This window comes from Ictidomys tridecemlineatus, chromosome 8 (assembly GCF_052094955.1).
Source record: "Ictidomys tridecemlineatus isolate mIctTri1 chromosome 8, mIctTri1.hap1, whole genome shotgun sequence".
In the NCBI taxonomy this organism is placed as follows: domain Eukaryota; kingdom Metazoa; phylum Chordata; class Mammalia; order Rodentia; family Sciuridae; genus Ictidomys; species Ictidomys tridecemlineatus.
Window position 1 is genome coordinate 155,233,535 of NC_135484.1, and position 131,619 is coordinate 155,365,153.

Here is a 131,619-nt window from a genome sequence, read left to right on the forward strand (position 1 = left end):
CCAACATAGACGGGAACAGATCCAACTTTTAAAAGAATTAAGATCCCTTGTCTCTGAGCTCAGCTCATTAGCCTTAGGCACAAAGTCAACCCGAGCTGGCCCAAGGCGATCCGATACAAAGGCTAAGCCGCGCCCTCGGCCTGTTCTCACCTTCCCAGTCACCCGCAGTCAGACAGATAAGCCCGCCCAGGCAGAGGACAAAGAGGAGAAAGCGGAGGAAACAGATCTAGAGGAAGAAGCCGAGGAAACGGATCAAGGGGATGAAGCGGGGGGAGGGCAAGAGGAAGATCAGGACTCAGAGGATGAGGAGTTCACCCCTAGGCAGGAAGGAACCCAGAGTGCTTACAAAAAACTAAGCCTGCGCTTTCTTGAAAAACTTAAAAAGGCTTGTGCTCACTATGGACCCACTGCGCCCTACACATTGGCTTTACTAGAGAGTCACGGCGCACAATGGCTTACTCCTAATGACTGGAAATTTTTAGCCCGAGCTACCCTCAGTGCCGGAGACTTCCTGTTATGGAATGCAGATTTCAAAGAGCACTGTCGGGAAACTGCTCAAAAAAATTTAACAAAGGCCTCCTCTAAATCCTGGACTTATGTTAAGCTAGTGGGCAATGCGCCCTTTGACACTAACCCTAAACAGGCGCGTTTCCCTGCTGGACTTTTGGCGCAGATTCAGACGGCTGGCTTACAGGCTTGGAGACGCCTCCCTCAAAAGGGCTCGGCTACCACTTCCCTGGCAAAAATCCGACAAGGGCCTGACGAGCCTTATAGCGACTTTGTTGCCCGGCTTAACCTAGCCGCGGAGCGCCTGCTTGGACCAAGCGAAAGCGAAAGCCCCTTTGTAAAACATCTTGCCTTTGAAAACGCCAACCCGGCATGTCAGGATGTTCTTCGACCACATAAGGACAAAGGGGAACTTTCTGACTTTATTAGACTCTGTGCCGGGGTGGGTGCAGCCCATGCCATGGGTCTGGCCATAGGTGCTGCCTTTAACAAGGCCTTTCGCAATCCTGGCTCACGTACTTGCTTTACTTGTAAACAGCCTGGCCATTTTGCACGCGAGTGTCCGACAGGCAAGCAAAGCCTAGGGATGGTGTCTCCTCAAACCGGGGCTAAACCGCCCCCAGCCACCCCTTGCCCTAGATGTGGTAAAGGTCGTCACTGGGCCAGTGAGTGTAGATCTAAGACAAATGCCCTTGGACAGCCTACTTCTTCCCGCTTCCCGGGAAACTCCCTGCGGGGCCGGCCCCTGGCCCCGACCTCCCCCAGGACAAACCTAGGGGCAATAAGGTTTGTTCCCTCCCAAACTCCCAACCTACCTCAAAATCCTTCTCCACGATTGCCTCCCTCCAACGAGCCACCCCAGGCAGCGCAGGATTGGACCTCTGTGCCACCACCGATACAATATTAGACTCCATGCAAGGGCCCCAGATAATACCCACTGGAATTATTGGTCCCCCTCCATCTCATACGTGTGCCCTTATTCTTGGAAGGGCCTCTACTACCTTACAAGGTGTTCAGGTCTTCCCTGGCATTATTGATAATGATTTCACTGGAGAAATAAAAATACTGGCCACAGCTATTAATGGAGTTGCAGCCATCCCAACAGGAACAAGACTCGCACAATTAATACTCCTTCCCTTAGATTCAGGAGGCACTTCCACCGCCCAAACCCTACCTCGGGGCACTGCCTCCCTGGGCTCCTCTGATGCGTATTGGGTTCAGCCCATTTCTCACGATAGACCCACCCTTACCCTACTTATTGAAGGAAAGGACTTCCAAGGAATCCTAGATACTGGGGCTGATGCCACAATTATCTCTCAAAAATACTGGCCATCAGGCTGGCCCCTCACCCCATCCTTGACTGACCTTAAAGGGATAGGACAGTCAAAAAATCCTCTGGTCAGCTCTAGGGCTCTTAGCTGGACTGATAAAGAGGGTAATAAGGGAACTGTCACTCCTTTTGTCATTCCTGACCTCCCCGTTAACCTATGGGGCAGAGATATTTTGAGTCAAATGGAAGTTATTCTTGCCAGTCCCAATTCCATAGTGACTCATCAAATGCTTCGTATGAATTTTGTTCCTGGTACAGGCCTTGGGAGACTGAGACAAGGACTGGTTGAGCCCATGCAACCCATACAAAAAACAGATACAAATGGACTTGGGTATTCGGATTTTTAGTGTCGGTCCCTGACCCTCCTGTACCCCATGCAGATAAGATTATTTGGGAGACTCAGACTCCTGTGTGGGTGGATCAGTGGCCCCTTACCCAAGAAAAATTGGAGGCTGCCTCCATGTTAGTGCAGGAACAGCTGGCAGCCGGCCATGTAGAGCCCTCAACCTCACCATGGAATACTCCTATTTTTGTTATCAAGAAAAAATCAGGCAAGTGGCGCCTTTTACAAGATTTACGTGCTGTTAATAAAGTTATGCGCCCAATGGGAGCACTACAGCCAGGCATTCCCACACCAGTGGCTATTCCCAAAAACTATTGTAAAATGGTTATTGACTTAAAAGATTGCTTTTTTACCATTCCTTTACATCCTGAGGATAGACCCTATTTTGCCTTTAGTCTCCCTCGCATTAATTTTCAGGGCCCTATGCAGAGGTTTCAATGGAAGGTTCTCCCCCAAGGTATGGCTAACAGCCCTAGTCTTTGCCAAAAATATGTGGCTCAAGCAGTAGACCCTGTAAGAGAGCGATGGCCACAAACTTATATTTTACATTATATGGATGATTTGTTAATTGCTGCACCTAATAACCATGACCTTAATAATTGTTACTTGGACCTTTACAAAGCCCTCACTACCTTGGGACTACAGATAGCTCCTGATAAGGTTCAAACACAAGACCCTTATACCTATTTGGGCCTTAAACTTCAAGATAATCAGATCCAAATTCCTAAAATACAACTACGTGTGGACCAACTTCACACCCTTAATGATTTTCAAAAATTACTGGGGGATATTCAATGGCTAAGACCATATTTAAAATTACCCACTTGTGTACTTCTGCCCCTTAATGATATTTTGAGAGGTGATTCCCACCCCTCCTCCCCTCGAAAGCTTACTCCTGAGGCACGACAGGCATTAAACCAAGTCACAGAAGCCATTGCCCAACAGTTTGTTACACAAATTTCCTATAACCTGCCTCTGGTTCTGGTTATTTTACATACTCCTCATACACCCACAGGAATATTTTGGCAGCGGAATCCACATTTTAAAAATAAAGGCTGCCCCTTGCTTTGGGTCCATTTACCCACCACATCCTCCAAGGTTATTACTGTTTATCCTGCTCAGGTAGCTTCTATTATTATCAAAGGTCGTTTGCTTTCTCGACAACATTTTGGCAAAGACCCTGATAATATTTTAATTCCATATACTAAGGACCAAACCCAATTTTTACTACAGACAGGGGATGAATGGGGTATTGCCCTATCAGGCTTTTTGGGAACAATTGATAACCACCTCCCCAATGACCCCCTTTTACATTTTGCCCAATTACATCCATTTATTTTTCCCAAAATTACTCAAAAGGCTCCCATTCCCCAAGCCCTTACTGTCTTTACAGACGGCTCCAGTAACGGCCGTGCGGTCTTTGTTGTCAATAATCAGCCTACCATCTTTGATACTGTCTATCAGTCAGCACAGCTTGTGGAATTGTTTGCCATAACACAAGTTTTTATAACATTTTTCGATAAGCCTGTTAATATTTATACAGACAGTGCCTACATTGCTCATTCTGTGCCCCTGCTGGAAATTTCACCTGCCATTAAGGCTTCTTCCAATGCGGCCTTTCTGTTTCACCAGCTTCAGCAGCTAATTCAGGCCAGACAACACCCATTTTTCTTAGGACACATCAGGGCACACTCTGATCTTCCCGGCCCTCTAACACAAGGCAATGCCCAGGCTGATGCAGCAACTCGTTCCATCTTTCCAATTTTTGTTGGCTCCGTTCAAAAGGCCACGGAGTTACACAATCTTCACCATTTAAATTCCCAGAGCCTTCGATTACTTTGTAAAATTACCAGGCAGCAGGCACGAGAAATAGTAAAAGCATGTCCTGCTTGCGCTGTCTCCCTCCCCATTCAACACTTGGGAGTTAATCCCCGAGGATTGCTACCTAATCAGGTTTGGCAAATGGATGTCACTCATTTTCCTGAATTTGGAAAAACCAAATATATACACGTTTCTATAGATACCTTCAGTGGCTTTATTTTCGCATCACCACATTCCGGAGAAGCTACCAAAGATGTCCTTTCCCATCTTGTTTCAGCCTTTTCCATAATGGGTAAACCAATTCATATTAAAACAGATAATGGTCCTGCATATACCAGTGCCAAGTTTAAACAGTTTTGTGCCACCTTGCAAATTTGTCATACTACTGGAATTCCATACAACCCTCAGGGCCAAGGCATTGTGGAACGTGCCCATCTTACCTTAAAGACTTGGCTAACCCGCCTTAAGGCTTCCGCCCTTATATTTACCACTCCCAGGGATCGCCTTAACCATGCATTATTTGCCCTTAATTTTCTTACCCTAGACAGTGAAGGCCATTCGGCCGCAGACAGACACTGGCATCCCTCGTCCAGTTCTGTTCGTCCCCCTGTTATGTGGCGCGATCCCCTTACAAACAAATGGAAAGGCCCAGATCCTGTCCTCATCTGGGGACGAGGCTCAGCTTGTGTTTTGGACCAAGAGCAAGCAGCCCCAAGATGGTTACCAGAACGCCTGGTTAAACAGGTTCATGACTTACCTCCACCCAGGGACGGAGACCCTCCCCCTGAGGACAAATTTTCCTCTTTTTCAGATGCAGCCAATAATCTGTGTGAGGATCCTGCTTAAGGCACTTCTGTTGAACAGGTTTGTACACGGAGGCCTTGGCCCTCCACCTTCCAACATCAGGAAGTACCTTTTTGGCCCCCCCTGTGAATGCAGGGGAGGATTTTGGACTCAGGCTCCCACTAGTTGGACCCAGACTGCTGACTGCATGACTAAGGTGGCTTACCTCCGTGCTGAGGTTGACCATAAACTCGGAGGATTTCATAAGCCTGAATGGGTATGTGTTAACAAGCCAAAGATTATTCCCCCCAGTACAAGTAAAGCTCTCCAAAATTGTTCTGCAACTTGTACGCATACCCAGGCGATGCATGTCTCTTGTTATGTGTCAGCCTCAATTTGTGTTAACAAGCAGGGAGAACAATTTTTTGAAGCCACCCTAACCAAAACTCATGCAGCAAGGGGGACCACTATTCATTATACTCCCGTTCTCTTTGACCGGGGAGGAGAAGGCATATACACCAAGTTACAGTCAGCTGGATGCCAAGGCACTGTTGGTAAACCCTCCTGCTGGCCCATTAAGGCCCCTACAGGGGTCTCTGATGGTGGAGGACCCACTGATGCTGTCAAGCATCTTCAGATAATCAAACTTTTGAAACCACAAATCCCTGAGCTCACATATCATCCCTTAGTGCTGCCTAAATCCCAGCTCCCAGATTTAGATACCAATACATTAGATATTTTGGGAACTACCTTCTCCTTGCTTAATAATTCCAACCCCACCCTTGCTGGTGATTGCTGGCTCTGCATGACAACAGGGGCAGTCATGCCTATGGCGGTTCCTATAAATTCTATCATAGACAATTATAATACATGCCAACCCGGATTTCCTTTTAAAGTACAGCCTATAGGCACATTTACATTATGTCTTTTAGGTGCGATGCAAAATAATACCTATGATATTGATGTTGGAGTTACTTCCTTTGGAAATTGCTCAACAGTAAAAAATTATTCCTCACCCACCCCATCTCTTTGTCCCCCCAATGGCACAGTTTTTATGTGTGGAGGAAACTCAGCCTTCCCCAGGCTTCCAGCGAATTGGACCGGTGGCTGTGTTCTTGCCTTATTACTCCCTGATATAACTATTGTCCCAGGAGATGAACCTCTACCCATTCCTAGCCTAGACACCTTAGTTAAAAGACATAGGAGGGCAATACAGGCCTTACCACTCCTTGCCACCCTTGGAATTACAGCTGCTGTGGGCACAGGTACAGCTGGCTTAGGCACAGCTATACACTCTTACCGTCGTCTATCTCAGCAACTTATAGATGATGTACAAACTCTATCAGGAACCATTAAAGATATACAGGACCAAATAGACTCCCTGGAAGAAGTGGTCCTTCAAAACAGACGAGGCTTAGATTTGCTGACAGCTAACCAGGGAGGTGTTTGCTTGGCCTTAGGGGAACGATGCTGCTTTTATGCCAATAAATCAGGCATAGTACGGACTAAAATTAAGCAGCTTCAAGAAGATCTAGAAAAGAGACGAAGGGAACTATTTGAAAATCCCCTCTGGACTGGGCTTAATGGATTTTTACCCTACCTTCTTCCACTATTAGGCCCTTTGTTGGGTTTACTTTTAATAATGTCCATAGGACCCTGCATTATAAACAGGCTGGTTCAATTTATTAAAGAACAGATTAATATTTTAGCCTCTAAGCCCATACAGGTTCACTATCATCGTCTGGAGATGGAAGACCGCGCTGCCAACATTTAAAAGGATGCTATACCCTTCTCACAGGTTTATTTCTTAAGTTTACATCCCCACAGATCCTCCTTTCTTAAAAGTGTCCTTTTACCTGAACACAAACAAGACCAAACCAAAAAGTAAATTGTATGATATTTACTAATTACTGGCCAGTCATTTTGACTCTTGTTTTTTCCTTAGATTCTGTATTTTTTGAGCTCATGGACAAGTTAATGCTTTCTGATCAGTTCTATTTTTGATGAACTGTGGAGTTTTTAAACATTGCAATGAAAAAAAAAAAAAAAAAAACTACAAGGCCTTGTGTATGTGTTACACTCATGTTATGTGTTGTATGTCCTATGTCTGTGTGTGTGTATGTCCATATATTATGCAGTTATATGACAATTGGCAGATATACAAAGAGCGCTCAGAAAAAAAAAAAAAAAAAAAAAAAAAAGGGGATCCAAATATCTTTGATTCACGTGATTCAAATGGTTCAATTTAAACTGGGTAAACAGATAGAAGTAAAGATGTCTTTAAAATTAAGCTTATAAGTTTTTCTAGGTTTTCAATAATAAAATGTTGATGTCTATAAAATAATTGCTTAAATTCAGAAATTTACAAGTATTATTTCAAAATGTGGAAAAAAAAAAAAAAAAAAAAAAAAGTCTATATGATTAAGTTAACAAAAGGGTTTAAGCAAGTGATGAAAAAGGTCTGTGTAAATTGGTTATATGTATAAGTTTTTAAAATTATACAACTATGGTTAAATAACAACTGTTATTTCTTCAATATTGTAATGTTATTTCTTTAAGAGCTAAACTTGGTCAATATAAAATCATCAATGTAATTATGGTGCTATTAATTCATATCTTCCAGGTATAGAAGTCTGTAAGGTAGAAGCTTCAAAAGAGCATTATATCAAGCTGGTGTTCTGAAGTTATATGGTAATTTTAGGCTTAACAAAAAAAAAAAAAAAAAAAAAAAAAAAAAAAAATCTTGGAGATTTATTTATATCATTTGTGTTCTCTAACTGGATTTGTTATCAATAAGATATGTAAAGTTCCATGTTACTTTACACTGAGATACAATTTAAATGTATTTTCTAGTTAATGGGAGCCTAATCTGTGTGAAGGTTTTATTGTACAACACAAAAGTACTTTGCTACTTAAAAAAAAAAAAAAAAAAAAAAAAAAAAATAGGGGGGGGTAGAAGTTTTCAGCCTTTAGTTCATGTTGTAGATGTGATGTGTTAGCTAATGTTCATGTAAACTTGAGCAACAATTTATGAAAGCTTTGTAAAATGATCAGCTTCAGAACTATAGTACTTAAGATTTATAAAGAGCCCTGCCTTGCCTGAGATAAGGCTGTATGTCCCGTCTCACTACATGTGAGAGTAACTATGAAAGAAGCAGACCAGATTTCAGTACATTTAAAAGTTGTGTCCAAAAGTTGGTTCTTGTCACGATTACCAGGATCTCAAACAGGGGATTATAATATATAACTCTGCCAGAATTCAAGGTAGCTATTACATAAACTAAATATGCTTTTACCCTAGTTAATTTTAGTTTGTAGTTTGCTTATAGGTGGTCTAAGGATTGCTTGTTGCTGTTCTACAGAGATACTGATTTAAGAACACACAACCTGGGCTAATTTAAGATAAGGAGTTATCACCTACAGGATAGAGAGACATTAAAGCCCAGTACTATTAATATAAGGCTGTTAAAACTTATTTGCTGGATGTTTAAGATTAAGTTCTAAAATTAAAGTTAAATTAAAAGGGCCAAGAAAACCAATATTTGGCTCTTGCCCTCAGAGTCAGTCTGAGTCAGGGAATAAGGGACTTCTCCAAAGGGCTCTGCAACCCTAGGCCACATAACCTCCTGAACAGGGAGATTAATGAGACCAGTGGAGGACAGAAAGCCAATCAGTGCATTTGCTGTGAAGAGGAGGGTTATCAGAAAAGGGAGACATCCCTGATGCTTCCAAGGGAAGCCACATGGTCAAGCAAGGCCTGGACCCATCCTAGCGCAAATGGCACTAGCAGAACTGAGAAGCTGCTGTGAAGTTCCCAAGGATTTCCAGAGTAACTCAGCTGACTTAACAATAGGTAGAAACAAAAATCAGTTTGACTTGCTTCATCTTAAACACTTAGCAAAGACAGTCAAAGCCTAAACACTGCTATTCCTGGGCATTTTAAATGATAATAATAGTTAAATGTAACTTCCAAAAATAAGTAAACTGGAAGCTGCAAAAGAGATTCTCAGACAGGAATACCTGATAACTATCAAAAGGGATTGCCAGAATAGTTTTTAGTTTAAGGCCTTTATTTCTAACCTACACAGGTAGGCTTAATGTTTGCTAGTATGGTTATCCAGCCTTAAGTAACAGAATTAAAGATTTCTCTATTAGACATAGGCCGGTAAGGTATGGTCATATATTTTATATAAGTAAGGGGGAGATGCCAGGGACCAAAAGGGAGTTCTCCTTCAAAGAATAGCCTGACAGTGCCAGGGACCAAAAGGGAGTTCTCCTTCAAAGAATAGCCTGACAGTTACAAGAAACAGCCCCCTAGGAGACATCTCGCCTGGGAGACACCCTGCAGCCATCCATCTCCCTGAGACATCCTGCGGCCATCTGTCTCCCTGAGACATCCTGCGCTATCTCGCCTTGTGAAGACTTCTAGCAACTGCCGATAAGAGAGCTCCCCGCATCCCCAGCCCATAAATACCCCTGTGTGAACAATAAAAGTTTGCAGCTTGATCAGAACTTTTGTCTTGCTGTCACCCTTCGTGTCTCTTGTCCCTTCATTCCTCCCCATCTAGGTTCGCTGCCCACGTTGATGTGTCCTGCCGGTCGGGGCACTTTGTATATAAAATAAGGAGTGGGATAGCTGGGTCAAATGGTGGTTCTATTCCCAGTTTTCCAAGGAATCTCTATACTGCCTTCCAGGTTGATTGCACCAATTTGCAGTCCCACCAGCAATGTAAGGATTCGCCTTTTCCCACATCCTCGCTAACACTTATGGTTGTTTGTATGGATCCAGATCTTGAGTGCAAAGGCACCGAGCATACCTGTGAGACAAAGGAGTGGAAAGAGGTTTATTATTTGCAGCAAGTCAGGACAACACTGGGGATAATTTTTAAAGCAGTGTTCTTTTCAAACAAAGAAAGCAAAAGGCTTTGATTGGGAAAGCTCACAAATAGGAAAGGCTCACCACATACCTAGTGGGGGACGTTACTGCATGTACTGAGTTTAAGGTCATATGCTACCTGTTATGGCAGGTGGTGAATAAATAAGAAAATAAATAAATGAATAAATAATGGCAGACCCCAATGCCTCAGGTCAGAGAATCTGGCTTTATAATGAGCAAAAATTGATTGCAATCACCTAAAAAGCATGTGTCAGAGGGACCTGGTGATTTCCACTGGTTCCTTGTAAGTTTCTGCAAAGGACCTTAGCCAAAGCCAAACAAATAAAACCAAATTTGATAGCTAAAGGCATGTTAACAGTCATTCAAAGGGCCTGCAGATCCCACCCCACCCCATAAGTATAAGAGCTTGCAACTAAATACGCCTGCCTAGCAGCTAACAAAGCCCCAAATGAAGTCCTTTTGTATTTGCAGTTTTTGAATTTTAATTGATTTACACTGTCCCATTATAAGCTAGGCCTTGGAAAAGCTGCTTTTGCTAAACTCAGTGACACCTCAGCCTGGATTTGCCTAATGGGTATTAGAAGCAGAATAAAGCTCAGCATTCTACATGTGTCTCTCTTTAGCCCTAAACTTTGTGATCTCCTCCGCTCTGTTAATCATTTAAGGAGTGCTCATCTGAAACCTGGCAAAGCAAGGTTTATTGACCCTAAATTCATCTCGCCTATCCTGATCCCTTTAAGACTGAGACATTTGCAGCATTCTATTCCAGACCCCTGAAGTGGTACCTAGACATCTTCCTTCAGGCTTGTCCTGCACCCTCCAGGAATAGCAGGGAGGGTGAATCCCTCCCCTTCCAGGAGCACAGTTCTGATGACCATCCCGCGTCCTCAGTGAGAGGGTGTTTCTGGAACCACCTGCAGAACCAGAAGTGACCAGTCATCAACCAGACCACAGCTGGACCAAGACTGCTTAATGATGCAGCCCTCCAGCCCCACACTGATTCTCCCTCGGTTTAAACCTACAGCTCCCGCCAGCACCCTGAAGACAGGGCTCAGATGCAGGATCTCACTTCACCTTGCCAATAAAGTCCACATGGTTAAAGTCCTCCTTCTGCCTCCTCCAGATGACCTCTGCTGGTTGGTTGGGTGGTTTGAGCAAGTGGCTGGAACTGGCTTGTTGGAACCCTGGAGTCAGGCCTCTGGCCCAGGACTCCAGTAACACCAAAGGCTCTATCTTTTCCAAACGTAGTCTTGCCCAGAAAAAGGATGCTCCGTGACACTGGCGGAGCCTGGAGGTCTGGAGTTCTTCAGGAAAAATTCTTTCCCTGAACAACTAGATTCCAGAAAAGGAGAGCATGCTAACAAAATAAGCATCCAGCTAAAGAAAATGCTTTAAAAAAATCAATAAAACCCATAAAACTTTGGAACCAAAGTGATGGATGTAATACAGTTAAAATTAGAAACTGATGGGGGTTCAGGCACGTTCTTGGAAGAAAAATAAGTCCTCCTGGTTTTTAGGGGAAATGTGACTAAATTAGATAAACTATGGCTACTGTAATAAAGATTTAAGAGAGAGAGAATACAGAAAAAATAGAAACATGAAAAAACATAGCCTAGATATAATTTTGAAAGTAATTTGGATAATTACATGCAAATACATGTTTAAATCTTCATTAAATGTTTTTTAAAAAGAGATATAAATTCATATAATTTACCCAACAAGAGAAAGAAAATCTAAACAGACTCATACATACAAATGAGATTCAAAAAAGTTACAGGGCTCCAATTAAGTAAGGCAGAAAACGGAAAAGGAGCAGGTAGTTTCGTGGCTGAATGACTTTTAAAGGAATACGAATTCGCTGTCCCCTTGGAGATCAGATTCATTTCTGTAGCACAGAAATCCCATAGTGATGGTGTCTGAAGCATGTAAACTTCTCTCCTGGGCAAAGCAGGTTTGGATGCAGGAGTCAAAGAAACCAGAGGGCCCAGCTTGGAAGGCACCTCTGCACACCCCTCAGCTTCTGTAACAGCCCTCGGTCCCTTCTGGGGCCGCAGAGGCCTCCAGACGTCCCTGGTCTCCAATCTTCAGACAGAATCGGGTCAGGGTGAGCCTTATTCGGATCCAGTGTCACACTGACTATGAAGCAACAGCAAACAAACAACAACAACAAAACGTGCAGTGTTTCTGTGTGTTTTTGAGCTGGAAAACAATTTATGTAAAACAACCCCTCCCATGTTGGAACACAAGTACTCTTTCTCACTCTGATGATGAGCACCGCTGTAGATCCAGCCTGGCTGTGCTGGCCAGGGAGGTGCTGCACCTCAGGTCTCTTGAACTGAGTTTCCTGGCCCCAGGGTCAGGGAGCAGCTCCTCAGCTGCCATTCCCAGCTTGAGGCCATAGTCTTAGGAAGTGGAGATGAAAAATAGCCAGTAGATTAGCAGGAAATGGAGAAGAAAGAACAGCTGGAGGCACCTGTTGGCTGGGCTTCTGATGGTAAGGGGGTCCCACCACAGGCTTTTCTCTGAAGTTGGGTCAGCTGTGCAGACAGGAAGTGAGGAACGGCTGGACCAGGGCTCCACTGGCCTTCGGAGAAACCGTCCTGTGGGATGCTGCCCTGGGTACTCCTGGCAGCAGATGGGTCAGGAGCACGTCAGTCTCTGTCCTCCGCCTTCTCGGTCTCATTGTCTCTGTTCCAGCATCCCTGAATCTTGGGGTCACATTCCCACCTGTTCCATCCACATTTGGGTCTGACCTGGGCTTCTCAGAGAGAGAGCACCAGCTGCTACCTTCCAGGCTTGTTCCCTTTCAATGTAGAAATACAGAAATAGCTAGCCAGTGAGTAAATTAACACAGCCCACCGCAGAATACTGTAAAGCACAGCAAATCTCACTCCTAGCACACAGAGAAGAGCTACCACCTGCCCACACACCTTAGATTCTGCACTGATCCTCTGCCTGTCCCTCTCCCACGTTTCAAAGTCCTTTAATAGGTGGTTTCGTGAGGGGACACAGATGAGGATGGAAGGAACATGAGGTAAGAGAATATTTCTATAACATGGGCCACTGTGTCGACCCCACATGCTTTCTTTGCCAAAAAGCAATTGACCTGCAGCTCTGCCTGGCCTAAGTCGTTGGGATATGTCACATTCCTCGGCCAAGCACATGTTAATCTGTAAGGAAATGCTGGCAGGAAATAAGAGGAACCAAGTTACTTTGAAGGGAGAGACTTTTGTTACCCTTTTCACGGATCAGATTCTAGAAGAAAAGGATAATTTCTCCTAACGATAAAACCTGTAAAAATGATGGGGAATCCAATTAGAACCGCTCAGCATGGACCAAGGGGACCAGGAATTCTCATGGCAATAGGTGCTTGAAAGTCTGATGTCCTCTTGCTGCCGGGCAGAAGTCAAGAGGTGGGCCTGGGCAGCACCCTCTGGAAACTTCTCTGGGATTTCCCCAATAAAACTGGAGTGGGAGAGGGGCACATTGTCCCTCTCTGAAAGAACCCGCTGTGTCCCTTGGTAGTATCCCTTTTCCCTTTTCCTATCCCTTCAATAAACTCATCTCTGTTATTCTGAATGACATGTCTGAAACCTTTCTGACCTGATGGCAAGAACTGGGGTTTGATGGGGTTGGGGAACTGCCTTCGCGGTGGTGCCTCAGTTTCTTAAAAGTTCCCAGCCCTGTAACAGGTGTAAATCTTCCTTGGAATCATAACTGATGCTCAGCTCAACCCTTGGATGTTTCTAGGTCTCCACCTCCCTTGCTTTCTCCTCTGGGTGGGTTTGAAAGAGAACTCCCGGGTCACAGACCATGAGAAGCCACTTAAAAGACTATTGAAGGGCCGGGGTTGTGGCTCAGTGGCAGAGGGCTTGCCTACTAGCACGTGGGAGGCACCAGGTTCAAGCCTCAGCACCACATAACAAATAAAATAAAGGCATCTGTCCGTCTACAACTACAAAATAAAATAAAATTAGATTGCAAAAAAAGACTGTTGATATATTCTTGTCCCCTTTCTTTCCTTCCCTACTTCCTTCACCCTCCCTTCTGCTTCCAGAGCTCTGTCACCAGTCAACCCTTCCAGGAGCTGGGAACCTCAGGGGGCGGTGAGGATGTGGAAACTGAACAACAGGGTCATTTCCGAGCAGATGGGGATAGAGAATATTGCAATTTGGAGGTGAAAACAGCCCTGGAGCCCATCGGAAGACTCGGGTCTTCAGTCTGGCAGTGATCAGTCACCCTTGGGCCCCTTAGTAGGTCATTTTCTCAGGTTGAAAATGGAGACATAGAAAAATGGGGAAAGGGTGTGGAGGGACAAGGAGCAGGCTGCTCTCGGATTTTGTTTCACAAGGAAGAAGATAGACAGCTGTCACTGTTGCAGAAGACTAATTCCTGGCCACTCACTGATGGTGCAGTCAAGTTTTAATGGACATCAAACCAAAGCTTGATTGCTTAACGCTGTTACCGCCTTGTTGCCTGAATGACTCTGTAGGTTGGCGGGGCTCCTTGTAGACAGGGCTGAGGAGGCTGCCCTCTGCCGTTCCCTTTTGTGTGTTTTGAATCTGCTGTGCTGGGTGGTCGGATGGCCTCCGTCACCCGTCTCGCAATTAGGAAGCTTTTGGTTGGGGTCCTTATGCCCAAGACGGTGAGCTAGCCTTTATTCACATCGTCATCTCAGGGTTATGGCAAGCGGGAAAAGCAGAAATCACAACATACCAGGCTCTGTGGGTCACGTTTGCTAAATTGGTCGATGAAGCATAGATTTCAGGAGTGGAGGAATAGATAGATGCTGCTCTACATGGGAGGAGCTGCAAATCCACCAGACAAAGGGGACGCCAAGTGACAGAATGGGATGCATTCACGGACGCTGTTGCAGCCCACCTGGAAAAGCTTGCTGCTTAAAATCCTTACATGTAAATTTGAGGAGGGACAGAGATTCAGAGGGTGGCTAGCCCTCTGGTCCCTTCCCAGAGAGAAGGCATCGGGGATTAGAGTACGCAGCTCCTGGGATCATTCCACACGCTCTCTGCCCTCACAAGCAGCCGCTGTGCCCTGCATTCTGGGATAACCGATCCTCATCCCTGCCTCTCCCAGGCTTGGCCCGCCCCTGAGCCCTCCTGCATCTCCAGCCTGGAGTGAAGCAGGGGTACTTGTTCCCTGGTTCTCCCCTAAACGAGTGCTTTCTCCACCAGTCCTATGGGTGACAGAGACTGTGCTTCAGAACAAGGTCTCGATCAGGACACTGTGGAGCACGTGGCCAAGAGAACATGCTAAGCCTTGAGCTTGTCCTGACATCTCCAGGCAGATGTGTTCTCAAGACCCTTGTTGTCTGCCACACACCTTGTTTCTGGTGACCGCAGAGTGCTCCCCTGTGGCTGGTCCTTCTTCCCCCCATTAGAACTTTGGTCCTCCAAATGAAGGATCCAAATCCCACCAGTTCCTGGGCGCTGCCGGGTATTCTCCTAGGAGCATGTGAGTGTTCTGAGCTGGTATTTATCTCCTCCCACTCAGGGTGACCCGGGCCCTAAGAGGCATGGTGGCCTTTTATTATGAGCCAGTCAAGCAGGGGTAGAGTGTGATCTTGTTGCTGTTTTATTTAATCGTCTTTTTTCTGGTGCTAGGAATTGTAGATCTCTTTGCACATCTGTTAGCATTTCAGCTGCCTCATCCGCTCCCAACCAAGTAATATCCTTTCTCCACGGAAGTCAATTCCATTTTTGTTTTATTTTTCAGGTGTGGTTGTAGTCTGAGTTTCAATAATGTGTTGGTTTTGGCATTTTAAATACCTTCACACAAAAGCAAGCCAGCTGGAATTGGAATTCAACTAGAATTCTGTTCTGATGGACAACAAATACAGGTTTCCCCCCCATTTAAAAGAACCTCACCCCCTTGCCCTCTTTTCCCTTGGTGGTCTTTGCAGAGGTCTACACCATTAATTTTTAAAGAGCCGATCTTCTGTTACTGCCAGCCTCTATTTCTCTTGTTGGTTTTACCCCTAATTTTGACCTTTAACCCCTGTCACTTCTTTCCATCTTTTTAAATTTTTTCATCTTCTTAAATTGAATGCTTAGCTCACTTAATTTTAACTTTTCATGTTTCCTGAGTGTTAGATTTCACTCAGGTTTTTGTAATTGTTAACATGGTGTATAATTAATAGTTAGCCTGGGTAATTGTTATTCTAATATTAAACCACCTGGACTTTTGACAGCTTTCATTCTCCAAGAAGATATTTCTGTGTAAATGTGTGTGCTTATACACATAAGACATTTTTTGTATTTATTTTTATTTGTTCTACTTAGTTGTAGTGACAGCAGAATGCATTTCAATTCACTGTACACAATGGAGTGCAACATGTCAATTCTCTGGTTGTACACAGTGTAGAGATGCACCATTCATGCAATAATACATGTACCTAAATGATGTCTATCTTATTCCACCGTCTTTCCTACACCCATGACCCCTGCCCACCCTCCCCTTTGCCTAATCCAAAGATCCTCTATTCTTTCCATGCCTCGCCCCCACCATCATAGATCAGCATCACTAATCAGAGAAAACATTTGGCCTTTAGTTTTCTGGGATTGGCTTACTTTGCTTAGCATAATATTCTCCAACTCCATTCATTTACCTGCAAATGCCACAATTTTATTCTGTTTTAATGCTGATTAATATTCCACTGTGTAGATATACCACAGTTTCTTTATCCATTCATCTCTTGTCGGCATCTAGGTTGGTTCCACAGTTTAGCTATTATGAATTCAGCTGCTATAAATATTGGTGGCTATGTCACTATTTTATGACTGATTTTAAGTCATTTGTGTATAAACTGAGGAGTGGGATAGCTGGGTCAAATGGTGGTTCCATTCCAAGTTTGCTGAGGAATCGCCATTCTCCTTTCCAAAGTGGTTGCACCAATTTGCAGTTCCACCAGCCATGTATGAGTGGGCCTTTTCTCCCACATCCTCTCCAACACTTACTATTGCTTGTATTCTCAATAACTGCCATTCTGACTGGGGTAAGATTAAACCAGAGTAGTTTTGATTTGCATTTCTCTAATTACTAGAGATGTTGAACATTTTTTCATGTATTTGTTGATCACATGTATATCTTCTTCTAAGAACTATCTGTTTCTCTCCTTAGCCCATTTATGATTGGGTTGTTGTTGTTTGTTTTTAGTTTTGGTATTAAGTTTTTTGAGCTCTTTGTATATCCTGAAGACTAGTGCTCTATCTGATTAGAGTCTGGAATTGTGATGCCTCCTGCTTCACTTTTCTTGCTAAGGATTGATTTGGGTATTCTGGGTCTCTTATTTTTCCAAATGAATTTCATCATTGCTTTTTCTAATCTATGAAGAATGTCATTGGGGTTTTAATAGGATTTGCATTTAATCTGTAGAGCAGTTTTGGTAGTATGGCCATTTTGACAATATCAACTCTGCCTCACATTTATACATACTTACTGTGTAGCATTAATTGCCTGCTCTTGTAAGGGGAGGCAAAACCTTATTCTTTTAGGGTCTTTGGCCCTGAGAGTCAGTTTGGCATAAAAACAGATCAAGAGGAGGAATTAGCTGTGGAATTGGGGAAGACTCTTCCCTGTCCACTCTGAGAGTTCCAAAACCGAGTTTATGAAATAAACCCACAGCAGGTAGATCAAATGGAGAACATTCATGCAAATGTACTATGTGCAGGGGAGAAGGGCAAGAGAGGAAAGTGGATATCCCCAAATCCAGTTGAGAGCTAGAGGAGTAAATCCCTCTTCACAGAGGAAGCGGAGGGGTTCTGTCAGCAGCCTCGGGAGAGCAGATGACTTGGGGAAGACGAGTGGGCCTCCTGAGAAGCAGGGCTGACATAGGGCAGCTGGTCTGGGTGTGGTGGGGACCTCCGCCCCACTCCTGCAATATGAACTCCTGTCCCCTGCTGGGCAGGAGGAAGGCAGAATGACCTGGAGTCCTTCTGGAGCATCTGTCTTTAGATGGTATGCTGTGTCTGCCCTTCCCCAGGTGCCCTGGGTCCGAAGCCACAGCATACCAAGGTGGGTACTTCAGGGTGGCATTTCCGAAACCCCTTCCCCAGCAGACGGTTTATTAAACATGTGACCACGGGGAGCCTTCATGGGGAAATGAAGACCCGAAGAAGTGGTGAAAGCCAGATGTTCAAATACCAGTTTGAACAAAGAGAGGAAATTGAGGGAAAGCAACTGAAGAAATGGAGACGCCGAGAGAATCATTTTGGCCAAGTCTGTTGGTGCAGAATTCTCTCAGACCGCTTCCTGTCCTTGATGACAAACACAGGTCCTTTCTGGTGTAGGGGAGGGCGGCCTTCACACGGGAATTTCATCTCCTGTTTTTTAGGAAACAGAAAGGGCCGCAGGCTCGGTGCGCAGGCAGCTGTAGAAGTGCCTTGGCTCCAGGGCCCCCCCTGCAGGGCGCAGTGTCTTGCCGGGCTGTGCCCCGACCCTGCACCCTGCGCTGAGTGGTTGGGTTTTGTGGAAAGTTAATCCTCTCTTCCTCACCCGTGGAATTGTCCCCCACCTCCTTCCTTCCTGGAGGGAGGAGTCACCCCTCCTCAGAAGCACTCCCCGGTCAGGCAGTGTCCCGGGAGAGGAGCACTGCGGGTGGCCGCGCAGGACCCGACGCGCAGAGCTGGGCAGAGAGCGGGGCTGCAGGGGCCTGGCGCCCTCCCCTCCCCACTTCCCTGCGCGGACTCTTACCGTCGGTGTCGACCTTATGGGTTTTGCGGTCGGAGCAGCACAGTCTCTAGAAGTCAAAGTGTCTGCTAAGACTCCGTGTGTGACACCTGAACGTCCCCGAGTGAGCGAGCTTATCCGAGCTGTTGGCGATGGGTCAGTGGGCAGTAGGAAGCCGGACTGCGGGAACAGGGAGGCGCAAAGGGGGCCTTGTTTAGATTGTGAGGCTTGGGGCTGTGAGGTGGCCCCCAAAGCTCACGTCTAGACTCTGCAAGAAGGTCCAGAGAGCAAATGACCGGGTTGTGAGGGCCTTACCCCCATCAGTGGGTTAATCCCCGATGGGGTTGACTGGGCGGCCGCTGCGGGTGGGTGGGGTGGGGCGGGGGACATGGGCCTGGGGCTGTGGCTTCGGGATGGATATTTTGTATCTGGCAAGTGGAGTCCTGTCTCCTCTGCTTCCTACTCATCCAGGAGCGGCTTCCCTCGCCCTGATGGGCAGCCTCACTGGATCCTGGGGAATGGAGCAGCTGTCTGTGGACCGAGACCGCGGACACCCGACAACCTCTTCCTCCTCTAACACTGTGCTAATCAGATCTTTTGGTCACAGCAGCAAAAAATCTAACCAAAACAGTTAGGGAGGGCAGCTTTTAAAAGTGTGGAGTAAAATAAAGTTTAGAAGTTTTTTGTTTGTTTGTTTTTAATTTCAACTAACCAACCAGTATATCCTTCCTTTAATTTTCATACATTGTTTTGAGTTAATTATAATATGCTTTCATTTTGTTCTGCTTAATTATCCTAATTCCTACCCAGCAATAGATATTTAATAAAAATAAATTTAATAAGGAATAATTTACCCACAAAAAGTTACCTGTATTAATTACACAAATCAATGAGGTTTTTATTTGTTGTGGGGCATGTTGCTCAGAAAACACACAAAGTCCCAGTTTTTTCCAAATTGAAGAATCTTGATTTAACCAGCCAGCCAGAGACTCTCCCCACACTCTCCTTCCTTCCTTCCTTCCTTCCTTCCTTCCTTCCTTCCTTCCTTCCTTCCTTCCTTCCTTCCTTCCTTCCTTTCCTTCCCTCCCTCCCTCCCTCCCTCCCTCCCTCCCTCCCTCCCTCCCTCTCTCTCTCTCTCTCTCTCTCTCTCTCTCTTTCTTTCTTTCTTTCTTTCTTTTTTTCTTTCTTTCTTTTTATGTTGAGACAGGGTCTCACCAAGTTGCTTAGGGCTGCACTAAGTTGCTAAGGCTGGCTTTGAACTTGTGATCTTCCTGCCGCAACCTCCCAAACTGCTGGGATTAAAGGCATACACCACCATAACTAGCCAAAGATATTTTTTAAGAGAATAAAGATGTCAGTGTAGGTGAAAATGCCTGTAATACATGTTGGGCAATGAACTTGTGCCTGGAATTTAAAAAATTAAAAAATTATTTTAGGCCTGGCACCAAAGCCCAGATCAGAGGAGGAAGCCCCGGCCCCAACCCGTGTGCTAGTCCGGAGGAAGCCCATCAACCCTTAAAACCCATCAAAGGGGGTGTGGCTACCAGCTCGGTTCTGTGGCTGATCCAGGTACCCGGTTTCCAACTCCCCCATCCTTAGCTGTGATAACTTAATATATTTCCCACAAGCTTTTGGGAGTTGTAGCTATCAACGCAAAACAACAACTGTACAGGCACCTGGTTTTCACCTCAGAGACTAGAGTAGGGAACATACAGGTGGAAGCTCATTGCCTTTAACACTGGCTATACCCACCACCCTGAACACAGAGGCTCAAGCTAGGAATAGACAACACCACCTATTGGAAGCAAGGAAAACAGTGTTCTGAGAGACTCTTTTTTTCTCTTTCTCTTTTCTTCTCTCTCTTTCACAACTTCAACATATATGAAACCAAGAACTGTGCATGAACAATCGAATTACCAAAGTAATATAATATAGAGGAATTGCATATACCCCACCTTCCCTCCATTTTTTCTTTATTTCTATCTTACTTTCCTTTTCCTTCTCTCTTATTTCTCTTTTCTTCATTGTTATTTTTTTTCTTTTCTTCATTCATATTCCCTCTATCCCACTTTCAACCTCCTAACTTTTGCTATCTATACATAGGGTAACTATCTAAATGCAGATAGGAGGTTGAGTCTATACATTTGTCCATAAATTACCAGTCTATTGGTTAGAGTTCTCCAAAGTTGCTAAGTTAGTTTAACCTCATACCCTCACTCCTTTCCCTCTAAGTATAACATCCTTCATCTGAAATTAAGTTTTCTATATGCCACCAGATATGGTATGCCTTTTATGAAACTAATGACTATATTCTTAAATAATAATTAAAACCAATATCTGTAGACTTAGAATCTAACTATAAATGTAGTAATAATGAAAACTTGTGCTTAGATGATGTACTGTTGATATTGGGAATTGTTAACATTGTCTTTCTCCGCAAAAGAGGGATTTTGGAGCTATACAGAACAATATAAATATATAAGGGGAAAACCATTAACACAACAGTTTCACAAAGCTAGAAAGAATCATGAGCAGTATGAAAAGACAAGGAAAGAAAGGACCACAAACAATACAGGTCAATTCAACATTAGATGAGGTAATATCTGCAGCTGATTGAATATCAGATAAAGAGTTCAGGATATACATGCTTCAGATGATCTGAAGTCTCAAGGAAGACATTATACAGCAAATTCAGACAATGAAAGATCACTTTGACAATGAATTACATAAACAAATCCAAGAAGCAAAAGATCAACTCTACAGGGAGATAGAGGATATAAAAAACAAACAGAAATCCTGGAAATGCAGGAAACAATAAACCAAATTAAAAACTCAAATGAGAGTATTACCAGCAGAGTAGAACACTTAGAAGACAGAACTTCAGACAACGAAGACAAAGTTTTTCAACTTGAAAAGAACATAGACAGCTCAGTGAGAATGTTAAGAAATCATGAGCAGAACATCCAAGAATTATGGGATAACATAAAGAAACCAAACTTAAGAGTTATTGGGATACAAGAGGGTATAGAGGTTCAAACCAAGGGAATGAGCAGTCTATTCAATGCAATAATACTAGAAAACTTCCAAGACTTAAAGAATGAAAATGAAATCCAAATACTAGAAGCCTACAGGACACCGAATGTACAAAATCATAAGAGATCCACACCAAGACACATAATAATCAAGATGCCCGACATACAGAATAAGGAGAGAATTTTAAAAGCCACAAGAGAGAGGAAGCAGATTATATTTAGGGGTAAATCAATCAGGATAACTGCTGATCTTTCAACACAGACTCTGAAAGCTAGAAGATCCTGGAACAACATATTTCAAACGCTGAAAGAAAAAGGGTTCCAACCAAGAATCATGTATCCAGTGAAATTAAGCTTCAGGATTGAAGATGAAATAAAAATCTTCCATGATAAACAAAAGTTAAAAGAATTTGCAGCTAGAAAACCAGCTCTTCAAAACATCATTGGCAAAACATTACAGGAAGAGGAAATAAAAAATAACAATGAAAACCAACAGTGGGAGGTAGTGCATTAAAGGAAAAACTAATTATAGAGGAAAAACAAACCATGTTAAGTAATATACATAATCAAATATGGCTGGAAGTACAAACCATATCTCAATAGTAACCCTAAATGTTAATGGCTTAAATGCACCAATCAAAAGACATAGGCTAGTAGAATGGATTAAAAAAAAAAGATTCAACAATATGCTGCCTACAGGAGACTCATCTGATAGGAAAAGACATACACAGACTGAAGGTGAAAGGTTGGGAAAAATCATATCACTCATATGGACCCCGGAAGCAAGCAGGGGTGTCCATACTTGTATCAAATAAAATAGACTTCAAGCCAAAGTTAATCAAAAGGGATAAACAAGGATACTACATACTGCTCAAGGGAACCATACACCAACAAGACTTCACGATCATTAATATATATGCCCCAAACAATGGTGCAGCTACATTCATCAAACAAACTCTTCTCAAGTTCAAGAGTCAAATAGACCACAACATAATAATCATGGGAGATTTTAACATACCTTTCTCACCACTGGACAGATCTTCCAAACAAAAGTTGAATAAAGAAACCATAGAGCTCAATAATACAATTAATAATTTAGACCTAATTTATATATACAGAATATACCACCCAACATCAAGCGGATACACTTTCTTCTCTCAGCACATGGATCCTTCTCAAAAATAGACCATATATTATGTCAAAGGGCAAATCTTAGCAATTACAAAGGAGGAGAGATATTACCATGCATTTTGTCTGATCATAATGGAATGAAATTGGAAATCAATAATAAAATAAGAAAGAAAAAATCCTAAATCACATGGAGATTAAACAATATGCTACTGAATGAACAAAGGGTTACAGAAGACATCAAAGAGGAAATTAAAAATTCTTAGAGGTAAATGAAAACTCAAACACAACATATTGAAATCTCTGGGACACTATGAAAGCAGTACTAAGAGGAAAATTCATTTCATGGAGTTCATTCCTTAAAAGAAGGAAAAGCCAACAAATAAATGACCTCACACTACACTTTGAAGCCTTAGAAAAAGAAGAACAAATCAGCAGCAAATACAGTAGACGGCAAGAAATAATTCAAATCAGAGCTGAAATCAATGAAATCGAAACAAAAGAAGCAATTGAAAAAATTGACAAAACTAAAAGTTGGTTCTTTGAAAAAAATAAATAAGATTGATAGACCACTAGCCATGCTAACAAAGAGAAGAAGAGAGAGAGAACCCAAATTACTAGCTTACGGGATGAAAAAGGCAACATCTCAACAGACAATTCAGAAATACAGAAGATAATTATAAATTATTTTGAAACCCTATACTCTAATAAAATAGAAGATAGTGAAGGCATCAATAAATTCCTTAAGACATATGAGCTACCCAGATTGAGTCAGGAGGATATAGACAACCTAAACAGACCAATATCAAGTGAGGAAATAGAAGAAGCCATCAAAAGACTACCAACCAAGAAAAGCCCAGGACCGGACGGATATACAGCAGAGTTTTACAAGAACTTTAAAGAAGAATTAATACCAATACTCTACAATCTATTTCAGGAGATAGAAAAAGAGGTAGAACTTCCAAATTCATTCTATGAGGCCAATATCACCCTGATTCCCAAACCAGATAAAGGCACCTCAAAGAAAGAAAACTACAGACCAATATCCCTAATGAATTTAGATCAAAAATCCTCAATAAAATTCTGGCAAGTCCGATACAGAAACATATCAAAAAGATCCTGCACCATGACCAAGTGGAATTCATCCCTGAGATGCAAGCCTGGTTCAATATATGGAAATCAATAAATGTAATTCACCACATCAATATACTTAAAGAAAAGAACCATATGATCATCTCGATAGATGCTGAAAAAGCATTCAACAAAATACAGCATCCCTTTATGTTCAAAACCCTAGAAAAACTAGGGATAACAGGAACATACCTCAAAATGGTAAAAGCTATTTACGCTAAGCCTCAGGCCAGCATTATTCTAAATGGAGAAAAATTGAAGGCATTCCCTCTAAAATCTGGAACAAGACAGGGATGCCCTCTATCACCACTTCTATTCAACATAGTTCTTGAAACACTATCCAGAGCAATTAGACAGATGAAAGAAATTAAAGGCATAAATATAGGAAAAGAAGAACTTAAATTAGCACTATTTGCCGATGACATGATCCTATACCTAGCAGACCCAAAAAATTCAACCAAGAAACTTCTAGAACTAGTAAATGAATTCAGCAAAGTGGCAGGATATAAAATCAATACCAATAAATCAAAGGCATTCCTGTATATCAGTGACAAATTCTCTGAAATGGAAATGAGGACAACTATTCCATTCACAATATCCTCAATAAAATAAAATAAAATAAAATAAAATACCTGGAAATCAACTTAACAAAAGAGGTGAAAGAGCTATACAATGAAAACTACAGAACCCTGAAGAAAGAAATAGAAGAAGACCTTAGAAGATGGAAGGATTTACCTTGCTCATGGATAGGTAGAATTAGTATAATTAAGATGGCCATACTACCAGAAGCTCTTTACAGATTCAATGCAATTCCCATCAAAATACCAATGACATTCCTTGCAGAAATAGAAAAAGCAATCATGAAATTCATCTGGAAAAACAAGAGACCCAGAATAGCTAAAGTAATTCTAAGCAGGAAAAGTGAAATTGGTGGTATCGTGATTCCAGATTTTAAACTATACTATAGAGCAAAGTAACAAAAACAGCATGGTACTGGCACCAACACAGGCTGGTAGACCAATGGTACAGAATAGAGGACACAGAGACAAACCACGAAATTACAACTACCTTATATATATTAGACAAAGGTGCTAAAACCATGCAATGGAGAAAGGATAGCATCTTCAATAAATGGTGCTGGGAGAACTGGAAATCCATATGCAACAAAATGAAATTGAATCCCTTTCTCTCACCATGCACAAAAGTCAACTCAAAATGGATCAAGGAGCTAGGAATCAAACCAGAGACTCTGCATCTAATAGAAGATAAAGTTGGCCCTGATCTTCATCACGTGGGGGCAGGCCCCAAATTTCTTAATAATTGACACCTATAGCACAAGAGTTAAAACCAAGAATCAACAAATGGGACGAATTCAAACTAAAAAGTTTTTTCTCAGCAAGAGAAATAATATGTGAGGTGAACAGGGAGCCTACATCTTGGGAACAAATTTTTACCCCTCAAACATCAGATAGATCTCTAATCTCTAGAGTATACAAAGATCTCAAAAAGTTAAACAACAAAAAAGCAAATAACCCAATCAACAAATGGGCCAAGGACCTGAACAGACACTTCTCAGAGGAGGACATACAATCAATCAACAAATACATGAAAAAATGCTCACCATCGCTAGCAGTCAGAGAAATGCAAATTAAAACTACTCTAAGATACCATCTCACTCCAGTAAGAATGGCAGCCATTATGAAGTCAAACAACAGTAAGTGCTAGAGAGGATGCGGGGGAAAAAGGTACACTCATACACTGCTGGTGGGACTGCAAATTGGTGCAGCCAATTTGGAAAGCAGTATGGAGATTCCTTGGAAAGCTGGGAATGGAACCACCATTTGACCCAGCTATTCCCCTTCTCGGATTATACCCAAAAGACCTAAGAAGACCATACTACAGGGACACAGCCACATCAATGTTTATAGCAGCACAATTCACAACAGCTAGACTGTGGAACCAACCTAGATGCTCTTCAATAGATGAATGGATTAAAAAATGTGGCATTTATACACAATGGAATATTACTCAGCACTAAAAAATAATAAAATCATGGCATTTGCAGGCAGATGAATGGCATTAGAGCAGATTATGCTAAGTGAACTTAGCCAATCCCTAAAAAACAAATGCAAAATGTCTTCTCTGACATAAGGGGGGTGACTCAAAATGGGATAGGGAAGAAGAGCATGAGAAGAAGACTACCACTAAATAGGGAAGAGAGGTGGGAGGGAAAAAGAGGGAGAAGGGGAGTTGCACAGAAGATGGAAAGAGAACCTCATTGTTATACAGAATACATATATGATGTTATAATGAGAAAAAGGAAAAAAAAGTGTGTCACATTAGATTGGATAGAGAGAAAGGATGGAAGAGGAGGGGAGGATTAGGGAGGATAGGAAGGGCAGCAGAATAGAATAGACAATATGATTGATGTGTATACATTCCATGTATGTATTATATGTCAAAATGTATTCTACTGTCATGTATGACTAAAAAAAATAAATAAAAATTAGAAAAAATTATTTTAAACCATCAAGAAAACAATGTGTTGTGGATGAATTGTGCCCCTGTGCGTACCTATAGTGAAGGTCTCACCCACATTGGGCTATATTTGGAGATAGGGCCTTCAGGGAGGAAATTAAGTTAAAGTGGGTCAGAGAGGTATGGCTCTAATCTGATAGGTCTGGCGTCCTTATAAAAAGAGGAAAAGACAGGATCTCCTTCTCTTCATAAAAGGCCATGTGAGGATGCAGAGAGAAAGTGACCATTCAAGCCAGAGAGAGCCCTCACCAGGGCTTGCCCTTCCATCTGGGATTTCTGACCTTCTGAACTGTGAGAAGATACGTTCCTCACGCTCCTGCTGCCCAGCCTAGAGTATTTTGTCACAGTCCAGGCCGACTAGGACCCCATCCACTGAAAAGGAAGGGAGACAGAGAGAGTAAAACCACAGCAAGGTCCAGAGCACGTCTGCTACAGCTTCAGCTTTGGAAAAGACCAATAGGAGCTGCAAGCAGAGGCATGTGCCTGAAATCACAGCCACTCAGGAGGCTGAGGTGGAAAGATCCTGGGTTCAAGGTCACCCTGGGTCACATAGCAAAACTCATCTCAAAAAATATTTTCTATTAAAGAAAAAAATCTGTTAGGAAGGACATGGAATGATAGGAACTCTGGGTAGATTTTACTCAGATTTTGGTTTGTGAGGCTCATTCATTTGAGTTTATTGTCATAGTTTATTTTTCATGCAAGCCACTTTCAGAAACAGTTTCATAGTTGGCCCAACAATTCTATTCCTAGATATACACACAGACATGTGCACCCAGATAACCAAAACCCATGCACAGGAATACCCACAGCATTATTTGTAATAGCTGGAAAGCAAAAGCTGGATGTCCATCAGGAGTGGAATACATTCATTCGATACATTCATGAAATGAAACATGGTAGAACAAGAAAAACAAATTTTAATCACAGATACACAGCAGCACATGAAGTTGTTCAAACCTGAGTTTCTGAAAGATTATATGTTCTCAAGAGATTCTATACTATTTCCATTTTACACATATTTCAAAAACAGTTGTACTCTCGTGCTAGAAACCAGGACAGTAGTTGTGCTGTGGGAAAAGGGGGAGGCTCTGGGCCTTTGGCTGTGGGGCGACTGGTGATTACAGTGGGGGCACTCCATGTCCATGCACTGAGCTTTCCATTCCTGTTTTGTGAGGATTTTGTTTACATGTCATGCTCCCCTATAGAAGTTTAATGAATATTGATTTCTACGAAGACCAATTGCTTCTCAATGAGAAGAGTTTAAAACATCCAGAATAAATTTTAAATCTCCAATTTGCTTTATAGGTAGGTTTAGGTGTTGCTTAACTAGTACTCATTTTTTCTTCTATCAATATTGAAATAATAAGTTATTGCACAATTAAGAATCATATAGTATAATATGTGTTTTTATAAATCAAAGGATAAAATCAACCCACTAGAGATTTTGGGAGTTCTGCGATGCTATTTCTCATGCCACCCTTTCTCCCTGTTGTGAAACACAAATTTATGTGTCATCTCCATCATGCCCCCAAGCCTTATTTTAGACCAGCACACTGCTGGGTCTAGGCTCATGCACTTGGGTCTTGCGCTCTCTCTGAAGAACCAGCAGGTAAGTGAATGACCTTTCTATCCAGTGAACACTGGGACTGGAAGGTGCCAAACTGTAGCCTCTTCCCACTCAGCAGGAGGCCTTTCCAGATTCCTCAAAGTTTAGAGTTCTCCAGTCACAGCGTGCTTTCCAGGGAGTTTGGAAGAAGGAGTGATATATTAGTTCACAGAGGGCACCTACTGATTCTTAGGCAATAAAACTCTTTCTAGTTTCTTTTTTTACTCTTAGGTTGACTGTGATCAGCACAGATGTGAGGGGAAATATCTGCACACAAGCTATTGTTGCCCTTTAAAACTCATGGGGGTGTTCTGGAGTGGTGCTGGGAGAGCAGGACAGAATCTCTACAGAACTTTCCCCAGCAAAAATAAGAGCCTAGTGACCCCGGCTCCAAATGTCCCTCAATTATTTGAAAAGCTAGAATCTACAATTTGTCTAAAACTGAAGAATAAGACCAGTCAGGGTGGACATTCTTTACCATGTTTTATAAAGGTTATCAATCCTCAATTAAAATAGTGTGCTGCTTGGTGCTTGAATAGGCAGAAAGATCGATGCAACAGAGAAGTTCAGAAATAGATAGTAAAGGAACATTTCATCATGGGAAGGAAAGATGGAGTTCCATGTAGTGTTAAGACACACAGAGAGCCATTTATAAAATGCAGCTTACCAGGATAAATTCTAAATAGATGAAAGATTTAAATATAAAAACAAGACATCAGAAATATTTTTTTCAAATGGGGTAAATCCTTTTGTTTCTTATAGTGACAAAGACCTGTGTATAACTCACTCAAAATTTAATTGCATAAAAATAAAAAGATGGCAAGCAGAATTTATCACAAAGCTAAAAGACTGTCTGGCAAAGGTGTATTTTTCAACTGGTATACAGATATTTTGGAAGCAGAACTATTATTCCTTACGCAATGTACATCACGTACCTGTGCAAAGAACTGAAGACAGCCTCTGTGCCCTTCTGCCCCCAGCTCCAGCCAGACTGCCCAGTGGACAGTGGTGGACACGCCTGCTTGACCTACTACAGGGTATTAAAGAAACACTGGAAGGGACAGACTGTGTGGACAGGATGGGAGTTTGGAACTGAACTTTTCAGCATAATCTGTTCACGTAGTTTGGATTTTTGAAACAATATATTGTTTAAAAATAAAATGAAATTAAAAAGATGTGGTCAATGCTAGTTGAGGTCTGATAACATTTTGTCCTTAACTATTAGTATTTGTTTTTAAAATCGAATTAGTATTATTTTACTACAACCTGAAATTTGCAATGTTACTTTTTACCCTTTGATATAGAAAAAAAAGAAGTCCTACTTTGGGGAACATATTCTGAGACAGATTTGAAAACGATCATGTGATTTTTGTTAAATGTATGTGTATATTTAAATCCATAGGGCGCTGGTTAAACCATGGACATACACCAACGGAGTATCATGGGAAGTGAGTAGACCGCCATTTGCTAAACAGCTGATTAATGACTAACACTTGTGCTTTAATACAGCTCTACTTTAATGTGCAGGTTAACATCTTTTTTTCTAATTTAAATTTACATGTGCACATTGTCACATAAATGAAGAATACATTACAGTGTAAAGAAAAGAATAAATTCATCGCCACCCAAAATATTTTCCTCTCGTACTTTGGCCACACTGGACACAATACAACCTACGATTAAGATGAGAGAGTCCTGTGCATCTCCCCCTCCAGCTCTCTCTCCTGTTTATGTGTGACCATTGTCAATTTCCAAAAAATCGTTATTTGTCCTCTATGCCTCTTGAAGGAGGCCCTGCTTATTTTCAGTCCTGGAAATCACAGAATTCCTGTGCTTTTCTTTTTCTCTTGAAAGGACTTCATAGGCAGAGACGAATGAACTCACTAGTAGAGAATCAGATCATGTCACCACTCTCACCTGCTTGTCTCAAGAGGATCCTTGAGACAGACCATCAGTGAGAATTATTTCAAGTCTCCTCTTCGGTATAGACACTGATTTGATAATTTTGGGGTCACAACATCAATTAAAACAGCACACTCTTGAAGCTGGGAAAGACCATGGAAGGAAGCATCTTTCAGACGATTTTGATTGTGCCCACCAAGGAAAGCCTTCTTCTCCCAGGTACAGAAAATGCATGCCTGTCCCCAACAACCCAGACACCCAACACCTCATTTCCAGGACGTGCTTTCTCTAGGGTGTTCTGTTTCAATACATTCCAAACAGGCTGAGATCTGTAGTTTGAAAAACGCTGCTTGAATCCAATCCCTTAACTTTCAAATAAGAATACAATATAAATAGAATTTTTATTTGGATTTATTCATGAAAAATGTCCAGGGCCAGTTCCCCTGCATCCCTGATATGGATGCTTTGGGAATCAGATCTTCCCCCTTTCTCTAAACTCTTCTCTACTTTAGCTACCCCTTGGAGGCCTCACCAAATCCCATGGCTTTAAATACCATCCACATACCAAAGACTCTCAGATTTATGACTCAAATGAAGTCCATTCTCCCCCAGAACTTCTCTCCTCAAGACCACCAGTGATTCCATGCTGCTAATCCAAGAAATTATTCTTGGGCATCCACACTTCCGTCCACAGCAGTGGATGCAGTTGATTACCTCCTGTTCGACTCGGAAATCTCACAAACTGCACAGTTTCTGATTTTCCCTCCCCCACCTCCACCAGTGCACACTTAATTCTCTCTTATAGAGAGAAAGACATCTCACTCTTCTAGTTAAGACTTTCAGCCACATCAAGTTTGAGGGCCTAGCATTTAAGAAAGCACTAATCAAATTGAAATCCTACCAATGCATAAAGAAAATGTAGCAACCATTCATTATTGTTTTAAAGTAAAATAAGACAGGAAGGAAAGCAAAGATAATTCGGATACCAAAAACTGATATTAAATGTCATCTTTTTTTTGGGGGGGGAGGTGGGTACCAGGGATTGAACTCAAGGGCATTCAACCACTGAACATATCCCCAGCCCTACTTTGTATTTTACTTAGAGACAGGGTTTTACTGAGTTCCTTAGCACTTTGACATTGCTGAGGCTGTCTTTGAACTTGCAATCCTCCTGCCTCAGCCTCCGGACCAGCTGGGATTACAAGTGTGTACCACTGTGCCTGGCATTGATAAATATCATCTTAAAGGACACTTAATATCATGTTAACTGATATTATGTTAATTAAAACCAAGAACTAAAAATTTAAAAATGTCTTCAAAAATTATTCTTCTGCTTTACTTTGGAGATTTATAGCAAAGGTTGTAAAAATAAAATTTCATGATGTTCACATTGAGGAAAACGAAAAAGGATAGATTTATTTTGTTATTAACTATGAGACATCCATAGGGGTTTTATTTTGAAGAGAAAAGAAAAAAAGTAGAATTTCAGAAATTGGCAAAAGAGCTGGATACAAAATATCAGCACACCTTTTCCCTCCCAGCAGTGAGATCTAAGAAAGCAAGAACTCTTACATTAAAACAACAACAACAAACTTATAAATGAATTAGGAATAAAATTAAGACAAGTACATGGAGTTCAGGAGAAAAAAAAATTCTATTATGTAAATAATAAATTATAAATAAGATATTTTATTTCAGTTTATTGGGAAAATGGATGAAGTATTTAATAAATGGGGTTGAAAGAGCTGCCCATCCTTCTGGGAGAATGTAACTCAGATTCTGTGTTCACAATATAAATTCTAGTTGGATTAGAGACAATTTTTCTTTTTTAAGATAAAACAAACAACAACAAAAAACTTTATAAAGAAAATGTAGAAAGACTGCAAACTCAAGAGTAGTAGTGTATAATTTCTTAACCCAAACTGGAAACTTTGAAGCCATAAGACAAATTTATTATTAACAATATTTTAAAAAACCCACATACCCAATACAAGCTTTTGCATACAAATGGGAAATACATCACAGGAAATAAAAAGCACCACACAGGTAATGAGTGTTTTTTCACTGTTGTGACCAAGACAGCTTAACAACAACAAAAAAACAACTTGAAAAGTCCGGAAAGTCTATTTGGAGCTCAGTTTGAGTCTAGTCCATAGACGAGGGCTTCACTCCTGGAGGCTAGACTGAAGGTCGAGGGTGAAGAGCGTCTCCCACCCACCCAGGACCAAACATACTCACACCCACCTCCAGCCACACCCTGCCTTCTTAGGGTTACTGCGCAGCTAATCCCTATAAGGGGCTTCATGAACCAATTAGGCTAAAGCCCTCATAACCCAACCATCTTACTTCCAAAACTTGTCTTCATGTTTCAATGTGACAACTTAGGTTGGTGTCAACTATGGAAACGGTATCAAGCTCTTTTCCTGAATCACGTAGGTGGCTCTTAAAAGAGCCGTTGGGTAGCTGGAAAGTTTCCAGCAGGATTTTCACTTTTTCTTGGGGGCTGCCTTCTTGGGCTTGGCCGCAGTCTTTGGCTTGGTCACCTTCGCCTTGGCCGCCTTGGGCTTCACCGCCTTGGCCTTGGCAGGGCTCCTGGCTACCTTCTTTGGCTTCACGACCTTAGGCTTCTTAGGGCTCTTGGATGGCTTCTTGGCCATCGCGGGCTTTTTTGCCTTCTTCGGAGTCTTAACATTCCTCTTAACCGCGGCCCCTGCGGGCTTTTTGGGCTTCTTGGAAGAGCCCGAGGACTTGGCCTTGGCTGCCAATTTTGCGGTGCTGGGCTTGGCTTCCCCGGAGGCCGCCTTCTTGTTGAGCTTGAAGGAGCCGGAGGCGCCGGTGCCCTTGGTCTGCACCAGGGTGCCCTTGCTCACCAGGCTCTTGAGGCCCAGCTTGATGCGGCTGTTGTTCTTCTCCACGTCGTAGCCGGCGGCCGCCAGCGCCTTCTTGAGCGCGGCCAGGGACACGCCGCTGCGCTCCTTGGAGGAGGACACGGCCTGGACGATGAGCTCGGACACGGAGGGGCCAGCAGGCTTCTTCTTGGCGGCGGCCGCCGTCTTGGCGGGCTTCTTCGCCTTCTTGCCAGCGGAAGGCTTCTCAGGGGCGGCCGCCGGAGCGGCTTGGGCGGCCGGCGCCGTCTCGGACATGGCGACTGCTACTAGAGAAAGGAACTGGCTTAGCCCTGGCGGAGCGGGAGGCCGGCCGCGGACCCGCGCGGCGTATTTATAGAGCGGGGCTGCGCCGTGATTGGTGCACGCAGGTGCCCGCCCCTCGCACCTAGCGCCGCGCGCAGCTCAGGGCCTAGCGGGTCGGGGGCGCTGGACTTCCCTCTGTGCGCTCTAAAGCACCCTTAGAGCCGCCCCTGAGGCTGGGTGCGATGGACGCTGTAGGCCGAGCAAGGTCGGGCAGTACTGTCTACTAACACCAAAGGGTGTAACTTCCCTCTCGAAAAGCAGCCCCCTTTGTGGGAGAGGGGTGCCGAGACAAAAAAATCCAAGGGGCGTCCCTTGAAACTGCTAGAAGGTGCTCTGTCCCTAATGCTCCCTTCTCACTTTTTAAACTATGCAAAGGATGGTGCATTGGGTGGTGGGGGAGCTAGAGGAAGGCGAGGCCTTGCCTCAGGTTCAGGACCGGTTTTTATCCCTGCGGTCTGGTTTCTTAGCAACGGAGAAAAACTGTCTAGTGCACACCTTGCACATATTTTGGTCAAAGAACGAGTCGTGGGAAACTATAGAATTCACTAAACCCAGTTACCATACTCCGTGTGTGGGGAACAGTCTGAAAACAGATTCTTCAATCGCAACTTACTCCTGCGGTCCGTCGAGCTTCTCTGGTTCTGGGTGCCCTTTCATCCTCAAACCCGAGGTCTACAACCTTGGTCCACTGGCAGCCCAGAACCGCCCATCCGCCCTAGCAACACAGACTTGGGCTCTCAATGGAGCAGGAGAAGCAATCATAAAACGCTAGAAGGACTAAGGGGTTCCCTGGAAGGCATCGTATCAAGAAGTTAGGTCCCCTTTGTGTAAAAACAAGAGGGCACTCCCTTGAGGTAAGATTTCAAGGCAATTTCCCTTCAATTTGTGTTTGACAGTAAATAAACTTCAAAAGCAACTGCATGATAAAGCGATTTAACTTTAAGAACTAATGGCTATAAACTAAAGGGAGAATGAAATGCTGTTAAACTGCCATCCTTTTCTACAGCACTGCCCTGGGTAATGGCCTAAGGACTCCGGGGAACAAGGCAGTGACTTCTCATTCCCGCCGCCATCCTGGCAGTTTTCAAACAAGTCCGCACTGGCCTAGGGCCCCTGAGATTTCCCCACTGTCTTTACAGCACGAGATAATGTAATGTCCCAGACTCCTATTGTGTCCGTCTTCTTTACTGCCTCGAATTTTATCAAGAAGCTGTTTCCAAATACGTTAAGTGATTTCTAAGAATTTGGAAAATCAACTGGAAACGGAAGTAAGCATCTTACTTTGAAAGGGATAGTAAATTACAAGGTGCACGTTAACAAGAAAGACTTAATTTTTTTTTTTTGTTAAGGAAACTTTGAAAAACATAAGCCTTTCTTAGTGTAATAAACAAAGCATGTAATAAAATGAAGCTTTTAAAACGGAAAGACTACAAATTCTCAGACGCACAATTGGTTTCTACACTGCTTTCTTATTCAAATAATGGTTTGTCTTTGTTTCCACTGTGTTAAAAGGGCGGCTTCAGATTAAGTGGCACCTCTCCACACAAATGAAGGATGCTAGATGTGCTTTCTAAATGGCTACCAGAAAAAAATAGAATAAACCAATGAAAAGGTAGAAGCCTCTGTTAAAACAACGATATTTTAATATTTTTGAGGCACAATTTGCAAGGTTAAATTATGCTCTTTGCAGTGTGGACTCCAGTTTCTCTTGGTCGAGGTCCACCGCCTGCTTCACTAGGGGCCACAACTTCAAGCTGGGTGGGCTGGCGCGCTAATGTACGTGGCGGCGGCCCGGGAGTGGCAGCCACCGCCATTTCTCACCTGGCAAAGCGCTAGTATAGAACATTGATCACCTGACAAAAAGGACTCCTATTACAGACTCGTTTGGGAGAAACAATATTATTTACTTTACGAAATTATGCTTTTGCAGGTTTCAACGAAGGCCGTTGATCAACTAAAACATTACTAAAGGAGTCGTTTTTTCAGACACTAACCATGAATCGGGGCACGACATGAAACGTAAAGAATGTTACGGGGGAGCGGGTTAGCAATGTTCACTAAATCGTAACACTCCCCGGGAACTGAGGGTTAAACAGATTGGAGAACTACTGTAGCATAAAAATCTAAGTCTAATTTATAAATAGATAAAAGTACGCTTTGAGATTATAAGGATTGGATATGAAAGACGAAGAAAGTTTAAAAGAGAAAGGAAAAAGAACTGAAAAGAACAGAGGGTATAACCGAGTAGCCAATGAAACTGCACTTTTGGGACAATTTTAAAATAAACCAATCAGAGCCTGCTACGTAAAGCAAAACATTTTTAATCATCCAATCGCTGCACTTTACATACTATAAATACTAGTAATGCAGCTGACCGACATTTCCCCTGCTGTTGGGTACCTTCAGCTTTACTTGAAATGGCTCGTACCAAGCAAACCGCACGTAAGTCCACCGGCGGCAAGGCGCCGCGCAAGCAGCTGGCCACCAAGGCCGCCCGCAAGAGCGCTCCGGCTACCGGCGGCGTCAAGAAGCCTCACCGCTACCGACCCGGCACCGTGGCGCTGCGCGAGATCCGCCGCTACCAGAAGTCCACCGAGCTGCTGATCCGCAAGCTGCCGTTTCAGCGCCTGGTGCGCGAGATCGCGCAGGACTTCAAGACCGACCTGCGCTTCCAGAGCTCGGCCGTCATGGCGCTGCAGGAGGCCTGCGAGGCCTACCTGGTGGGGCTGTTCGAGGACACCAACCTGTGCGCCATCCACGCCAAGCGCGTCACCATTATGCCCAAGGATATCCAGCTGGCGCGCCGCATCCGCGGGGAGAGGGCATAGTTGAGTTTCCAATTTCATTTTTGCCAAAGGCTCTTTTCAGAGCCACCCACATTCTCAAATAAGGCAGCTGTGAGAACACTTAAGAAGGCCAATCACTTAATAATGACACTGCACTTTACCACTTATAATTATATGCCATGGGAGTTTGAGGGACTTCGGTGAGACATTTCAAAGGCTAGAACGAGCAAGTTTAAGCACAAAACAGGAACCACATCCCAATCCTAAATTTAAAAAGAAATTTGTTTTAGCTCATAAATAAATCACCATGGAGACAAAGCCAATCAGTGGGTTAATTCCCTCAAGGGATTAACTGAGTGCAATTGAAGGTCGGTAGGGAAGTGGTCGGAAGAGACGGGCTTTGGGGTATATCATGGGAGTCACTTGCTTCCACCACTTCTGCCTCATCTTAAGCCCCAAGGAATGCAGCTGGCTGTCTAAGGACTGAGACCTCTGAAACTATGAACCATCTAAATAAACCTTTCCTCCCATAAGAAAAAACCATGGACAGACTCCAGACCCATAAGCCCCATTTTTTTCACCACATAAAGACACCACATAAAGACATCTTAGAATTTCTCATTTAAGATGTTTTTGCAGTAAATGAATTTACATTTAAATGCTAAATTAGTTCCCGAAAGCATAAAAGAAAGCAAAGACCAGTGGTAGAGCTGCCTTGGCGCCAGCCGCTTCCGACTCCCGGGGATTAGGAGGAGGGCTTAGGGGCGGGGACTGGAGACGTCACGTTTCCCGCCCGCGCGCTTTCCATTCTTTACATTTGCTAGGGGCGGAGAGGAGGGGCGAAATAGGTATATAAGGGTGGGCTCTGCGCTGCATCCTCACTTGGTGTTGGGTTTGATCTTCGGTAACCATGTCTGGTCGCGGCAAAGGAGGCAAAGGCCTGGGCAAAGGCGGCGCCAAGCGCCACCGCAAGGTGCTGCGCGACAACATCCAGGGTATCACCAAGCCCGCCATCCGCCGCCTGGCCCGCCGGGGCGGCGTCAAGCGCATCTCCGGGCTCATCTACGAGGAGACGCGCGGCGTGCTCAAGGTGTTCCTGGAGAACGTGATCCGCGACGCCGTCACCTACACGGAGCACGCCAAGCGCAAGACGGTCACGGCCATGGACGTGGTCTACGCGCTCAAGCGCCAGGGCCGCACCCTCTACGGCTTCGGCGGCTAAGACAACTGGTTTTCACCGTCGCTTAAGTTACTCAAAGGCCCTTTTCAGGGCCGCCCAACCACTCAAAGAAAGAGCTGTCGGACGCTATTGTGGCATAGCCAGAGAGACGGGAACGTAAGATGAGTTACACTTAATTGCACCTGTTTGCTAGGTGAGTAGGGCAAAAACTTAAGCCCACTTAAGGAAAACGAACGAAAAAGAAATTAGTATTGTGTAAGGAACTTGCATCAGTTTCCTCGGAACAAAGAGAATCATTACCCTGTCAGGAAGCCTATCCGAGGGTATCAGCCAATCAGAACTGATGACCTAATGTATCTGCGAGCCAGAGAAGGGGGATGGGTAGGCCGCTGCTAGGTTTCTGTTTTTGACACTGCAAAGCCGTTTTAGACAGTTTCCATTTTTCATTATTTTTCAGCATGTGTATGCTTGTATATAGACCTACATATACATTCTTTAGATATGTTTTGTCTATAGATCTAGATGTGTATTTGCGTTGTGTGTGTGTGTGTGTGTGTGTGTGTTTAGCAGAGGCAGGCAGCGTGGGAAGCAGCAGGTGAGGTTGGTCAGGACAGATGCTGCTGGTCTGTGAATGTCCACGTGTGCCAGATTGAGATGTATGGACTTTGTGGTCAGTCATTAAGGCCACAGAGTTTTCAAGGATGTTTCTGATGCAGCTGTGTTCATATAGCATCAGGTTTCAGGATCCAGCTAGAATAGGGATGTGAACTGACTTGATATTCGCTAATAGGAAGCATCTTATTCTCATCTGAAGAGACACTCAAACGCTTCTCTCACTGAGTTCCTTTTGGTATCATTTTTGTAGGGGGCCGACTTCAGGCAAGGCTGAATGTCTCCTTGATATTGGGGTCCCGTTTTCTACCAGATATTTTTTTTTGGGGGGGGGATGATGAAAGTACCTAGCTTGGCTTAACTAAAAACAGACAATGGAGAGAATTCATAGCTACATCCTGAAGGGTTTCAGGAATTGAGTCAGGAGAAAATACCAGCCTGGTTGGGAAGGTGGTCATTTTATGTCCTTCTTTGCTGGTGTCCTTTAAGAGACACTCAATGTCCTCATGCAATGTGCCTGTGCTATTATAGACAATTGGGATCATCAGTGAGCAAATTAGAATTTACTCTCCTAATGACTAGCCAGTGGAGAAAGACATGTAGTTAACAGGTGGCCTATATGGAAGAAGTGGTAGCTTCTTTTCTGGTCTGTCTGGCCTTTTTGTTTGCTCGAATTGCTAATGGGGACATACTCATTTAGTCATAACCACCTCTGCTGTGAGTAGAAACCTCTGAGCCTTCCTCAGTCCTTTCATTCTATTCTTGCTGAATTTACAATCCCCGCTTCATCCCTCAAATCCAAACTGCCATGCAGACTGGAGATTCAGTTGTGGCAGCACTGGTGGGTCTGGTGGAGGCCTGGGGACTCCTGTGGAAGATTCATGCATAAAACATTCACTTAAAAACCCTCAGAAACTACATGCCAGACGTTAGCCCCGTTCTAGGTGCTACGGATACTTCAGGAAGAAAACAATGTTTCACTATCAAGACATTATGAAGAAAACAATGTTTCACTCTCAAGACATTATAGTCCAGTTGGGGGAAGACAGACAATAAAGAAAAAAGATTATATGTATTATTACAGAGAAAATAGCATGCACACCATCTCACACATACACATGCTAGTTTACAAATGAGCAGGAATATATATATATATATATTTTACAAAGAGTGAGTGGTCAAGGGAGATTTCTTTTATAAGGAGGGTAATTTGAGCAGAGGCCTGAATGAAATGAGGACTAAAGACTTGCAGATATTAAGATAAAACAGCTCCAGGGAGGGGAAAAAAAAAATGAAAGTATAAAGACTGACTCTGGGAAGTCTTGTCCATTTCAAATACAATGAGATCAACTGGAAAGAAAAACAAAATGTGATGCAGAATGAGGTCAGTGAATAGCCAGGATTCAGATTTGGTAGGTGTTAGGGTAGCTGGTACAAATATTCGCCAGAGACACATCTTAAGTTCAAGCAAATGTTTACCGGCAAAGAATATCTGACAAGCTGCCCTTCTGCAAGGCACAGCAGCCTGCTGAAAAAAGTAGTTAATTGTATAGTCATGTACAATGGAGTAGTTAAAAAATAACCCATCTGGTACTATATGATTGTTACTGGACGTCATTGTTGTGGTTTCATGCCGGGGTCTAGCCCTAGCGGGGGTCCAGGGAGTCCTGAAGGATGAGTGGCCTCGGCTGAAAGATGAGACAGGAGTCGTTTCCTTGGAGCAATCTCCAGAGAGAGAGAGCTTTAATGCAGCTTTCTCTGGGTCATCTTTTATTACAATTTTTTCTCATCATTATAGATTCAGAATACGTCATTGATTATACAATTTCAAAACTTTGCCAAGACATAACGTTTCCTTAACCATAATTGGGGGTATAGAAAAATGTACCATCAATTTAAATTTTTCCAGGATGTGATTTTTTAGTTATCAATCATTAATAAAATGTGTTACTAATTTACATTTTTTCAGATTTTCCCAAGATGTACAATTTTCTTATTAACCAATGCCAAACTACGTAACCAGACTCTAAGTCTCCAAACCCATCATTAACCTTTAAGTTTTAAAGTACAACTGAACTTTTATTTCTAATATAAAATTCCTATCTAAAAAAGTCCCCTTAAATCTTATACTTAAAATATCCTAAAGTTTATAAACCATTCTTAAAACATATCAGAAACCCACAGAGCTAAAAACTTAAGCATTCTAAACCCAAGAATCTAAATAGAATAATACTTCTAACATTATTCTAAAAGTATGTCTTATAAAGCTACTTTAATTAATTCCTAAAACTGGTTGAGCTGCTTTCTCAAAGAGTTTCTTTGTTTCTCAGTCAAGGTGCACTAGTTCTTATGTCTTTATAATCTTTCTCAATAAAAAGTAAGTTCTAAACATCAGTCCACTTTCTGCCAATATTAAGTATGCTCATCATAAATCCCTATGTGAAGTAAAAGAGGGTTTATACAAATGAAAAGAATGTATCCTTATATGTCTTAACTTTCATAAGTATATAACATAACTTTCCTTAATCAAGAATGAAACTACATATGGTGGGTTTTGTACAATGAGCATAATGATTAGGTTTTCTAAAAGGCCAAAAATATGGGCTTGGGGGTTCTAGTTGATATAATCAATGTGGTGCCTAAAATTCTTCTGACCTTTCAGAGAATGATTGTTGTCCATTATCAGTTTTGTCCTCAACGTGCTGAGATAGTAGAGCAGCTTTCTAGTTGTCCTTGATAAGTTGAGGGGTAGTAGAACAGCCTCCAAGGCATGAACTACCTGTTCTGTTCTAACCATCTGAAATTCAGTTTGGTTTGGCATTTAACATGCTCATGCCTCCTGTCAGGAGCAGGAGCATGAGAATGAAAAGTCCCAGTTACATAAAAAAGGGTCTCCTGGTTTCGGTTTCCCACCAACCAGCACGGCTTTGCCAGCATTCATCCTCGCTGTGACCTTGTCAAGACAGTGGGAGAGTGGCTTTGCCAGCACTTATTTTCACTGTGACCTTGTCAAGTCAGTGAGAGGGGATCACCTTCACCAGTTTCAGTAAAATTAGGGACTCTTTGTGCCTAAAAGGAAGGTCATGCCTGGATGGGCAGGTGCTGATTTTCAAAATGGAGTTACTTTGGCCCGTGGATCTTATAGTAAGTCCTGTTAGGTGGGTTGACCACATCCTGGTTTGGTTAGTACTTTCCAGATTTTATCACTGGAAGTTCTACATCCTGGGTAACCCCCTCAAACTCAGGCAAACTGGAATGACTTTCACCCTACTTGTAGGCTGTGTGATAAGGATACTTGCTTTTCTGTGAAAAGGATTGAAAAACCGCTGGAGTGTTCTAAGTAGAAGATACGTAGACAGAATATCATGTAAAACAGTCATCTTGCTTCTGGATAGAGAAAAACAAAAACCCCAAAACTCCAGGGGACAGGGGTCAAGAGCCAAAGCAAAAAGCCTGGTTAGAGGTTGTGTAACCTCAGTAGGGGAGGCTCCCACAGTGGGATCTGTCTCTGTTTAGTCTTGTAAAGCAAAAAACAAACAAACAAAACAAAACAAACAAACAACAAAAAACAAACAAACAAACAAAACAAAACAAAAACAAAAAAAACCCCTACGTATCCAAAGAACTGAGAAGCAGAAAGCTTGCTCAGAAATCAACTGTGCAAATTATTAGGGCTTGATGGGTTATAGACAGGGGCTAAGAGTAATGAGAGATGGGCTAATAATGGGAGGATCTGTCAAGTGTTTTCTTGGAACAGACAGAGATTTCCCAGAACTGGGACACTACTGCTTTTCATTCCCTGTAACAACGTGGTGTTCTTGCCTGGGCAGCGGGTAGCTGTGTCAGTCAGCATGGAGGTTATACTGAAGTTGGAGTTCTATTAGAGGTCTGTTCAAGCAGCTGTCTTGGTGCTTTCATCCTTGAAGAAGAAAGAGATGCAGCAAGTTGACCCTGCATATGTTTCTGGACAAGATGTTTCTCCAGTGATCAGCATGTCTACATGCAGAGCTGAGTAGAAATCTGACCCAGAGGTTAAGGCAGCAAAGGAGACAATCTGAAGGTAGAGATGCCAAGCCATTCACCCTGTTCCAGTCCCCCACTGGACGTTTGCTGGTCCAAGAGTCTTTTGAGGAATGGCACTTATAGTGAACATGAAACTATTTCACAAAACACACAATATTCAAGAGGTGAGACTGAATTCTATTGCCAAGAACTATGAAGAGGTCCAAGGACTGAGCCAAAGTACACACTTGTAGGACTACTTCCCTCTTTAGTGGAGCTGCACTGTGATTCATGAGAGAGAGAGAGAGAGAGAGAGAGAGAGAGAGAGAGAGAGAGAGAGAGATCGATCATATGTTATTTATCAGGTTCCTTTTGATGAAATTTTGGCACTTATATTCATTCACTGTTGTAAATACTGCTGCACTAAATTGGTCTAAATTTTTATTTTAAGCCAGTCTCACCATTTAAAGTCTTGCCTCAGTCTCCAAGGGAAATTAGTTCCAGGACTCCCCCAATCCCCATACCAAAATCTGCAGATGCTGAAGTCCTTTAAGTACAATGACACTGTAGTATTTCCCTACAAACTTCATGCATCCTCCTAAACAGTTCAAATCATCTCTAAATGGTCTATAATACTCAACACAATGCAAAAGTTTTGTAAATAGTTGTTACAGTGTATTATTTGGGGAATAATGGCAAGAGAAAAAGCCCCCACATGTTCAATACTTTTTTCCCCCATCCACTGTTGAGTCCAAGTTTGTAACCTATGATATGGAGGGCCAACTGTACTTTGATGTCTAAATTTTAATCTTCAACCCAGATGTGGCACTTAACTCCTCAATCTCACTTATTTGACACTCTATTCATGATCAGACCTATTTTCAATGTAACCCCACATTTTTAAAAATTTATTTTTGAAGTCGTCATCAATACATTTCTCAAGTGTTTAATCAAACATTGCAAACCCAGTTGGATTTTCTAACTTGGGCATCTAACACAAGCTTGTTGTGCTGTCTGAAATTTTCCTAAATAAAAATCAAGTAGTGAAGTTTGTGATTTATAACATGAACTGGAACGAGCTAGAAAGAGCACCAGTGATCTGTGCATTCTCAGAGGAAGCTTCCTACCCTCTCAGCTGCTTCAAGGTTAGGCTCTGCCACAGGCTGGGCCCTGAAGTTGACAAAAGAATTAAATGTGTCAAGGCACATTCAAACCTTGGACCACTAGCTCTAGGTGATTATCAGCACAACGGAAGCCAGACGGATTGCCCAGAGAGGAGAGGGGAGGGTGGAAGCCACTGAAATCTCTGGAAAGGAACTAGGCATTTTAATGGTGTTAACAACCTCCAGAAAGGACTTGTCCCCTTCACCTGGGAAGGGCAGGTGAGGTCTCCCAGATTCTCAGACACGACTACACCAGGGTGTTCAACTGCACTTCCAAAGCAGAGCCTCAGCCATAACACGCAGTTCCCAGAGAATCATAAACATGCAGTTTAGAGAATGCGGATCCTCCCTCAGCGAGTGAGGCAGAGGGTCTGCTCTACAAAGCAAGTGGGAATGTCATTGTAAGTGTATCTCCCTACCGCAAGACTGACTCCAACTCCAAGTAAGCAAAACAAGGACACTCCGCTAGGCACTGCACGACAGATGGGAGAAAGGAAGCCAATACTGCAGCTCTCTTCAGGAGTAGGTGGGCGGCCCTAAAAAGGGCCTTTGAGTAACTTAAGCGACGGTGAAAACCAGTTGTCTTAGCCGCCGAAGCCGTAGAGGGTGCGGCCCTGGCGCTTGAGCGCGTAGACCACGTCCATGGCCGTGACCGTCTTGCGCTTGGCGTGCTCCGTGTAGGTGACGGCGTCGCGGATCACGTTCTCCAGGAACACCTTGAGCACGCCGCGGGTCTCCTCGTAGATGAGCCCGGAGATGCGCTTGACGCCGCCCCGGCGGGCCAGGCGGCGGATGGCGGGCTTGGTGATGCCCTGGATGTTGTCGCGCAGGACTTTGCGGTGGCGCTTGGCGCCGCCTTTGCCCAGGCCTTTGCCTCCTTTGCCGCGGCCAGACATGGCTAAGGTCTCAGGACTAAAACCTTAGAGGAGCGAAGATACTCACTGAGGCACGTACTAGCACCACGGCTAATTATACGCCGCCATCGGACCTCGTTGAGAACTGGAAGCGGGAAGCGACGAGGAGGCGCGGCTGCACTTTCGCTCCGCCCCTCACTGGGCAGTGACCCGAGGACCGGGAGAACTGGATACTTCCACTTTTGAATCTTTTGCCTTGTTTCCTGTGGTTGACTATGTGATCGCTGAAGCTGTCGCTTTGCCTAAGAATTTTAATAAGGGTTCATGTTTTAATAACAAAGCTCTTGATAGAGCTAAAAATATCATATTGATAATTTAGATAAAAGCTCTTTTTAAAAAGGCTAAAGGAGATCATCCTGGTCTTTGTTTAAAAAATGCGGAAGTTGAAATCCCATGAAAGATGTCCTCCCTAAATTTAACAAAAAGCACCATTCTTGGGCTGGGGTTGTGGCTCAGTGGCAGAGAGCGCTTGCCTCACACATGTGGGGCACTGGATTCGAACCTCACCACCACATGAAAATAAATAAAGATACTAAAAATCTACCATTCCTATCACGGATAGGAACTAAGGCCAAGGATATTCTGTACAAATAAATCCTGTTGTAACTCTTTGTCTTTTCTCTGCCCAATATAATGCCATACCTCAAACACCTTTGCTTTCTAACATTCAGTATATAAGTAATTGACTAACTGCTTTGTGTCATCATCTCCTTATAAGGGTTCTTATACCACATGAAAATTGTGTCAAATAATTTTTTAAAATAAGTCTTGTTAATTATGTAAATTTCCACTATGCTGGTTGAACCAGGATCCTAAGATGGAGATACAGTTTTGCTACCCTTTCACGACATTCTTTTTCATTAATAGGGAATGTTTGTAGGTGGCCCTGTAATTTTGGTTCCCCTCCTTCATTTGTAAAACAAGTAAAGATAACCATTCATGGAAGTTTTCTGAGAATTTGAATTAGCAAACATGAGTAAAATGTTAGAACAGAGACTGTCCCAAAGAAATGCTGCATAAATGTGGTTAATTCTAGCATGTTTTACTTTGCAAATGTGCTTGAATTGTGATATTGACTTATGCTCCTCAATTTCAGTGTCTTACTACCAGTACAATATCACAGCAGACATTTATGTATTAATGAAGATTTTTTTAAAAATCACAGCGTGTAATAAAAGATATTGCAAATTCTTGTTTTTTAACAATTACATATATGTGTGTGTGGAAATATATATATATATATATATATATATATATATATATATACACATATATATATATTTGAGGGGGGGGTGTCTATAGGTGTAGTAAGAATCACACCCTTTGGACTTTCCCACAACTAAGTCTAGAATGCAATTCAAATCTCCAGATCACCATAGGCTTCTCCCAATTGTGTTAATTCTCCCTTAAAATGTACATTAAGCAGAATAAGTTAGACACTTTCATTGTAGAAACTGAAAGGCCTACTTCTGAATTTTCATCTGACCAATACAGCCTGAACTTCTTCCTCTTCTTGAGGATCTTTCACAAAAGAATCCCAAATTGGGCTGAGGTTGTGGCTCAGTGGTAGAGCACTTACCTTGCATGCACTAGGCACTGGGTTGGATCCTCAGCACCACATAAATGTAAAATAAAGATATTGTGTCCAGCTAAAATTTAAGAATAAACATTTTTTAAAAAAAAGCCTCCCTAATCAAAACTAATACCAACAGCATTTACTGTGAACTTTGGTGTAACATCACTCTTTGGTGCTTGGAGAAAAAAAAAAAAAACATGTTTAGCTGAAGACCTTGAAAGAACAAACACCTAATGTGTATTCTCTGCACAGTTAGAGGGAGAAAAGACTGGACAGGATCCCCATTGAGGTTTCCAGCTGAACCTGAAAATTTGGCATGAAACAATTTATCAAGACAAAAGCACACAAATGTATTTCATATAAGTTTTATGAGACAGGTTAGCCTCTAAGTTGAAGAGAGATGTAATAGTGTCTGAACAATGTGATGCGGCTTATGGAAAGTGGGAATTATTTTAATTATGTCTGTTTATATAGAATCAGCTATGACTCCTTACTGAAGAATATTTCTTTTCTCTTGGTACAGGGACAGCATCAGCATTTTTCACAATGAAATAATTTTGATTTTAGGAAACAGGGTAAATTAGAATGCCCTTCTTCATCTTCTACTTTTAAGGACCTTGGGCTCAAAATAGTCCTTATGCAAAAGTAGCCAGTCCATGTGGAAATGCCATTTCTGCCAAAACTAAAAACCTCCATTTGCTCTCCAGCCCTCCCAGATCATTTCCCTAATACATAGCAGTAAGTACTTAACCCAATATTAAATGGTGGCACTAGTCTTAACATATTAAAATGTTCAGTAATTTTTTCCCTTGAATATGAACTTCTTCCATTATTTAATTTTTAAATATATGCTGTAATTTAATTTCTAAACCGAGATCAATGCAACTTAGTAATGCCAAGTAAAAAAGGATTTAAGCAAGCTAAAGCTTGGACTATTTTAAAAAGGGCATAAAACAATTCACAACTTGGGTAAGTTGCTATATGCCTGAAAATGCTCATATCAAAGATTAGATTACCTCCATTTATAATTAGTAAACTAATTGGTCTTAGATGACATCATAAACTAGGAGCCAGCCCTACCCAAATGCATGTGCAAGAGGCTGGCATCAAGCTTCCAACAAGATTTGACAGCTGCAAATTCGAAAATTATGCTAAATTATGCTAAAGACTGTAGCACTGCGTAAGATGTCAAGTAAATTAGGTAAATTAAGACTTAATGCAGAAGCTATCTTTCATCCATATGGAAATACAGAAGCTAAAGGGATGATAGTTAATAGCCAAGTTGGAAACAGAAACTGCTGCTCTTAAGTGTTCACAGCTGCTTTCCTTGGAACACTTAGGTGGCTCTGAAAAGAGCCTTTGGGTCATTTACACTAGGCCGAAATTGGGTTGCTTTTATGCCCTCTCTCCACGGATGCGGCGCGCCAGCTGGATGTCCTTGGGCATGATGGTGACGCGCTTGGCGTGGATGGCGCACAGGTTGGTATCCTCAAACAGCCCCACCAGGTAGGCCTCGCTGGCCTCCTGCAGCGCCATGACGGCCGAGCTCTGGAAGCGCAGGTCGGTCTTGAAGTCCTGCGCGATCTCGCGCACCAGGCGCTGGAACGGCAGCTTGCGGATCAGCAGCTCGGTGGACTTCTGGTAGCGGCGGATCTCGCGCAGCGCCACGGTGCCGGGCCGGTAGCGGTGAGGCTTCTTGACGCCGCCGGTGGCCGGGGCGCTCTTGCGGGCGGCCTTGGTGGCCAGCTGCTTGCGCGGCGCCTTGCCGCCGGTGGACTTACGGGCTGTCTGCTTGGTGCGAGCCATGGGAAAACCGAAGTAACGCCTTCACAGACTACTGTGAACGTTAAAAGCCACCCTTCCTTTTATACAGTCAGATTACTGACTATTGGGCCCGAGAAATTCAAAAGTACCCGCGCTTTTCCTGGATTGGTTCATCTCCTTGCTGAGGTCTCCGGATAAAGAGCTGCCTACAGGTTGATGCACAAATCCCACACCCTGCTCTTCCCGGTAGCTATTTTCACATTTTTATTTATTTACTTATTTATTTGAGTCTGTGTCGATTGTAAACGCAAGTATTGCACCATAATGTCTGAAGGAGACAACCACACAGATCTACACGGGAATACCCAATAGATGCTGGCAAAAACAAAACAAAACAAAAAACCTATTAAAATATCTTGGGAGCCATTTAGGGAAACTTGGTGTGTGGGTTTCATTTCAAACGAAAGTTTACCTGGGCATGGCACTAGTAGGGTGGACATTGTAAAAATTATGACTTTGTAGGATGAATTGCTGAGAGTTAATCGCTAAGTTCATTTTGCTCTTCATTGCTGTATTTGGGTTTTGATTTACACTGAGGATAGAACCCAGTACCTTGAGCATGTTAGGCAAGTGCGCATTGAGCTACATCCAACTGGTTTTGTACTCAGGATTGACCCGAGGGGTCTTTTACGTAGAGCAATATTCCCATTTGTTGAGGTCTCCACTCGTTTAGCTATCCAACTTGCCATATGCAGCGCCTTATGTGAAATAGGAGGGGTCATTGTTATATTTTCCTTCTCCCCACAGTATTCAACAACTTTGTATCTGCAAAAAGGTTAGTATTCCCGCGGCAGTACATTTTGCTGTGTAGCCTTCCCCCTACATTTACAAATTACTGAGTAACTACTAGGGGCCACCAGTTTCTTTTTAGAACCCAACTCTTAGCATAACAGCTCATTTCACAGAAATAGTGGGTGGCTCTTAAAAGAGCCTTTTGTTTATAACCTTGATAATCTTTCCGGCTCAAGGAAAACTTAGAGGCCAGTGAGTTATCAACACCTTATTTTCCCTTGGCCTTGTGGTGGCTCTCGGTCTTCTTGGGCAGCAGCACTGCCTGGATGTTGGGCAGGACACCGCCCTGCGCGATAGTCACACGGCCCAGCAGCTTGTTGAGCTCCTCGTCGTTGCGGATGGCCAGCTGCAGGTGGCGCGGGATGATGCGCGTCTTCTTGTTGTCGCGGGCCGCGTTGCCAGCCAGCTCCAGGATCTCGGCCGTCAGGTACTCGAGCACCGCCGCCAGGTAGACGGGCGCGCCGGCCCCGACCCGCTCCGAGTAATTGCCCTTGCGCAGCAGCCGATGCACACGTCCCACCGGGAACTGGAGACCGGCCCGAGAGGAGCGAGTCTTGGCCTTGGCCCGGGCCTTGCCGCCTTGTTTACCGCGACCAGACATTTTAGCTTGGTTTAAGAAGACAGAAAGGCTCTATGGAAAACCTAGGTAAAATGCCATGAAGGCCTGCAAATGAGACATATTTATACTGATTGGAGGTAGGCTGTGCGGAGCTCTCCTATTGGCTAATGGGAAATACCCAATGGGCAAACAGAATTTGAATCCTTCATTTGCATACAGCTCTTCCATCTACTGTAAGGTTTGTGTTTTATCCAATCACCAATCGTACTGGGTGAGCCTTACTTTAAAACCAATAATTGCATCAATTCAATTTTTTTTTTTAATTTTTTTAAAACCAACTGTGGGCTGGAGTCTTTCCGCTCATTGTTGACTTTGGGCCACTCGTTCCTTTCCGGAATTGAGATTTATAATTTTCCAAAGGAATGAGTTCAGAACCTTTCCCAGAAGGCTAGGAAAATGTACTTCTTAACTTCACAACGGAAAAGAGGGAGTAAGAGAACAATGATTCTTCATCACAGCCCACCTCTAATTTCACGACTTGAACAAGAAAAATAGGACAAGGACTGCATTCTAGATGCTGGAGAACTGATAGATCTTAAAAATTTATTTCCCTTGCCCAGGGTAATACTGACTATCACCTCCAGACTGGAAAACAAAACAACAAAAAAAAAACTTTTGCATGATTCTCCACTACCATTCCCAACCTTCCTGCCCTTGCAATTTTCTCCTTTGATTACAAACAGCATTCTGCTTATTTCTGAAACCTCTCCACCAATCTCTACCCCTTGTATTTATAAGGTTGATAATTTACCAACTACAATTTTAATTGAGAGGGAATACTTTCCCACCACTCTGAGGGTTTGACAATCAGTCTGTGAAATAAATAGACAACAGCATATTAACAGGAGAAAAGGATATGTGGGTTATACAAGAAAGAAAAAAATACTCAAAAGCCCAGTGAGCTCTAGAAGCTGCTATACTCTTCAAGGGGGCATGGTACCTGGGGGAATCTGATTTTGAGGAAAGAGATAGGGGTCCTCAGGATACAAGATAGTCTGCTTGACGCTGTATTGACCTCCAGTCTCTTCTATGATATATGTCATCTTCCCTGTTAAGATTCCTAAAGGAAATTTATGACATCCTCTTTAGGCAGGTCAAGTGATTTCATGGAAAAACTGGGTTTGCTCTTCAACAAGTGCCCTCTGTTGGCCATAATCAACTTGCCCAAATGGAATGCTTAAGGATATTATTTCCTGAATCCTTTCATAACCTTGAAGCTCATAAATAAATATGAGGAGTCTCTAGGTTGTTCTAAGAAATGAGAAAATACACACTAGCACAGAAATACTCAAGTGAGATTATATAAAATGATACACTATTATAAATATGACTATGGTTCATTAATTGTTAGTAAGCTCTCATGTCAAGGAACATAAAAATCAAAAAAAAAGATAGCTAGCAGATAAAGTACTGTTTTCCATTTTATGTCACATTAGACAGGAACAGATGGCACCCAGTTGGAGGGGAATCATTACTTCTGAAGGCTCAGATCCAAAGATCTACTCATACTCAAAGAAGAACATATGAACAAGGACTTGGGTGTGAGAAATCTACCGCCTGGGGATGGTGCTTAGTGTTAGAGAATTTCCTAGCATCATGTGTGAACCCCTGGGTTCCATCCCCAGCACCAATTAAAAAAAAAGAAAAAGAAAAAGAAAGAAAAGAAGAGAGAGAGAAACTAACTTTCATGAACATATAATCCTTGGGAGAAAAGAGATGGCAGGTTCATGACCAGTCTGGGCAATTTAGAGAGACCCTATCTCAAAATAAAAAAATAATAAGGGTTAGGTTATAGTTCCAAGGTAGAGTACACCCGGGTTGATTACCCAATACCTGGAAGGGGGAAGGAAAGTACAGAAAAAAAAAATTCTGATCTATTCTTAAGTCACATTTGTCACTGAACCATGATTTGATCCAGGGACACTGGCAGGAGAGTAAAGGTGCTCATTTTCTCTTAACAGTTTGTCTTCTCTCAAATCTTCTGATATATGACTTTCAATTATAGTCAGAGTTCTATTATTTTTAATGACTGTCTTCACTTTCACCACCACCAAATATATGTTTAAGACATTTTCCTAAAAGGTTGACAGTCTTTTGAGAAGTGAGGACACATATATATGATGATCAATAAGCAGTGTATCATTTGCATACAAAATGAAGATTTGAGGGACATATAAGAGTACAAGAAGGAGAAGACTGATCACCATAAATTATAAAAATCAATAAAGTTTATGAAAGACGCATGTGCTCAGCATTTATTCAACATACATCTAATAGGACCTGCTAAATGCCAGTGACCATTCTAGGTGCCTGAAACATGGCGGACAAAGCTGAGAGCAACCTGGGCCCTCTGGGTACTAATTTTCTTGTTCAGAAAGCTCACAAAAAGATAAAGGTGTACATGGTACAGTGTAGAGTTTTTTGTAATGAGTGCTGTGGAGAAAAAGATTGGAAGGAAAGAAGTTGGCATGAACAGGGTGGGGAGGGCCACCATCAGCAAAAGGAAACATTGGAGTGGAGATCTTATGGGTGAAGAAGCCAGTATGGTGGGCTAATTAAAGACTTCAGTATAATGTCAGGTATATTAAAAAACAGAGGGATGTCAGAAGCCAATGGTCAGAAGTTCCGCTTGTTTAATTTCCTGAACAAATAGGCTTTTAGCTGGAGCAATGGAAATGTACAGGGTTACATAAACATAGAAGCCAACATTAAAAATGTTGATGTTTTTTAACATCAAAAACCTAGACTAGAAGAAGGAGTGGAGTACATGCAGCCATAGCATCAGGATTCTATATCGATGCAGTCACCAATGAAACAAACAAACAAAATCTTCCACTGATGCACGTCATCTTGAGTCAGATAAATCAACAAGCACTTGGCATCTGATATTCAGGAAATAACTTGATGAAATAATGTTATCAAGATTTTCAATGTCAGTAAATTCTAAAGACCTTTGGGGGAAAAAAATGTGATTTAGGATTTAGAGAGATATTGGGTGTCACCTGTTCCATTCAAATAGGACAGAAAATGTAGCAATGATAACTCCAACCCCATTAGCAGTGAAAGCAAGATATGGTTTGCATGAAATAAATATATATTTTTTCTTTAATACAAGCAATGAAAATATGTGACTTTATATCCTTGGGAAAAAAATTCTTTCCTTGAGGTTATGACACAGGAGGAAAATTTTTTCCTCTACTGATTCTTGGTTGTTGGTTTTGTCCTATCATAATAGATAGACAAAATAAAAGCATATCAATTTCTTTATTTTTTTTTATACATGCCATAGAAGCCTTAAGAAGCACTTTGACCTGCACACATAAGTTGGACAGAGTAGTAAACTGTGATAACAAGACAAGACCAAGCAACTTAGACTAGGGCAGAACTGACAGGGAGATGAGGGTTAGTTTAGCAAGGTTGTTTTTACAGAGTTTTTTCCACATTGACTCCCTGATACCATCAGAGGATAGGAATATCTTCTTTCTCTAGGTACAGGTAAGAAACTTTGCACAAGGGAGTTAAACATGAGATAAAATTGTGCTGTCTTCAACAGCCTTTAACTCAATTTTCCAGGGTAACATATTTTGAGGTGATAAGTTCCAAACTCCTTCAGTCAATTAAGGGCTGCTTTGAGACCTTCCAGAAGGCACAAGTCATCCAGCCACTGTGCAAATCACTCTTGTGGCAGTAAATCTAGCTCAACACAAGGAAACAGAGAGGACTTCAGGACTAGAAGTGGTGATAATTTGGAAATTAACTTGAAAAAAGGAGTTGGAAATATACTCTCCCATATCATGACATAGAAATAATACATAAAAATTATTTCAAAAGCGTAAAGACATTTAATTCTGAATTAAGGCAAAGTAGACCACTTTCTTTCCATTTCTTACTAAATAGTTAAATATCCTTAGCTGGCCATACTGGTGCACACCTGTAATCCCAGATACCTGGGTAGGTGAAGTAGGAGGATCACATGATCCAGGCCAGCCTGAACAATTTAGGGAAGGCTTGTCTTGAAATAAAAAATAAGTTTGTGACTGTAGTTCCGTAGATGAGCATGGCCTAACAGTGGGAGACTCTGGGTTGGATACCCAGTACCCAAAATTTTAAAAAAGAAAAAGAAAGGAAAAAATCAATTCCTAAGCATCATCTATAAAACAAGCACAACAAGACATTGAAAGGTGGAGAAAAGGCAGGTTTGCTATTGTGACAGAATACTTTCCATAACTGTGAAAAAATACCTGAAAGAAAATGTGCTTAAAGGAGGAAAGGTTTATTTTGGCTCCAGCTTCACAGACTTCAATCCCACATTCACTTCCCACCATTACTATGGGCTGGTGATGAAGAGAACCTCACAAAAGGGAGAATGTGGTGGAGCAACACTGCTCATCTCAGGGCGGCCAGGAAGCTAAGAGGGTGAAGCCCAGGACAGACGTTCCCTTCCCAGGGGGGCTGGGGTTATGGCTCTGTGGTAGAGCACTTGCCTAGCATGTATGAGGGTCTGGGTTGGAGTCTCAGCGCCACTTATAAATAAATAGATAAAATAAACGTCCATCAACATCAAAAAAAAAAAAAAAAGATATGCTCTTCCAAGGTGCTCTCCAGTGACCTGCTCCCTCCACCTGGGCTCACATTCACGCAGTGCTGCTCTCAAATCATGAACACTCTCTGGACCTGGACCTTCTGTTATCTGTGTCACTGTGGGGCCTTCCCTTTTCCAAAATCTATCAACCTTTCCTCAAATTGAAACTCTCCCACCACCCCTCTTCTCCTTTTCCTGTGTTCAGGCATCTTTGTTGGTTAAAGAGGCAAATCTTTCCATTACTAAAAAGGAGAACTGGATTGTTGTACAGTTTTCTTTCTTTCTTTTTCTTTTTTTTTTTCCTTTCATTTATTCTGTAACTCAAATACGCAACTCTTGAGAAAATGTGAGAATTTATTATGGAATGGGTTAGATAAAACCTGGTTTCATCTAAGTTTGTGGGCTTGTTCCCTGGCTCTGCCATGTCCAAAGATGAAGCTGCTTTAACAGAATCAACAAGGAAGATTTATGATCATGTATGGCTTCTCCCTACTATCCCCAGAGCCCAAACATCTGATGAGAGAGAGAGAGAGAGAGAGAGAGAGAGAGAGAGAGAGAGAGAGAGAGAGAGAGAGAGAAGTAGGGGGGTAAAAAACCCCTAAGCCTTTGTAAAAGACTAAGTGTCAGAACCAATAGTAAAAATGCCTACCTTTGAGTGTAAGAGGACTGTTTTGGCTTGGGATTATCAAAGAAAGTTACAGTGTTTAGGTTTAAAAAAACCAAAAATCAAAAATCCTTGATTTTCTATTTGAAAGAAAAAAAAGAAGGAAAGGGAAATAAGAGAAAAGGAAGGATGAAAATAAGGCAGGTGGAACCAAGGTATAAAGACAAGTTGGGGAGAAAAATCCTACCTCCTTCTACTTGAGAGATCACTGAAAACTAGTAGAAATGTTAACAGATCTCCCCCAGGTGTTCCTTAAACTACAGGCTGAGTGGTTAATGCTTTGAGGGGAAGGATGGGCCAATTTACAGTCTAAAATGCAAAAATTGTTGATTTTTAAGACAAGGATCTCTTTTACAACAGAATTTTGCATATGCTGATACAAAGTGCTTTTCCTACAGGGGTCCACTGACATCATGTGTGGGATCCAGGCATTTTAAAATCTTCTCTAAAGGGAGCTCCTATTTGAAAAACTCTCCCTTAAATTTTCTTGCCTATGAAAACGTTACTGAATCTCACATGTCGCTGGGAATTTTTTTTTTTTTTTCCCCATATTCACTTGTAAGATAGAAGCCCACTCCCGGGCTCCGCTCTTCCCCAACCCCTGTCCCCGGACCCAGGCAGGCTCCTCTGAACTCCTCTCCACCAGCACCCTTCCAGAGTTTCTAGTCATTACTTTGGGAGTCCTGGGTTCTTGGGAAAAGGCCTGGGGAAAAACACTGTGTTCAAAATGGGCCCTCCCAGCCCATTACCAAGGAGCGCCAGATAAGGGCGCGAAATTCAAACCCTTTGTTCCTCTCGGCTCCAGAAAACATCCACGCCCTTTTCTAGGCAAAAGCCAGAACCCGAAGTTTGAGAGGGCACCTGCGGTTCCAAATTTACATAAATTCTAGTTGTTGACAATTATCATGAAACTAAAAATTACTTTCATGGTGCAGAACTGAAGGTATGCTCCATTGAGGAATCTGGCTTCTTGTTACCCCAATGTCTACCACAGAACTTGCAGGAGCAGTTCCAGCTTCAGGAATTAACTTCTGCCTCCAGCCTGCGCGACCCCCACCGCCTCCGCCTCCGGATCCCCAGTAATTCCGTACTTCCCAATCCCTTACCCGCTTCACGGTCCAGTAGGAAAGTTACTCTCTCCTTCAGAAATGAGTTGGGTCAGAGAGAAATAGTTGGAAGAGCAGCCTAAGGCTGACCCAGCGACAACTAGCGGTAATTACAATAACGATGTGCTTTATTGGGAGTGACAGACCGAGGGAAACCTCAGCTGTAAATTGGTAACAAACACCAACTTCTAAGTTTTCCTCACTTCTGCTAGAAAGTGGCAGAACTTTCTTTCAACAAAGTGGGTGGCTCTGAAAAGAGCCGTTTGATGACAAGGGCCTGCACAGGGACTCACTTGGAACTAGTATATTTGGTGACCGCCTTGGTGCCTTCCGACACGGCGTGCTTGGCCAGCTCCCCGGGCAGCAGCAGGCGCACCGCCGTCTGGATCTCCCGGGACGTGATGGTCGAGCGCTTGTTGTAGTGCGCCAGGCGCGAGGCCTCGCCCGCGATGCGCTCGAAGATGTCGTTCACGAACGAGTTCATGATGCCCATGGCCTTGGACGAGATGCCGGTGTCGGGGTGCACCTGCTTGAGCACCTTGTATACATAGATGGAGTAACTTTCCTTGCGGCTGCGCTTGCGCTTCTTGCCATCCTTCTTCTGTGCCTTAGTAATGGCTTTCTTGGAGCCCTTCTTCGGGGCCGGAGCCGACTTTGAGGGCTCAGGCATAGCCGTCCTTAACAACTGTCCAAGTAGATATTTCTACTTTCCACAAGAAAGTAAGCAAGAGGAACAGGCTTGAGCAGGTTTATTTATAGCGCTGTAATGCAAATGAGGGTATTAAAGTTTCCACTTCTGATTGGATTCTGAAAGCACGGGGCGGGGTTATGCAAATAAAATTCTCTCTTTCTATTGGCTAGAAACGCAACATATTTTGACCAATAGGATGGCTCATTTTCACAGCACAGTCCGTTGATTTTTTTCACGCTGCAACGCTCCTGCTTCCTTTATTTCGGAATTTTCTTTCTTTCTTTTTTTTTTTTTTTTTTAACACATTGCTGTATCTGGATACAGCGAACAAGGAGGTAAAACTGGTGCCTAGGCCAAGACGCGCTCTTCCGCACTGGGCTACAGTTCCCCATTGGCCGAGTCCACTGCCCGCTTCGCAAAGGAAAATACGCGGAGAGTGTTGGGCCAGAACGTGGGTCTACCTGGCTGTGCTATTCAGTAACTGCCAAGATCCTGGAGCTGGTGGACGACGCGCCACCTACCTTTCCTTCTTCGTTTGGGCCAACATTCACGCAGTGCTGCTATCCAAGAAGACTTGAGAGCCACAAATATGAGGGAAACTGCAACCCGCAGCACACTAGAGAACTAAATTCATTTTCTCCAAGTTTTATACAGAGCGATCTGTGTCAACAAGATCTGATTACTAGGGTTATGCCACAAATGTTCTTAATCCCATCGTAATGTCTTAGCAACTAATGTATATTCCTAAAACAGTAATGTTTAAAAACAAAGTTCCAGGAAAACATGATATGTACAAGAAATCTTATTACAAAACAACAATGTTCCTTAAAAGGCAAGCGGGAATATCACTTAGACTCAGAAAAAAGGATAAGAAAATTTGCTCCTAGCTAATAATAAAGCAGCACGAGTTTTCCCTAAATCCACTTAAGCCAAATATCTCTTTCCCAAACCGAAATCGGAACACTTGTTGTGGTCCACAGTGACTGGTTATGCATTCGCAACCGTAACCTGCGAATACAAATTAATTAGTCTCGGTTCCCAGTGAGACTGATTCAGCTTAACATGATGTTCAAATTATTCATTATGCAAACAGTATTTAGAGGCCGGATGACTTATGGCTTCTGAACCTTTATGTCCACAGATCATTGAGACCAAAACAAAAGTCAGACAGGGGAACAATTTATCCAATCAGATTCTCTTCTGATCAACCAATCACCTAGGTCACTCTCCAACCAATGATTATATTGCGCGGGACTATTTAAAAGTTCAAAGGCCAATCAGAATGATTTCAACTATATTTAAGGACAATTTCAAGTAGTTTTTTACACTTTCTGACGTGTAGTCTCCTAGATGGCTCGTACGAAGCAGACAGCCCGTAAGTCCACCGGCGGCAAGGCGCCGCGCAAGCAGCTGGCCACCAAGGCCGCCCGCAAGAGCGCCCCGGCCACTGGCGGCGTCAAGAAGCCTCACCGCTACCGGCCGGGCACCGTGGCGCTGCGCGAGATCCGCCGCTACCAGAAGTCCACCGAGCTGCTGATCCGCAAGCTGCCGTTCCAGCGGCTGGTGCGCGAGATCGCGCAGGACTTCAAGACCGACCTGCGCTTCCAGAGCTCGGCCGTCATGGCGCTGCAGGAGGCCAGCGAGGCCTACCTGGTGGGGCTGTTCGAGGACACCAACCTGTGCGCCATCCACGCCAAGCGCGTCACCATCATGCCCAAGGACATCCAGCTGGCGCGCCGCATCCGCGGGGAGAGGGCGTAAATCCATTCTGTTAACAAAGGCTCTTTTAAGAGCCACCTAAAAACTCAACTTTAAAAGTGTCCGCAACATACGTAATGGTCTCTATTCTGTACATAGGTAGGTAAACGCTTCCTACTTTTCCTTGGTTTTACAGAACAGGTTCCTATACTTTCCTATGCCAAGGTTGTTTGGCAAGCAAGACTAGGAGGTATTTGTGGATTTGCACTGGTCCTTTACCAAGATTTTGAGATTAACCATCTTGATAGCTTTTTTTTCCTTTTGATAGGATCATTGCAATTTTTTACTTTTCAAAAACGTAATATTGTGTAAGAATTTAAGGCTGCTTTCAAAATTGATTTTCTTTTGGGGGATGAGATGTGAGTTGAACAATTTTGAAAGACTTCAGACTTGTTTCTGGCTCTATCAAATCTTGATTTACTCTGTTGTAACTTTCAGTGCTGGTTACTATAAACACTGGAAAGTCACAAGATGACATTTAGTCAGTGCTCACAGTAAGGAGTAGGTATTTTCCTTACAGCCATAGGAAATGGTTTACACAGGAATCTTAGGATTGACTAGCAACCATTGAACTACATGTGAGTGACAGCAGATCACACTCATCAGTATTCCAACACAATCAGACAAATGCAGATTGTAATTGAAGGGAAGCTCTAATGCAAACGAGGTCTTAAACAGTTATGATTGGAAAAAAAAAACAAAACATTTACTCCACTGTGCAACTAAACTAGAGCAAAATGAGTACATTCCTAGAGCCCAACTCAAGGCCTTTTTGAGTGTTTTTGGATTCAGGGTGAATGTCTGCACTGGTTGTTTCAAATCCTACCTGGCCTTCCTTGGCATCTTCATTATGCTAATATACACCTGTAGAAGTATTCTGGATTGGAATACTTTGGTGTGGCATGACTCTCAGGCATCTGAGATGCAGCCCTGGCTTAGTCTGATATTTGGATGGTAGTGCCATTCTCAGTTACCAAGATACAACTTATCCTTGTAGGTTGTAATGCTGACTTTAAGCAAATTGAAAACTTTTAGTAACTAAAGTGCTCTGGTTCAACTTTACAAGGTTTTATAAATCCATTCAGTACTGAATATCATCTTACTTTAAAGAGGTACTCATGGAAGAAAGTGACAATAAAACAATGGATTCACTAGAGTCAGTCTATTTTTTCATGGGTTTAGTAATATGTGGAGCTATTGGCCTGAATTATGCACGATTCTTACTATAGCATTTCCAGGCAATATTCCATGTCTCCCATTTTATAGAAAATGAATTTAAAGCTAAGAGATTTAGCTAAATTGGCCAAATTAACATTTCTAGCAGAAATAACTTCCAGCATGTCTCCCACCAAACCCATACTCTTAGTATCTTTTTATCAACAAATTTGCCCCCAAATTTCAATGACCTAGCACCAAAAATATTTAACTGAATATTTTCAATTACTTATTGAAATAATATTTTATTAGTTTTCATTTGTTTTTCACTTTAATGTGGCATTAGAAAATTTTTAGATCCATGTGGATTATATTTCTGAGCAATATTGCTAGTATATAGAAGTTATACTGACTCACAGATAACTAACTAGTTTTAATCCTTAAATTTACCAAGTCTCCATTCTTCATCACTAAAATGGGAGAATAATGGTACCTACCTCAAAGTGCTGAAACAAGGGCATTTCTGCAAACAAAGGTAATCAGCAAAGTGCATGGCATGCTGTGAGTGCACTACAAAAGCCAGTTCCCAGGACCTTGGCACTGCTTCCTTAATCACTGTTCCCTTAAGTCCTCTAAGGATCTAGTCCTTTCATGGCCATGTTCAGATTTCAACCACAAACAAACCCACTTTCTACATTTCCTCAGGGCACATAGCTCAAAAACCTAGAGCTTTACCCATTGGGAGTAATAGGAAATTTACTTTTTCAGCCATGAAATCACTATGCAAGAAAGTTTGGAATAATGCATTGCAAGTAGCCTGTAACTAACATCTGTTATTTATTCTTCTATTATACATAGACAATTTCTTGAATTTTCATGGTTGAGATGGTCAGCAGCTTAGTTTATGAAACATTTATTGTCATTTTGGCATGATTATCAGTGTTTGGGAGAATTACTTGAATATATTATTGCCGCTTGCCAATATTTTATAAAACTAGATGAAAAACTGAAATGATAATATTAATGACAAATATGGATTTTGAAGAGGATCAGAATGTCACCCCCAAAATATGCCATAATGTCACAAGTATTACTTTGAGCTGAAAGAAATTGAAAATCAACATATGCAGGAAGCATTCTGTTTTCTCCCTACCTAACTAAAATTAGGTAGGTCATAAGTTCCACACTGTGAAGATCGCATTAATGTTCCTTGTAAAGTTGTTCCCTGCTCCGATGCCTGGAACAGGAGAGCAACCTGTATTACTTCAAGTAAAGAGGTGGTACTGAGAGGAGTCTGGAAGAATAAATCTTCCTAAAGAAGCACTTATCTTCCTTTAGTTTTGCCCATATATTTCTTATTCATCTTCCCCAAAAGTATCCCTGCCTTGAAGACCAAGTTTCCTTTCCTTTGCTACAATGTTATATACATTCCATTGTCTGCTTTCTTTTCCTTTTTATGAACTCTGTGCAAGTAAAATACTATTAAAATTATATAGATTTTTTTTATTCTCCTGTTAATCTATCCTTTGTCAGATAAATTTGCTGGTCCTCAATTACTGAACCTAACAGGGTAGAGGAAAAGCTGTCCTCCATGACTGTTTCATCAACTAAATCAAAAGACCAGGATTTTTTCTTAGAATGACCAATTTTAAGATTCAAAGAGTGGTTCATTAGAACTTATCCAGACAACAATGTGAAAAACTGCAAGGGAATGAACAAAACTAAAGAACATGGACAAGTTGAGGAAATACATTACTGAAGACTGTAAAGGCAGGTCTTTATAAAATTTTAGCTCACTATAGTACAAGGAATATTACGTTTGAAAGGATATCTTTGATGTATGGAAATAATTTTAAAGGGAATATTCAGTATTAAAATCATTTGTAAGTATATAAAATCAAATATATTGATATCCCAAAAAACATTGAAGGAAAAATATAAAATCACTTTTTTTGCTTGGGTTGATTCCTGCCCTATTTCTTGGAGGAGGTGCCAAAGTCAAGTAAATTGGTAATTTCAAATAAAGAAGAAAGGGGCACAGAAATGAATACCCTAAACATCCTGAATATATGGTGGGCATATTTGGAATATCTTAATTAAGTGTCCAGGTTGTTGTTAACCTGATTCAAATTGAAAGTGAGGTGGCCCCAGGCAAAAGTTCAGATGGCCTAAAGAACCCAGGGCACAGCTCTCACCCATGCCTTTCTGGATGGGTTCCTCTATTCTACAAATTTTGCCCTAAGGATACCTTGTTTTTTCTTTGTATTATCCAGGAAGCCACCTGCTATGCCCTGACATCAGGTCATCTCTGCTTCTATAACTCAATTCCAGTTTTTGAATAAGTTTTGATTGGCTCAAACTGGTTCAATGGCCTCTACCAACTACTGTTGTTTAAGGTCAGATAATCTATCCTCAAGTTTTTAGTAAACATGAGATATATTTAAAAAAATATATTATTTGAACCAAAGATGAGACCACAGTAGGCCAGGATAAAACCAGAGAGCATTCTAGAGTTGCACTGTTCATATGTCCACAAGGCACAGAAGGCTGAGCCCTGGAAATGGGCTTCTGTGAACTGTGTTGTAAATGTAAAATACACATGAGATTTTAAAGAGGGGGGAGGGGTGCAATGTAGAATATCTCATATTTGTATTTTTTGTTGCATGATAATGTTTTGGATATGTTGAGGTAAATTAAGAATATAATTAAAATTGTTGTTTTGAGTTTTTTTTTTTTTTAGTTGCTTCTAGGAGGTTTAAAATTATTGTGTGGCTGACACTTATATTAACCTTATTTAGCAATGGATAAAACTGATCTACAAATTGTTAATTCACTTGTGCATCAATTTCAATAACCAAGTGGCTTCAGTGTACACTTTGAGATACTCTTAAAAAAACTAAAATATTATAGGGTGCTATTTTGAACAGCAAGAAAGAAAATAAATATCAAAGGCAATAAGATGGAGAAAATTTTAAATTGAGTAGAAAACAAAAATACTTGGACAGAAAAACAAGAAATTTCTTGCATAATAAAACTGCCTGGGGCCTGGGTATGCTTGTAATCCCACCAAATGAAGAGGCTGAGGTGGGAGAACCACAGGTTCCAAGCCAGCATTATTAACTGAGCTAGACCCTCATCAACTTGAGGAGACCCTGTCTCAAAACAGAAAAAAAAAAAAAAAAAGATGTAGCTTAGTGGTAAAATGACCATGGGTTCAATTCGACAGTACAAAACGAACAAATTCCCAAAACCTTCATATCTATAAATTAATAATTTATAATTTTAGCACAATACCAGTAAAACTTTTTGAGTGACTGGGTGCGGGGTGATGGAGTTGGAGAGCATCTTAAAGGACACACGTAAAAACAAAATAAGCCAAAAATAAATAAACAATTCTAAAAAAAATAAGCAATGAAAGTCCTATTAAAGTCACAGTATCTCAATATTATTTGAGTACCTATGTTTTAGGTATTGTTGGCATTGAAGATAGTGCTGAGAGCACTTAAAACAATGATCCTAACCTCAGAATTGACCATAAAGAACAAAGGAACTAAATATAATCCGGAAATTTAGCCCACATATCTGTGGAATTTGGCATTTGGTAAAGGGGATTTACTTAACAGTAAGTCACTCCTGTTACTGTAAAATTGACAATACAAACTTACTGGAGAACCAGTGGGAGACCTTTCTTGCATCCCTCCCTTCCAGGTGATAAACTCCCCCCGTGAGTTAACTCACAGTGGATTCACCTAGTGGAAATGGTGGAAAAACAGCAGCAGGTCTCCCGAGGCCCCAGTGCTACACGAAAAAGCAGGAGCCAGCGTATCTGTTCCCAAGGGAAAGGCCGCTTAGGGAAGGACCAAGACCGCTCATGAAAGTTAAAGGCTTTATTAGGTAGAAACATGCGTCCCATCGTACACACCGGACAGTTGACAAGTAGAAAATCTGGACGAAACCAAAAAGCCTTTCAAAGCAAGTTTGATTATAGTTCGTCTGAAACTGCGGATCCGCCGGACAAAATGGCCAAGTTGTTTTCAAAGCCCGCACCACCACACCCATCCGGACCAGGGCGGGAGGGACGACGACCTCGGAGCAGCCTGGGCGGGACCGGAGGCGGCTGCGCCCTCCGAAGGCCTCCGAGCAGGGGAAGCAGGCAGAGGCGCACCCACCCTCCGCCAGGTCCGGTGCCACCAAGTCCCCAGTAAACGCCGCCGGGCTCCAGGCAAGGAACGCGCCGCTCGACCCGGGCGGTGCGCGGAGAGGGAACCCCCTACCCTACGGAAAGCCGGAAGGCTCGGGCGCCGCCAATGCAGGATGCGGGCGCGGGCGGGCCAACCCAGAGCAGCGCGGGACTTTCGAACCGCGGGGCACTCCAATCCCGGGCGACCGTAAACACGGGCTCGTCCCCTTCGCGGTCGCAGGGCTGCTCCGCCCTGGGGCGGGGCTGGCGGCTGTCCCGGGTGCTTCTGCGCCGAGAAACGACCCTGGACCGCAGGCCAGGCCAGGAGCCCCGCAGACGGCCGCCGGGGGCGGCTCCCGCGGCCCACCAACTGCCAAGCCCGTGGGAAGAAGGCCCGACGCGGTCCGGACACACGCGAGTCCGGGCGTCGAGGGGATAAGGACGCTACAGCGTCGAGCTCTTTTTTTGAGATCGGTGGTGGCTCTGAAAAGAGCCTTTTGGGTTCGAGAGGGAGATCATGACGCTCTACTTCTTCCGGGGAGCCGCCTTCTTGGGCTTGGCAACCTTGGGCTTGGCGGCCTTGGGCTTCACGGCCTTGGAAGCGCTCTTGGCCTTCTTGGGCTTGGCCACCTTGGCCTTCTTAGGACTCTTGGCCACCTTCTTGGCCCCTGCAGCTGCAGCTGGCTTCTTGGCCTTTTTCGGGGTCTTCTTCGCGGCCTTCTTAGGGGTAGCTGCGCCCGTCGCCTTCTTGGGCTTCTTGGCCGCGCCGGCGGGCTTCTTAGCCTTGGCCGCTCCTGCCTTCTTGGCCTTGGGCTTGGCTTCCCCGGAGGCCGCCTTCTTGTTGAGCTTGAAGGAGCCGGAGGCGCCAGTGCCCTTGGTCTGCACCAGGGTGCCCTTGCTCACCAGGCTCTTGAGGACCAGCTTGAGGCGGCTGTTGTTCTTCTCCACGTCGTAGCCACCAGCTGCCAGCGCCTTCTTGAGCGCGGCCAGGGACACGCCGCTGCGCTCCTTGGAGGCGGCCACGGCCTTGGTGATGAGCTCGGACACCGGGGGCCCGGACGCCTTGCGGCGCGCCCCCGCAGGCTTCTTAGCAGCCTTCTTCTTCACGGGGGTCTTCTCCGCCGGGGGCGCGGCGGCAGGAGCTGCGGGAGCGGTCTCCGACATGCTGAGGGCCTGGGACTCGGGTGCGAGTAACAGTGCGCCGATGCAGCGCCGCGCCGCGCCGCCGTATATATAGAGCGCAGGCGCGCGCTGATTGGTGCGCCGGGCGCCCGCGGCTGGCAGGCTCGAAACAGCCGCGCTGCGCCCTAGTTGTGTTTGTTCCACCTCACAAAAAGGAAAAAATATCAAAATACCCCGCACCAAATCTCTCGGACTTGATCAGGAAAGGATCCTAGAAGCCTCAGGCTTTCTGATCTCCAGCTGTTTTTTCTACAGACCCAAAGACAACGCGTCTAAGCGCCCCCAACTCCCCCAACTCCAAAGGAAGTCCAGGGCACTCAGAGATCACTTTCTGTTTTTCTTCTAAATTACCTGGTCGCTCTTTTATCCCTGAAAGTTCTTCTTCTCAGGGATGATTGAGCACATGCTTCCCTTATTTGGGGAACAAAAATGAAATGATTTCCACCTAGATTTTCACGATAATTTTGTTTCTTCGCAAGGGAAGTAACACAGGTGCTCTGTGAATTCTGCATACAGACCCAGGGTAACTGGGACTAGGACATGGGTTTCCTGAGCCGGTCCAGAGTAGCTCGGGCAGGGTGGGATGGGGTCCATAAACTCTGGGGGGGGGGGGGGGGTCCTGAGTGGTGAGAGGATAGGGGCTTAAATCTTTGACTTAAGGACGGTGAAACTACCAAATCCCTCTTTTCATAGATGGGGGCGGGGCACTCTTTTCTCTTCTCCAAAGGCAAGAAATTGGGCTGTTTAAAAAGCTCTCCACTTCCCCTCTGAGTTGTGCAAAGCAGGGGGTCTGGCCCTCAAGAATAGAGATAATACCAAAGGAAAGGAGGCCCTTAAGGCCGCAAAGAACCCCCACAGACTTAGAGACATTGAGATGATGTTCTCAAAGAAAACAAGCATTTATTTATATATTTATTTCCTTTGCTGCATTACAGGGATTAATTTCAGCCCATGAAAAATGAGGTTACTTCCAGTATAAATATCTTATTCATGATTCAGAAGAACTCTCTATAGTCAGAAACTATAAGATACAATTAACTTTAATAAAACACACTTTTGACTTAGGTGAATTGTTGATTTAAAGTAAAAAAAAAAAGATAGCAAAATTTTAATCAGAAAGAAAAAGTATCAGAATATATAAATTATTATACCTTCTGTTGTTGGTGAGTTCACTATCACCTCCCAACACTCCCTCTAAAACTGGCCAGTTTTAGTTTTATTTTAAAGTTTGCTTTGCTAGTTTAAGCAAAGCATATTTCACCTTTTGCCTCCAAGTGACATCAATTTTTAACCTCGAGATAACAGGCAAAATAAACTTTCTGATTATATGTTTAAAATAACTGTGAATTTACACTTGAGGACAAAAGGTAGCATTACTATTCACCAGAAATTCCTGTTTAATCAAATGACTACATGAAAATATGTGTTAAAGATGTCACCCTTAGATTGTGGTAAAGTCAAAGGGGTCATACAAATTGAATTCAGTGACATGTGAAAAACAAAACATGTTTTTTAAGCAAAAAATGACCAGTGGTATCATTGAATTACATTTGCTTAACATTGGCAGTGTCTGCTACTTCTACTACTGCTCCTGTCCTCTGGGAATTAACAGCCTAATGAGATTAGGGATGGATGAAGGGCAGCAGTAGAAAACCACTTTAGCCTGAAAGTCTTGAAAGTGTACCAACAATTGAAGTACCTTTATCATACTCATATACTAGCCACATCCCAAGTGTCCAGTGACCACGTGTGTGGCTAGTAATTACCATGTTGGACAATAAGTACAGCTGGAGGTGAAGCTAACCTTGATTTTAGGATCTAGTTTTGATTGGGCTCACAATATGTAAAATTTGATGTTTACTTTTAGACAATTACTAAATTAATAATGTTTTGTCCAGTAGAGATGCAAATGCCAAAAGGCTGTCAAGGAGCTGGGGAGAGAAAACCAACAGCAAGATACACTCAAAGGATAGTGCGAGTAGTTGGGACAGGTGGAAGGAACAGGGCTGATGCTGGCTTTTCTTTCACTTTCTTCTTTCCAGCATGCCAGAGCAGGATCCTGTCGGCCTTTGAAGGTAGTTAACTGACATTAATAGATTCTGTGAGAGCCACAACTTTGAGTGATTAAAACCTGCTTTTCCTAACACATCATGGGAGGAGGCTAATAACAGCTGCCTGCCTTGGGATGGTGCTGCAATCTACCATGAGACAGAGAATATGGGAGGCTCAAGAAAAATATTCAGGGAGGGTTATTAGGAGCCCAAATAAATTGTAAATGTGCTGGTCTATTCCCTTGCTTTAGTTTTACAAAGCATGGTTATAGATAACGGCAAAATTTTCCTGTTTTATTTTCAGTCTTTGCAGGCATGTGGGCAACAATTAGGATTGAACTTGACCAGAAGTGTTTTCACCACCAGCCTATGAGCACCTGAAGGGCAAAGAAAACTACTTCATTTTAACTCCATGGCCCACCCTCCAAATGTACTGGGGAAAATGACAGATAACACAGTGGTAAAGCACTTAATAAATACATAGAAAGTATTACAAAAGGAAAAATACATTGCAAAGTGTAGTTACCTAACATTTTGAAATTGCCATTGGAACTATGTGACATGGGAAACAAAATCATCACTAGCCACCTTATGCTTCAATTTTTTTCCAAGTCAAATCTACCCTCAAAAGATAAGGATTTGTCAACCATGAGAATATACATTTTTATACCCTCTCAATCTAGGCCTAAAATGAGGTCGATTATATGGCACAAGATGCAAACATAACACATATAATATATAACATTTATATAAGATACACATATAATATATAAACAATAACCTAAATCAAAGTACATAATTTCATATAATGATTATCTTGCAGAAAACATGGACATATATATATTGCAAGATTTGTTAGGACAATATTATTTTAACCGTGTCCATTGGTCTGCCGTGCATTAGCATTTCACATACTGAGTGAACTCTTGTTTAAGCACAGCATACCAAGAGTGAATAGAAGTCAAGATCAACCAAGTATTTCTCTCCTTTCAAGGATGCATGCCTGAAGGGACTGGCACAGACAAGCATTAACCATCCTACAGTGTGATGGGGGAAAACACAGCCATTGAGAACAGAAGAGTAAGAAAGCAAAAATGTCAATGTACCGGTTAAACATTTTCTTTCTAATATTTTCCAATCCAGTTGGGAAAATAAGATACAGAAGCATAGTTTAGACGAGTGATTCTCAAAGGAGCTCTGGGGTACATGTCCATGATCCTGGCAAGTATAGAGGCTGAGGCAGAAGGATTGAAAGTTCAAGGATAACCTCAGAAACTTAGTGAGTGCCTGTCTCAAAATTTAGAAAAATGTTAAAAAGGGCTGAGGATGCAGTTCAGTGTTAAAACACCCCTTCATTTAATCCTCAGTACAAAATTTTTTAAAGATCATGATTCTCAAAGTTTTAAATGTCAAATCCCCTAAAAATTGGCAAGGCCTCTGAAAATATTTATTTACATATGTTATATGTATGATATCCACTACTTCATGTGTTGAAAGTCTACATAAGTAAAATGGCAATAATACTGCTACCTGTTTCACAGGTTGTAATGAAAATTAGTGAGCTAATAATTACATAGTTCCTAGAACAGTTAGTACCTAGCATATTTTAAGTATAAGTACATACATAGAAAATAAAGCAAAATTATTTTAAAATATTGTACACAGACTCTTGTATACAACTAATGGCACATTTCTGTATGTAATACTAATAAAGATAAATTCTTTTAACACTTTCCCTTGCACCAGGCATTATATGCAAATGTTTTCACTTCAGTTACCTACATCCTACATGACAGCTACCATTTACAGTCACCGCCACGGTCACCAATAAAGAAATGGGGATTGAGAGACTTCTCTGAGACATCGCTGCAGACTGACTATGGTTGAGATACCCTACACACACATCCATACACACCCATACACACAAATGTGTTAAAATACTAAGTGAACCAAAGACTTACTGGATAAGACTTGTATTTCTATTTATGCAGTGAATAAAATTAAAATACACCACTTATTTTGTTAGACTATTAACTTCTTGCTAATCTATTTAGTACATTTTCGGTGGAGGTATTTTCACCCCTGCAGATATAACCTGGGTGGACTTCACATCTTCCCTCTCACAATCCCAGGCATTTACAATGTGAACGCTGTTTGTTCTGCTGGACACTAGATGGCGGTGCAGAGCAGGAGTGTGTGTTTAGACTAGTTGGATTTCTCCTGACTTTAGATAATTATTCCTCTCCAGCTATAGCTATGCCCTTAGTTTTCCATTCTTTTCAGTGCACAGACATTATCCCCAATTGACAGTAATTCTGAGTCACTGGGAAGTCTTGAAGCCACAGTGATTCCACAAGCAGGAAAGAACCTGGGAGGAACAAATTCAGTGCCTTGGGCTCTTGTCTGAGTGGCCTAGAGAAGTCATGCTGATTCACTTTACAAAGGCTCCATCAGCACCTTCACTAAACCCAGCACTGTGCTGGGCTCAGAGGACAGAGACTAAAACAGCTTCCCTCTTGTTAGGGGACAGAGAGGAGGCAACTAGCAAAAGACAGGTAACAATGGCTATGAAAAAGGTCCAAGTGGACATGGAGAAAGAAATAGTTAATTTTACCCAAGGTAGATGTTAAAAATAGTCTTAAAGGAAAATCTTTAAAACATTAAATCAGTTTTTATTTTAAAGTTAAATGACTGTGATGGAGAGGAAGATAGAAGAAAACACTTCCCTGCAAGGAAGGCAACTCCAAACCTGGCTCTTGCCCACTGGGGAGAAAGTTATGAAATTCAGGATTGAGTTGAATCAAGAATGATGGTGACCATGAGGAATAACAATTTAAAAACAGATGTGCCCTGGCTTCCATCTTTCCCTGCCCAAAGGCATTGGCAGAGCTGGATGTTGTTGGGGCTAGTAGACCCTAGGTGGAGCGCCACATTGAACTTCAGGTGGGGCGCTGAGGATCAGGCCACCTGGCTAATCTTTAACTTGGCATTGTTATTACTCAGCAGATCCTAAAACTCACACACAGAACATTTTGATGGTCAGAAATCATTTCTGCACTCAATTAGCCATGAGAGTATTGACAAGCTGGGAGACCAAAGAGCCCTTGGAGAATCCAGCACAGGGGCTGCTCCCAAGGTCTCCAGAGTGAGCTCCTGCCTTAAGAGGAAGAAATTGTCGAATGACCTGCATCGATTCCTTCCCTTCCTCAAACAACTATTATGCAACGGAAATACCTACTCTTGCAGAGTATACAGTTCTCAGAAAACAGGAAAGTCAGGGGGAAAAATGAGCAGTAATGTTTTGCTTGTCACTATAGGTAGAGTCAGAAGAAAGGAGGAAATGGCCAGTTTTACCAAATTCTGGGAGCAGAAACAGTCCCACAAAGAAGCCAAGAAGCGCTTCAATTGCACCTTAAATGGGAGTAACAAATAAAACCAAAGAATTGCAAAGACTGAATGTGTTTGTTTGCTATTTCTTTATTTTAACAATGAGATAACTAACCTCCCAGTGGGCAGTTTGTCTCCTAGAGGACAATGTCCTCAGATGAGAGTTGCTTCCACATTAGGAGTGTGGTATCAGGATATGTAATAAACACTAGCTGAGCCTTCATTCAATGCCACACACTGCGCTGGACAATTCAGTTTAATTTTAAATGTCACCATTTGGAAACCGAGAAAGAAAAACTACATCTCCTGGTGCTCCACCAAGGCTCAGTGGGCAGGTTGGCAAGAGACAATGAGAAGATAGAGAACTTTTTGTCTCAAAGCTCACAGGTGTAGGAGCTTTAAAAGGGGAGAGGGGCACAGAGGGACACAGGGCAGGAAGCATACTTTTGCAGATTTAGCTAGGCTTTGTTATGTGAAACACACCAGACTCAGTTTCCCCCATGGCCCTCAGGACCAGGGGCAGCCTATGTCTCCAGGAGCTATGGGCAATGCAGAGCTTGTCATTCCAACAGGGCTCTGTGACCAGTCCCTGCTGTGTGGCTCATCCCTCAGTCTGGGAACTGGGGCGCCTGCCCTCTCCCTGGCAGTTTATTGCTGCCTTGGTGTGTAGATTCCACTTAGTAACTCGGGCACAGAAGCCAGAAGCTCAATTCTGAAGGAGGCAAGGTCTGAAATATTTTATAGGTCTGCCTAGGGGAAGGTCTTCAGTGATCTTCATGCAAGAACTCTCTTTTCATAACCTTCTGCTGTTCATTTTGGAGGGTTTGACAAGTGACCTCAAGTAATCCCCCCACCTCCCCACACACCCCATCTCTGAACCATTTCCCCTGAAGATAGTACTGATTATTTGACAAACACTTTCACCGTGGGAGCTTCATCCTGTTCTTTAATCTGATTAGACCACATCAGAGGATACAGACTGTTTGGCACTCAGTCTCAGAAGACCCCTTTTTAGACAATTTTAAGCAACAGACGTTTTAGAAAAATTGGTTCTTAGTCAAGCTTACCTATAAGTTCACTGTCAAGATTCTTTTTTTTTTTTTAAGACTATGTCAGGTGCTTTTTCCTTTCCTCCTCTTCCTCCTCCTCCTCCTTTTTCTTCTTTTTTAGTGCATTATAATTAATTATATATAGTATTGCAATTCATAGTTACATATTTGCACATGCACACAGTGTAACAACACACTTTGGTCAATTTTATTCCCGAGCACTTCCCCTCTCCTTCCCCTCCTCCCTCCCTTCCTCCCTCCCCTCTCCCTCCCCTCTCCCCCCTCCTTCCTCCCCTGGTTCTCGCTCCCATTTTCTGCTGGTCTTCCTTCTATTGCGGTGATATCCACCACTGTCTTTTTTTTTTTTTCCTTTTCTTTTCTTTTTCCTTTTTCCTTTCTGGCTTGTACACAGTAGAGAAAACATCTGAACCTGGACTTTCTGAGTTTGACTTTTTTTCGCTGAACATAACAGCCTCTGGTTCCGTGCATTTTCCTGAAAATGACATAACTTCATTTTTCTTATTGGCTGAATAAAACGCCATCGTGTATATACACTGTGATGGTTTGGATGTGAGATGTCCCCCAAAAGCTCACACGTGAGATAACACAGGAAGTTTCTGAGGAGAATTGAGGGGTTGTGAGAGTCTCAACAAACAGAGATTTAATCTCCTGATAGGGATTGACTGAGTGGTGACTGAAGTGGTGGGTGTGGCTGGAGGAGGTGGGGATTGGGTGGTGGCTTTGGGTGTATATTTGTACTTGGGAGTGGAGTTTTCCTGCTTCCTCATCATCACCATGTGAGCTGCCTCCCTCACACACAGCGCCCTGGAGTTCAGCCTCATCTGCAGCTCTGAGAAATGGAGCTGGCCTTCTGTGGACTAAGACCTCTGAAACTGGGAGTCCTCAAATAAACCTTTTATCGCCTACAATTGTGTTGGTTGAGTCCTTTAGTCACAGCAGCAACAAAAAAGCTGACTTAAACATATACCACATTTTCTTTACCCATTCATCCACTGGGCTGGTTGCATAACATGGCTATTGAATTGTGCTGCTATAAACATGGTGTGTAGGGGTCACTGTAGTAAGATGACTATTCTTCAGGTAAATACGGAGCAGTGGTACACATGGGTTATGTGGTGGTTCCATTTTTACACTCCAAGCACCTCACAGAAAAGGAGGAAAAAACAAAAAACAAAAAATCACAGCAGGAAACAACACACAGCATTTAAATAAGACATCCATAATGATCATCACCACACAACAGGAGAGGAGGGTCAGCCACTGACAACAGCAACAAGGACAGTGGTGAACTAGATCTAGCACTAGAGGCAGGAATCAAGTATGCACTCAGCCACAGCAAGGTGAAGGGTGGGGGGACGGGTAGAATAGCATAAACTGAATAGTCAGATGACAAAATGATAGTTCATTAAAAGATAGGAGGTGGGAAGGCAAAAGAAAATTTAGAATATTCTAAATGTGAACAGAGAAAAAGTAGAAGAGAGGAAGCAACTGTAGCCATAAGGAAGGAGGAGAAAAAACTTAAAAGGAAAGAAAAAGAGGGGGAAAAAAAGGAAAGGAGACAGAGAAAGGCGAAAACAAAAGCGCACAGAAACCCTGACCGTCAAAAAACAAAACAAAGTGAAATAGCAAATGAGAAGAAAAATGAAAATGAAAAAAAGAAACAAGTGTGTGTGTGTATGTGTGTGTGTGTGTGTTTCCATGAACCAATAAACACAGTAAGCACACACGTGTACACACATACACACACACACACACACACACACACAAGATAGGTGGGGTGGGAGGAGAATTAAAACAATTTTAATTTTAAAAATAATGATTTTCTCCACTGAGGCGGTGCAAACTGTGGACACGGAGCAAGGAGCAACCGTGTCTGTGTGGGCCCAGCTGCCTCACTGCCTCCTCCTTCCTGGGCTGTGGCCCCTCAGAGGAAGCCAGGGCTGGGGATGTCGCCTTCCTCTTGGCTTTTCTCTCCAGCCACCAGTTGGAGAGCCTGGAACTGAGCTGGTTGAGAAGGCACTGGGCTTCCCTTCCCACCAGGTTAAGGTAGCACAGAATGGGAAGGAGCGTCCTCTTACACTACTAGTTAGACAACAGACTAGTTAGATGCACTCCCAGGGTGGGGCTGCTGCTTCTGAACAGGGAGTTCTGCCCCCAGGGTTTAGCTCTAATCTGGCTTTAGGAGTCAGGTGCAGGGTGTCTGATGTGGACAGATGAGACCAACACACCCCTAGGGACAGGCAGATGCTGATCTCTGCTGGGCACCTGGATCTCAGGAGCCTCCTCAGAATTCTATATGTAAGGAAGGGTGGTCGGCCCTCCCCCACTCTCAAACATGCCACCACCCACAACTACAGAGAAATGGCTCATGTTATCTAAAATGACCACCAACAATATATGAGCTGTCATTATTACAGAGAGAACTTAGTAGCTTTGCAAAATAATTTAATTATGGCTAAAATATGTTAAGATAATAATGATTTATAGCATTACCTCAAGACTAACAGATTTCTAAATCTTTAGAATATTGGTATTAAAAAAATCACATTATTGTAAAAACAGAAACTCATTAAAACAGAAGGAGATTTTAGAACAAATAGAGAATGGAGGGTGAAAATTATGATGATTATTGTAGAACAAATAAAGTTTGAATAAACTCTAACTCTTGAAGGACTTTTTGCGGGGAGGGGGGGAGGATACTGGAGATTGAACTCAGGGTCACTCGACCACTGAGCCACATCCCCAGCCCTATTTTGTGTTTAATTTAGAGACAGGGTCTCACTGTTTCTTAGTGTCTCGCTTTTGCTGAGACTGGCATTGAACTCACAATCTTCCTGTCTCAGCCTTCTGAGCCACTGGGATTACAGGTGTGCGCCACTGTGCCCAGGAGGACATAATTTTTTAAGTAATCAAAACCCAATAAAATTAGCAGAATTCATAGGCAATTATCATTACAATTAATTAATTAATAATTACAATATAGATATAATTATAATTTATTAATTAATAAAACAAAATCTTTTTTAATGCTAGTTCTTCATAAATTTTGCTAAGAACAGAGCAATACTTTAAGAAATCTTTGTGTTTTTAAATATCAAGTACTAGATTCTGGTTTCACATATGTGTATTATTCTTGATTTAGAAAGCTCTGTAATAACTTTTTTATTTATAGCCAACTTAGTTAGGTATAAATCTCATATAGAATCCTTTTTACCTAAAATATTTTCCCTTAAGTAGACTGTCTTTAGCCAGAACATATTCAAATTTTGTTATGAAAGATAAATATGGGACTGTCACATTGTTTTGGCCATTTAAGCTCCCCTTATTAGCAATGTCAGATTTTGGTATCAATCATAACTTTGGGCATTGGCAAATTTCTAAATCCTACCAACAAATGCATTTAAAAACTTATTTTAAAGGCCTGCGGTTGTGGCTCAGCGGTAGAGCACTTGCCTAGCATGTGTTGGGTGCTGGGTTTGATCCTCAGCACCACATGAAAATAAAATAAAGATATTGTGTCCAACTACAACTACAAAAAAAAAAAAAAAGTTATTTTAAGCCAGGAGCCCAGCAGCTTAGAAGACTCGGGCAGGAAGATCACGAGTTCAGAGTCAGCATCAGCAAATATGAGGCACTAAACAACTCAGTGAGACTCTGTCTCTAAATAAAATTCAAAATAGGGCTGGGGATATGGCTCAGAAGTCAAGTGACTCTGCGTTCAATTCCTGATTCCCCTCCCCCACCCCCCACCCCCTCACTAGTCTGTAGCTTTTAAAAGCTACAGACTAAAAACTCAGCAAATGTCAATTTTCTCTTATATCAAATATAAAGAATGTAACAACCAATATTCTGGAAATGCATACAACATTTAGGTTACTGAATGAAGGTTATAGATACACTGATAGCTAATTTAAAGTACTAACAGGATTTATGCTCAATTTAAAATAACAGCAGCATCAACAAAAAATCTTCGCAATGTTTAGGTCATTTAAAAAAGATGCCAGTATAGAAATCTGCAAAAGATAATCCATAAATAGGTTATTAGCCATTTTTATATAATCTTCTATTTCTCTTGGCTGGTCTCAGGCCTGCAAAAAGGAAAGAAATAACAAATAAAATTAAATTTCTTGAGTTTAAGAATTCTGGCAATACATTTTAAATAGAATTTATTATAAACCTCTTAGCACTCGGCTAAAATGCAGTCTAGACATTTTGTGCTTAGGCTCACTTTCCAAATCTATTGAATTTCATAATCTATTGAACAACTAATATTTTGGCCAACCAGTGCCGGTAACACCTGGTATTTTGCCAAACCAGAAATATCATACACAATGTTTTAGTTAATTCTACATTGCTGTGACCAAAATACCTAACAAGAGCAAAGTAGAGGAAGGAAATGTTATTTGGGGCTCACGATTTCAAAGGGTTAAGTCCATAGACAGCCAATCTCGTCGCTCTGCACCAGGTGATGCAACACATCCTGGGGTGGGGGCCAGTTAAGGGAAAAGGCTCAAGAAACAGAGGGGCACGGTGAGGGGACAGGCAGAAGAAAAAGGCCACAGATAAGATGTACCCTTCCAGGGCACACAACCGTCAACCCACTTCCCCCAGCCATGCGTCACCTCCTAAAGCTGCTACCCAGTCAGTCCATTCAACCTAAAATGGACTGATTAGGTTACAGTTCTAGTAATCTACTCATTTAACCTCTGAATATTTATTTGCTCATCAACAGGAGCTTTGGGGGGACACACCCTATCCAAACCATAACATTTCATTCCAGTTCCCCAAAGATCATGTCCATTTCACAGTGCACAATGCATTTGGTCTGTCTGGAAGAGCTCCAGGGATCTAAGTTTCAGCACTGTCCAAAGTACAGTTTCAGCTGAGACTCAGGACAAATTTTTGCCTGTGAGCTCCCATAAAACTCTGAAGCAAATTACATATATGCAATAGACACTGACATAAAATAAGCATTCTCATTCCAAAAGGAATGCATAGAGGCCTAAGAGAAAGGAATGGGCCAAAATAGACTGAAACCCGGGTGAGAAAACCGGTCTCATAATTTCACCTCTAACTCCTTCTACAGTTTTGAGATGTTAGCTCCCAAGGGCTGGGGCAGCCCAGCCCTTTGGCCTTTCAGGGTCAATGCTTATGGACTGGCTTTAGCCTGGCTTTCTCCTCAACCAGAAGCTTTTCTCAGGAGACAGGTTACATTATTCCTATCCCATTTTCTGGGGTTTTCATTCGGCGTCCCCTCCACAGCTTCACGCAGCATCCTCTTAGGGGCAAACTGCAGGGACTTCAACCCTGCGCCACCGTGCCTGGCCTCCCAGGCGTTCCTTTGGAATCTGCGTGGAAGGCTGCAGGGCCTCCCATCTCCAGCATCCTTGGTTCCTGCAGAAGCAGCCACACAGGGATGGTGCCAAGGTGACTCATAGGAGAGGTGAGGGTTCATCAGTGGGAGAGGTGAGTGGAGCAGCAGGAGCTGTGTCCGCAGGAGAAAGGGGAGGCGGCTCCCAGGGATCCCCAGACCCCGCTGGCACAACCGGCCCGACTCTTCCCACCTGCTCGCAGCCAGGTGGGACCTTCTGCCCGCCCGACGGAACCCCAGCGGCAGACTGAGACGAGCGCGAGGCGCCGGGGAGCCAGTGACTGGGGGCACGCGTGAGGGTCGGTGGCCCAGCAGACCGGAAACGTGCCGGGAGGGGCAGACCAGGAGGGGCCGACGGGGACGTGCAGACGAGGAGGGGCCGACCGGGAGGTCCGGGCGGGGAGGGGCCGACGGGGCGGCGGCGGCGGCGGCTGCAGGGGGGAGACGCGGTCCGCGGGAGGGGAGGACTGGAAGGTGAGGCTGAGAGAAGCTCCGAATCTGAGAACGAGGAAGAAACAGTGGGAAAGAGGGTCCCCGGCGAGGAAAACGTTGGCCGTGGGCCGGGCAGGCGGAGGGCAGGGCGGGCGAACCGCTAAGCCCGGACGCTTTGCCCACTTCGGCGACGAGACCGTCGGGCTCAGTGGGGTTACAATCAGAAGCCCCTCTGGGGCGCTGTGACCCGTGTATCTGAGGTCTCAGGAGAGGACTCCGTGTTTCCCACGACCTTCGGGCACCCTCGCGGGTGAGACCCCAGTTCCGCCCGCCCCCACCTGAGGAACCAGGGCCAGGGCCGGTGGAGGCGTCCCTGCGGCCTCCGGGCCCAGAGAGGGAATGGCTCCCCCTGGAACTGGGACCTCGCCACAGTGCCCGGGCCTTGAACGGGCAGGGTCCAGGGCACTCGTGCGACTTAGGATGGACCCCACCGTCGGAAAGGGGCTGGCAGATCCGGGAAACGGGGACTTACCCCACTCCTGGCGGCCGGATGAAGGCAGAGGGAAAGAGCAGCTTAGACATGTCCCTGTTTCAAGGGAGAAGGGATGGACTTCAGTCCCCTGCAGGAGAAGCCCCCCAAATCCATCCCGGGTCTTGGCACCAGATATGAGGTCAGGCAACGGGCAGCAATCAGGAGGCCGATTTGAAAAGACAGATGAAAGAGGCTTTATTGAGACTCACTCCCAGGGAAGAACTGGATCAGACAGAGTGGACAGGACTGGGGTCTCAGGAGAAACCGGTGGGAGCATGACTGGATTGGAATTCTATGGGGCTTACAGCAGGAAGGGAAGGGTTTGGGACAGCAAAAGGTGTTTTTAGAGTCCCTTGTCTCGCTGGAGTTGGTGGGGGGGGGGGATCTAGCTGAAATCCAAGATTGGCCAGGAGATCCCACTGATTGACAGGCGTTTCCATCAGAGCCTGATTTATGTTCGCATGAGTTGTCTGGTGCTTTGTTCCTAAGTCACTGTCACCCACCTGACACAACCGATGGCCCATTCAAGTGGCCTCAAGTGGCCTGGGATGTGATCATGCTCCCCTTCTGTCCTAGAGACAGGCCTGACCAAGGTCCCAGATCCCAGGATTTTACCTGTATCCTGATGATTGTGCAGCTATTGGTCCAACTCTCCAAGGAGTAGGTGGCAATGGCTGCTGGGAAGGAACAGGTCCCCCAGGTAAAGGAAATCCCAAACTATCCGGTGTCACCATCTCCTTCGACTTGAGGGGCACAAAGGGCCAGCATGATTGTCACTTCCCAGTCAGGGAACCGAAATATTGCGGGAAACAAAGTATCAACAAGCAGCCAGCAGCACTGGGAGAGGAGGAGAACTCCAAACTTTATTTACACCAACAGGCCTCCCCAAAACCCCCAAAACTACAAATCCTGAGCCCTGACCCACAGTTTCTCATAATCTTATAAATTGTTTGATGTCATCTTAGACCCATCCTATCACTGGGGCTTTTTCCTCTTAAAAAAAAAAAAAAAATCCTAATCTGTGTGGCTGAAGGCCTTGTGCAGGGTCTCTAAATGAAGCATGCTGACAGAAACAGGTAAGAAGAAAGGGCTCTTTTCACAGGCATCTATTATATTTCAAGGGGAAGTAGTCAGAATCCCAGGGCAGATATTTACAACCCAAAAGGTAGGGACCCGAAGTTAATTAGACTTCCTAGAGGGGAGTGGAACTAATTCCTTTCCCAGGCCTTGGTTTCTTACCATAAGGTTTTTGTAATTTCATTTCACAAGCGGGTCTGGTTTTGCCATCACACCTGGGCTTGGCCCTGACTGTCTTCCCCCATATTTTACATCTTCTTCCCTCTGTGTGTGTTCGTCACCATGTTCAAATCTCACCTTTTTATAAAGACATCAGTTATGTTGGATTAAGACCCACTGTAATGACTTCATTTTTAACTTTATTCAGCAAAGGACCTATTTACAAATAAGTTTATACCCAGAAAGATGAGGAATTAGGACTCCAGTTTATCTTTTCTGGGGGGATGAAACTAACCTATATGACTCACAAAAACTTGCATTCCAGGAATTATGTTATCTTCTGGGGCACCAGAGCATTATAGTTCTGTGTGAGTGATCAGGTATGATTTAGACACCTCATAAAAAGAGAAGGAATAGTTATTTTATCCACATTTCTGTTCTTGCTATTTTTCATTCCTTCTTGCTGATGTGCCAAGATGCTTTCTCTTACCATTCTTTCTCTTTCCACTGCTAGCTCAGTGGTGCATCACAAGGAAGCATCTTTACCCACCAACTTGCTTAAACTCTCCTACTCTCTGTATTTCAGTCGGTTTGGGATGCATCCTGGGAACGTGAATGTATGACAGACTCCCAGATGCTGATGCTTCTTGGTCTATGTTAGGGTAGCTGGTGCAAATATCCAGGAGAGACACATCTTTGAGTTCAAGCAAAGGTTTATTAGCAGAGAGTATCCACTAGGCTGTCCTTCTGCCAGGCACAGTCACTTCAATAGAGATTTTTACATCTTTTTAAAACAAGGAACAGGAGCAATCTGGAAATGACCTTGGGTGCAGGTGGCTGGGTAAGGATAGATCTTTGTATTTAGAGACCCTGTAGGGGAGGGGTTATAGGAACAGGGTATCTTAAGTTTCTTTTTCTTGGTTGTTTATAAGTTTTAGTTCTGAGTCCCAGAACCAAAATGGAGTTACTAATGTATAGGGACCTAACAGTCTGTGGGCACCATTTTGATTTCTCCTGCTTCACAGTTTGTACAAGAGCACAGCAGCCTGGATACCAGCAGCAGACCTGCAGGTCCCTGCCTGTCAAAAATTTTACTTGACTTACCCAGCTCCCAGCAGGGAATTCTCAACTGCACTATGACATGGCTTCCACTGCTTCTCCTCTTCTCCTTTCTTGGCTCTTCACAGAGCTATGCCTGTCTGGAAGACCCAGAAGGTGAGTTGCCATCTAGGATGCCCAGGGTTCTTTCCATACCTTCTCAGATGCCCTGGACGCCACCCACTTCAAATAGCTCCTCTGGTGTGGAAATTTTCCAGGCAGCAGTTGTTTCTCAGCAAGGACCCTGCTCTTTCCCTTAGAGGATAAAGCAAATAACATAATTTTTTAAAGTTCTGAGGTTCTTTAGCTCCAATTGTGGGAATCTGTGCAGAATGTCTCCTGTGCCTAAACTAAACGTAAGGGCAGCGGTAAGCCAACAAGGCACAGCTGGAGCCACAGAGCCAGCCTGGACCAGAGTCAGGATCATATTTGGAAAGAGTTGGGAAAGGCTCAGGAAGAGATAGAGCCAAAGGAGGTGTCCCTACAGCGTAGTAGAATGCAGGAAATGAAGGATGGGTTGGGGCAAGAGGAGAATTTCAGTGTGATCATGAATTATGTGGAGGGAGGGAACTGGGCCGAGTTAAGGTGGCACCCTGTGAAGGGATCTGGGGACTGAGAGGAGTCAGGGAGGGCCAGGTTAGAGGAGACCTAAAGTGCACAGCAATCTGTTATCTATTTTAAATGGGTATATGAAAAAGAAAGAAGAATTTCCTAGCAAAGTTTCAAAGCTGTGTGTTGCTAAAAATTCACGCTTGGTTTTTACCACTTGTTGCATAGCATGGCAGAGTCAGGAATGAAGTCCATGGAAAAGCAACCTTAGTTGAAATTGGGATTATTCCTCCCTGAGGATGCTACTGAAATCTTCACGACATAACCTGATTGATTTCTGTGGGTTCAGAGTTATCCACCTTTGTGAACTCCCATAATATACTCAATACCTATTTGCAGATAGAATAATAAGTTCTTCAGAAGATGTTGAGAATCTTAAATCTCTCTTCTGTGCAAATTGTCCAGCATGATTCTTGGTCCAGAAATGCAAGATGTATTTCATTTCCCATTTATCCCCTTAATGAAGAGTCAGACTTGAACAAATTTGAGACTACCTTTGAGGAACAAAGGTAGAATCTGGGAGCTGGAAAGCCCTTCACCTGCAGGAAGAGGTCGACCTAAGGCATCTGCAACACTTCAGTAGAGAGGAGATGCCTAATGAAGAACAGCGGGCCAGACATGGCCTCAGCTGGAGTGTTGTTGGATCAGAGCTGCGATTTGGAAACCTTTATCTAGAGCCAATATGTAGGGTATATTAGATGGGGGAGGGGGGAAAAGAAAATGCCTGCAGTGGAGAAGTTGCCGCGTGGAAGAACATAAGAGGGAAAAGGAGTAAGACAGCGTGGAGTTCTCATTTCAGAGGCCAAAAGACTCTCCTGGACTAGTGGTATGGAAATGCAAAATCTTATTTAGAGAAAGAAACAAACAAAAAACAGGAATCTAGAGTTTCTTTCCTTTTAAAAATATTAATATTTGATTCTAATCTCTTACTGTTAGGGCAAATCAGATACACTTTCAGGTCCCATCTGGCCCATGGATGTCCAGTTTCTTACCTTAGGCTGGAGAGTATGCACCTCTGAACCTGTTGATTGAAAATACTGGAGAGGGATGAGGATGTGGCTCAGTGATAGAGCACTTGCCTACCATGTGCAAAGCCCTGTTCAGTCCCCAGAATTGCAAAATGATTTTTTTTTTAAACGAAGCACTGAAAATGCAGTAGGTAAGTCTGTGTAGAAGACAAATAGGCTGTTTAATTTATATGTCTAGAAAGAGGGTACAGGTCAAGGTTGGAAATACCCCATAGAACAGGTCTCTCTCTACACAGGATGAGTCTCTCTCTTATCCTCTCAGGGCCATTTAGCAAGTTCTGAAGACATTTTGTGTTGTTAGAGCTGAGAAGTGCTACTAGAACTTAATGCCTAGGGTCCAAAGATGCAGCTAATCATTGCACAGAAATCCATTCACAACCATAACCTGGCCCCAGATACTAGCAGTGCTGAGACTGAGAAGCCCTGGATTAGAAAACTGTTTGTAGGGGGTTATCAGTTAAAGTGTGGGAGATGAATTAGGCACAGAAAGAAGAAAGAAGAGAAAGAAAGCAGCTGTATATGGGATGAAGTGAGTGTTTGGGAAGCAGCTCTGTGAAAGCTCGGGAAGAAGAGCCAGGCACAGACAGGCTCCTGAGAGGGAGTAAATCACCAAGAGGAGCTGCCAGGTTCTGATCCTGTTACTCAGTAACTCTCTTTCTGTTTTGTTTGTGGACTAATTAGCACCAAGGCTCCATTTGGCTCTGTGTCTTTTGAGTAAGGATTTATTTTACCATGGTTTATAACCTTGAAGAAAATGTGTCCTAGCCAGAGGATCATAGGAGACCTGTGGGCCTTGGTAAATAGCCAGGCTTCCCAGGAGTCATAAGTTCCTTGAGTGGCTCTGGGTGGGGCTTGTGCTCTCCAGAGATGACCCCTCTGTGGTGCTACTACCCATGTCTTGATTTCAGAGTCATCTTCCCTCCACATTCTCTACACTACCATAGCTCCATTGGTCAAATACAATACTGAGACGAAGGCCCTTGCATATGTGAACAATCAGCTCTTTCTGAAATTCGACAGTAGGAACCAGAGCATTCAACACTGGGGTCTGTGGGAGACGCTGGAAAGTTCCATGGAGTGGAGAGAGTTGGTACAGAATGTGAAACTCTTTGGGAGGGAATCCTTGGTGTTGCTGTGGGACATGAAGCAGCGCAGCCAGCAGCCTGGTGAGTAGGAAAATGAGCCCTGAAAGTCAGTGGGGACAAGACTCCAGGAGGGTGAGGTGCTCCATCCTCCTCTAGGCCCCTGTTTCTCAGGAGCATATTAAAGTCTCAAGACACCATCAGAGTCAGCTCTGCTGCCACGGGGGTAGGGAGGGGGGTAGTCCTCTCTGCCCTAGAGTCCTCTTTCTGTGCTTAATGCATCTCCATTTTGCAGAAGACAGAGGAAGTTATGCTCCTTTTTGGGCTTTGGGGCACCAGGGCCTCATATTTTGCAGATGGCTCTGGGCTGTGACCTCAAGGAGAATGGCAACTTCAAGAGCTTCTGGAAATACAGCTACGAGGGACAGGACTACCTCACATTCCAGCCAGCAACACTCTGCTGGAAGGCTGATGCTCCTGAGGCCCAAAGCATGGCACAGAGTTTGAGGAAGGATAGAGACTTGGCTCAGCATCATGGTGCCTTTATCAATGGTGACTGTCAGCACTATCTTCAGAAGTACCCAGGACCTGGGAAGAAAGCTTTGGTGCCATCAGGTAACTATCCCTCTAATGGAATCGGTTAGACTAGCTTTGGCCTGAGACTCTCCATGCCTTTGCCCCATTTTTAGGTGAGGGAAGCCAGTGTCCATCAGAAATTCACTGTGGCTCAGTGTCTTGCCCTGTGGTCCATTGTGGCTGGGTCTCGGTTCTGTCAGAGCAGGGATTGGCCTGAGGGCATGGGGGAGGCAGACAAGAAAGGGAGGAGCAATCCCTGACCAAACTCACAAGAAACTGAACAGGGACCTCAGTGACATTTACTTCATGGTCTCAGCACCAGCTCCCTGGAATGGAATTCATGTTTCAGTTTGAATGAGGCATCTGCTTCCTGACTGGAAATTCAACATGAAAAACCAAAGTACCCTGTTTTCCTTTGATGAGGTAGAGAGTCAAAACCTGGTAAATTGTATACATTTAAAAGTACCCCTTCACCTCAGGCAACTGTTCCTCCCTGCACCAGCCTCAGTAAATTCCAAGTTAAGTTATTTTGGGGACCAGGGCACAGGATGTCACTCATGGTGGTTTTGTTTCTCCTAACTCCTTTCTGAGTATTCGTGAAGCTCCCTTCTCCTGTCTTGCACACCCTTCCTACTGTCGTGTTTAAGCAACCGTGGATTGGACTGCAGGTTGTGCTTAGATTGTTACTAGAACAACCTCATGCCAGATGACAGGCCACAGGAATGCAGAATCTGGATGGAGGTCACACAGCCACACCTCACACTGAGCTAGCTGTGAGGAATGTGACCACTAGGCAGAGTTCAGTTGCTTCCAGGGACTTGACCTTGGAGAGGCTCCTGCTCTAGACTGAGTGGGCACTTAGGGGACTCAGGATTCACAATTCATATCAGTTGGATTGTAGGAGAATTAGTACTAAGTACTTTAGCTTCAGAAATTATTTCCCGACCTAAAAATCTCTGGTCATTATGCACAGTCAAGCAAGAGAGGTGACCCAAAGTTATTCTGGGGAGGCTGACGGCCTCACAGCTATTTAGGGTACACACTTAGGTAAGTGTCTCTTAACCTTGTGATGTGTAGATTTAACCTAATAAGTTATAAAGTAAATCAAACCCATTATGTTAATATTTTATGTTAAGAAAGAACATATGCATATTTCATATTTTAAGTATTTCAGATAATTAAAAGACTGTGACTGATATAAGGTTATAGTTGAGATAGCAATTATCCTTGTGATTTTTATTTTGATATCTTACTGAGTTTAGAAGCACTTTTAGAATATTTGAGAATATTTAGGACTCATCATATGAAGGATGAGCTTAGACTTTTAAAAGGTACTGAGGCACTTGGGTGGTTATGTTAATTGAACATTTAAACACTTTAGAAATCTAATATATCAAATTTATAGTCACAATCGAAAAGTTTAAAAAATGTTATTAAATTGCAAATCCCTATCAAAAATGATTTAAGTATTTAAATTAATAAATGCAGTAATGAACTTTGCAAATTGAGAGTTTAAAGAAGAGCTGTTAATTTAGTTTTGTCAAATAATCAGTAGAATCTTACATTTTTAAAGTACCAAAAGAGTTCTTGAAAGATCCTTCTCTATGGAAAAGAACATAAAATGCACATTAATAACATCGACCCCACATTAGTGGAGAGGTGGGGTGAGCAGCCTGACTTCTGGGCCTGGGGACTTGCTGAAGCATCTGGAATGTCTGTCACCTGCTGCTGCAACACCAGCACCCACCCCTTGAGTCCAGCCAGAGTCCAGCTTAGACTCGTGCTGTCCCACAGCTGCTAACATAATGAGTTAAAATCAAGTAAAACTTAGCATGCTGTTCCTTTGACACACTAGCCACTTTTCACATGGTTCTGACAGTGTTAGAAGATGCCCATCATCTCAGAGTTCTATCAAACAGCAGTGTTTGGGGACATTCCCCAGCTCTTGCCACCTTATTATATTCCTTAAAAGGTCTCAAAAATAATTTACATGTTTGAATTTTGCTCATAGAATTTCAGCAAATCTGTTCCCTGGAAGCACAGATGCTGTGCTGTTCAAGACTCCAGGATTCATCCTCTTTGACATTTCACTCACCTGGAGCTAACTTAGCAAAGCACCATACACTCGGGGGCTTCAAAAAGAACTTTTATTTCCTTTCAGTTCTGGAAGTTGGGAAGCCTGAGGTCAGGTTCTACTGGCTCAACTCCTACTAAGGGCTATCTTCTGTCTTTGTAGGCAGTGGCCTCTTCCTGGGTGCTCACATGAGGCTCCTTGGTGCACATGGGGGTGCAAGGAAGAAAAAAATAGATGGTTCTCTCTCCTGCCTCTTTTTATATCAGCATGAATCCCGTCACTCAGGAACTCTTTTGAGTCCTAATCACTTTGCAAAGGCCTTATCTCCAAATACCATTACATCGAGGACAGGGTTTTAGTTTATAAGTTTGTGGGGGACATGATTCAGTCCATAGCATTTCCTGTGTTAATTTTCTGGAGCTACAGTTTCAAAGTACCTCCAACTGGGAGATTAAATAAGAGATGGTTATTATCTCACAATTCTGGAGACTGGAAGACTGAAATGGAGATGTCCTCAGGCTTGGTTCCTTCTGAGGTCTGTGAGGGAAGATCTATTCCAGGGCCCTCTCCTACCTTCTGGAAGCCTTGACCTGAATAGGCCTCCTCCCTGTGTCTTTTCATGTTTTCCTCTGTACCAGTTTCTGTGTTGAAAATCTCCCTTTTCATAAGGATGCTAGTCAGTTTAGATTAGAAGCTACCCTAATTAACTCATCCTAACATGATCATCTGCAAAAAGCCTATTTCCCAATGAGATCACATTCACAGGTGCAGCAAGTTAGGACTTGCACAACTTTGGAGGGGTATACTTCAACCTACACCACCTACTTTTCCATGAGGGTTTCCAGAATCATGAAGGACTGAGGCTGAATTGCTAGATGAGGGCCCAGGGCCAGTCTACAAGTATTTTCTGGGTCTCTTAAGCTGAACTAACATCTCCAAGTGGGAGGAGGCTGGCCCAGGGAACAGGAGAGCTCGGAACTCATCCTGCTTTCACTCTGCTCTCAGAGTCTCCTTCAGTGTCTGTGACCAGCCGTCAGAGCTCTTCCTGGGAAACAGTGCTGCAGTGCCAAGACCTGTGCTTCTTCCCTTGTGCTAATGTGCTGAGCTTGTGGAGGGGCCAGGAAGCCCTGCCCTTGGTCCACAGTGGGTGTCGGCTGAATGGAAATGGAACCTGTCAGTGCTGGGTGAATGTGACTGTCCCTAGAGGAGAAGAAGCCATGTACTCCTGCCATGCTGAGCATGGAGGCCTGAAGGAGCCCCTCATCATCAAGTGGGGTAAGAATATGGGCTGCTGAGGTTGGTGGCCCAGGGTGGGTGGCATATTCACCAGAGCAGGGGTTAGGATGAAGACCTGGGATCCAACATGCTGGTGAGGTGGGGAAAGGATTCCAAGTGCTGCTGGTGAACCCAAACATTGTATCTCATTTCAGACTTCTCATCTGACTCTACACGCCCACAACCCTCTGCTTGGGTGTTCATTTTGGCAGGTGTTTGGACCATACTTGGCATTGCAGGTCTCTGGGAAAAGCTAATCTAATCAGGTAAAGAAAGATGGGGTTTATTGTCTACTACCGAGTCAGCGGCTGCAGTCCTTGGTTCCAATCTCCCATTGTGGAGTAAGCACTCAGCCCTGGCCACTTACTTGTTCAGGAATAGGGTATTGAAGGTCTTTAATTCTCCAGGAACAACATCTACAAAAAGGAAGGAAAGAAAAAGAGAGGAGAGAAGAAGAGGGGGAAAGTATTTTACATACTCCTCCTGTTCCTATCTCTCACTTTTCATCCACTCTTGCAGGAAACCTTCTTAATGAGCCAAATGGGTATTTTTGGTTAAAAGTGTTATTCTCAAAGTATATTCTACACATGCATTTTTCATTCACTAACTTAATGTTCTGTGGACTCTTCTAAGTGACTGGGTGGATATTGACTCTACTGCTTATCACTCCATGCAGTGCAATTGATCCATTTTACCTCTCCATTCTCCATGAAGGATGCTAATCTTCCCACTTCTTGTCATAGCAGGTGGGGAGAGGGTAGCAAATGCAGAGGGTATGCCTCCTTTGTTATTATTTGTCCTGTTAGGATTTAGATATGAAGTGTCCCCCCAAAAACTCATTTGCTGGAAACATGACCCATAACATAGCAATGGTCAGAGATGAAAAGATTGGAATAAGAGAGCTGTAACTGCATGAGTGGATTAATCCATTTGATCACTTGAATCTTTGAATGGACTATTAGGTGGTAACTGTAGGCAGGTTGGTCATGGTAGGAGGAGGTAGGTCACTCAGGGCATGTGATTGGGGATTGATTATATCTTGAGGAGCAGGGCCCTCCTCGTGCTCCCTCTCTGCTTCCCTGCCCCCATGAGCTGACAGCTTTCCTCCACCACACCCTTCTACCATGACCTTCTGCCTCACCTCATGCCCAGAACAATAGGCTGAACCTCTGAAATCATCAGCTCCCCAAAAACTGTTTCTCCTCTAAGTTGTTCTTATCATGTATTTTGATCACAGCAATAAAAAGCTGACTAACAAGTCACTGGTTACTTCGTGATCCCTGGTAATTATTTCTCACAGAATTTCAACACATAATTGAAGAACCTATTTTTCCCCCACAGGATACATGGTATATGGTCATTACTATTGTTTATAGCATAACTTTACACACACCTATTAATTTACTTGAAGTAGGAATTTAAATATGCTGTTTAAACAAGTGTTGAATATGGGCTGTATCCCCCCCCCCATAGGGTAGGAAAAAAGATTAGGCCAATGATGCCCCAAGGGCTTAACACCAACATAATACACAAATATTTACACTAATTAGACAGATAGCTATTACAGTATTACCAGGGAAACAAGTCATTAACTGAGACAGCCAGAATGCAGATCCCTTAACAATAAGTGTTGGCGAGGGTGTGGGGAAAAAGGCACATTTGTACACTGCTGATGGGATTGAAAATTGGTGCAGCCACTCCAGAAAGCAGCATGGAGATTCCTCAGAAAACTTGGAATGGAACTACCATTTGACTCAGTTATTCCTCTCCTTGGCATAAACCCAAAGAACTGGAGCATACTATAGTAACACAGCCACATCATTGTTGATAGCAGCTCAATTCACAATAGCTGAACTATGGCACCAGCTTAGGTGCCCTTCAGCAGATAAAAGGATAAAGAAAACATGATACATATACACAGTGGCATATTACTCAGCCATAGAGAAGAATGAAATTATGGTATTTACCAGTAAATGGATGGAACTGGAGACCATAATGCTAAGTAAAATAAGCTAACCCCAAAAAACTGAAGGCAGAATGTTCTCTGATGTGTGGGTGCTGACTCACAATAAGCAGGGATTGGGGGGATAGCATTTCACTGAATTAGACAAAGGGGAATAGAAGGAAGGGAGAGGAGGTGGGAAAAGGAAAGTAGAATGAATCAAACATCACTTTTCTATGTTCATATATGAATGTACAACCAATGTAACTCCACACCATGGACCATAAGAATAGGAAGTTATACTCCATGAGAAGTTATGATATCTCAAAATGCATTCTACTGTCATGTGTAACTAAAAAGAACAAATAAAAATGGTTTAAAAAAAATTCAGACCCTTTAGGAAAGTATTGCTGTAGGATATAATGAGAGTTGCTGAGTTGAGCCATGGTGCAAGAGTCCTTTGTGAAAAACAACATCTGCAAAGGCCATTTGATGATTCAGAAAACTGGTGTCCTTTTGTGCAGTTTGAGGGATGGAAGGAACACTGTAACATGCTGACATTTCCTTTGTAAGCTGTTTAAAGGAGTTCCACTGGTGAGTTCCGAGAGTTGACACTGAGAGGGGCCAGGGAAAGCAGCACTGTATGAAAGGCTCCAAATTTCTATGAAAAGAAAGGGAGTGTCCAGTGTGATGGTGAATCTGGATTGTCAACTTGATAGACAGCGATGCCTAAGGTTAAGAGGCTTCTGGGTATGTCAGTGAGGATGTTTCCAGAGATGATTGGCAAGGTTGGGGAGGAACCGCCCTGAATGTGGGCAGCACAGTCCCACAGGCTGGAGGTCTGAATGGGACAAATGGTGGAAGAAGGACATCAAGGCAGAGGCAAGCCCAATTCTTGAACTGGTGCTTCAGTTGCTGTTGTGATCACCTGATGACTTTGGACTCCAGCTCCTTCACTCTTCCAAAGTGGACTCTGACCAGTGATTTTCCAGGCCTTCAGCCTTGGGCTGGGCCTGCCTTATTGGTCCCTCTGGTTTTGAGGCTCCAGATTCTTGGACTGAGCAGCTCCTGGTTCTTCCAGCTGTCCAGCCTGCAGAAGGCCATTGTGGGACTGTCCCGCCTCTGTTCATGTGAGCCACTCTAATAAATCCCCCCTCTATAATCATATATATGGATATAGTACACACACACATACAGCTGGGGACTTCTGATTAGACAGGATCTTATTTCTCTGCATCTTTTGGCACTAGTAAGCATTCCATGGCTTCCAGAGCACGACTGATAGCTCCTTTTTTGTTTATATGTTAACTTTTGAATTCCCTTCCTAAAAGTTCAATGTTGGCATTGGCCAGTGTTTTAGTTCTGTTTTCCATTGTCAGAGAAGAAGAGGAAGAAGAAGAGGGAGAGGGAGAGAGAGATCAAGAGGGAGGAGGATAAGGAGGAAGAGAAAGGAGAATAAGAAGAGAGAGGAGAAGGAGAAAGGGGGAGGGAGAAATGCATTTGTTTCTTATAGTCTTGAAATATACACAAAACATAGACAGTGACAAGCAGATCCTAAGATTCATGTGGAATTCAACAGACCCTAAATAGCTAAAACAATCTTGAAAAAGAACAAATTTAGAAAGATCAAACTTTTGGATTTCAACTTAGTTTAAAGGTACAATAATCTGGACAGTGTAGTCCTGACATAAACATAGGCATATAGATCACAGGAATAAAATTGATGTTCCAGAAGTAAATCCTCACATTTACAGTCAGTTGATCTTGTTCTCTCTCTTTTTTTTTTTTTTTTTTTTTTGGAACTGGGGATTGAACATAGGGGTACTTTACCACTGAGCCACATCCCCAGCCCTTTTTACAATTTTTATTTTAAGAGAGGTCTTACTAAGTTGCTGAGACTGGCTTTGAATTTGTAATCCTCTTGCCTCAGCCTCCCCAGTGACTGGGATTACAGTAAAGTCCACTGGTTTTTGACAAGGATGCCAAAATAATTAGATGAAGAAAAAACCATCTTCTCAACAAGGGTGGCAGGACAATAGACTCCCCCTACTCTCCCCACCCCCAAGAAGAATGCAATTGTACTCCCACCCACTCTGTCAATCAGAGGTAGAGAACCAGGAAAGCCAGGTGTGCTGGAGTCCCATCTGAAGCCTGAGAAGCCGGTAGGGAGTCCACTGGTAGAAGTCTTTGCAATGGTTTGGAGGAGGTTTGTGCCCACCAAGACTCACAGCTTCAACATTTAGTGCAGCAATACCAGGAGGTGAGCCTTGTGAGGTTATTAGATAACAGGGTCTCCACTTTCATGAATGGACTCATGTTTGCCTACAGACGCTGGTTTAGGTTTCTGTCACAGCTGATGAATGGAAAAATAAAATGTGGCGTGTGGTAAGTGTGGTACGCTTACCATAAAATATAAAAACATTATCTTAAATGGAAGCAGTCACACAGGGGCACATACACACTCAGGGGCACATACACACAACAGAAACAAAAATTGTATGTTGTATGATTCTCTCTGTGTGAAATGTTCTGTACAGAAAGAAAATGCATTAGTGATTGTCCAGGGCTGTTGGTGAGGGAGGGAGAAAGGAGGGACTTGGAAGATTATGACTATAGAATAGTTTCTTTTGGAGGAGGTGGAAAATGTTCTAAAATTGATTGTGGTGATGGTTGTACACTAAAACCCACTGACTTACATCTTAAATAGATGAATTTGTGGTATATGAATTCTATCTCAATTAAGCTATCACAAAAAATAGGAAAAACAACCCCAGTGTACATATAATTTTCTGAATCCTGTTTTATTTATGTGCCTACAATTTAGAGACTATGATTTCCAATTTTAATTTCTTCAATTGCAAAATTTTCAGCATGCTTAGAAATATTTTAAGCATAATTCTTCAACTTTATTGGGAAGGTTGAGGGAAGCTTTAAAAATCCTAGCTCGCACATATCAATTAAATCGGAGTATCTGGAGGTGGGAGCAGCGTGTAAATATGTTTAATGATTTTCCAAGTAGCTCCCATCGATGTGTTAGGACATTTGTAACACACTCCTCAGATAATCTGTAAATTTGGTAAAGGTATTTCAGTGGTATGTAATTTGCTAATCAAAAAACAAAATGAAGTTTTCGCTGAAAAAACATAGATTGGTTATAAGTCAGATAACAAGATTAAATTAAACTAAATTTGAGATAAAAGTTTTGAAAATTCATCATCAAAGTTTTGAATTAATTAACATTTAAATATTGAGCATTTAGATGGGAACATGGTGACATAAACTTCCTGGTCGGCAACACCCGCTCAAGATGTGAGGATTCACCCAGTGGGCACAAGCAGGTGCTCTTGCCTGCAAGCGGAAAAGCCCAGGCCCTGGGGCCAAGCGTCCTTTTCCCTGTGACCTGTAAGGGGTCTCTCCAGGAAGCTCCTCGAGCACCACAGGCCTTGGCGATGGCCCGGTGTGACTTCTGGAGCCATTGCTTCCCTGCCCGCACAGAGGCGGAGTCCCAGGCGCGGCCAGGGGACATGGGCCCGAGAGCGCGGCGCACGCTGCCGCTCCTGCTGCTGCTGCTGCTGCTGGTGCGCACCGTGGTCCCGCAGGGGCGACTGCCGCGTGAGTGCGGGGCTGCGGTCGCAGTGCGGGCGGGAGGGGCGGCCCGACGGGCTTTGCTCGGCTCGTGGGAGTTTGCTGGCCGCGAGAACTTAGCCCGGCCCGCCACCCGGTTCGCCACCCGGTCCGCCACCCGGTCCGGCCGGCGCAGTCTCCCGCCCACACCCCGGGAGGGAGCGCCCGCCCCCGAGGTGCAGGCGGGGTCCCTGGACCCAGCGCGCGTCCCCCTCCCCGGGCCCCGCGTCCCTGCTCTGGGTGGCGTTTGGAACCTCTCGCTCGCTTCCTCCCCGACGGGACGCTTCGGATTGAAGCTCCCAGTTCCCCGCTTGGGCCGCCCGCGGCCTGGGGCCCGCGGCTCTCCACGGTTCTGTCGTCCCTAACGCTGGCTGTCCCCGTTGGTGCGTCATCGCCTCGGGACCTTGGCCAGGGCGCTGCTCGGCGTTTCCGCGCCCGGGCGCGGCGCAGATTGGCAGCCATCCGCGGAGGGACCCCGGGGCGCGGGCGGGACTCCACTCTCCGCCGTCGCTGTGAGCGGGTGGCGGCCCCGCCCCGGGAGCCCCCTGACCCGTCCTGTCTCGGGTCCTCCCGGGTCCCTGGCGCTGGTCCTCCTGTTGGAAATACCAAGTACTTTAACGAGTTAAGGATTGAGCCCAACCCGGTGGAAGAGCATCGCCTTCAGCTAAGCTCTGATAGTGTATAATAACGGAACTTTTCTAAAGGACGCCAAAGCAAAGAATGACATTTTGGCAGTGGACTCAGTTTTAAGCCACATCAGATCTGTGATTTTGACTGCCATTGTGCCTTGGGAAATAGGAAGTATTAATCGGTTCCGAAGACAGCTGGCCTCAGGTTAAATGACTCTTTTCTGGTTTCAAAGAATGTAAGCAATTTCGTTTTCTGATGTTAAATTCGGCACCAAGAGTGGCCCCACTCTTAGCTCCTGTTGACTATCTAGTAACCTAACTGGGCACTCAGTGCAGGACAGTTACCTACCTTAGCACATAGTGGGAGGTACTGTGTGTATTGTGTCCACATTTCACAGACACAGGAGTGAGGCATGGGCCCTTACAGGTGACTTTGTTCAAAGTTACACCAGGCTTTGGTGGCAAAGCCATGTCTCCACTTCATCCCTTTGACCCTTTACCATTATTGTAGGATGACTCGCAGATTCCGACATTGAACAGAAATATTCGTTGTTTAGAAGCATAGAAAGAATCTCAATGGTGTGTTGTACTGTTCTAGGCCCAAGGGGAGAGCAACACAAAGTTGTCTTTTTGTTTTTGTTTTCCCTGGTCCCTGGGGATGGAACCAGGGCCTTGCATTTGCTAGGCAAACGCTGGGCTGCTGAGCTACATCCCCAGCCCCAGAGCCCAGTCTTTGCCCTCTGGTATTTTTCATAGTAGACAAATGAGCAGAAAAATACACAACATGGGGTAGCCGCTGGGTTCTGTGAAGATGTGAAGCAGGGAGGTCAGGGCCAGCCTCTCTGTCACTCTGACATTTGAACAGAGATCTGAAAAAAGTAAGGTGGACACTGGGACTGATTGGGAACAGAGTTTCCCAGGAAACCAGGGAACTGAGTGGGCCTGGCAAGCTGGTCGGAGTCAGCATTTGTTGTTGGAGGGAACTGTCCTGGGCACGGCAGGACATGAGCAGCATTGCTGTTTTCTACTCAGTGTATGCTACTAGGAGCAACACCCTCCTCCCCGTAGTGATCACTAAATATATCCAGATATTGCCAAATGTTCCTGAAAGACAAAATCTCCTCACTAAGAACCACTGGGCTGAAGGAAGGAAAAGGAGGACAGGACTACCTAAGTCAAGGTCATGCAGCACCCCCAGACTGGCGTGTGACTCCAGCACATGATGTGGAGGCAGGTTTTTAAGGGAGACCAGCCAGGAAGCCATACCTCCTGGAGGCCAGAAATGATGGAGTGCTGAGGGGGGGTGGGGGGATGTGGATATTCTGAGTGGTATTTTGAAGGAAGTCATTGAAGGACCTATGCATGGCATGAAAGAGCCAATTCAAAAGTGACTCTTTTTAATTATGTCACTCTATGTTAATTTAATTGGACGAGAAATGCAGTGATTGGTGAGGCTGTTCATGAGATGGCGAAGGCAGTTTGTGGGGGAAATCCAGAGCCTGGTTTTGGACGTGAATTTGAGATTCGAGTCAAGCAGCTATGCTGGGAAAAAAGCTCCAATGGGAGCAAGTTCTTGGGGACTTGGTTCTAGAGAGCTGTGAGCTCAACCATCCTAAGCTCAACCACCAGGGCTGGAGATGCCTTCGGGCTTCCCAGGGTCCTGGCTCCTGGAGAAGTGGCCCAGGTGTGGGAGTGGGGTGGGGGCAGCGTGGTGGGCAGCCTTGTGCAGCACAAGGAGCAGCAACAAGAGAGTGCAGCCAGGGCTTCAAGCCCAGGGAAGGCGGCTGTGTCTCTCTCCTCAGGGTCAGCACCAGAAGCCGCTGGTGGTAGATGATGCTGTGCCTCCCTTGTCCCCCTGCCCCCTGCTGATGGCCTGGGCTCTGTCTGCAGGGTCCCACTCTCTGCGCTACCTCTTCATGGGCGCTTCAGAGCTGGACCTTGGGCTGCCCTTGTTTGAGGCTTTGGGCTATGTGGATGACCAGTTGTTTGTGTCCTACAATCATGAGAGTCGCAGAGCCGAAGCCAGAGCCCCTTGGGTCCAGGGCAGGACCTCAAGCCAACTGTGGCTGCAGCTGAGTCAGAGCCTGAAAGGCTGGGACCACATGTTCACGGTGGACTTCTGGACCATCATGGACAACCACAACCACAGCAAGGGTACGTGGAGGGGCCAGAGTCCTGTACCACCTCAGGGGTGCATCTGATGGAAGGAGCTAGAAGGCAAGGGAGAGGAGGGGAGTTTTCTTCCTGAGCCGACTGGGCCCTTGGGGATGTCGGGCAGGAACCTACTCCTTTGGTGTTGGTAACGAGGCTGGGGTTTTGCCAGAGTCTCACACCCTGCAGGTGATGCTTGGCTGCGAGGTGCAAGCAGATAACAGCACCAGGGGGTTCTGGAGGTACGGATACGATGGGCAGGACCACCTGGAGTTCTGCCCGTACACACTGGATTGGAGGGCAGCAGAGCCCGAGGCCTGGCCCACCAAGCTGGAGTGGGAAGTGCACCAGATTCGGGCCAAGCAGAACAAGGTCTACCTTCAGAGGGACTGCCCCCAGCAGCTGCGGCAGCTCCTGGAGCTGGGGAGAGGCATTCTGGACCAGCAAGGTAGGCACCCACGTGCGCCATGCTCTGGAGACAGCAGGAGGGGGACACAAGGCAGGGGATCCCTCCTGAGATTTTGAAGTGGTTGAAGTTGTGCATCTCTCTCCATGTTCTGGAAAGGATCTTCCCAATCCTAGGGTCTTCACCTTATAATTGAGATAGACCACGCGACCTCCAGCCAATGGTTTCAGCTGTTTTTTTTATGCACATGACTTAAGAGGAAGTGTCTGAGGTACCATGAATTCCTGGGCAGGAAAATACCAAGTGGGGTGATGTATCGGGGCAGCAGAGTCTCTTGGAGATTAAAGTCACTTTTATAAAACATGGCAGTAACTGCTGCAGCCTGCCTGCCTTACAAGGCCCTTTCTTACGAGAATGAATGCAGGGTCGATCCAGAAGAATGGATAATCTGTATTCAGTCATTTTTGATCCAGGTAAAGGGAGAGGACATGGGTAACAGTTATACGTATTTTCATAGTAGGCGGGGGTCAGGCTTATATAAATGTGCCTAATCTCCAAGTGTCACTGCCTCAGACGTAGATCAAGGAAACCATCTTAGAACAAAGATGTCCCTGCTGCGGTTTGCTCTCTCCGAAGGGTGCGTCCCTCCAACCTCTGGAGGGAAGTGAAACCCCAGCCTTGCTGGCAGGATGAAAGTCCCCGTGTCCTCACTCTTCCTCTTCCTTGTCAAGTGCCTCCATGGGTGAAGGTGACACGTCGTGTGACCTCTGCAGTGACCACTCTGCGGTGTCGGGCTCTGAACTTCTACCCCCAGAACATCAGCATGAGGTGGCTGAAGGACAGCCAGCCACTGGATGCCAAGGTTGAGCCTCAGGACGTGCTGCCCAGTGGGGACGGCACCTACCAGGGCTGGATGGCCTTGGCTGTGCCCCCTGGGGAGGAGCAGAGGCACACCTGCCAGGTGGGGCACCCAGGCCTGGACCAGCCCCTCATGGCCACCTGGGGTAGGTGCCCTCTGGGCCGAGGACCTCTGCTGCGCGGGCAGGGGTGGTGCGGGTGGCGTCGAGGGCGGGGTCTGCTGGGGTCAGGGTGCTAGTCGTGGGCTTGACCCTGCTCTGCTGTCCCAGCGCCCTCCTCGCCCAGCGCCCTGGTGATCGGGGTCGTCAGTGGCACCGCGGTTTGCATCCTCGTCGTCTTTACTGGAGTTTTACTCCGAACTCTAAGGAAGAAGCACGCCTCCAGTGAGTAGGAGAGGAGGAGGTACTGGGCCCCTCCCAGGTGTCCTAGTCCTGAAGGAAGCGGGCAGGGGAGTCCCGTCCTTGGGCAGCAGGAAGGGAACTGATAAAGTTCTGGACTCAGCAGACACCCTCTGAGCAGGTGCTGTTTTCCAAGTTTAAGTAACAGCAGGGGCTTCGAGGCTAGGGAAGCCACTACCCAAGTCCTGTAGGGGATGAAGTCCATGGTAAGTGAGTTCCATTGAGGAGACCCCTGAGGCCCCGCAGGTGCGACACGAATGCTTCGGGGTGTCCAAGGAAGGATGGGTCCTGTCCACCAGGGTCAAGAGTGGCTCTGAACCTTGACGAAGGGGGATCTTTAGATGAGGCCGAGGATCACAGGGTCCACACCGCTGAGCGACCACTCAAGGAGGACCAAGTGGGCAGGAGAGCAGTGGTCACTGTGCCTTGCCCCTGGCTTTGCATTCCTGAATGTCACCAGTTTGACCCTCTGGACTTCTGTTGTGGGGGGAAGAGACGGGAAGACAGCCATCAGCTCAGGCAGAGTCCTGGGCCCTGCAGAGTCATGAGCACTGGGCGTCAGGGAGGGGACACAGCAGGGAGGACCTGGCTTTCCTTGTGGTGAATGGTTTGGTGGGAGGAGGGAGGAGACCAGGTAGAAAGCCAGCACACAGTTCCAGACCAGCCATGATGGTGCCTGAGATCCAGAGCCCTGGTACAAGTGGTCAGGGATGCCCTGGGTGAACGCAGAAGGAAGGACCGGGGAAGGCGCCATGCCGCCTGGTCTGTTGCCTGCCCCTGGGCCTCTTGTCTTCACAGGAGGCGTTGCCAGGGACTATGTCTTAGCCGATTGCCAGTGAGGCGCAGCCTGCTGACCTCCTGCAGGGAGGAAGGAAACACAGCCAGACTCTGAAGGGTGCACTTGTGGACTCCTCAGTGTTTGGGGACAGAATCGGGCCTTCCACACAGAAAGTGCTGCAGAACTCTGCTCCAGTCTCACCTGCTCACTTCCCGGAAGTCTCCTCCACCTGGGGCTGGGTTCCTGCATGACAGCAACCCAGGCTGTGACCTGTCCCCCAGAGCTGGTTCTCACGAATCTCAGGCTGACTGTGGACACTTCCTTCATCTCCTCTCTCGCCTCGGACCCCACACACCTATGTCATCTCATCTCCTGTATGCGCAAGAGGGCTCCTTACATTTTAGGGACTCATGGTTCCTTTTAACATCGGAGAAAAGCCATGGCCCTTCACCCCAGGGTGTGCAAATTTGTACTCCTGTCAGAATTTTGCACACAGATTCTCACATCCAGGACCCACTTGGCTCTCTCTAAATCCTCTCTATTATCCAGTGTCTGTCACCACAGCCTGGTTTTGTTCCATCAAAGTGTGATCTGGGACATGGCACAGTCGTGGAGGCTGTGCACTGCACCACTGAGGGGGCGCCTCTCCTGCCAGGGATGGCTGTTTGTGTGCAGTGTGACGGTTTTCAGCAGGGGAGAAGATTAAGGAGGGCCACCTTTTCCTCATTTGCACAAAGATGTCCTATAGGTTTTCAGAGTTAGATGGCACCTGCGTTTGTGATGCCTGTTTGGTATGCTGGACCCAAAGTACTTTGTCTTGTTGTTCTGACAAAGGAAATCATGATGAGGATGATCATAGTAATGATAATGAGGCTGACCCTTGTTTTCCAAAAGTGCCTGGTGTCAGTCTGTTCTGAGCCTCTACTCACATGCATTACTGCGCGCAGTTCTTATACTAATCCTACAAGGTAGGTACTGTTATTCTCCCACCCTGCCTTTTAGAGGAAGAAAGTGAACTACAGAGCATCTTGCCTTGCCGCTTGCCAGGGACAGAGATGGCTTTCAGACTCAGTCGTCTGGCTGCTTGATCCTTCACTACATGTGGGAAGGACCGCAAGTGTGGTCCCACTCCTCTGCTGTTCTTTCTGACTCTCTTTAACCCCCGTAGGAGGACTGTGATTGGTGTGTTCAGTTGGTGGCTGTACTGGACTTGATTGCGTCCACCTTCAGCCATTGCCTCTGGAGTCAGAATCCTGATGTCACTTCCCTCTTCAAACTGGAGCAGTATTTCTCATTGTTAGCTGAGAAAATGGAAGCTGTCAGGCAGCTTGGAGGACACCCAGGCATCCTCCAGGGGCTGCTGGTTCTCGTCCCCAGTTACGCACATCCTAAAAAATCAATCTAACCCGGTCACTTGCAGATTTCTGGGAAAGTGAGTCATCCAAGCGTGTTGGAGAGTCATGTTTGCATGTGTCCATAGATCTCCATCCAGGTGCCATGGGCCTACTTTCTGTTGCCTCATACTTTGGGCTGCAATGTATACATTTGGCTACGTGTGCCGTGGCACTGTGGGAAGGCAGGTGCCTCAAGAAACCAAGCACAGCTCAAAAGTTTGTTGGTAGGCATTGAATTTGAGCAGAGAATCTCAACTTAAAAAAAAAAAAAACTTCATGTTTTTCTTCTGTTTATGAGTTATATAGAAGAAAGTAAAATTGAGCTCACTGTAGAAAAGTTGAAAATAAAATTAAAGCTACCGTTCCACGAGCCAGTGATAAACTCTATTGACGACTCATGTATACTGCCGCATTACAGTATATGAATTAAACACACACACACACATGTGCTCACAATTGTGTTTACGGCATGATTTTACTAATATTGTTTATCATGCATATAATTAACTGTTCATGTAGAAGACATTCACGTTGCTTTTAATGTTTTTATATTTTTTCCCATGGAATACTTTCATTAAACTGTGGTTGCTGAATCGATTGTTTTTATTCACTGTCGAGACATTACCATCTAATCATAAGACATTGGTTATTTTATCTTCAAACCAAGCATATTTTTAAATAACTAATACTAAACTCCAAACAGAATGCCCAAGGGCATCTCTTATCCTACCTCCTGAATGGATGTTACAATTAATTCTGCAACAGCTTGTGTTGTATTTGTTGTGTCTCACTCAGGCTAAAATTTCAAGAAACACCCTAATCTTCACAAGAATATGTGGATTAATCAGAGACTGGCCTGTTAATTTTTTTCTACCATAGAAATGATAAAGCGCTATTTTCTTTCAGTTTAATTTTTCTGGCCTTTGTTCATCAACTTTTAAGGGCAGCTACATTTGAGAAAATTGAAGGCCTGTGTCTTTTTTTTTAACTTGTTTTTTTAGATATGACAGTAGAATGTATTTTGATTATTATACATATATGGAGTACAACCTGTTCCAACTGGATTCCATTCTTGTAGTTGTATATAATATGGAGTTACATTTGCCCTTGTGTCCGGGAGGGGAAGAATAGAAGACCCACGTTTTAGATTCTGCACCTTTCGCCTTTGGCAAATATTCAGCGGGTGAGTTAGGGGGTGGCGCCACCTGGTGGCCGTGATAACGGGGTCACCGTGTCACGTGTCTGGGGTGCTAGCGGGTGGGTGAAGGTGAAGGGTTCAAAGAGGGCCTTTGCAAGGAACACTGGCAGAGAAATGCGTCTAAAATTAGAGGAAAAAAAAAAAAAACAGATTCCCGCTGTTGCAGCTGCTGGAATCCCAGGTCACTGTGAGCTGCGTCGGTCGGTGACAGGCCAGGAGAACAGCCACCGGGTCATCGGAGCCAAGGGCAGTGGCTGAGGGGGCCTGCTGGGCCTCAGTTTTGGTGCTGAGTGTGCTTTATGTAGCGTGAAACTGCCACACTTAAAAGCAACCTCTTTCAGTAACTTGCCAAACTTTCTTATAAAGTTGTTTTTCACCCCCTGTGTCGGTTCTCACCACACTCTGACTAATACTGGCTGTCCCAGCGATTGGCATGGCTTTAAGCATTAGAGATGCTCACCTGTGGGCATGTATTGTAGACTTAGGGTCAACCCTTAGACTTAGGGTCATAATTTGTTCTTCTCCCCTTTGCATCAGGAATTACTCCAACAATGTAATAACATGTAGAATATAAACACAATATGAAAACACTTTGCAGGACAATTTTATTAGGAAGCTCGGCTGCTTTCACAGGGCTGTGCGGCATGGCACAGATGCTCAGCATTCTGTTTCTTAGCAGCAGTTTAAGGAGTGCAAGATCCATGTGGTGTATCTTGAGTAGATCCTTCTCTATTGCCTATTTTTTTGCCCAGACATATTTGCATCCTCAGTAGAGTCTTCTGTGGCATGAATGCCTTCTAAAACTATTTTTATGCTAGTTCTTGTTACTAGATATCAGCCCTTTTTTCTGAACATTAATGTAATTCCTCCAAAGAACCCTGTGAAGAAGGAACTACTGTTGTTCTGTTACCTTTATTTTGATTTTAGGGAAACCAAGGCACAGAGAGGTTATGTAACTTTCTGAATCTTACACAGGTAGAAATGGGGTGCTGCAGTTTCAATCCAGTGAGTCTGTCTCAGAGTCAAGCTCTCAACCCCTACACAACACTTACCTTTGCATCCAGAAAGATGTGTGGCTCTGTTCCTGTCCTCTTGGGGTATAACCCCAGCATTCATCTGCTGCTGGGTAGCAACACTTCGATGCTTCTATCCTGAGGATGGAATGTGTTTTAACATTTCAGAATTTACTATAGCCCTATAATTTTATCAGAAGTATTTTGAAACATTTTTTCAGGTATGTATTTTTTTTTAATTTAAGAATTTTTTTCTGTAATATAAAAACTTCTACCTATTAGATTCACATTTCCATTTATTCTCTGTGTCATTTCCATTTCTTTTCTGTATCATTCAGACCTATGATGGACATGAGAAATATTGAAATGGATAGTACTGAAGCTCACAAATAGTTTTAGCTACCAGATTTGTGGAGGAAGTATTGTTGTTATTTTTGAGAAATCAAATTATGGATTTGAGTCCTAAAATTCTGAAAAGAATTTTGGAATTTTCAACACACTCTTTAGAAGGTAACTACCAATCTTTGTATAGACTTCAGTGCACGTCTTGTCAGGTAACTTTACTCTGTAGGTACATGGAATGTCCTAGGTCCATTCCTTAAGCTGAGTTGCTGCACTGGACTTTGATAAAACAGTCAATAACCAACTTCACGACTGCCCAAAGAGCTTAGCCACCTGTACAGGGACATCTTTTTAAAATATGGATTTAACTATCAATGGTCTTTCTTTTGTCTAAATTTGAGTTCCCAATTAAAGTAAATACAAAATTCTTTCTTTGGGCTTTACGTGTATATGACTAAAAAAGTATTCAAGAGAATTTTAAAAATCAAATGTATTTGCAACCAAGTTTATAAAAATTTTGAAGCAAATGTTTAAAATAACTGTCCAAATAACTTCTTTAAAAAGCAGTTCAAAGCACAGTAATAGTGTTTACAGGAGTGTCCACACGAAAGAGCAGAGCCAGCGAGTACACATGAAAAAGAAAACTTGGACTGCAGAGAAAAAGCAGGAACATTCTCTTAGAATAAAGAGGGGAAGAAAGGAAAACTGGGAGGTCCATAGTGCATGCTGCTGAGCCAAAGATGTGCCAGTGCTGATGAGTGACCAAGCCAGGGAAGGTGAGTCTGTGCTCCTAGCCAGGGTGAAGGCCAGAGGCTAGAAAAGAGACACACTCTGAAGCCCAAGATGGGTGTGAGGGGAGCCAGCATCCAGCAGAGCTGTCTGCCCAGACCAGGGGTGGGGTAGGGGTGCTGACTGCCTGTCTGGGGGCGCTACGGGAATGTTTTACAGCCCAGGAGGTCTGAGCCCCTAGACACTGTGCTTGGGCACTTCCATCATTGTGATACAGCTCCAAGGTGTTTCTAACCTCGTGTTTCTTTACTTTTCACTAAAGAATAATTTTTTACTGAAAGTCATAGTGAATGCTGGACAGCTTTTGTTGAGAACTATTTTTAAAAAGTTAACTTGGTTATCCATTAACTTGGTTATCCATTAACTTGGTTATTCTGATGGAGTTAGTGGGGGGAGGCAGCAGTCTGGACAGTATGCATTTTTAAAGATTTATATTATAGTTTTGTTTGAGTGCTTCATATGTTCTAGTAGCCATGACGTGTTTGCAGAGTTTTTACCTGAAGGGCCTAGTTCACAGGCTGTGTGAATGGGTTCTGGTACTCTAGGTTCACCCAGAAGGAAGAGGAAAAGGAAAGGAGAATAGGGAACCATTTATATTCAGGAATGAGCCTTCCTTCTCCCAAGCCATGATCAGGTACTACTCTTCCTGGAATAGAAAAATCAATTTTTAACACATATCTACATATATATTTATATGTGTATTTATACATATATTTGTCTATTTGTTTGATCATCTTTTTCTTTTTCCCTTTTAGTCTCTGTCATTGAGAAAAATTAGAACAGAGGATATTTGAAATAGATAATAGAAAAAAAGAAACAAATGTGAAATAAAAGTGAGATTTATTAACAATCTAATAGGCAAAATAATGTTGGGGAAAAGACAACATAAAACTCCAGTTTAACCAAAGATGGCACTTTCTGGCATGTGTGTCAGGGCACAAAATTGCCAAACTTTATACACTATAATTTTATTTTCCTGAATTAAAAAGCACATTGAGATTCAGAGTTTTGTGAATGGTCTGGGTCCTTGTACTTTTTCTCTGCTATATTTGACCTTCAGCCTTAGCAAATCTGCTAAAAGTGTGTGATGGGGAGTCAGGAATCTAAAACCTTTCAACCTGGGGACAGAAGAAAACCACTTGATGATTTTAGAAGTGTTACAAACCATATGACATTTGCAGTTTTCCTGCCCCCTCTGGATCTCTTTTCCCAGTGCATCTCTTTTCATGTGAGCAGGTCTGAGGCTGTCACACCTTGTATATCTCCTCATAGTCTCATTCTAAGAATCCACAATAAGTCTGTTAACTGAGAGGAGGTGGGCAATGTGCCTGTTTATTTTTTCAGACAACAGTGATTGTCCCTGGCCTATAATTCCAGTGGCTCGGAGGTCCAGGCAGGAGGATCATAAATTCCAAGCCAGCTTCCACAATCTAACAAGGCCCTAAGTAACTTAGACCCTGTCTCAAAATAAAAGATAAAAAGGTCTGGGGGTGTAGCTCAGGTGTTAAGCAACCTTAGGTTTAATCCTCAGTACCGTGTGTGTGTGTGTGTGTGTGTGTGTGTGTGTGTGTGTGTGTGTGTGAAAATTTCCAAAATCAAAATCTGCATCAGGAAGCTAAGGAGAAACTTGGTTTGAAAAGACTTTCAACCTTATTCAGACCTATTTCTTTCTTTCTTTCTTTTTTTTTTTTTTTTGGTCTGGTTTTTTTTTGTTGTTTTTTTCTTAGTGTGATTAGCCTTATTTTAACATCAATAATCTTATCAAAGGACTCCCAGGAAGGAATTTGTAGGCTCTGTAATGACCTTAATCAAGTATTAGCCTAGTACTACAATTAATCCCCAACTCTACAAAACGTATGTTCCTTTGTCTCCAAAACCTGAGCAAGTGGATGAATACAGGCAGTAAGGGAAGCCTGTTTGGAATTTCGTGGAGATCAGACAGGTTCAGCAGTCCGGGAAAGGGAAGAGAGGTAACTGATTACGCAAGCCCTCAAGCTTAGCTCTGTTCTCTTGTTCCCTGATTCAGACTTTTGCCAAAAAATTAAAAAATAAATAAAATAAAAAGTCAATAAATGTTGACTCAAATTAGGAAACAGGAGGGAGATTTAACTTGCAGTTGTTTTTCTACCGTTTCATATTCCCAAGCATAAAAGAGACTTTAGGTACTTTTGTCATGGCCAGCCTTAAACTCTACCCAGCACACAGACAATCAAAATGTGTTGGTTTAACGAGGAATACCTGCAATACTGGAGATAAAGTGCAACCACACAAGAATCCATTTTATTTTAGACGTTATTTGTACTCATGCCCAAGGAACCCCTACCTAATTTATGCCCACTAGGTGAAAATAGAAGGAAATGCGGGATGGGACTCCTTAGTGACACTGACCGAATAAGATTAATCGCAATTTGCAGAAGCGCAAAGACAGGATAATGCAATACAAAGCATAATTTAAAGTAAAGCTTTTCAGCCCAAAGCAGTCAGTACCTCTCCTTGCAGCCGCCCAATGAAAAGCTACGTTTCACTGACCAATCAAAACATCGAGGTTCTTTTTGCTCCACCCCCTTCGGTGACCTAATTTGGAAAACCCCAGCCAACGTAAGTGGTTTTCAATCAGGTCCGCAGGAGTATTATTTAAAGGGCCTGTTAGGTCTGGCGGCACTGTTCGCAGCCATGTCAGGTCGCGGCAAAGGAGGGAAAGGCCTGGGCAAGGGCGGCGCCAAGCGCCACCGCAAAGTCCTGCGGGACAACATCCAGGGCATCACCAAGCCCGCCATCCGCCGCCTGGCCCGCCGTGGCGGCGTCAAGCGCATCTCCGGGCTCATCTACGAGGAGACCCGCGGCGTGCTCAAGGTGTTCCTGGAGAACGTGATCCGCGACGCCGTCACCTACACGGAGCACGCCAAGCGCAAGACGGTCACGGCCATGGACGTGGTCTACGCGCTCAAGCGCCAGGGCCGCACCCTCTACGGCTTCGGCGGCTGAGCGTCCTGGTGTCGCCATCGCCTGCTTTCCCCAACTAAAGGCCCTTTTCAGGGCCGCCCACGAGTTCATGTAAAGAGCTGGACTGGCCTTAAGGGATTATAAGGCTTCTTAGGGAAAATGACTTCATGAATCTTACGCCAAGACGGAGATAAAATGTACCCGGCAGCACATGTTTTAAACGCTTAAAATGAGCACAAATAAAACCAAAAGGACTGAGGTGCTCCTACTTATTACGTTTGGAAGCATTTGAAAAGCGCCCCTTTTGTGTGTGGGTGGTCTGAGGTGTTTGCACATTGCCTCGTGTTTGATGACATGTATTGCACAACTTAAGCTTCTCAGGCAAAACACTCAATGGGCCGTGAAGTTCAGTATGGGGTGGGGGTTATTAACATTTGCACTGTACTACTAACTAAAGTGAGGCCCTGTAATGTGCCTCAGGACTACAGGAAAAATGATTGGCTATATTGTAAGGCCTGTACAAAAACTTGGAAAACTGGAGACAGGTTGGTAACACCAAGAGCAACCTGTAGGGAGCCCCAGTATTGTAACTTGGTGGTGAGGCATCCTTCATCCTGTATGGGCTCACTGCCAGGTCAGACAAGTGAAGCATGGTCTTAGACCATTCTCACAATTCCAGCCTCATAGGAACATGAGGAACATCAGCTTAAAGGCAGCCAAGAACTGGGTTGATTAGCTACACATAGAAATCTGTTAGGTTATGTTCCATTTTAGTGCACAATTTTTGCAAAAAGCCAAAATATATAAATGAAGAGGTGAGGACCTAGTGAGCCACTGAAGAACATACTGGAATGCACTGCATAGTTTTGCAGTGGGTTTTGTTCAGTTACTCCTGAAACCACAGCTGAAAACAAGTTTACATTAGCATAGACTTAATATTTATGATAGTTATGTAAGAATGCTAAATCAAATTAAGGAAAAATTAAAAATTTAAGGTACTTCAGCTTGGACCCTGTGTACTTATATAATTTTTAGGACAGGAAGATTTAATTTGGGCCCTAACAACTGCAATCACAAATATTTCTATAAAGGTTTAAGGTAACTTTTATAGTTATTTCAGTGTATCTTGGCCTGTGGACTGCTCTGGCACTCTCATAAATAAGATATATTAAAATATTAAGATCAGCCAGGTGCTGTGGCACTCACCTGTAATCTCATGGCTCTGGAGGCAGAGGCAGGAGAATTTCTAATTCAAAGCCAGCCTCACCAATATAATGAGGCAGGAAGCAACTCAGGGAGAGCCTGTCTCTAAATACAAAATATGGCTAGGGTTGCGGCTCAGTGGTAGAGTGCCCTGAGTTCAATCCCCAGTACCACCCCCCCCCAAAAAAAAAAATTAAGATGACATTCCTACTAGACCAATAGTTTCAAAATACACATTATGAAAGATGACGTTTGTTGATGTATGTCATCTCATAGCATAAACACTACTTGACATTCTTGCAACTGTACACAGAAAGTATATTCAACCATCACACAGGAGGAACATTAATGAAAGGTTCAACTTCCCTATCCCCAATCCTGAACATCATGATTCATAATTCAGTCAATGGACACCAGGGGAACTGACTAGAATTATACACCTTAAGAGGGTAAACTGGACTTAAGCATTTTTCTTTTTCAACAAAATGAGGCTTATTTCTGTGCTGACTTCTTCCTGTTCTCCATTTTGATAATTCCAGAAGCAGATAATTCCACAAAGCAGACCCTCTTCTACAGCACACCCTTCTCTACCCCCAACTACATTTGCCACCTCTTGTGGCCAACTCTGACTACCTCACTAGTGTTAACTCACCTTGCTAGTACAATATAAGCACTAACTGGTTTCATATTTTTCCAGTGTCACGCCATTTTAAAAATGTGGGTGGCTCTTAAAAGAGCCTTTGGGTTCGTAGACAGTTCGGCTTATCTCCTCTCTTCACTTCTTCGAAGCCGCCTTCCTAGGGTTGGCTTTCTGCAGAGTCAGCTTGGGCTTCCCAGTCTTGGGCTTCCCTGCTCTGGCCTTGGCAGGGCTCTTCCGCTGCTGGATGCCCTTGGCTCCTTTGGTCTTCCTCCCACTCGCCGGAGCTTTCTTAGGTGTAGGCCTGGGCTTTTTGGTTCCCTTGTTGGTTTTGGCACCCTTTGGGGACCTCGAGTCCCTGGACAGGACCAGCTTCTTAGCCTTGGCAGAAGCAGGCTTTCTGACCTTGGCCTTGGTGGCTTCAGGAGCAGCCTTTCTGCTGAGCTTGAAGGAGCCAGAGGCACCAGTACCCCTGGTCTGCACCAAAACACCCTTGCCCACCAGACTCTTCAGCGCCAACTTGATGCGGCTGTTATTCTTCTCAACGTCATATCCTGCGGCGGTCAGGGCCTTCTTGAGCGCAGCCAAGGACACACCTGCTCGCTCCTGGGACTCGGAAAGAGCCTCAGTGATCAACTTGGACACCGAGGAACTCCGAGCCTTGCGACCTGCACCTGTCAGGCCGACTGCCTTCTTCCCCCGCTTTTTGGCAGGCGGCTTCTCCATTGGGCCTGGAACAGGATCAGTGGGAGCTGCAGGAGCTGTTTCTGACATAGCACAAGAAGAAGGACGTTAACAACCACCTACAAGTGTGAAAAGTGGCCGGGCCTCAGGGCCTTATATAGGGCAGGGCGCGCTGTGATTGGTGCATCGCTCAGGCACCGCCCCCGCCCCCGGAGGAGGAGCATTTGTGTTTGTTTACCTCGAAAAGTTGCATCCCACAAACCTGGTGGGTAGCAAATCGCCTAGGTTCCACCGCAGGATGGTTCCTAGAGACTCACATTTCATATGCCTTTTAACCTTTCAGTGACAAATGACCCTACGTGACAAATCTTTTCGAGAAAGCCCTCGATTCTTCGTCAAATTCAAGAGAAAGAAACAAACATCCTCTTTTCCTTGTTAATTCAAAAAAAATTTCTAGTAGAAAATTTACTTCCTGTCTTCCGAATGGCCTTCCATATGGGTAGCTTCTTATTGGTGAAGGAAAGAAATTATTCATGCCCCAATTTTTATTGAAATTTATTTATATATGTGAAGGAAGTAACACAGATCTCTTAGCTGTCTCACTGAGGAGTTAGAGAATGTATAATTACCTAAAAACTGCAGAGTATGTCCTTATTTAACCAAGGATCATCAAATAAAACACAATCAACAGGGATGAGGGCTGTCTGTGATTAAAACTACCTCCCAGTTCCTGGAGCTATATGGAAGACCTTCAAGGACAGGGTGGTAGCCTTGATCTCATGAGATCTGCTTGGTCCAAATCAGGCCACCTTCATGAATGGTGTCCTCCCCTGGGTTTCCTTTGTCCTTTGTTAATTCAATACCTCCCCCTCCTGATCCCAGATAAACAGTCCTTGCCCCTAATTAACTATAAACGGTGAGGCAGGAACCTTGAAGTCCTAGTGGAAACTGCAGACCCAATCTCTAAGACTGGACTGGCAGGTGTGGTTGCAAATGTGCTGGAAAAATGTTCTTGAAAGAATGCCCTGTATGTGGCCCTGAGCTTCTCCCCACATGCACTGTTAATTCTTGACTTATAAATATTTTTCTATAAGGAGATCCCAGGTGCATTTTTCTGAGCACCCTATATTTTTATATGTTTGTCTCTCTGACCCTCCATGATACCTGGGAGCTTTTGTGCCATTAAGTGTTAGTGGCTTATGGATCAGGGTATGGATCAGGCTGATTCTTATATTTATAGGTTGACAGAAGTTATCATTCCATTTCTTTAAAAGCAACAAAGAATTGATGAATTTAGGAAATTCTTACATTGTATTAAAAAAAAAAAAACAGAAAAGGAACCATGATTCATATTTTACCTTAGCTGAAAAGGTATCGTAAAAACAGGCGCATACACACACATGCACACACATATGCAGTACCTGTCCTGTAACAGTTGTAAAAAGAAAAATAAGACTTATGTATGATATAGATATTCCCCCAAAATAGGAATCAAAAGTCCAAGGGAGGGACTGGAGCTGTGGCTCAGTGGTAAAGAGCTTGCATAGCTTGTGTGAGGCACTGGGTTCAATCCTCAGCACCACATAAATAAATAAAATAAAGGTTATAAAGGTATTGTGACCATCTACAACATATATATCTCCCCCATCAGCAGAATATTAGACATTCATAAAAATTGCATTTCTAACCAGTTACCTAAAAAATCATATATTAATAGCATGATAACTACATTTGCTTTATATCTATTTTTTTAATTTTTAATATTTACTTTTAGTTGTAGTTGGGCACAATACCTTTATTTTATTTATTTATTTTTATGTGGTGCTGAGGATCACACCCAGGGCCTCCCTTGTGCTAAGCGAGTGCTCCACCACCGAGCCCCAACCCCAGCCCTTTATATGTATCATATTGTGTGTACACTATGTATGTTCATATTCATATGGATAGCTACCTCAGATATATATAATAAATAAGAGATACTAGGAGGTTTTTTTTTTTTTTTAATGTTTCTTTTCACGAATTTCTACAGTGAATATCTAACACTCTTACACTCAGGGGAGAAAAACAAGAAATGAGTTCTTCAGCCAGGTGTCTATGGTTCCTTCCTTGATTGTTAAATGTACCTCCATTTGTCTTTTTCCACAGTCACTCATTTTCATGGTTTGACTTGTGAGATAAAGCAGGGTCCATCAGGGGAAGCAGAGGTGGAGAGATGTCTAGAGGCTGTCTGTTCCTCCTGGGGAAAGAAAGAGATTGACCAGTTAGTTCACTGCTGCAGCCCAGCCACGTCATTAGGCTGGTACTCACTGGATGTTCTCGCTGTGCCAGGCACTGTTTGAAGCATTTCCTAGAAGCCAGTGCCTTTGGTCATTGCCACAACCTTATAAGGTTATCAACTGTCATTCATCCTGCTTACAGATGAGGACAGTAAGGCCCAGAGAGGTTGAGTTTCAGGGGCACAGCTCTTGGATGACAGACCTCTGCAGTAAGCCCTCTGGTCTGCACTTAAAGGAGACATAGTGACAGGAAGCAGAGGTGAAGATGGTCCAAAGTGGGACATGGGCTTGGACGTGCCCTGCAGAGCTGCCTGAGAGGCATGGAGAAAGCCCTCAAGTGAGGGCAGGCTGGGGTTCATGCCGGGGGCTCCCACGTGGGGCAGATGCTTTCTTCTCTCAAGTGCTCATTCCTATGAGCAGCTGATAGAGGAAGCCACTCCCATGTCCCCCACTTCCATCTTCCTTTCAAAGAAGTACAGTCAGAAGAAAAGCATAGCTAATGGAAAGTTCCCAAATAAATGCTTAGTGTGATTCTTGCAGCGTTATGTGACAATTTTTCCTTTTCTTTACAAGCAAACAAGGCAGATCTCAGTTTACGCTCTCCAGTGTCCAAACTCAGCCAGAGTAATGCATGCAGGGACCGCATAAGAGAATACCCCTGTAATTCCTGTGGGCTGACACAGAAGTCTGGCCGAAAGATGCAGGTTTATGTGACAAGTGTCCCACATTCAGATAACCTGATTGCTTATAACTTGATTCATACTGTACCCAGGCCATTACTTCACTTTGGAAAGACAGAAACTTTTGTCGCATCTTTTTCATGTAGTAGTAAAAAAAAAAAAAAAAAAATAGTCACATTTAGATAGTTTTGAAAAAAGATCTGGCTGGAAGCACAGCCTGGTGGTAGGGGGGTGGGCATGAGGAAGGCACTCCTCCCTCTAGGTGACGAAGGACACTGTACCCCCCACAAACCTTTGGTGACCGCTCCTAATCCAAGGGGTGACTCTGATGTCACCATCGTACATTTAATAGACATGTTCTTTCTTGCAGTCTTCACAAATCCAAGTAGCACACATGTTCTCCAAACACCCTTGAAAAGGCACCCCACTTAAGGACTATGCTGGAAGCCTCTCCTCCCTGTGCTCACACCCCGCTCCACACACCCTTCCAGTCTCCCGCCTGCAGTGAAGGCGATGGAAATGGTCCTCTGAACAGTTGAGAGTAGAACCAACAGAGCTTTATTCCACTTTTCTCATGGCTGGATCATTCCTCAAGGCCACCCCATGCTCTCTGGCTAACACTGAGTTGTTTGAGGATCAATTCGATTGATGTAGTAAGACAGGACAGTGCCAGACACATACTGAGTACTACACCACTGTTAACCACTAGAGCCACCAGCCATCGGCACTGAGGTTAATATGGGTATTTGCAGATGGTGACCCTGCCTGGTCCCCCTTTCCCTGAAAGTCATCCCTCTCTCTTATTCTTGCTGGCTGCCTGTCTTCCTCAGGTGACATGTAAGCTCAATGAGGGCAGCAACCTTCCCCTTTTCCAAGGAGACTGGCCTGGGTGGTGACTCCTTAGCAGGTGACAGACCAAGAACCAGACACGGGTCCTTCAGTGCAGGGGAGAGTAGGAAGAAGACCCTTCTTGGATCATCCTAAGGCTATGGCTATGCTCCGTCTAGGCTAGGTGTTGTCACTGCCTCGTCAGAAGCCATCATGGGCCCTTTAAATGGGCACAGAAGGGTAGGAGGAAGTGGGAGAGGTCAAGTAGAACGGGGAGGACACAGAACTGGACATGACAACAGAATGTGCTTGCTCTTCCTCCGTTGAATCCTGTTCGTTTCTCTGCGTGGGCGCACAGGCATTCTGAAGTCTGAATTCGCTTGTTTCCCTGGCAGGGAGGTGGCGTCAAGACTGAGCTCCGGCCCAGCAAGGAGGGTGGGGATGACTTGTGCCACTGCCAGGCCTGGTCATGACAATCTGGCTCTCTCAGAGGCCTTTTCCCTTCTCCCTTCGCCTGCTGCCCTGACGCTCAGTCTCTGGCCAGGATCTCTGAGACCAGAGGATGCCCCGAGGATGTAATGGAAGAAGACTTTCTCCCTGGAAGACTGTGGCAGGAGCTCCACTCCCTCACCCTCGTGAGACGACAGATAAGGAAATAATTCACTTCTGTGGCCTTTACTCAATAAGGTTTTGGTTTCGGTACCAGGGATTGAACTCAGGGGCACTCAACCACTGAGCCCTATTTTGAGTTTTATTTAGAGACAGGGTCTCACTGAGATGCTTAGTGCCTTGCCATTGCTGAGGCTGACTTTGAACTCCCCATCCTCCTGCCTCAGCCTCCCAAGCCACTGGGAGTAAAGGCGTGCATGACCATGCCCAGCTAAACCCACTAAGTTTTGAGGGTTTATTTAATACAACGGCAAGTATTGCTTACCTTGCTGTGCTGTGAGGTTTATCTGTTGAGGCAAACTCAGTCTTGCCATTCATACTAGCATGGACGGCCCATCATACCTAGACCTTCCAGCCACATGTGCTCTCCTTTGTGATGATAAACAAGTATCACCCCCCTGCAAACCTCAAGCACTGCCAAGCTTCTGGAATGCTAGCTGGCTCTCTTTAGACCTCTGGGCATGAGGGGCTCCTGCTTGGCTCTTGTTGCCTGGATGAAGCACTGAGAATGTCACACGCCTATGGTCCTCACCCCCCAACACTGCTCCTTTTTGGATATTTTTTTCCCCTCCATGACACTTACTTTCTAATAGACCACATATTTGACTTTCTCTGCTCTTCTGTTTGACTCTCCTTGAGTCCTAGCTTCCAGAAGGCAGTGATTCTTTGTTCACTGCATATACACACATGTAGAACAGTGCTTGTTGTTCAAAAATATATAAAATCAGTCCATGAATCCCATTGTTTTTGTACATCTACTATTTACCAGGCTCAGGGATAGACCCTAAGGATATTGTGGTAATGAAATCACAACTCACAAGTCTCAGCAATTAGGTGGAAATGGTACAAAAGTTACACAGAACAGTAGGGAGATGGAGGTCAGAACACGACCAGGGAAGGCAGTGGCCAAGCCAGGGAGGGAAACAGCGGATGTGTGCATGCATACGTGGCCATAGTGTGGGGCATGACAGAGAGGCAGCAGAGGTCCCCCAGGGGAGGGGCAGTGGGAGAGAGGGTCAAGCCAGGTTTGTCTCAGGTGTTCCTAGAGAATCCTGAAGGCAAGAAAAACTCTTTTAAGCCAGTAGCAGACCACCCTCGAGGCCGAAGCTCAAATGATAGGCGGTTGGAGGTGGTTCGTTCCTTTTCCTCACTTCCAGTTGATTGACATTCCCTCTGCCCTCCTAGGAATTGATTGGGCCTAGTCCTAAAGTCCTGAGCACTCTCTTCAAGCACTCTAAAAAGTCCTGGCCCTGCTGTCTGCTGGGCACAGGCCTCTGTGACCTCCACTTGAGGCTAGCGAGTTTACTCCATGCAAGATTTCAGATCCTGCATCATCTCTGTAGAATTATTTTTATATTGTGTGTGTGTGTGTGTGTGTGTGTGTGTGTGTGTGTGTGTGTGTGTATTGGTTCTGGGGATTGAATCCAGGGCCTTGTGCATGAGGCAAGCACTCTACAAACTGAGCTATATCCCCAGGCAAATTTTATATTTTTTTTAATTTCTAAAAATGTATTTCATTCAGAACTAAATTCCAAATGTGTCTTTTAAAATCTAGAACAAAAGGCCCATTATCCACATTATTTAAGAATGTTTAACCGTAGAAATGCAAATGTATTAAAAATTAAAATTTCCAGTGTATTTTGTTCTATAGCTAAGTTTGGGCCTAATAGATAAAAACTTGAAAGGAAAATTGAGGGCAAGAATATAGAAAGAAAAGAGATCAAAGGAGAAAGGCATTATAAAGGTTTATTCTTATTGCTCTTGAAACCAATTCTTTTACTTTTGGAGAAATTGAATGGCCAGAGGATTAGCCAGAGGATTAGCCTAGGTTTGCAAATGATAAGGTCAAGATTTTGCCTCAGGGTTACCTCCAACAGGTAGATCTATTTCCTCAAAAGGAGACAAGTCCACCATCTCTGCCACTTTGTCCCTTCTAAGCCAGCGGAAGTGAGATCTAACACAAGGGACTAACAACCACAGTGAAATAAAGACAGATTTTCAATGGATTGTTCTGCAAATAGCTCATTGGATGACAGGGTGACCTGAATATTTAAATGATTCAACCACAGTTCAACTTTCTTTCTTCCTCAGAACTGAGGTTAGAAGTAGCAAGAAAGTAGCTTTCTCCAGATTCACTGCCATTTTTCTAATTTATAATCACCCCAGAGGAATTGAGGACAGGGCACGCTGAATGTTAAATTCAAAGAATTTAGTCAAAGCTCAGAATATTTTGCACAAAAGGTCACACACAGGCAGCTGTGTACTCTGCCAAATTAATTTTATATCTGGTCATCCAGTATTATGCAGGGTAAAGGTTGAGAAAAATTAATTTTAATGACTTTTCAATTTAGAATCACTAGGATTGTTTGATAAAGTGGTGAATCTATATCCCCTTCCAAATCAGGAAGATTCAAAACCAATGTTGTTTTTATGTCCTTAAAAACATGCCTAGAGATCTTTAATCTTTATAATCTTCTAGAAGGTACGTCTATTACCTTTCTCTTTAGGGTACAGATGAAAACATGAGGCACAGAGAGATCAAATGACTTCCTCCAAAGTCTCAGTGCTTACAAAGAGTCAAATTTAAGAGATTCTGTCCCCAGAGGCTTTTTTTTCCTTTTCTTTTTCTTTTTTTTTCTTTTCTTTCTTTCTTTTTTTTTTTTTAAATCATGGAATGGTGTTCTGCAGCCATTTTATTAGAATTCCATTTCTGGAACAAGTGTTATTTTTCCATTTCATTTAATTCTCACCTGTCTTTATAAGTAGGCAATTATTAGCATCCCACAGTCTCAAGATGGTTGAGTTTGTCAAACCATTAACTCATCTAGTTAATTATTAGCACTCCTTTACTTATGTGCAAGTTATATCAAACCATAGGATGACTTCAACCGGCAAAGTAAAATAAGATTTTTATAAAAGAGGAGAGGAAAAAAACCTGAAGACTGGATGTAAAAATAGGATATTGTGGTAGCTCATTATTTTCAAAAGAGGCCCAGTGTGAATAGTCTATTCCTGTATAGATCAAGGACTTTTTTTCCCCCTTTGTTGGGGATGGATCCCTAAGCCCTGTACTAAGCAAACACTATACCCCTGAGCTACACTCCCAGCATCCAAGGAATTTCAATGAAATTTTTAAAATCAAATTTTAAAATTCGACTAATTATTTTAGCAGTTTACTTTTCCTTACGGTGTGAAGAAAATAAGTGCTCATTGCTCAATGACTGTCAAGGAAGATCTAGAGATAGTTTGGTTTTTTTGTTTGTTTGTTTTTTGTTGTTTTGGGGTAAAAGGCATCTTAACTGTTTTACTACTTTGAATTTAGGATAGGTAAAAAATAAAGTTATCAGAGAAAACTGGTTATTATCTTAGGATGCAAACATAAATCATGGGTATATAAAAACAAAAAAAGCTCACAGTCTTATTTTAAAGTGATGATATATATTCAATTGAATTTATTACACTACAAAACAGTACCAACTTTTTTAAAAAAATAAACATGCTAAATGGTCATTCTCTTGTATTTACTCAATATTCATCTACATTATTAAAGTTATAGTGTAACAATTCAGCTTTTAAACTGACAGAGTCCTTTTAATTTGTAACATTATAAAAATCAACCCTCCTTAAAAATTACATTATGATTTAATTTAATTCAATGCATGTTACAATTTTAAAATTTTAAATGAAACGTTTACTCATTTAACCAATAAACCTAGTGGGGAAAAATTTTTAGTAAATTCAAATTAATTACTTTAATAATCCCAAATGGAAAAAATAATAATCTCTAAGCTTCTGTAACCTATTAGTAGAGTATTATGTTTACATTATGCTATTAAAAAGAACCACTTTAAAGTAAATAATTAAGTTTGTGAGTTCATCCATAAGGTAATCTTGTTAGAAAGGTGATTTTCCCTATAAATGTATTTACCAAGTATTAAAATTTTCGTTTAAAAAACTTTACATTTCCTTATATCCTATTTAAGCAAGACCCTAATTAAACTGTCAAAATTGTTACAGTCTAAGAGGTAACACCTTTAAAACAACTTGATTTCTTTAAAAAACATTAGGATTTTTTAACTTAAATTTATCTGTTTTAGTTTATTATACTCTTTCCAGGTGTCAAACCTGCAGACACCATAGGGTGCTTAAGTAATCTCGTAAGTACAATCACATTGCCTAATGTGTAAAAAGAGTCTGCTTTCTGGGTAGTAACTGGCTTCTTAAAGATCCTGACCGCTTAAGGGAAGATGTAGTTTCAGCCTACCGCTTTTTGGAAAGGGGAAGTCGTTCCAGTGGAGACCGCGTGTGCCCCAGTCTACTAGCTTCTCAATTCCCTCACCCTCGCTCCAGCTCTTCACTGTCGCCTGCCTGGGTTGGTTTTCACCGCACTTGAAGCTGCCCTCCCCTCAACTGCAATCACAATCCAGGGTGCCTGTGGCCACTAGTTTTGTGCGCAAAACCACCAGACCAATTGCGGCAGAAGTGGAGCACTAGTATTCAGAGGAAAGATTGGCTTGTGTCTACCAATCAGATTTCGGCATACTGAAAATGTCGCAACCCAGTGCTTACTGCCTTAATCCCCAAGACAATGTGAAGCCAGTCTGACCATTTTGATTTGATTCTGTTTAATCCCCAACTAAATTCAGTGTTGTCCACAGCTCTCTTTGTGGGCATGTGGGTGGCTCTTAAAAGAGCCTTTGGGATTAGGTGTAAAAACGCTTACTTGGCAAGTTCACTTGGAGCTGGTGTACTTGGTGACCGCCTTGGTGCCCTCCGACACGGCATGCTTGGCCAGCTCCCCGGGCAGCAGCAGGCGCACCGCCGTCTGGATCTCCCGGGACGTGATGGTCGAGCGCTTGTTGTAGTGCGCCAGGCGCGAGGCCTCGCCCGCGATGCGCTCGAAGATGTCGTTCACGAACGAGTTCATGATGCCCATGGCCTTGGACGAGATGCCGGTGTCGGGGTGCACCTGCTTGAGCACCTTGTACACGTACACCGAGTAGCTCTCCTTGCGGCTGCGCTTGCGCTTCTTGCCATCCTTCTTCTGCGCCTTGGTCACCGCCTTCTTGGAGCCCTTCTTCGGGGCAGGAGCGGACTTCGCTGGCTCAGGCATTTTAAAGCCTTAAAACAGCAGAAATACAATGAAAGTATGAAGCCGATTTCTGCTATTTATAGGGCATTTATGCTAATGAAGGATGCAGAGCAAGTCTTACCTAATTGGAAGATAAACGGCAGTGCTGTCATCCAGGGGCAGAACTATGCAAATGAGGTATGGAAATACAGCTTTTCTATTGGTTTCTTAACTGATGCTTATTATGGCCAATCAGAGAGTCGGATTCACTAGCCAGGAAATGTCTATAAAAGCAGGCCTGTTCTACATATTTCCTGGCCTTATTTGTTTTGCTAGAACCTGTTTTCTCGTGTTGGTGTCTTGAGTGTGCAGATCTACGATGTCTGGTCGTGGGAAGCAGGGCGGCAAGGCGCGTGCCAAAGCGAAATCTCGATCTTCTCGCGCTGGGCTGCAGTTCCCTGTTGGCAGAGTCCACCGTCTCCTGCGCAAGGGGAACTACGCTGAACGCGTCGGGGCCGGCGCGCCCGTCTACCTGGCAGCAGTGTTGGAGTACCTGACGGCCGAGATTTTGGAGCTGGCGGGCAATGCGGCCCGTGACAACAAGAAGACGCGTATTATCCCGCGTCACCTGCAGCTGGCCATTCGCAACGACGAAGAGCTCAACAAGCTGCTGGGCCGAGTGACCATCGCGCAGGGTGGCGTCCTGCCCAACATCCAGGCTGTGCTGTTGCCCAAGAAGACCGAGAGCCACCACAAGGCCAAGGGCAAGTGATCTGACATCTGAGCTTCCGGAAACACAATCAAACCCAAAGGCTCTTTTCAGAGCCCCCCACTTTCTCAAAGAAAGAGCTGATACTCATACTAACTAGCTTTTGTTTTGCTTATTGCTCCATGCTAGTGTACCTGTAAGCTTTATTTTAGAGGACAAGGTAAAAACTGGCCTATGGTAGGGAACTGTTAGTCGGTTAGTAACAACGTTTGTATGTACTTGGTCATATTCTCTGGTAAGTTAAGCTCGAAAACCTAGCAGGCGAAATGGAGCTGCTGTCATTACACTGTTAAGATCCTGTTTTCCTAGTTTCTAGGTTTAAAGTTTTGAGTGCGAGGGCAGGGAAGCCCTGCGCGGCCAAGGCTTGCCCAGGCCTGGGATCCTGGATTAGCCAAGCAGAGGAGTAACATATTCAGGACTCCTGGAGCTTCGCTGAAGCATTTAGAGTTGAATGGTTTCGTTCCTCTATTAAAGTCTAATGTGTAGTGTAATTTATTATTGGTTCCTGCAGATGTGCCTTCTGCTTTCCAGATACTAACTTGAGTAGTGGGGTCTGGTGACATTGTCTCTATCTCCCTCCTTCCCAAAGCTGCTCTCAAAGGGGGAGAAAAAAAAAGTCTAGCATCGCAGATCTCAGTGAAGGCCAGGTGGTAGGAAATCAAATGGATACCTTAATGGCCACGTTAAATTTTGCAGCATTTTGAAAGTTATGAAGGCTGAAAACCACCAGACTTGAAGTGAATCTGGCCTCAGCATGGATCCTTACTTCCTTTGAGCCTTAACTATTGATTTATTTTCCATTTGGATTTAAATGCACCTCCCCCACTTCCTAGGTGTTTGATCTTGGTTGGGTCTAGGTCTTTAACTCCTTTGGCCTCCACCTCTTCCTGTCTTTGTTCACTGTCCTTTGGAAGGAGCTGCTCAGCAGTGAAATCAGCTTGGGCTGATTAGGAGAGATGGCTTCTTAGGTATTTCCTGTGTGCCTGGCACTTGTCTGTGTGCTCCCAGCATATTAATTCACTTAATCCAACCAATTTAGGAAAAGTTTCTCACCCTATCATAGATTTAATAATAAAGAAACTGAGGAGCAGAGCTTAAATTAAGTCCCAAGGTCAGGACTACTTATGATTATTGTCAGAAATGGAAATAGAAAAATCAACACAAAATAGATGAACTTTATTTGCATACCAGAAAGTTCAAGATGGCATATTAAACTCTGTGAAGAGCTTAAGAGTGGAGGAGAGATAACTTCCCCAGAATCTACATGAAGAAAGGGAGGGGAAAGAAAAAAAAAAAAAGCCAGTGCCTTTTTGATTTAGAGTGTGACTGGTTTGGCAGAGATGGTTTCCAAGAGATACACAGGACTTGATAAACCAATATGTGTTGAGTAAGGCAAGAAGATAGAAATTTGAACTCTTTCCTGTGGCTCTAATAACAAAAGGTTGTATTTGAATACTGAGTGATACATTGTGAACTCTATTAACCTCCATGGTCTGTTCTCTTCAGCAAGTCTTCCAATAAGGTCAAGGACCCGTGATGTTTACTTGTATCTAGTCAGCACAGAATCTGGCACACATGGACACTTGGTAAATGGGCACTGAGGGAAGGTTGAGCTGCATGAATCAGTGGCTGCACAGTCAGGAAGCACTTTGTTGTGGAGGGTCAGTTAATTACTAGGGGAGACATTAACTACACACCAGATGGACACTGTCACTAGCATCCTCTCTTTCCAGTAGAATGTCCTTCTCTTCTAATAATCCAGTTTGCAGTGGGATCTTGTTTTAGGAGCATAAAAGAAACAGAAGGGACCAGTTGACCCCTCTTACCTAAGAGACACAGCGGAGAGCCTGCCTCCAAGCCAAGGACGTCCGTCTCAGCTCTGTCCTGGCTCTCCATCTCCAGCACACCTCCTTACCATCAGCTTGGCACTGTCATTATTCATGTCTAAAAGCCCTAGTTACTCTTGGGAAATTCTCTATTGGACAGTAAATTCCCCATAGCTACAGTTGGTTTCCAGTGCTTCAGCAGGTATCTACCTTCCATGCCTCAAGGGTTCTGGGAAAGACTATTTAAATTGGAGCAAGTTAATGAGATTGCTACACCCAGGCCAACCTAGTTTCTGAAGGCACCTGACTGCAATGACAAAAGTTCATCCCAAGGTGTTACCAAGAAGCAAGTCTGGGACTAGGGTTGTAGCTTAATTGGTAGAACATTTGCCTAGCATGTGTGAGGCACCGTATCCAATCCTCAGCACCATATAAAAATAAATCAAATAAAGGTCTGTGTACAACATATTATATATATATGTATATATATATATATATATATATATATATATATATATCAACATAATATCTCCAATTGTTATATTTCCTTTTTACATTGCCAAGTAATCTGAAAGCAATATTATTTTCTTCTGTCACCTGTCACCTCTACTCCTTTTTTTTTTCTTTTTCTGTTGTGTGGGTGCTGCTGTTATCCTGTAACATTTAGACTCTTTTTTGTAAGTATAATGAATTTTAGAGCCAGCTGTAAATAACTTTTATGTATTTTACAGTTAGATTTAGGTTACTCTGTAAAGGTTTCTCAATTGTTGATTGTAAATTATAATCATAAATTCATATACTACTGGTAAATATACTGCATGTGTATTAAAAGATTATTAGGAATTTTAGTGAAATAATTTTTATGCACACTGAAATAAGAAAAACAGTAGTCATAGGACTCTCTCCTCTCTATGTTTAAAATTCCTTTCCAGACATAAGGCAAAGATTAACATAAGAAAGTTCACTAAAAGACACCAAGAAAATTTTGTTAATAAACAGAAATATGTATTGTTGTTGTTGTTGTTTTTTGTTTGTTTGTTTTAAGAATAAGTACAACCATTTCAACTTCCAGAGAAATAGGAATGTGGCCTGTAAGCTTCGACATAAAGTGAATCAGTGCATCCTACTGAAACCATATCAGAACTTCGTTGACGTAGCGGCTTTCGTTGTGGTTTGGGAAGCATGAGGGAAGCCCCATTTTTAGGATGTAGAATTTATGCACCTTGCTTACACCTGAGGCTCCATCTGAAAGAAACAAATATGCTAAGCTCTTGACTTGGGAATATGGCGTCTGGCTGCCTGCTCAGCTTAAACTTCCAACATACCCTTGACTGTCTGAGTCTACCAAGACTGCCACAACACAACGGCACAGATTGGATAATGTAAACAACAGAAATCTATTTTCTTACAATTCTAGAGTAAAGAAGCCTGAGGTCAAATGCCCTCAGGTTGGTGTTTGCTGAGCCTTTCTCCTTGGCTTAGAGAGGGCGACTTCTCCTGTGCTCCCACAGCCTTTCCTCAGAGAGTGACCTAAGAGTGCTGCTGCTTCTTATAAAGGCACTGTGCTATGGGTTTAGGGGCCCATCCTTAGGGTCTTCTTTAACCTTCCCTACCTTCTAAAGCACTCTGTCAAATAACAATCACACTAGGGTTTAGGGTTTCAAGGTAAGAATCGAGTTGGAAGAGGGAGTAATGATTCAGTCCATAACACTCCCCCTCTGGCCCAGTGAAATCTATGTCCCTTCTAGCAGGCAAAATGCATTCATTCCATCCCAATAGCACTCCCCCTCCGTCTTAATTCATCACAACATCAATTTTAAAGCCCAGAGTGTAATATTTGTCATCTCAATTACGTATAGGGGAGAATCAGGTAGGATTCATCCTAAGTTAAATTCCTTTCCAGACATAAGGCCGGGAAACCAGTTCTAGGCTTCTAAAATGCAATTGTGGGGCAAGTGTAATATGGACATTCATCTTTAAAGGAAGGAAGGAAGGGAGGGAGGGAAGGAGGGAGGGAGGGAGGGAGGGAAGGAGGGAGGGAGGGAAGGAGGGAGGGAGGGGTGATAGGCCTTCAGGGAGTCCATGGCCTGGCCAGGCAACCTCTGTCAGATCTGATGTCTGGAGTATGATCCACTTTGGATTGATGCTCTGCCTCCCAGGCCTGATGGTGTGGCAGACAGTGTCACCCTCGTGACTCTGAGTGGCCGACCTCTTCAGTTTGGTGGGTTCGCTCTGGGCAGCACTCCTGGGACCCGGAACCCTGGAGGAGGTGGAGTCCGCCTTGCCTACGCCCCGTGCTCACCCACTGCATTGGTGCCTTGGTGGCAGAGGCAGTTCCCACGATGTCTGGATCCCCTGGAGCATTTCCTTCCTTTCTTGTCAAGTTGGAACATGCTTATGGCTCTGTGGTCTTGTCCTGGAGAATTCAAGAAGTGGGACACCTTCCTCCATTCCTTCCCATTTCCTGTGTTTAGTGTAAATGGGCAGCATCCCTCTGGTTGTCGTCCCTTGGTCTCTTGTCTTCTGCTGAGACGGCTGATTTAGTTCATGAGAGGCACCCGTGATATTTTTATCAAATGCTACCCAACACACCTCCTTAAGAAAACCTTTCTCAACTTTTACAATACAAATAAACTGACAATTTTCCAAACTTCCTAGTTTGAGTTCCTTAACAATTCCTGCTTCAATTTCTCTTTCCTCTAGCAGCTTACTGTAAGAAGTGAGGTGGATCCAAATTTCACCTTCTGAACTTTGCTTACAAATCTTCTCTGCTAAGTATCCCGTTTTGTGGCTCATTGGTTCTACCTTCCCCCAACACTTGAACACAGTCCAGGCAACTTTTGTGCCACTTTATAACAAGGACCACCCTTTCCTCCTGTCTTCAACAACACATCCCTCACTTCCATCTGAGACCTCACCAGAATGGACTTTAACATCCATATGAGAGCCAATATTTTGTTCATGATTATTTATGTATTTGCCAAGAAAATGAAGTGTCCTTTCCACCTCTCCTCTTTTCTTTTTGAGTCTCTATCAGGATTGCTGTTACCATCTGTATTTCTATTGAGAGTCCCTTCACAGCAAATAGTGTTTTCTTTTTTTTTTTCTTTTTTTTTAAGAGAGAGAGAGAGAGAGAGAGAATTTTTTAATATTCATTTTTTAGTTTCCGGCGGACACAACATCTTTATTTGTATGTGGTGCTGAGGATCGATCCCAGCGCCACGTGCATGCCAGGCAAACCAGCTACCGCTTGAGCCATATCTCCAGCCCCGCAAATAGTGTTTTCTAGCATGAACCTCCAAACTCTTTCAACCTTTACCTATCCCCAGTTCCAAAGTCATGTGTACATTTTTAGGGATTGGTTGAACCAGCACCCCACCTCTTGGGACCCAATTCTGACAGTCAACTTGAGTTGCTGTGACCAAGCACCACAGTGAGCAGCTAAAGAAGAGAAACTGACTTTCTCACAGTTCTGTAGGAGAGGTTTGAGGTCAAGTCCAGCATGGTCAGCTTCCAGGGAGGTGCTCTTCCTGCTCATAAGTCCCCCCGCCCCTGGCCTGCGGCCAGCTGAACACATCCATTCTTTCCTGTATTTTTTGACACCAGAACTGAACTGCAGAGATCTGACATTATGCCACAGCCAATGTCCTTGCATTAAATATTTATCTCAAAATGACCCAAATGTTGTAAGCTCTAAATTTTAGAAACGTGGAGCCTGCTTCACGTTTCTCTTTCTTCTGTGTCTCTTCGATGGTGTCCACAATATTGCCATTTCAAGGTTCACCTCTATAATAAATTTTCCATCGATGGCACTGCCTTTTCCCTGAAAAGCAAAGTGCATCTGTAGATTCTTACTTGACATCTTCCCTGGGAATGCTAACAGGCCTCTGAACCCGAATCCTTCTGAGCAAGTGTTAACAGCATGCTCCTTCAGAAGGTCTCCTGCTCTGACCACCCGGCTCAGTAAGGGACACAATCACAAGTCCATGTGTTCAAGTCAGCATTGCAGGAGTCAAACCTGCTGCTTTTCCTTCACCTCCACAAATCCAGACTCCTAGTCATGTCACCCGCATCTTCCAACCATGTCTGAAGGAACTCTACACTTCTTACCTGAAAGGCTGTACATGACCATCTCCGCTCTGGCCAGCTCTCTGATCTCATTCCTTTGCTATTTCCCAACTGCACCAGCTTCTACCCTACCAGGCAGCTAAGTTGCTGCTTCAAGACATTTGTATGGTTGGTATAGTTCTCCGAAAGGCCTGTCCTCTGACTTTTCTTTCAGTGAACCATTCAGGTCTCGGCTCTTCCTCAGACAGCCCTGACATAGTCCTGCCTGGAAAGAGTGAAGCTCTAAAAATGTAATTTGTGAATATCAGGTGACATTTTGGGAGACCATTTGGGTACCACTGTGTGTGTGTGTGTGTGTGTGTGTGTGTGTGTGTGTACACAGACAAGTTATTATTAAGCCAGGAGGAACCACAAAAATCGTATAGGAACAAATACAGACCATACAGGTCAAAAGGGGCCTAAGATGCAATATCTGTGAAGACAGCGTGGACAAGGGCAGTGACCTGGATGTGAAGTTTAATACACTCAATTGACAAAGAGAAACAACAACTATCAGGAAAAAAAGAAGAGGACATAATATAAAAAATTACTGAGGAGGGTATATTATCTTCTTCATTAAACTCAAATGGCCAATACCTATATGAGGGAAAAACTACTAACCCAACTACTAGTTAATTTATGCATATTAGAGCAACAGAAAAATACTATTTCTCACCTACAAGTAGAGAATCACTTACTAAAACCACTAATATCAGGACTGCTGAGGACAAGTAATAATTTCCACTGTCATATCATCTTTGAGAACTTGTCCTGGTGATATCTACTACCAGATACTTAGGAAGGGGAGACGTCTATCAATTAGAATAAATGCCCTGCTGTGTAAGTTTGCATGTTGAGAACTATTTTTTCGATACTGGAATAAGAAAAAAAAATCTAATTATAGTTGTACATTTTCTGAATAACGTAAATGAGAAAAACATTGACTTAAGTAATGGGACATCCATTACTTAAGTCTACTTAAGTCAATGTTTTTCTCATTTATGTTATTCAGAAAATGTGCAACTATAATCAGATTTTTTTAAAGTAGCTACCATAGACAATATGACAGTGAGAGAGTCACACAACCCATGAGAATAAAGGAAGACAAGAAGGTGTGGAGGAAAACCCAGTACTATCTAGCACAGGTTGGGCAGGTTGATTGGAACTAGGAGAGATTATCATAAACATAATAAACATCTGTGAGTGAAATGTTAAAACAAGCATGTATTAATTTTGTAACTTAAAACATTAAAAATAGAAACAAAGAAAAGCTTCCTCTCTCTCCATTCCACCCCTAATTACTTTCTATTAATAATACTGTTTGAATTGTTTAAAATATGCTGAAATTGGCACAATGGTGCACACCTTTAATCCCAGCAACTCAGGAGAGTGAGGCAGGAGGGTTCCAACTTCAAGGGCAGCCTTGGAGGCTTAGCTAGACCCTGTCTCAAAATAAAGATAAAAAGGGCTAGTGTCAGGCACAGGGGCAAACACATATAATCCCAGTGGCTCCAAAGTCTGAGGCAGGTGAATCACAAGTTCAAAGCCGGCTTCAGCAATTGAGTGAGACCCTAAGCAACTTAGGGAGATGTCATTTCAAAATAAATAAATAGGCTGGAATGTAGCTCAGTAGTAGATGGTAGAGTGTCCCCTGGAGCCCAGAACCACACACACACACACACACACACACACACACACACACACACACACACACATACACACTCATCACCCACATACACACACGTACACACACACACATACACACTCATCACACACATATATACACACACACACGTACATTCACACAAATGTAGCCTGTGATGTTTGCTTATAAAATCCCTCCTTGTTTTCCTCTTCCCATCAGATGCTGTTCTGTTAAGGGGAGACCTGGTCTGTCTGTTCACTGTGGTCCCCCAGTACCTAGCAGAGGTGCTATCCCTTAGTGAGCACTCAAATAATCTGGTGAATGAAACAGAGAATAGACTCTTTGCCCAGAAAGCCCTTCCACCACCCAGTGCATGGTTGTCTAAACTTCTATATAAAGATATTTGTTCACAAACCGTTGTGGATACATTACCACTCATCCTACCCAGCTCTCAGGACCTCAGTGAGATTTGGAGGTTCAATCCATTTGCTTTTACCCTCTACCTTTCCCTGGTTTCTGCACTAGCCTCTCCAGATTGGGTGTCACATTAACCCTCTATATTTCCAAGTAGCTAAAATTTTTTTAAGGGTCTGTTCGATTCTGGTTGGAGCATGCATTAAAGAATCCTTTTTAATATGCTCTGATTCTATGACTAATAGAGTTTGCTTACAATCATAAAAAGAAAGGGGTCCCACAACTGGTAAGTGACAAAATCCATGCTGTGTCACCCACTTACAGTGTCTGCTGTGTCATACGATCACCTTTCTGTTTTTACATTCTAATGCTGGGACTGTCCTGTTAACACTCTCATCTCATCTACAGGGTAAGTTTTTTGAAAAATTATATCTTATTTGTGTGGACACTGGCACTTCACATCTTCTGCATACAATAAATCTTCATTAAATATTTGGAATAAAGGGCTGGGGATGTGGCTCAAGCGGTAGCATGCTCGCCTGACATGCTTGTGGCCAGGATTTGATCCTCAGCACCACATACAAACAAAAATATTATGTCTGCCAAAAACTAAAAAATAAATATTAAAAAATTCTCTCTCTCTCTCTCTCTCTCTCTCTCTCTCTCTCTCTCTCTCTCTCTCTCTCTAATGTATATTTTTGGAATAAAGATGTTGAAAAGGAGACATACCTGGGGAGGATGGAGTCCTCATTACCTAGCTACAAGGACCTGGGAGCTTATTCTAGGGTCATGCACCATTTTAGTTCCTTGTTCTTAAATTCCAGTACCTGAATTTGGGGACACACGATGAATTTTATATCCATGCCATCTGTGATGTTGTAAATTTAAATTCAATAATTAACAATTCAGTTTCACACTAACCACATTGCAAGTTGCCAATGGCTACTGTATAGGACAGAGTGGATACAGGACATGTCTACCACAGAAATCCTACTGCTAGCACTAGGCTAAATACCTCTCATCGCTGGGGTTAACATGATAAGTGCTCCTAACCAGCTTCCTCTGGGTAGAATCTGAGAATAAGGTTGTCAGAGAAAAATGCAAGACACCAGTTAAATCTGAATTTCAAATAACCAAAAATTAATCATTTTAGTGTGACTATAAAAAACCCCAATATTACATGGGGTGCACAATACATTAAAAAATCATTGTTCATCTGAAACTCAACTTTAATTGAACATTTATTTGCTTAATCTATTCCCTTTAGCAGAAGAGCAAAATTAGAGCACCCTACTTGGAAGACTGGGTCCTTTGGCCACAGGTAGATCCTTGAGAGGAATTGAGAAGGGGTGGCCCCTGAAGAGAAGTCAACTCAGCTTAGGGAAAAGAGTAAAAGTGTAAGGTTTTTTGTATGCGTGAGGAAGGCTGGAGAGAGGTTCCCAAATACTTTTATTTGTTGTCTTCTCTCCCTCAGCTCTCAAAAACTTCTTATCACAGAAGAGCTGCCAGGGTCCCAAGTGCCTGCTAGACCCACCAATGCTCAGAAAACCCTGGCTGAATGATGCTTGGATTCCTACATCAACTGATTCTGCACCTACACATTTCTTATGATTGAAGACATTCTATTCAGGCGCAGTGGCTCATGCCTGAAATCCCAGTGACTCTGGAGTCTGAGGCAAGAGGATCGCAAATTTGGGGCCAGTCTCAACAACGTCATGAGGCCCTAAGCAACTTAGCCCGACTGTGTTTCAAATTTTAAAAAATAATAATAATAATTAATTGGGGCAGGGAATATATCTAAGTAGTAAATCTCCAGGTTCAATTCCCAGTAACATCAACAACAACAAAATCTTATTCTAGGGTTTTTTTGTGTGTGTGTGTGTTTATATGTGTACCTTGTAAATAAGTGAGATTAGGGGGAGGAAAAAGAATATTATTGAGAGGCGATCTCATTAATACAAATATGTCTAGTTTTTTGAGTAAGAGATAGACTCACAGGTTTCAATCAACTTGAAGTCACAAGTCACATACTGAGAATCCATCCTTCAACATCTCCCTGGTTGATCACTTTTTTTCTTGTGTATCAGCCCTGTAAAACTTTGTGCTGTCAGGAATGAATATTTGGTTTATCTTTCCCCTTTCTGTTCTTAGAAGGAAGCAGACTGGGTACAGTGTTCTGCACTTGCTCTCTTAATAATGTAACTTGAAGAACTTTCCACAAGACAACACACATGAGGCTTCCCATACACAGTTGTGTGCATGTCTTGGTCCATGTAACCCACCCCGCATGAGGGTTCTCCAGAGAGGCAGAACTGATAGAAATGCATAGATCTCATATGAGTGGGGATTTGTTAGGGGCATTGGCTCATTCATTCACGGAGGTTGAGAACTCGCACTATAGTCTCTGTGAAGACTGGAGACCCGGGAATGCAGGTAGATGGGCTGAACAAAAGTCTTAGAACCAGAGAAGTTGATGGTCTAACTCTCAGTCCAACACCAAAGGCCTGAGAACCACGGGTGGTAGTATAAGCCCTGGGGTCCAAAGGCTGGAGAACATGAAGTTCTCATGTGGGGGGAGTGGGGGTGGGTATCCTAGTTTCAAGAGAGAGCTTTTCCTTGATTTAGTTCCTTCAGGGTCTCCAGCTAATCGGATGATTACCGCCAACATCGAGGGTGGTTTGTCTTACCTCCAAGTACCATTAGCATATGGGCATTAAGTTTCCAAAACATGAACTTTGGGAGACACATTTAAACTATAGCAGTTAAAACAATTCTGGAACGATTAACCCCGATTTACAGCGAAATTGAAATTGCTCTCATGTTCTACTGGGAAGGCAGAGAGTCATTCTCAAGTAGGATTCCAGACGGTCCCCTTCCTTCATTTCGAAACTCGATTTCTTCACCTCCAAAGTGGAGGCGATATCTACCTTCAATGACAATGAAAATGAAGAAAAGATCATGTGTATGAATTACTTGGAGCTCTAGAGAACCGTGCAGTCGGACATTTTAATTGCCAACACCACTTCTTTTGCGTGAGTCTTATAATCAGATTTCGCAGGTTCCAGGCTGGCAACAAGGGGGTGAAAGCAGGAGGAAAGCAGTGTCTCCATCTCTTGGGAGCCTCACAGGTTAATTTGCCGTTTCTTGCTCTTTCTGCACAAGAATTAGAAAGTTCACCCTCCTAGTCTGCTTTCCCCCCGTGCTCTCTGTTCTTCCACCTGCAGTCAAGGTCAGGTTTTAAGAATGTCACTGCTGGCATGGGATGATGCTCCATGGCAGAGCACTTGCCCAGCATGCACAAGCCCTGGCTTTCATCCCTCCCCACCACTGCAGAAAATGAAGGTCTCTGCTGCTGTAACATTCTGTGCTGGGGCTGAGTCCTGTTTGCTCCTCTGCTGTGTGCCCAGTTCCAACACAAGGCTTGCGGTTGCCTGGTGTATCTTAGTCCCTCAAGAAATGAAAGCTGATGATTTCATGAGGCCTGCTTTGGATAGAGCTTTAACTTCTGGCTCTGAATTTCCAGGAGCTAGTGAGACAGTTACTTAATCTCACATGCTGAATTTGAAGAAGACACACAACTTATTTTTAAGAATTACCTACAATAAATCTATAAAAAGTGATTTGTGTGGGGTCTGGGATAGTGGCTCAGAGGTAGAGCACTGGCCTAGCATGCATGACTCCTGGGGTTTGGTCCTCAGCACCACATAAAAAATAAAATAAAGATATTGTGTCCACCTATAACTAAAAAAATAAATATTAAAAAAGTGACTTGGGTGTATGAACACACACACACACACACACACACACACACGTATACATATACAGATGCACATATGCACAGACACAGTCTCCCAGACATCGAGTTGTAGTGATGGCAGGGTGCATCCACCCACTTTCCACCCGGTCTTCTCTGGAGCTAGAAGAGCAGCCCCAGTGGAGTGGGTGGACATTCCAAACTCCCAAGACAGAGAGGTCCTGGGTTTGGTCCATTTTGCTTTTGCTTCAACTTGACTGCCTGCCTTCAGTGGGGATGCAGAGAGTTCATTCCTCCCGGATCCCAGAGCAACCTTCACAGAGGAAAGGAAAAGAGGATGGCCCTTATGGAGCAGGCCCTCGGGAGCCTGTCCTGTGGGGGGAGGTGGTAAGTGAAGGGCACGGCACAGAGAAAGCTTCCATTTCCTTTAGCACAATCCCTTCAGATTGTGGATAAAGAAGCTGGGGCTCCGGACCAACTGGTCTCCTGCCTGGTTGCCAACACAGACCAGTGGCTGGTGCAGGCCCAGGCTCTGAGCTCTGACCCCACCTTCCGTTACCATTCTCTCAAATCTCCAGTGGAAAAATCCATGCATCATTTGAATCCTTTCTTACTTTCTTTTGGGTAACACCAGTTACCAGAAGTTAGTATAACGGCAATATTTAAGCCATGAGAATCAGCAAATGCTGCAGATCAAATTTTTCTGTTTTGTTCCTGGAGAGTTCATCTTTAAACTTTTCCCAGTACACAACTGCCCTAAACCTCCGGTGCTTCTTACCAATAAGGGTCTTCCTCCTCTCTCTCTCTCTCTCTCTCTCTCTCTCTCTCTCTCTCTCTCTCTCTCTCTCTCTCCTTCCTTCCCCTCCCTCATAAACACAAACACCCTGGCTTACTCTATTCTCTTGTGAGAAAGCTGCTGTCTCACTTCCTACATGACCCCAGTGCTTCTGGGCTGATTTAAAGCCCAGGTTGCCACCTGTGACCTCCACCTACTACATAATATTTCTGCCTTGTTTCCGTACTCCTATATTTTCATGTTGGCTTTCCAGATTTCACGAGGAAGCCTGGAACACTCTTCCTGCAGAATCTCACCTGGATCAACCACTCATTTCTGCCAGCCTTTTGCTCAGATGTCACCTTCTCACTGAGGCCCTTTGTGACCATGCTCATCCTCCCAGAGGGAGAGAGATGGCAGTGGTCAGTAGACAATGATGCAGGGGTGTGGACGGTCCCCACAGCATGGCCAAGAATGTCATGAGCAAAGGCGCTGTGAGGACACAGAAGAGCTCTTCACCAATGACCCTGGGGACTTCCTTGGGTTGCCAGGCAATTAACCAGGAACACGGTGCTGCTCTCTCTGTGGGAAGATCAGCAGATGCTCCCAGGTGCTGGGAGGCGGGCTTTCCAGCTGTCATCCACACTCTCCTGATTCACTCTCCTGATTCCCATCTGCTCTCTTGCTTCTTCCATGAGATGGGAAAGTGGGTCCCCTTCTGGGGCACAGCCCCCTGTGCATGAGGCTGTCCCTGCCCAGGCACGGAGCTCTGTTGCTGTAGGAGATAGTTAGCACATACCTGCCGTCTGCTTGTAAACTCCACCTGCACCGTTGTCCCTTGTGCCTGCTGACTGCTGACAGACAGACAGAAGCCAAGAGCAAGAACCTGCTAGAAGGTGTGCATTTCCTTCTGGAGGGGTGGTCAGTGGAACTGAGTGGGCACTGCTCTCAATACTGGCCTGGGATCTGACTTTTCATCATTATCTTAATTGTTTGAGTCTCCTTTTCTCAAATGCTCACTTTGAACACCACACACCAATAGCTCTCCGTAACTTTCCATTTAATTCTTCTGAATGTCCTACTTTCTATTATCCATTCTTTTTCCACAGTCTCTCTCTCTATTTATTTTTCCATGAACTTTTTTCGAAGGAGTGCTTTTAAAAAGCCTCTTTCCCATTTTCACACCAGGCAGTCAGTGTTGAAATGCGGGAGGCCCTAGCACTGCACTCTGCAGATGCCACCAGGGCACAGTGCATATGAAGGACAGGAGAGTTCAGCTGGATTTCCGGTGCCCCACATCTGTGTTGTGAAACAGCACATGTCTCCGACTTGAGACTTCTCTGCTCTAAATCGGACCTCAGAAGCTGTGCCTCAGAATCCGACAGCTCTTCCTGGTTGCCCAAACTCAATGGGATGCAAGTGAGGATTGGAAGACATCTGGTCCTACCTCACTCTGTTAGTTTACTAGGAGCCATCATAATAAGTTTGTGAAGTAGGTGCCACAGTTATTTTACTTTTTAAGGGAGGAGACAAAGTCACAAGAGGTTGGGTAACTTTCCCAGATCCAGTACCTAGGAAGACGGCAGGAGGGTAGGAAAGAAGTGTTGGGAGAGTGAAGGGAACAATACCTGCAGAGACATTAGAAGAGCCCCAAACGGGATGGGAGCCCTCAGTCAGTGCTGGCTGCCCTTGTTGGTTGTCACTGTCTTCATGACCAGAATAATTATTGTTTTACCACAGAAAGGTGAAGTAACTCAGCGAGTTAAGAACCAGCTACTTCCTTGGAGACTTGGTTTGCGTCCATGGGGTTATTTTTCCCCCAGATCTTTTCATTGGTGCATTATAGTTATACAGAATAGTGGGGTTTGTTGTTTCATATTTGTACAAGCACACATTGTTAAGGTCTGTAGACAACTCAAAATAACACCTGGCATTTTGCCAGGGGAATGTTAGAGTTCCTAAACAAGTCTGGATGGTGCCTGGCAAAATGCCAGAGGGAGTGGTTTGAGAAGTAACAAAAGCGAGCCATTAAGTGTGGAGATTCCTTATTGGTTGACTGATGTATCTAGTTTATGCTAATTAAGATAAGCTGTGCAAAATGTATAAATAGCTCTGTTGTCCTACAATAAACGGCTCCCACTCCTGCTGTATCAATCTACAGAAGTTATTCGTCACCGCCCCCCCCCCACAACACATCATATAGAACCATACAACTTGGTCTGTGCTGTTTCTCAGTACCTCCCTTTCCCGCCCTCCCTTCCTTCCCTAGGTCCCCTTCCTCTGTCCTAATGATCTCCACTTGGTTGTTTATT

At 43.7% G+C, this 131,619-nt stretch overlaps 15 protein-coding genes across 18 annotated transcripts; 7 read left to right on the top strand and 8 right to left on the bottom strand.

Moving 5' to 3' along the window:
• Positions 1-31,375: 31,375 nt before the first annotated feature.
• H1-1 (H1.1 linker histone, cluster member) lies at positions 31,376-32,915 on the bottom strand. Its single transcript, XM_005337039.5, has one exon. It carries the CDS (start codon positions 32,847-32,849, stop codon positions 32,193-32,195), a length of 657 nt encoding a protein of 218 aa, XP_005337096.1. The 5' UTR covers positions 32,850-32,915; the 3' UTR covers positions 31,376-32,192.
• A 2,368-nt stretch (positions 32,916-35,283) lies between these two features.
• Positions 35,284-36,223, top strand: LOC101974797 (histone H3.1). Its single transcript, XM_078020643.1, has one exon. It carries the CDS (start codon positions 35,315-35,317, stop codon positions 35,723-35,725), a length of 411 nt encoding a protein of 136 aa, XP_077876769.1. The 5' UTR covers positions 35,284-35,314; the 3' UTR covers positions 35,726-36,223.
• A 336-nt stretch (positions 36,224-36,559) lies between these two features.
• Positions 36,560-39,269, top strand: LOC144366392 (histone H4). The gene has a single exon (XM_078020645.1). The coding sequence runs from the start codon at positions 36,594-36,596 to the stop codon at positions 36,903-36,905; it is 312 nt and encodes a 103-aa protein (XP_077876771.1). The 5' UTR covers positions 36,560-36,593; the 3' UTR covers positions 36,906-39,269.
• On the bottom strand, positions 39,186-43,642 carry LOC106145261 (histone H4). Its single transcript, XM_078020644.1, has one exon. The coding sequence runs from the start codon at positions 43,534-43,536 to the stop codon at positions 43,225-43,227; it is 312 nt and encodes a 103-aa protein (XP_077876770.1). The 5' UTR covers positions 43,537-43,642; the 3' UTR covers positions 39,186-43,224.
• Positions 43,643-45,545: 1,903 nt separating this feature from the next.
• Positions 45,546-47,736, bottom strand: LOC110599294 (histone H3). Its single transcript, XM_021734415.3, has one exon. It carries the CDS (start codon positions 46,934-46,936, stop codon positions 46,526-46,528), a length of 411 nt encoding a protein of 136 aa, XP_021590090.1. The 5' UTR covers positions 46,937-47,736; the 3' UTR covers positions 45,546-46,525.
• Positions 47,737-47,864: 128 nt separating this feature from the next.
• On the bottom strand, positions 47,865-48,409 carry H2ac4 (H2A clustered histone 4). Its single transcript, XM_013363658.4, has one exon. It carries the CDS (start codon positions 48,345-48,347, stop codon positions 47,955-47,957), a length of 393 nt encoding a protein of 130 aa, XP_013219112.1. The 5' UTR covers positions 48,348-48,409; the 3' UTR covers positions 47,865-47,954.
• Positions 48,410-54,827: 6,418 nt separating this feature from the next.
• H2bc3 (H2B clustered histone 3) lies at positions 54,828-55,424 on the bottom strand. Its single transcript, XM_005337046.5, has one exon. It carries the CDS (start codon positions 55,385-55,387, stop codon positions 55,007-55,009), a length of 381 nt encoding a protein of 126 aa, XP_005337103.1. The 5' UTR covers positions 55,388-55,424; the 3' UTR covers positions 54,828-55,006.
• A 1,325-nt stretch (positions 55,425-56,749) lies between these two features.
• Positions 56,750-57,239, top strand: LOC120889227 (histone H3). Its single transcript, XM_040283657.2, has one exon. The coding sequence runs from the start codon at positions 56,759-56,761 to the stop codon at positions 57,167-57,169; it is 411 nt and encodes a 136-aa protein (XP_040139591.1). The 5' UTR covers positions 56,750-56,758; the 3' UTR covers positions 57,170-57,239.
• Positions 57,240-62,193: 4,954 nt separating this feature from the next.
• Positions 62,194-63,718, bottom strand: H1-2 (H1.2 linker histone, cluster member). The gene has a single exon (XM_078020646.1). It carries the CDS (start codon positions 63,663-63,665, stop codon positions 63,027-63,029), a length of 639 nt encoding a protein of 212 aa, XP_077876772.1. The 5' UTR covers positions 63,666-63,718; the 3' UTR covers positions 62,194-63,026.
• Positions 63,719-75,917: 12,199 nt separating this feature from the next.
• Positions 75,918-86,773, top strand: LOC120889226 (zinc-alpha-2-glycoprotein-like). The gene is made up of 6 exons (XM_040283646.2): positions 75,918-76,036; positions 78,788-78,977; positions 81,406-81,663; positions 81,919-82,194; positions 85,235-85,504; positions 85,660-86,773. Exons 2-6 carry the CDS (start codon positions 78,899-78,901, stop codon positions 85,764-85,766), a joined length of 990 nt encoding a protein of 329 aa, XP_040139580.2. The 5' UTR covers positions 75,918-76,036; positions 78,788-78,898; the 3' UTR covers positions 85,767-86,773.
• Positions 86,774-90,767: 3,994 nt separating this feature from the next.
• On the top strand, positions 90,768-98,277 carry Hfe (homeostatic iron regulator). 4 transcript variants are annotated; one of them, XM_040283645.2, is made up of 6 exons: positions 90,768-91,058; positions 93,590-93,853; positions 93,978-94,298; positions 94,988-95,260; positions 95,384-95,497; positions 96,311-98,277. In XM_040283645.2, the coding sequence occupies exons 1-6, from the start codon at positions 90,896-90,898 to the stop codon at positions 96,349-96,351; spliced, it is 1,176 nt and encodes a 391-aa protein (XP_040139579.2). In that variant the 5' UTR covers positions 90,768-90,895; the 3' UTR covers positions 96,352-98,277. The 4 variants fall into 4 exon arrangements, with proteins under 4 accessions (XP_040139579.2, XP_005337098.3, XP_077876773.1 ...); XM_005337041.5 differs by having other exon boundaries at positions 90,777-91,058; positions 94,023-94,298; XM_078020648.1 differs by lacking the exon at positions 90,768-91,058 and adding an exon at positions 91,069-91,935 and having other exon boundaries at positions 94,023-94,298.
• A 3,572-nt stretch (positions 98,278-101,849) lies between these two features.
• H1-6 (H1.6 linker histone, cluster member) lies at positions 101,850-108,344 on the bottom strand. The gene has a single exon (XM_005337048.4). It carries the CDS (start codon positions 106,581-106,583, stop codon positions 105,948-105,950), a length of 636 nt encoding a protein of 211 aa, XP_005337105.1. The 5' UTR covers positions 106,584-108,344; the 3' UTR covers positions 101,850-105,947.
• Positions 103,662-104,237, top strand: LOC101972801 (histone H4). The gene has a single exon (XM_013363671.4). It carries the CDS (start codon positions 103,700-103,702, stop codon positions 104,009-104,011), a length of 312 nt encoding a protein of 103 aa, XP_013219125.1. The 5' UTR covers positions 103,662-103,699; the 3' UTR covers positions 104,012-104,237.
• A 255-nt stretch (positions 108,345-108,599) lies between the features above and the next one.
• Positions 108,600-116,101, bottom strand: LOC101975357 (histone H2B type 1-C/E/F/G/I). The gene is made up of 2 exons (XM_005337049.5): positions 115,670-116,101; positions 108,600-108,729 (listed from the first exon to the last, which is right to left on the bottom strand). Exon 1 carries the CDS (start codon positions 116,057-116,059, stop codon positions 115,679-115,681), a length of 381 nt encoding a protein of 126 aa, XP_005337106.1. The 5' UTR covers positions 116,060-116,101; the 3' UTR covers positions 108,600-108,729; positions 115,670-115,678.
• Positions 116,072-116,849, top strand: LOC101975635 (histone H2A type 1-C). The gene has a single exon (XM_040283650.2). It carries the CDS (start codon positions 116,397-116,399, stop codon positions 116,787-116,789), a length of 393 nt encoding a protein of 130 aa, XP_040139584.1. The 5' UTR covers positions 116,072-116,396; the 3' UTR covers positions 116,790-116,849.
• Positions 116,850-131,619: the final 14,770 nt, after the last annotated feature.

Bases quoted from the DNA above. Each gene is read 5' to 3' on its own strand.
- H1-1 (XM_005337039.5), bottom strand. From the start codon at position 32,849: ATGTCCGAGACGGCGCCGGCCGCCCAAGCCGCTCCGGCGGCCGCCCCT.
- LOC101974797 (XM_078020643.1), top strand. From the start codon at position 35,315: ATGGCTCGTACCAAGCAAACCGCACGTAAGTCCACCGGCGGCAAGGCG.
- LOC144366392 (XM_078020645.1), top strand. From the start codon at position 36,594: ATGTCTGGTCGCGGCAAAGGAGGCAAAGGCCTGGGCAAAGGCGGCGCC.
- LOC106145261 (XM_078020644.1), bottom strand. From the start codon at position 43,536: ATGTCTGGCCGCGGCAAAGGAGGCAAAGGCCTGGGCAAAGGCGGCGCC.
- LOC110599294 (XM_021734415.3), bottom strand. From the start codon at position 46,936: ATGGCTCGCACCAAGCAGACAGCCCGTAAGTCCACCGGCGGCAAGGCG.
- H2ac4 (XM_013363658.4), bottom strand. From the start codon at position 48,347: ATGTCTGGTCGCGGTAAACAAGGCGGCAAGGCCCGGGCCAAGGCCAAG.
- H2bc3 (XM_005337046.5), bottom strand. From the start codon at position 55,387: ATGCCTGAGCCCTCAAAGTCGGCTCCGGCCCCGAAGAAGGGCTCCAAG.
- LOC120889227 (XM_040283657.2), top strand. From the start codon at position 56,759: ATGGCTCGTACGAAGCAGACAGCCCGTAAGTCCACCGGCGGCAAGGCG.
- H1-2 (XM_078020646.1), bottom strand. From the start codon at position 63,665: ATGTCGGAGACCGCTCCCGCAGCTCCTGCCGCCGCGCCCCCGGCGGAG.
- LOC120889226 (XM_040283646.2), top strand. From the start codon at position 78,899: ATGACATGGCTTCCACTGCTTCTCCTCTTCTCCTTTCTTGGCTCTTCA. The intron at 78,978-81,405 runs GTGAGTTGCCAT...TCTTGATTTCAG, and splicing joins CTGTCTGGAAGACCCAGAAG to AGTCATCTTCCCTCCACATT. The intron at 85,505-85,659 runs GTAAGAATATGG...ATCTCATTTCAG, and splicing joins GCCCCTCATCATCAAGTGGG to ACTTCTCATCTGACTCTACA.
- Hfe (XM_078020647.1), top strand. From the start codon at position 93,337: ATGCCTTCGGGCTTCCCAGGGTCCTGGCTCCTGGAGAAGTGGCCCAGG. The intron at 94,299-94,987 runs GTAGGCACCCAC...TTCCTTGTCAAG, and splicing joins AGGCATTCTGGACCAGCAAG to TGCCTCCATGGGTGAAGGTG. The intron at 95,498-96,310 runs GTGAGTAGGAGA...TTGTCTTCACAG, and splicing joins AAGGAAGAAGCACGCCTCCA to GAGGCGTTGCCAGGGACTAT.
- LOC101972801 (XM_013363671.4), top strand. From the start codon at position 103,700: ATGTCAGGTCGCGGCAAAGGAGGGAAAGGCCTGGGCAAGGGCGGCGCC.
- H1-6 (XM_005337048.4), bottom strand. From the start codon at position 106,583: ATGTCAGAAACAGCTCCTGCAGCTCCCACTGATCCTGTTCCAGGCCCA.
- LOC101975357 (XM_005337049.5), bottom strand. From the start codon at position 116,059: ATGCCTGAGCCAGCGAAGTCCGCTCCTGCCCCGAAGAAGGGCTCCAAG.
- LOC101975635 (XM_040283650.2), top strand. From the start codon at position 116,397: ATGTCTGGTCGTGGGAAGCAGGGCGGCAAGGCGCGTGCCAAAGCGAAA.